The 111,153-nt window shown below is 38.4% G+C and overlaps 8 protein-coding genes across 28 annotated transcripts; 3 read left to right on the top strand and 5 right to left on the bottom strand.

The window, feature by feature from the left end:
• Positions 1 to 11,034: 11,034 nt before the first annotated feature.
• Positions 11,035 to 12,979, bottom strand: LOC116212535 (peroxidase 47). Its single transcript, XM_031547198.1, has 3 exons — positions 12,255 to 12,979; positions 11,939 to 12,101; positions 11,035 to 11,779 (listed from the first exon to the last, which is right to left on the bottom strand). The coding sequence occupies exons 1-3, from the start codon at positions 12,693 to 12,695 to the stop codon at positions 11,400 to 11,402; spliced, it is 984 nt and encodes a 327-aa protein (XP_031403058.1). The 5' UTR covers positions 12,696 to 12,979; the 3' UTR covers positions 11,035 to 11,399.
• Positions 12,980 to 23,727: 10,748 nt separating this feature from the next.
• On the bottom strand, positions 23,728 to 31,986 carry LOC116210800 (PHD finger protein At1g33420-like). Its single transcript, XM_031544858.1, has 4 exons — positions 31,128 to 31,986; positions 26,036 to 26,198; positions 24,936 to 25,784; positions 23,728 to 24,848 (listed from the first exon to the last, which is right to left on the bottom strand). Exons 1-4 carry the CDS (start codon positions 31,438 to 31,440, stop codon positions 24,017 to 24,019), a joined length of 2,157 nt encoding a protein of 718 aa, XP_031400718.1. The 5' UTR covers positions 31,441 to 31,986; the 3' UTR covers positions 23,728 to 24,016.
• A 3,372-nt stretch (positions 31,987 to 35,358) lies between these two features.
• On the bottom strand, positions 35,359 to 40,569 carry LOC116211306 (cleft lip and palate transmembrane protein 1 homolog). Its single transcript, XM_031545625.1, has 11 exons — positions 40,268 to 40,569; positions 39,715 to 39,861; positions 39,440 to 39,554; positions 39,244 to 39,338; positions 38,787 to 38,878; positions 38,212 to 38,249; positions 37,339 to 37,574; positions 37,048 to 37,141; positions 36,529 to 36,939; positions 36,076 to 36,243; positions 35,359 to 35,754 (listed from the first exon to the last, which is right to left on the bottom strand). The coding sequence occupies exons 1-11, from the start codon at positions 40,457 to 40,459 to the stop codon at positions 35,594 to 35,596; spliced, it is 1,749 nt and encodes a 582-aa protein (XP_031401485.1). The 5' UTR covers positions 40,460 to 40,569; the 3' UTR covers positions 35,359 to 35,593.
• A 7,046-nt stretch (positions 40,570 to 47,615) lies between these two features.
• LOC116210829 (acyl-coenzyme A thioesterase 13) lies at positions 47,616 to 48,878 on the top strand. The gene is made up of 3 exons (XM_031544908.1): positions 47,616 to 47,870; positions 48,156 to 48,299; positions 48,516 to 48,878. The coding sequence occupies exons 1-3, from the start codon at positions 47,658 to 47,660 to the stop codon at positions 48,657 to 48,659; spliced, it is 501 nt and encodes a 166-aa protein (XP_031400768.1). The 5' UTR covers positions 47,616 to 47,657; the 3' UTR covers positions 48,660 to 48,878.
• Positions 48,879 to 49,187: 309 nt separating this feature from the next.
• Positions 49,188 to 53,756, bottom strand: LOC116210828 (protein DYAD). 9 transcript variants are annotated; one of them, XM_031544898.1, is made up of 10 exons: positions 53,522 to 53,698; positions 53,347 to 53,405; positions 52,393 to 52,445; positions 51,402 to 51,747; positions 50,931 to 51,317; positions 50,726 to 50,783; positions 50,561 to 50,644; positions 50,131 to 50,480; positions 49,929 to 50,043; positions 49,188 to 49,754 (listed from the first exon to the last, which is right to left on the bottom strand). In XM_031544898.1, exons 2-10 carry the CDS (start codon positions 53,373 to 53,375, stop codon positions 49,620 to 49,622), a joined length of 1,557 nt encoding a protein of 518 aa, XP_031400758.1. In that variant the 5' UTR covers positions 53,376 to 53,405; positions 53,522 to 53,698; the 3' UTR covers positions 49,188 to 49,619. The 9 variants fall into 9 exon arrangements, with proteins under 9 accessions (XP_031400758.1, XP_031400760.1, XP_031400759.1 ...); XM_031544900.1 differs by having other exon boundaries at positions 51,402 to 51,744; XM_031544899.1 differs by having other exon boundaries at positions 49,188 to 49,751; positions 53,522 to 53,697.
• A 9,811-nt stretch (positions 53,757 to 63,567) lies between these two features.
• LOC116212372 (E3 ubiquitin-protein ligase CHFR) lies at positions 63,568 to 68,442 on the top strand. Of its 2 annotated transcripts, XM_031546946.1 has the most exons (16): positions 63,568 to 63,668; positions 63,755 to 63,877; positions 64,223 to 64,373; positions 64,591 to 64,688; positions 64,910 to 64,971; positions 65,062 to 65,153; positions 65,237 to 65,360; positions 65,532 to 65,618; positions 66,331 to 66,418; positions 66,587 to 66,694; positions 67,077 to 67,177; positions 67,289 to 67,354; positions 67,430 to 67,517; positions 67,707 to 67,767; positions 67,850 to 67,913; positions 68,052 to 68,442. In XM_031546946.1, exons 2-16 carry the CDS (start codon positions 63,814 to 63,816, stop codon positions 68,178 to 68,180), a joined length of 1,383 nt encoding a protein of 460 aa, XP_031402806.1. In that variant the 5' UTR covers positions 63,568 to 63,668; positions 63,755 to 63,813; the 3' UTR covers positions 68,181 to 68,442. The 2 variants fall into 2 exon arrangements, 1 of the variants encoding a protein (XP_031402806.1); XR_004157823.1 differs by lacking the exon at positions 63,568 to 63,668 and having other exon boundaries at positions 63,685 to 63,877; positions 67,437 to 67,517.
• A 1,655-nt stretch (positions 68,443 to 70,097) lies between these two features.
• Positions 70,098 to 76,787, bottom strand: LOC116211485. 12 transcript variants are annotated; one of them, XM_031545896.1, is made up of 11 exons: positions 76,709 to 76,787; positions 75,645 to 75,818; positions 75,125 to 75,372; positions 74,564 to 74,880; positions 74,311 to 74,482; positions 74,039 to 74,199; positions 73,874 to 73,962; positions 72,687 to 72,803; positions 70,917 to 71,089; positions 70,348 to 70,523; positions 70,098 to 70,281 (listed from the first exon to the last, which is right to left on the bottom strand). In XM_031545896.1, the coding sequence occupies exons 1-7, from the start codon at positions 76,722 to 76,724 to the stop codon at positions 73,950 to 73,952; spliced, it is 1,101 nt and encodes a 366-aa protein (XP_031401756.1). In that variant the 5' UTR covers positions 76,725 to 76,787; the 3' UTR covers positions 70,098 to 70,281; positions 70,348 to 70,523; positions 70,917 to 71,089; positions 72,687 to 72,803; positions 73,874 to 73,949. The 12 variants fall into 12 exon arrangements, with proteins under 12 accessions (XP_031401756.1, XP_031401754.1, XP_031401755.1 ...); XM_031545894.1 differs by having other exon boundaries at positions 70,098 to 70,523; XM_031545895.1 differs by having other exon boundaries at positions 70,098 to 70,523; positions 70,917 to 71,073.
• Positions 76,788 to 86,984: 10,197 nt separating this feature from the next.
• Positions 86,985 to 94,497, top strand: LOC116210679 (MACPF domain-containing protein At4g24290-like). The gene is made up of 7 exons (XM_031544656.1): positions 86,985 to 87,577; positions 87,862 to 88,100; positions 88,553 to 88,754; positions 88,986 to 89,042; positions 89,386 to 89,578; positions 92,648 to 92,814; positions 93,434 to 94,497. The coding sequence occupies exons 1-7, from the start codon at positions 87,314 to 87,316 to the stop codon at positions 94,115 to 94,117; spliced, it is 1,806 nt and encodes a 601-aa protein (XP_031400516.1). The 5' UTR covers positions 86,985 to 87,313; the 3' UTR covers positions 94,118 to 94,497.
• Positions 94,498 to 111,153: the final 16,656 nt, after the last annotated feature.

The following is a 111,153-nucleotide window of genomic DNA, read 5'->3' as shown; positions in this document are numbered from 1 at the left end:
TCTTCGCCTCCATATACCAAAAACATCTCCTTAGTCCTTCGTAAGTACTTAAGGATGTTCTTTACTGCAATCCAGTGTCTTTCACCTGGATCTGATTGGTATCGACTCGTCATACTCAAAGCATACGAGACATCTGATCGAGTGCATAACATAGCATACATGATGGATCCAATAGCTGACGCATATGGAATCCTATTCATGCGGTCCCTCTCCTCTCGAGTAGAAGGACTCTGAGCCTTCGAAAGGCTTATGCCATGTAACATAGGCAGCGACCCTTTCTTAGAATCATGCATGCTAAAACGCCGAAGCACTTTATCTATGTATGCACTCTAACTTAGGCCAAGCAGTCTCCTGGATCTATCTCTATAGATCTTGATACCTAGCACATAGGTAGCTTCGCCTAAGTCCTTCATAGAGAAACACCTTCCCAACCAAGTCTTCACAGACTGTAAGGAAGGAATGTCATTTCCGATCAGAAGTATGTCGTCTACATACAACACCAGGAAGATCACTACGCTCTCACTAACCTTCTTGTAAACACAGGGTTCATCTTCGTTCTTAATGAAACCAAACTCTTTGATTGCATCATCAAAACGAAGATTCCAGCTCCTAGAAGCTTGCTTCAGCCCATAAATAGACCGTTGTAGCTTACAAACCTTTCCGGCACTATGTGGATCGACAAAACCCTCAGGTTGTGTCATATACACATCCTCGAGGAGCTTCCCGTTCAGGAAAGCAGTTTTGACATCCATTTGCCAGATCTCATAATCATAATAAGCTGCAATTGCAAGCAAGATCCTTATGGATTTAAGCATAGCCACCGGGGAAAAAGTTTCGTCATAGTCAACACCATGAACTTGTTTGAAACCTTTTGCCACAAGTCGGCCCTTAAAGGTAATCACATTACCGTCCATATCAGTCTTCTTCTTGAAAACCCACTTACACCCAATGGGTTTTGCCCATTCAGGTGGATCAACCAAAGTCCATACTTGGTTAGTGTACATGGACTCCATCTCAGATCTCATGGCCTCCAGCCATTTCTCAGAGTCAGGGCCTATTACAGCTTCCGTATAGGTTGTAGGCTCATCATTATCTATGAGCAATACGTCATTGTCTTGAGTCACGAGAAATCCATATCTCTCGGGCTCATGACGTATCCTACTAGACCAACGAGGCTCCCGTGTCACCTGTGTAGAAGATTGTGCCACAACAACTTGTGGTACTTGTTCTGCAACATCGCCCGTCGATTGGTCAATGTCATTTTGTGGTAGAACTTCCCCAAGTTCTAATTTCCTCCCACTAGTTCCTTTGAAGAGAAACTCTTTCTCAAGGAATACCGCAGTTCGAGCTACAAACACTTTGCCCTCGATGGGATTATAGAAATAGTATCCTCGAGTTTCCTTAGGATACCCCACAAAGTAACATTTGTCCGATTTAGGGCCAAGCTTATCCGAAGACAATCTCTTCACATAAGCTTCGCAACCCCATATTTTAAGAAAAGACATCTTGGGACGCTTCCCATACCACATCTCATATGGTGTCCTTTCAACTGATTTCGACGGAGCATTGTTTAATATGAGAGCAGCTGTCTGTAGAGCATATCCCCAGAAGGAGTCAGGTAAGTTTGCATGACTCATCAAAGATCGAACCATATCTAATAAAGTTCGATTCCTCCTCTCAGCTACACCATTCCACTGTGGTGTTCCAGGTGGAGTCAGTTGAGATAAAATCCCACACTGTTTAAGATAGTCAGCAAACTAATAGCTCAAATATTCACCTCCTCGATCTGATCGAAGAACTTTAATGCTCTTACCCAACTGATTCTCCACTTCATTCTTAAATTCTTTGAACTTTTCAAAGGATTTAGATTTGTGTTTCATCAAATACACATATCCAAATCTACTGAAATCATCAGTAAATGTAATGAAGTAGAGATACCCACCTCTAGCAAGCTTGTTCACTGGTCCACATACATCAGTATGTATGAGAGCCAGATGATCACTAGCTCGCTCACCTTTTCCGGTAAAAGGGGCCTTAGTCATTTTCCCCATTAAGCAAGGTTCGCATGTCTCGATCGATTCTAAATCAAACGAGTCCAGTAATCCATCCTTATGGAGTCTAGAGATGCGATTCTCGCTAATATGGCCTAAACGACAATGCCAGAGGTAAGTCGGGTTCGAATCATTAGATTTGAGCCGTTTGGTTTCCACATTATAAATAGGCGTATCTAGATCAAGAACATACAAACCATTACTTAAATGTGCACTGCCATAATATACATCATTCATGTACATAGAACAACACTTGTTCTTGATAGTGAAACAAAATCCCTTCTTGTCCAAACAAGAAACAGATATTATGTTTCTACTAATAGCATAATAACAGTCGTTAAGATCTAATACTAGCCCAGTAGGCAAAACTAGGTGATAAGTCCCTACAGTTAATGTAGCAACTCTTGCTCCATTTCCAACTGGTAGGTCCACCTCGCCCTTTGCCAACGATCTACTGTTCTTTAGGTCCCGCATATTTCCACAAATATGAGCACCACACCCAGTATCTAATACCCAAGATGTAGAAGTAGTAGATACATTGATCTCTATAACATGGATACCTGAAGTAGAAGTCTCACTTCCCTTCTTCTTCTTCAACTCCTCTAGGTATACCTTACAATTCCGCTTCCAATGTCCAGTGTTGCCACAATGGAAGCAGTAATCATTCTTCGCCACCTTGGCTTTAGGCTTCAACGCACCCAAGTCATACTTGGATGCACCTTTAGCCCTCTGGCCTTTACTCTTGCCCTTGCCCTTTCTTTTGGTCCCCTGGACCATTAGAACAGACGTCCCCTTACTGATATCATGCTCAGCTGTTCTTAACATGTTAAGCAGTTCAGGCAATGGTTTATTGTAGTCATTCATATTATAGCTCATGATGAACTGACTATAACTGCTGGGCAGCGACTGTAGGACTAAATCTGTGGCCAACTCTTGACCCAGAGGAAATCCCAGTCTTCCCAGAGTCTCGACGTACCCAATCATCTTGAGTACATGAAGACCCACCGGGCTACCCTCAGTCAACCTTGCCTGAAAAAGTGCTTTAGAGATCTCGAATCTCTCATGTCGGGCCTGCTCTTGATAGAGCTGCTTGAGATGCACGATCATATCGTACGCCTTCATGTTCTCATGTTGCTTCTGAAGCTCCGAGTCCATGGTGACTAACATGAGACATCCGACGTTTACGGCATCATCATGATGCTTACTATAAGCATCTTTCTCAGCTTGGGGGGCATCGTCAGGTGGTGGCGCAAGAAGAGGTTGCTCTAAGACATATAGTTTCTTTTCTTGGGTGAGAACAATTCTCAAGTTTCGATACCAACCAAGGAAATTATTCCCTGACAGTTTGTCCTTATCAAGGACGGATCGCAAACAGAAAGTACTAGAGGTGCTCCCTGCCATGGTAACTACCACAAAAAAATATGCAAAATAAGTATTATGACACTACAATATTTAATGAGGACTCTATTAAATATTGCTCCCACTATTTATATCAAATCAATGACCCTGAACATTGATTCAGAGAATATCATTCTCATAGTACTTCAAGATCCATATCTCACCAAGCTCTGAGTCAGCGAGGGCTGATTCACCCAAAACTGGCTATTTAGGTAGGGAACTCACTTTCCCAATTGCATCACATGCAACTCTTGATTAGTTGGGTGAATAACTCCTTTATTCAAATCTATCTTGTAGATCGATGTCCAACTACATGCCTCTGAACTCCTAATCCTATTAGGCTTGCTCAGTTAAGTCCGACCCACTGGTAAACACCACATCTTACTAGGATAAATGAGGGCATCATGCGAAGGCAAGGTCTACACACTCATCGATCTTGGTCTTGACGAGCGTTACATGGTGGAAGGATATGGACTTAATATTTTGAGGGATTTTATTAACATTTAATCGATCTCACCATACACTATTATGTAACAATTACATAATAGTCCAAACGCATAACTATTATACTAACACAACTAGGACATTGTCCATGTCTAACAGTCACGCACCGCAAATATCAAACATAATCACACGAGTACCAAGCATAAAATCATATTTTATGCTATTATCTACTCAGATTCTAACTAGCTAGGCTCTGATACCAATTGCTAGTTCCACGGGGCTAACGGAAGCGTAAAAGGAATAGAAATTCAAAATTTCCTACCCGTGAAACTAATTCCAAGACCTACTAGAAGAGTAAGAGTAAATAAAAGCGTACCTGGAATATTTAAAGTTGTCGACCGAGCGTCCCACGCGTGACGCCTCTATTGGTATCTACACCGACTTTGTCGACGAGTTTTCGAGATCGGCGGTGCTAGCGACCAACACTCGAAAGAAACACCCCGATGCGACACCCGAAATTTATTAGACTAGTAGGATTAATTCAAATTGAACAATTCAACTTGAATTTCCTTACACTTATACACGTACACCCATATACATGTATATATATATCTCTTATATCTAAACATGCATGCTGCCCCTTTTATAAGTAATATGGGGAAGACAAATTCAAAGCCCCACCGATGTGGGATTAAGGAGAATCAAGGCTCCAAGTGACATGTGTAAGTCTAGGTGACATCATTTAATTAGTCCATGTGTATAGCTAAGTGTTATCATACAATTGGCCCATGTTTCTTTCTATAATTGGCTCCAAGTGGTTCCATGAAAATAACCACTTAGCACACCATTAAATCTAATAAATCGGGTCTAATTAATCGGCAAATTTAATCTCATTAAATATCCGATTAATCGGTCGCACCATAAATCATCTAATCTTTATTAGACAATTTTGTTGTTTCAAAATATCTCGTCAAGTTAGTCGTAGTGTGTGACTCTGTAGGTTCCCAATTACGTTGATAGTAATATCGAAATCTCTATTTTAATATTACAAACAGTGAGCGGCATCTAGCAATGCATCACTGTTACTCAAATAATCGGAAAGTCAATTTCTCGACGAACCTCGTGACCTATATTACCGTGTAATATAATCCATTGTCCTCTATATCTCTATTGAGCCCAAGGCATGGTCGATGACATCCTTGTATGACTTAATATCTCTCTTTCTTGATTTACCGGGTAAGTCTATCAGAGCAAATGAGCTCAATATCATTATATCGACTCATTTGGATATGCATACACTTTTAGACTTAACCACCAAGTGGCCGTGAGATATCGCTCCCGTTTCGTAGGAGGGACAAATCCTATCTTGGTCACTCACATTCTTTTCCATGCTTTGTGGCATACCCAATAACTATCTTTATAACCAGCCAGTTACGGTGGCGTTTGACAGTATCAAAATATACGACATTACACGTAGGAATCCATGGTGACCTCAAGTCAAAGGACCATTACACTATAGTCACTTTGAGATATGCTAATGACAGTCACGTAACAACCCATGTAGCAATCTCATGGCGGGTCAGTCCAATACACATTACTCTTAATGTATACATGTGGTGTGATTTGATATCTTCATATCCATGACCTATGAGATTTGGTCATCAATCAACACTCACACTAGTCTAACCGTATTACCGTTGTCCTAATTAACGATAATACTTTGACTATGGACATTTAGGAATAATGTTCAGTAATTATAGGATCTCACAATCAAGTCACACTTGATGCCTATTGAACCTACTATTCCAAGGACATTATTGTGTAAAATCATATTTAGCGCAATCTACACAATAACAAATATGCCTCGTTTTATAATGAAATAGATATCATATTACAAAACTGATTATAGATTGCCTCTAGGGCATACACCAATTCCCAACAATCTTTTCTTGTCAAAAGACACGATTGAAATTCACGCCCGTATATAGCATATGTTAGCGTAAAATAATTGAATAATTATGTAGAAATATAAAAAAAAGGGCATAATCAGAATTACAAAACAAGAAGAAGCACCTCTTGAAACTTCATAATTTTTTGTGAAGAGTCATGTTTTATTGGGTAAGAAAGGGTACCACAGAGAGGCAATTCTTTTTTTTTTCTACGCTATTTCATATTAATTAGACCGATGCATCTTCTTTATAAGCGAAAAATCTATACATTATGTAAAACTCACTTTTTAGCATTAAATAACATTAAATAATCTTAATTAATTCCCTTGAAAAAGTGAAAATAAATTAATTTAAAATTTTACATTATGTAAAACTCACTTGCTAGAATTAAATAGCATTAAATAATCTTAATTAACTCCCCTGAAAAAGTGAAAAGAAATTAATTTAAATTTTTGGAAGTAAAAAATAACTTAACATAGATCTATACATAAATTAAAATTCACTTGAAGGACACTAGATGTGCTTAAATTGATGCATTTAAAAATAGAAAATGAAAATTACTTAAGAGTTAAAGAACTATATTATATGTCCATCCATATATATACGTACGCATTTGACAAGAAAAAAGTTAAAAGTAAACTTAATAGTAATTCTCGAAATTAAAAATTATACAAAAACTTAAGTAGGATTGACGGCTCAATAATGCACTTAAAAAATTAAAAATATCATTTTAATTTTCCAAGCTTAAGTTGATGCACTTTTCTTGGTCGGAAGTTGATGCACTTCAAATATGGAAAAAGAAGTTTACCTCAATTTTTCAAATTAAAAATTAGTTAAGTTAATGCTCTTAAAAAGTTAAAAATTAATTTAATTTTCCAAATAATTTGAGTAGGATTAAATGAGCTCAAATTAATGCACTTTAAAAAATTAAAAAAATCATATTAGTTTTCCAAGCTTAAGTTGATGCACTTTTTTTGGTCAAAATTTGATGCACTTCAAAAATAGTAAAAAAAGTTTACCTCAATTTTCCAAATTAAGTGAAAATAATATTAGGTTATTAACAAAAGAAGATTTTATGAAAAGTCAAACATAAAAAAAATATTTAAAAACCAATTATAAGTTATAACCAATTCATAGAGATAATGGCATTTTAATCAACATGTCAAAAGAAGGATTACAATTAGAAATATAAAATTTAGGAAGAAATACAAAGAAGGATTATAAGCTATACTTAAGAATATTAAATAAAATCAGAGTAATGGTATTATTTTCAAAAAGATTGGAAATGTTATGAAATTACAATGACGTACATGGGAACCAAAGAATTAAAAGTAAAAATCAACCTCACAAGATAATGTACTTTCATAAACTCAGGATTCAAAAAAGTTTTCAATCTCTTCATATTATATGCATTTTTTAATTTCAGAGAAAATGTTGCAATTCATAAAAATATTCTTAATTATAAATTTTGAAAATTTTGAGAATCTTATAATTACCATCTCATTTGGTGATAATTATTAATTTATTTTAACAAGATTATATTAATGAAACAATTTAAATCAATTATCATAAGCAATAAATTTACACAATAATACTTAAAACAAACCCGTGCAATCATTGATCTCGGGTAGAATTGGTACCCGTGCATGTAAAGTAGAATTGGTACATTAATTATGAAAAGTAGAATTGGTGCATTAATTATATAAGGGCAAATTACAAAAAAAAATCCAAATTTTGTAAAATGTCTCAGTTTTGTCCTAAATTTTGTTTTGTAACAAAAAAAATCATAAGTTTTCTAAAATGTCTAAAAAATGACCTCCGTTATAACTTCCGTCAATTTTTGCCTACGTGGACTGTTAAAGGGACCCACTAGCCTACGTATGACCTACGTGGACTATTAAAGGGACCCACCATCAGCAGCAAAAATTGACGGAAGTTATAACGGAGGTCATTTTTGAGACATTTTAGAAAACTTATAGTTTTTTTTGTTACAAAACAAAATTTAGGACAAAATTGAGACATTTTACAAAATTTGAGTTTTTTTTTGTAATTTACCCATATATACATTTTTATCATTGAATCTATAATACATGATATAAAGTAGAATTGGTACATTAATTATGCATGCATTAAATGTGATAAAATATAAATATAATTTCTATATAAAGTTAATCAATTTTGAATTTATCATCTATAGAATGTTTTGTAATAAAAGAATCTTGATATTTTATTCACCGGATATATAACATTTTTTTATAAAATCTGACGCTCTAAAATATTTTTAAGAGATTTTGTATATAGGTTTTTGCTCTTATTAATATTATATCAATTTTAGTATATGCAGATTTTATATCAATAATGAGGTAATGAAGAAATTCATAATGTAGTAATTTAGTTAATTTTTCTTTTAATTTTGTTATAGAAAATATAAAATTAATAATTTTAGTAGCTAAGTTACATGTGAGAGTATTTCAATATCAATAATAATTTTCGTTATAATTTCATGCACGAATCTATGATTTCATGACGATTACATATCTATAAACATTATATTAAAATTTAAAAGTTGACAGAAAGAGATTAATTTTGGAATAATTTATTATGTATATCTATATTTTATTTATTTATTTGCGATATATAATTATAAAATTTAAATTAAATAATTTATATTACAATGGATTTAGTTATACCAACATGTTTGATTTCTAATTGAAAGTATTGGATGTACATTAGGAAAATCACTTGGTAAAATAACTTAAACGTAATATTTTAAGTTGTGTTTTCAATATGTTATTTTCTAACCTTAAATAATTTTAAATTTTTATTAACATTACCAAAGAATAAAAATTTATCAAAAAGCAATGCTTCAACTATAATATTCTTCATTTAAATTATTTTCATACAAATTTGAACAATTTTTTCCGTTGGGTACAAATTTGAATAAATTAGTATATCCAGTTAACCGTAGATTTATAGATTAATTGATACCGACTCTCCTTGGCTTGGAATTTGATAACTCACTATTCAGACGGAAGCAAAAGACCGCTATTTCAGACGGAGCAGCTCTAGGTACAGGTCCTGCAGGTGCTGGTGTCTTCATTCGTGGCGAATATAGAAACTGGATTGGTAGTTTCATGAACAACGTCCGCGTTGCATCTTCTGTCTCGGCCGAGCTCTGGTGAGTATATTGGGAGTGAAACTTGCGTGATCCTTGGGATGTTCGCGTCTCATTCTCAAACTTGACTCGATCAATGATTGTCCATGACCTCATCTCGGCGACTGCAGCTTGTGGTCCTTTTTCACAGCAATTGGGTTGCTGATAATTAGGGGTCTAATTTGCCGGTATGGGATATTTGTCTCCAATACGCAATTCACGAGAAAACTCTTGTGCAGACTGGCTTATTCAGTGTGTTGTTTCGCTTTTTATTGGTGTTCATACTTTATTTTCTATTCCTAACAACTTAAATACTTATTACTAGGTAATCTTTTTAGGGATTGTTAGATCCCGTTTATATACTCTTTAATTTTCTGGGTCGGTAGCCCATTTTTCTACCAAAAAAATTGACAAAAAAAGAAAAAAAAATATCACTTTTTGCCCGCACAGTGCAGACTCCGGAACTATTATATATATATATATATACATGTGTGTGTATTAACTAAATAATGATTTCTGGTCCTTATTTTATCCGTTATGGTGAGTTGGGTCATGGGTGGGTCTTCCCACCCCCGGAACCCGCCCAGCTCCTTTTTTTTTTTTTTACATTTATTATTTAACTAACTTCTACAGTGCACCACTTGCTGTTCAAAGTTCAACCGGTCCCAACTAGGTTAGGTTCGAGTCCGAGTTGGGGAATAACTCACCCAATCGTGCTCTTAATTCAATCATAAGACTCAAATCCAAATTTCTTACTTAAATGGAAAATGTATCGAATTTTTTCCCCAGTTACGAAGAGGCTCAAGACCTAGTATAATGAAAAAGAAATCCTAAATAACTAATAAAGAAACACAAATAGTACTACTAGGTATCGAACCTGCGACCTCTAGGTCAACAAGCGAGGACGTGCGCCACTACGCTATACCCTCTTTTTATAAAGTATCGAGTCTTTTGAAACAAACTACTTTGGTAATAATAATTTTTTATTTAATTATAAAAAACATATTCAAATACCAATATTGTTGGTTCAAGCGATTTGATACTTATTTTCCTTAAGTAAGGTTTCAAGTTCGAGTTTTGTGAATAGAGAAAATTCACTTTAAGAAAGCTTTACCCCCCTTAGTGAGCTGACTCGGCTCGACTCGACTGGATTAGTTGATGCTTAATATTATTTCGGGCTTTACTTGACCATGGCCAGGAAATGTTTTGAATGAATTTTGAACATGCTCTACACAAGTAAAGTTCGTCGCATAAGATATATGGGGCCACTTAAGGTCTACTATATGGCGATTAAAGTTTTCTGAGTAAAAATATTGAAAATTCAAATAAAGTTTAGTCGGAGAAATATTAGGTGTTAAACTTTATGACATATTAATTAGTATAACATTTTAGAAATCTAATCATATATATATATTGATAATCGACTGTTCATAATTTTTATACATATATTGTTTTACTATTATTTTTTTGGATAATTTTTATTATTAACTTTAATTATACTTTATATTGATTATTACATAAATAATACGATAAACTAAAAGAATTGACAGAAAAAAAAAATCAACCTGCAACATCACGTGGGTTGCTCTCTAGTGTATATATGAAAAGACTAGCTCCTTGGTGACTTCAAGTGATTAAATGTAATGAGTAAAGTCCCAACAGAGGGCGGTGAAATCGGGTCTTGCCTATGCCCCTCGAGGCTCGATCTAATTTTATTATTTGGGATGCTGTAGGGCCACTTACCCCGCTTTGTATTGATTAATTCTCTTTTTGTTTTTTTTGGTAGTGGTTAGTATTTTTTTTAATTACAAGAAAGGTCCATAAGCCTACTATATTGAAATAGAAATTTTAAATATCTAATAACGGAGTACAGATAGTCTCACTAACTATCGAACATTGAACATCTTGGTCATCAAGCGAGTGGTGCGCTACTGCGCTATACTCTCTCTTGATATAATTTTCTTTTTAACTCATCCCTTCCGCCCCCTATTTCAGTAAGTCCCAAAAGCATAGAGCAATAGTTAAAAAAAGAAAAGGAAAAAAAAAAGATTATATAGGTCCCGATATGGACAGGAACCGTAGAACAATAGTTTGCGTAGATAGCATCATCAACATATATGTGATCAAGACCTTCTTTTACACACACACACACATATATATATGGCAGAAAACTAGTCTTCTCTTCAGTTCCCCCCAATCCCTGCTAGCTCGGACTCTGTTAAGTGCATTATTAATTATAACTATAGATGGTCAACTACCGAAACCATAAACATGAATATACACGAATATATACATAGAGGTTTAAGTAGATTATTGTGTGCATCATATATATATATTGTTGTACTGTACGTAATGACTTTGAAAATACTAGTGGCTCACTAGCTAGCCAGCCTAGCTAGCTTGCTAGTTGACACGGTGGCAGTTGGAGCGGACTTCACCCTTGGAGCCTTCCTTGACGTCTAGGTTGCCCATCTTGATCATGGCCCGCTGGAAGTCGAAGAAGAACATCGCCTGGTTCATGGCGTAGCCATTCACCACCCCACTTGTCCGGGGACCCGTGAACAGTGACTGGTCCGAGAAAAGAACACCTGCTTTCGCCTGCAGCGCCCAGTAGTAAGCATTGTCGAAGGTCGTCCTCGTGGGGTCCAGTGGCTGCTCTGCGTTGTCCCCGCCACTGCAAGTCCTCGACAGCGTCTTTGCGAAGCTTGCGTCCATGGACGGATCGGCATCATTCAGCCTCTGCTTGAATGATGAGCACCTCGCCACCCCCAGCGTGTGGGCCCCTGCATTCTCGTGCATTTCGTATAACGTCATATTCGACGAAGTGGGTGGGTCTATACATAGGCAGATGTATATACATAACCATGATTTAAAAAAAAGAAAAAGAAAAAAGAAAATTGTAAGATCATGAGATATCCTATATATATTGACAGGTACTGTACCAGATAGAGCAACCATCTCTTGGGCAGTGAAGCCACGCTTGCCGAACATGTCGATGAGCTGAGAAGCGTTCAAAGTGGGGGCCGGCAGGTTTATAGTGTCCTCTATCCTCGATCTCCTCCCGTCCTTTCTTCCTTTCGGAATGTCATATACTGGACCCCCTGCCTATATATATTTATATAGAGTAATATGTAATCAAATACACGATTATTATAATAAATGTATGGATTAACCAAAACAATTATAAGTATATAGATTAATCACGCTCAGACACATTCGCACATGTGCATGTATATAAATATGTGTATATATGCATACCCAGAATACGGCATCCCTAGCAGCCATTGCGACGATGTCAGCGCAGGAGACGACGCCAGGGCACTGCTGTTCGATCTCCTCCTTGGCGTCATCTATAATCTCATAGCCCCGCAAGCTCAAGTTGGCTGGGGAGTCCCTCTCGGCCGTGTTGTCCTTGGTGGAGTTGATGAGGACTGATCCGTCGCAACCCTCGATGAAGCAGTCATGGAAATGCATCCTGATGAGACCAGCTGCGAGGGTGGGGTCCTCCTGAAGGGCTGAATTGACGGTGGTCTTGACAATCTGCTCGGCAAAGGGGCAAGTCATGAGGTAGTAGTCCATCCTCAGGCCATCCGCTCCTCCGAACCTGAACCCTAGCCCCACTATCGTCATCTCCATCAGCAGTAACCCACTGATCAGCACATCCGCTATCACCATTGGTGAAGATCTCATGAACAACATAATTAATCTCCAACGTGTATTTGTATATATATTAATTGCTAGCAGAAATCAAGAAGAACTATATATTTATATACGACACAACACTCTTGATGATGATGCAGCCTCGACCTAATTCTGTGATCTCTCTTGCTCGTACGTCTGTCGTATATACTGGTTTACTGATAAAGATACGAAACAGGAGAAAAGTTGACTGATCAAATGAAAGCTATATATATAAGGAACGTTAATTTGGTTGGACTTGGAAATATAGTATATAGCCGTTATACTCTGTGTGTGTATATATGTGAAGAGGGTGGATCTATATATAGAGCTATATAGCTACACATATACACACACATGAAGATCGAAGAGAGCTGGCCAGCTAGATGACCGGAATGGTCATCGGTAATGGCAAGGAAAAAAACAAAAGAAAAGTGGTCCACGATTAATTCCTAGCTACCTAATTACATACACACAATGAATATAATATTTTTAACAGTTGCCATTAACTTTTTGGTAAGGCTTGCTATATATAAAACTACATATAGCTATAAAATTAGTATAGTTGGTCGACACGTAATGAATCACGTTGAATTACAGTATAAAGTGGGTTATGATAAGTGTTGTATACATATATATATACACACACTAGTTCATTTTGGGAGTTCGCTTGCAATAATTCCATATTAGATAGACATTTATTAATTGCTCTTAAACCACTGAATGTATCGCCCATGCCATGCCATGCAATGCATGCCACTAATTAATTAATTATTGATTAGCCAAAAGATAACTCTCTGATAAAACAAGCTCAGAACGCTAGCTGGTTGACATTCACAAAAAAGAAGAACGCTGGTTGACTTCTGGAAATGCATCTATGTGGTGGAAAGATTTGTCTAGATTATCTCTCCATCGTGCTGATCCCACTATATATATATAGTATACATCATCATGCATGTATATGCCACACAAAAAACAAAAAATAAATTGAAAGGGAAATACATATATATTAAGCACCTGCACTGTAGTGTATATAGCAGATAACTAATTAACTTCTCAGCCTTGCTTTAAAGTAGGAACTAACTAAACCTAAAAATTAGTTCTACAATGCTCACTGATACTGTCAGATAATCTAGAAATAATCGATCAGGTTATTATTTTCGCTTTTAATGCAGTGATACTCACTCTTGATGTGGAAATTAAAATATCTATTTGACTTAAATTTGTTCTATTATCATCCATCAATATAATTATGGGAATTATGCTATACTTTTTAGCTACCAAGGCTCGTGGGTAGAGAATGTTTGGTACGTGAGAAACTATTCGCATGATCAGGAATATAAGTTTAAATTCCCAAGGCCCACAAGATTGATATGTTTGATTGGGTCATGGTAATTTACATTTTCACTCACACATTCTTGTTCAAGTGGTAATATACATTACCACTAAGGGATTGGAAAAGTGGATTTCCACCGGTTAGGGATCAGAAAATTGGCTCAATCCGTTCGGCCTACTTATCGTCTTGGGCTCACATTAATACTCTAGATTGGATAACTAAATCATATTGAGTATATTTCATTATCTATATTTCCTAATATCTCTCATATTATCTCTAAAGTATTCTGTCAATATTATTATATTTCTAACCACATATATGGAAAGTACATTTACTTGTTATATGCAATCGAATATTCTATATAGATTATAATATCCTGATACAGATATTTCAGGACTCCTATAAATACCTCTCCAGGTATTCCTAAACCCAAAGTTCAATTCCCTTTACTTTCCGAACACATTCTCATTTAAACATCGGAAAGAGAAATCGAGATTCCTTCTCGTTCTTCTCCTTTTTGTAGCTCGCTCATGGACACTTGAGGCTCGTGACTTGCACGTGATCAAGGTCCGAAAACCGAGATCCTAACATTGGCGCCATCTGTAAGAAACGGTACAAAAAGTCATCTACATCGGTTGTTTTCCATCACATGTTTTTCATCACATCTAGAAGTGACAATTCTTATAACAAGAAGCGAAGCAAATCTCAACTCGGAAATGGGGAATTGCGTACCCCTCAAGGCAAGTTGCAGGGACCGACGCGGCAAAGTCGCACAGCAGGGTTACCTCGTGACGGCCGCGACTCTCCTTGCGAAAGATATACAACATCTCTTTGGGGATATCACAAGCTAAATCTCTGCTTCTCAACTTTTACTCTCATGATCGATCAAAAAGAAAATTTTGATATTTGAAATTTAAATCAAGGTTACTTTGTGAATTTTGCCATAAATCCGATGAATTCCCTTCAATTTCGTCGCATCATAATTTTTTGACTTTCCTTGACCAAATTTAATATCTATTTAGAGAAGAAAATTTTTTGTTTGATGAAATAAAATATTTAACTTTCCTAATTCGATACTTGGACATTCACTAAGCGAATCCTTACATCTAGTTATTCATTGAGCCTAGATTTTCAATATTCAACACGACATACATTGTTTATCTCTCGAGGATTAGGGATTTGGAAAATACGAAGTGACTAGGGGGATGCACCAAATTTTCCTGCGGCGCGACATCTGTCAACATTGCTGACATCTCATCCTCGAGGATCTCAAACTCTTTGCTATCAACAAAAGGAAGATGAGACGATCTTAATTATCCCTGCGAAAACAACTATACCATCGAGTTGATCGTGGATCAATCCATCCATTATGCAAGAAAAAGAACCCCCATGACATATCACACGTCCCACATCGCTTGACAACCCAAGTGTCGCTCAAGGACTCCAGCTTAAAGCAATCATTCTCATAAACAAAAAAAACTTTCATCCAATGCACAGTCTTTCTTGCATGTTGAGTATAAGCTCCAGCTTTGATACGATGCTCGCTCTACATGACTACTGTCGCCATTCCAACTCTTTGAGGACCTGGGCCTCAAGTTTCTACACCAATGGATTAAGGGGCCTCTGCTTTCTACACTGAAGGATCCCAACAAGCCTTCGCTTTCTACAACAAAGGAGCCCTCGCTTTTTATTGCGATGAGTTTTCTCACGTCTCGTTGAGGACCACATTCCTTGCTTTCTACACCAAGGATACGATGGCCTTGGCTTTCTACAGTGAATGGCCCCTTGCTTTCTACAACACGAGGATTCCTCACATCCGTTTAAGACCACGACCGTCGTTTTCTACAACGGTGGAATTTGGCATTCGCTTTCTACAGAGAAAGGTCTATCGCTTTCTGCACTGATAGATCTCCTCACTTCTGCGTCGAGGACCATGACCTTCGCCTTTCTATAGCAATGGAATACTGACGTTCACTTTTTACATCGAAGGTCCTTTCACTTTCTACAGTGATGGATTCCTCACAACAAAGGGCATGACATACTCGACGCACAATGTCACCCTAGCCACAACATGAAAAAGCCATCGCCTGCGACGACTTATCAACAACTACATTGATCTACTCCCGCAACCTCTCGAAGCTCAAGCTCAAGGGAGTGGGGGGCTTATGTATTGGTTCGAACTGTTCGGCCCGACTTATCGTCTTGGACCCATATTGACACTCCAGATTGGGTAACTAAATCCTATTGAGGATATTTCTCTATCTATATTTCCTAATATCTCTCATATTATCTCTAGAATATTTCATCAATATATCATGTGAGATGTTATTATATCTCTAACCACATTTATGGAAAGTACATTTACTCGTTATATGCAACCAAATATTCTATACAGATTACGATATCCTAATACAGATATCTTGAGACTCCTATAAGTACTTACATAGGTACCCCTAAATCCTAAGTTCAATTCTCTTTACTTTCCGAACACATTTTCATTTAAATATCAGAGAGGGAAATCGGGATTCCTTCATGTTCTTCCCCTTTTTACAGGTTGCTCTTGGACACTAGAAGCTCGTGATTTGCATGTGATCATGGTCTGAAAACCAAGATCCTAACACCACCTTTATTACCTTAAAGAAAAAACGTTACACTAGCAATGTTGATAGAGAAACCGAACATGGGAAAGTAGATTACCAGTAATTTAATTGGTTGGGATCTATTTCGAAGTAACGTGATCACCAGGAAAGCGCTAAACGCCACCATAGTTCCTTGCTCCTATATAATTCAATATATAAAATCTAATAACATATATATGATATAACCCAATTGAAAAGCTATTGTTATTATATGTATATGGCATTTCTCATCAAGAAGGTGATTTAAAAAAAAAAAGTTTTAGCTACAGAGTAATATATATATAGTCAGTACCTATATGTGTTAAATTAGTGCGAAGGCTCTAACAAAAGGCACCCTCTTTTTATATTAGATTAGGAGTCTCCTTATTGAAGTCAAAACTGGGGAAAAAAATTAGCATTCCTTCCCTTGTCAATAAATCAATAATGTATACTCATGAAGAATAGTTACTTTTATCTTATGATGGTGATATTTCATTGCAGGCAGCTGTGTGGGTTCGTGGTCGTCTATATATATAGACATATGTTGGTCCAATATATATATATATATATATATATGTAATAATTGAAAAGTGACCAATGCAATTGAGTGCAGCTAGCTGTTTTCCATTAATTTGCGAAAAGAGATCGGAAAAAGGGACATACGATATATACCTACTACTTCATTTATATTCCCTCTCTGACATTCTTTCTTTTTTATGTGGCTGGCGAGCGTGCTAACGCCAATATCGTGCCAGTGCCAGTGCCAATGCCAATGCGTATGCAAGTGAAGGAAGTGGGATTGTGGGTGCTTCTCACACGTTTTTGCAACCCCCGGCCCCGCACTTAATTCCCTAGTCTTGTCTAACCTAGTTTTCACATGGTCTGTTTCTGTTGGTGATCTAATTAATTTACTATTAGTTGATGACCCACGTATTGTGCGGGTGCAATTACTTAATTTTTTATTGCAATTAATCTAAATAATTTTACATGTTATGCAAAAAATGTATTTAAAACCAAATAAATTATATTAATAATATCAATAAATTACCAAAAATTATTCACATCAACTAAGCAAAAACGATATTTTTACTTCAACATTAACTAGATGATAGTTAGGTAGAAGTATAATAATCTCAAAATTATTAATTGTGCATAATCTTCTTCTAAAAATAAGACTTGAAACAAATCAATTTGAAACTTTCTTATACTCACGTGCTTTAATGAATCCTAATTTCATTATAAACAATAAATTAGTAATAATTTAATTTCTATTAACAAAATAATACACTTAGTCAAACAAGTAAAATATACATCTTTATCAAGGAAAATCATATCAAAATTAATAATTTCATCACTCTTCTAGTCCCAATTCTTTTAATATATGATAAATCATTGTACTATCTCAAGATCTACCTCTTTATCAAGGAAAATTATATCAAAATTGATAATTTCGTCACTTCTTCTAGTCCCTATTCTTTTAATATATGATAAATCATTGTACCATCTCAAGATCTATTAAGGTATAGATTAAAAAATAAATGATATAGAAAATTTGTAATGCAAACATAATAATTCTAAGCAAATCATAAATGCACAAAACACATTAACATCCATTAAAAAGGATAACATCCAGAACAGATTACTTTTATAAAAAAAAAGAAGAAGATGAATTTGACAATTATGGATTTCGAAAAAACCTTACGAAGCCTAATGAAATACTGGTGAAGTCTTGCGAATCGACCAAATTGGTGTAAGATATTGGTATTAGTATATCAAATAAACATATACAATATATATATATATATATATAGCAAAGATCATATAGATTAATAAGGAAATTTCCTATTGAATACAAAAAATTCAATATAATGAAATTTTTTTATCTTTGGAAATTCAATATAATGAAATTTTTCCATAAGGTAATGGTAGTTTAAGTCTCAATATATGATATATACTACAAATAAATATATTTCTAAAGTGAATATTGTATGTATTTTTTACAATATATATATGTTATTAGGGATATATTGATTTTTATTAAAAAGGAAATTGTATATATGCACATGTTGGTATATATGCATATGTTATCTATTTTATCCGTTGTATAATATACTTAAGTTGAATGTAAATGGCAGCAAATTATTATATAATATATGTTATATATTTTATATTTAAGTTTAAGTTTAAGTCTATTAGGTTGAAAATAATCTATATATTACCTTATGTATATATATAGTCTATTGTATATTTTGTTCCCTTATATATATTCTTTTGGTTATATGGCTTTATACATATAATATAATAATTGATGATAAAAGAAACAATAAAAGATTCATGTATAAGATTTATGAACACGTTATTAGAATTCAACTATAAACAAAACTAATAATTTTCTTAATATTTTAGTATATATCTAAAAAAACTTTCTTTTTGAATTAGTATGAAAAAAATAATCCTAAACAAAGAAGATAATAATAATTAATATCCAGTAGATTATCTCCTTGTTTGTAATTATCTTGAAATTCTTGCCATAGTATAAATCTCCTTCACAAAGTAACAATCCGAGACTTTCTTATACTTGCATGCATTAAAGAACCATGATTTCATTTGAAAAAACCCTAAATAAATAATCAAGTTTTGCATTTCAAAATATTATAGCTAGTCAAAAATACCAAAACATATCTCTTCGTCAAGGAAAATCATGTCGTGACTAATACTTCATTAGTCCTTGTGTTCAGGCATCCCACAATCTTGTCAATCTCTCTCCAATTGTCCATAAATCTTTCTTAGGGCCCAATTATTTTATCATGTGATAAACCATTATAGTGCCTCACTGCAATATTATACATTAAAAAACATAAGTAAATGAAAAGTAAAATAATTCAAGTATGTCACACGTGAATATGATTTTAGTATGAAAGAATGATTTCTTCAATTCGCAAAAGAAATATAAAATTTTTTGATTAGGCGAATGCAAGTTCAAAGAAAGGAATTTTTACCTTTACCTCTCCCTTTGATTGCCTCCTGGCTGGCGCACTTGCTACTTCTTCCTTTGCAATATTATAAATAAATAATATTATAAAAATCGCAATTTGATTGTGGTTAATATATTTCGCTACAATATAGAACAGTAATCCAATTGCTACAATATAAATTTTTTTATGAGTAGTAGCTAATGTATATAATCTACTGCATATTTTGTTGGGCTATATGCAAATAATATATATTTGACTACGTAATTGATGACAAAAAATTTTCTTAATTCATAAGTGATGACGTGTCAAAACGAGAGTGTTCCGTTTCTTATTTTTAATGATGTGACTGCATGAGAATTCGATTCATGCTTTGTTTTCATATATATACATATATATATATATATATATATTACTTGCATACTGGATTACTAAAAGGCCAATGTATTTATCAAAGATGGTGTTACGCAGTGACGCACATCTTTTTAGGTAATCAAGAGATTTCAGATTTAACAATCATTGTGGAATTACCCTTTATTGGCTATTATAATTTCTATTTCATCGTACTAACTACTACGCATATGGACATCTCTTGTAATATTTTTTAAAAAAAACCCATTTTTTTTTTGTCACAAGTCTCTTAACTGTCTTAAAATTCTAATATTCCATAATGAAAAAAGATTCAGAGTTAAAAAAAGTGGCTTTGAAAATGTGATTGTATTATTATCATGGCTTGAAACTATTGAATTGCGAGAAATATTTCTCTCGCAATTCCAAGAGATTAAGTATTAAAAAAGTTATTTCCACAGGCGGAGACCTTCTCCCATTTTCCTATGACTCGAACTTGTATTCTCCTCTTCATGGGAAGTTGAGCTACTTAACACTCAATCAACACTTTGTGGTAAAAGATAATAGGGGAAAAAATGGTGAGAGATATTATTCTCACACTTTCGGAAGATTGAACATTAAAAGTTACTTGCACTCCCAACAAGTGCTCTTCTCAGAACTTTAGCTTGTGTTCTCCTCCTTACCCAAAGTAGTTTACTACTTAACTAACACTTCTACTTGTGAATGCTTATATATATCACATGTGGTGTCGAGCTTTTCACTTATCTACTCATAAAATATACATTCTTCATATTCTCATTTAGGTTGGTTGCTAATTTTGAAGTATCTTGCAGTAGGGGGTTTGAAACTAATTAAGAGCATCTTGCAGGCAAAGTCAACTCAATGCTTAAGCGAGAATTAGTCTCAATCAACAAGTAGAAGTCACTCTGCCTTTTCACTAAAAATAACTGCCTTTTCACTAAAAATAAGGACAACAAAAGGCAAGGTTTTAGACTAAGAAGCTTGAAAGGGTCCTGGTTGAAGGTATAGATGGCTTTAGGAAGAGATTTGCTCAGCTGTTGAGTTGCTTAACTCACGAATTTCATATTATAGCCATTCTATTATTAGATTTGGTGAACTGGAGAATTCTCAGTCCAAACCTTCCAATATTTTTAATTTCTAGGCCATGTACCCTGATTATTTGAAGCTTGTGGAGTTTAGAGGGTTGAGGAGCAAGTGATCCCATGGTCGTCCTTTATAAGAATAAGCTGAGAGCTATGAAAGTATAATACAGAAATTTTGATAAATTAGCTGAGTATGAGGAAGTGCATCAAAGAATTTGTGATCAGCTGCAAATTAATTGAGCTTGATATCAATTGCAAAGCACCTCGATGACTGATGACGGTTCTGATGAAGATACAAATAAGTAAGGAGGTTGATCTTAGTAATTAAAACACTTCTATAGGCTATGGATGTGGAGGAAAAATACTTGAAGCAGAAGCCTAGGGTGCTATGGTTAAAAGCTGGGGATAAAAACTCATCTTTCTTTCATAAGTCTGTAAAAGAGAGGAATTCAACGAATAAAATAAGACCATTATATTCCTCTACTTAGGGTTTTTAGGGTTTTAGGGTTTTAGGGTTTTTAGACCCTGTACTTCTTGTTGGCACATGAACTTAGGGTTTTATATTCCTCTACTTAAGCTTGACTGGAGGATATGAAGGAGATCAAGGTGGAATTAATGAGTAAGATTTTATTAAGTACTTCTTGGTAGTAATTAAGGACAGAAGTACAGGGCATACTTGCTGCTTAGCTAGCTCATTTCCTCACAAGAAGGGTACCTACCTACCTTTCCTATTATAGGGAGGAGATTAAAGTTGCATTGTTCTCAACTAAAAATGAAAAAGCACCACCTGATCCAGGATGGACTCACAGGTTATTTTGTGAAACATGCATATATGGTAGGCTGTGAGGAAGGATTTAACTTCTTGTTGTAATTCAATTATTTATCTACTTGGAATGTGAGGAGGGAAGTCAATTCTACCATCATTACTCTTGTACCAAAGAAGGGGAAAGATCATATGAAGGACTTTCATCCTATCTCTTGATGTAATGCCGTGTATAAATGGGTTACTAAGATCCGATCTAATAGGATTAATTAAGGTTATTCTCTATGATATTATTAGCTTGAATCAAACAGCTTTTGAGCAGGGAAAAAAAAGAAAAGAAAACGGGAGGGTATTTAGCAACGCCTTCTTGTTGGCACATGAACTTGCAAGGAAGTATCACAGGAAAGACAGATCTCCTGATCATATGAAGGCTTTCGACTCCCTTAATTAGGAGGAGCTTAATCTGTGTCGCTCAAATGCGAGGGGATTTCCTGAAAATTTTATTGGATGGATAAAAGGATGTATAACTTGTCCTTACTTCTCAGTGATTGTGAATGGTTCCTAATTACCAGGTTACTTCCAAGCTAGCTAGAAAAGGTGTGAGGCAACAGAATATTATCCGAGACTTAAGTCTCTGAATTTGACCGATTTATGCTTTGCTAATGGCCTATTCATCTTCACCAATGGTTTTGGGGAATATATTTTGGCTATTCTTGAAGTGTTGAGGAAGTTCCATTTATTTATGGTCTGCATGCCCTCAAACCAATCAGGAGAAATAAGAGATTTTGAAGAAAAGAAAGAAAAAAGAGGGGGAGAAATTTGGTCCTCAACCTTCAGCTCTTTTTTATATTACTCCTAAACCTTTTTTTTAACTGAATTTCGTTCTCAATCTTTTTCGCGCGATATGAGTTCAGTCCTTCCACTCAAAATTCAGTCCATTTTTCCTGACATGTATATTCATCAAATGAGACTGCGCCATGTGCACGACAGATCACTACTATTCTAAACCAGTTGTTATAGAGCAAATTCGATTATTTTTTTAATCAGATCCGTAAACCGGATTAAGATATTTTCGATTCTTTTAGGATTTCAGCCATCGCTTCTCATTCATCATCTCACGCACCGACAAATGGCTGGAATCTTAAAAGAATCGAAAATATCTTAGTCCGGTTTACGGGTCTAATTAAAAAAAGAATCAGACTTGCTCTATAACAACCAATTTAGAGTAACAGTGATATGTCATGCACGTGACGCACTCTCATGTGACGTATATACATGTCAGGGAAAATGGACAGAATTTTGGACGGAAGGACTGAACTCATACCGCGCGGAAAAAATTGAGGACGAAATCCAACCAAAGAAAAGGTTTATGACTAAGATAGAAAAAGAGTTAAAGGTTGAGGACCAAATTTGACATTTTCCCAATAAAGAGAACATCACAGTTTCCCTCTCAATACTAGTGCATTTTATTTTATATAGCACATTCCGTTCATTCTATTTTTCGTATATCATAGAGGACCTTACATAATCATTTCTTGCAGTAAGATAAACCTATGACCGACGGACCAAATTGATTACACTCTTATCATTTCTAGTCCTGGATGTTCATGAAATTGATCAAAGAAAAGTCTCCGATTCCGATGAGAGGGGATTTCATGCATATTTTTCACTTAGATAGACAGACACTGTACAATTTGAAGATTGGGGGTCAAACCTAAAAAGACTCCATAATTCAGAGGCGAACTACATTTATCTCATGAAAAAATAATGAAAGGTTGAAACTAGAAATGATTATTTTTTCCTAAGATAAATAATTTAATCGGGAGACGATTGTTATTCCTTCGAATCCCTATATAAATATATATATATACACATATACATATATACTCCTCAAAATTGAGTCATTTTACAGGTTCCTCTTGGGTTTTGGGAAAACTTTTATTAAGAAAAACCGTGGCACTGAATCAGAGAGGAGGCTATACATTACAAACCACCATAACATGACTGCATGACACGGATGGATGGGAAGGCCTGGCCGGCCTGTTAGTTAGACAATATATGTACATAGTTCTATCCACCCGCCCCAATGCAACTGTTAGCAGCAAAAGAATAAACATAAGAGGACCAAAAGGAAGAGGACATTTACATTTTTCAGTTAAAGAAAGATCGATCAGAAAGAAGTAATCCACCATGCTCTATCCATTAGTAACAACCAGCAGCTTTCACCTCATCAACATCCTTGTCCTGCTCCTTCATCTGGGTAGAGTTAGAGCTCCTGCATCTGCAGCAAACAAACCTCACTGGCACCGACTCGGAATCAGGTATGCCCGAACACCTTGTGTGCTGCCACACACTGCAGGCATCGCAAGCCAACATTCTCTCTCCATCATCATCCTTGGCCCCACATCTACAGTCCATAGTCCAATTCTCATCGCCCCTCTCCATTCTGTACCTGCCTGGTCCGCTCTTCCCAATGCATCTCCCTCTTACACGAACAACCACAGGTTCAGCTGACCCTCCTGGCAACAGGAGCTTCACTAGGGTGGAATCATCAACACCGCTATAGTCAATAAGCTCCTCTGCCTGAAATCTACGAAACATCAGGTACACGTCTTGGAAAGTCCTTGATGCTTCGAGTTTGAGGTCAGAAACTGTAGCATCAGGGGGCAAGATAATTATCTCGAGAGGGGGAGGCATGGCATTAGCCAGTTCAGCCTGATCTGCAAGCTCCACTTCACAAGAGACGGCAATCTCGAAGCGGACACTGGTGGCGCCCGAGGGGAACTTCTTCTTTTCATAGTCTTTTATAAACTTCTTGCAGTCGAGGAGCCTTTGAGCTGCAGCTGCTGCCGTAACATCGTTCGTAGAGGTGTGCTGTCCATCATTCAAATGCACTGCGTTCGGATGCAGGATGGACTCATACAAGTATCTCAAATCCCACAAAAGAAAATCTACAGATGGGCAGTTCGAGACTTGAGAACCATCGCATGTTGTGGTACTTCCACTTGATGCGGCAGTACTTCCAGGTTCAAGCCTGCAGCGCAAGGAACATCAATAGTTTTAAGGATTCAAAACCTGAGCTGATAAAAGAACAGTTGAATGGAAAGGACAGACAGCTAACCTGTACTCAGGGGCACCTGAACTAGGATTGGCTCGGGAAACAACCACCATACCAACAGATGCTGATTTACCAGCAAGTTCCTTGAGACACAATTCGAGGAGGTCTGGACTGCCCCGGTCCCAGACAGCAGCCCTAAGTGTACGACAGCTCACCCACTTTGAGCCCGACACAGCTCGCAGCACCTTCATCATAGCTTCTTCTACTCTTTTGACATCACCTTGCGTCCACCGATGCAAAACAGCACTATCAGCAGCCGCATCATGCATGTTGCAGGCTGCACCATAAGTAGCCCCCGAGGAAAACTTGCGAGCTTTTTGGATCAAACTCATCAAAAAACTGAAGAGATCCCTTATATTTACAAGCTCACGTCCATGATTCATCGATAAGGATTGGTAGAACGCAATCGTGTCCTGGAGACGCTTCTGTCCTGAATTCATGAAGGTAGACAGGGACAGGCTGGAAAGGGTATCGACGGCCACAGCATATGAATTTGCCGAGGCACCAAAGCTGCCTGCACCAAACTCATATCCCCAGTTGCCATACCAAGGGCATCCCTTTATAATGGCATGCACAAGACGGTATTCCAACCCGAACTTTCTTGATACATCCATCACGCTGACCTTTCTTACCCCGAGCGTCTTACACAGACGATCCCAGAAGTCCATGATGTGGCATCCCGAGAGGGTCCTGGAACCCCCTTCCCTGCCATTGACCCTAAGTAGATGACCAAACCCGTTGGCGTGGACAACCCCATGTAAGAGGTGATGGGTATTGGCAGTGTCCTCCAACTGGTGATATATCCACTCCTCCACATCGTCTTCCGTCATCACATGGTTGCATGACTTGCACCTGCAACCAGCACCGCCACTCCATCACCACTCACTCAGTAGGCATGTAAGGGAAAAGTCTGAAAAACCTAATAGACCAAAAAGTCCAAGCTAAAAAATATTATCTAGTCTAGTCAAGAAATGCCTAGCTACAAACATCCATGTATGTATGTATGCATGTACGTACGTCCATAGGTAAGTAATAGAGGTGAAAGAAGTTAGATTCAGAGATAGGAGGAGGAGGGAGGAGTTGCTTGGTTAATTGGGTCTCACCGAGAATCTGATAAGTGGAGCATATCCCCACAGCAGATGCAAGGCTTGTGATACCCGCCAATGCCAATGTCAAATCCATTGCCATTGCCATTGGGGATCCCAATCCCATCAGCCTTTATTATGAAGTGGTATCGCTTCCCACAAACCGGGTGGTCACTCCAGCCTGACTTCCCAAATTTTGCAGAACAATTTAATCAATTAAAAACACGTCATGAAGTAGGTATTCGACCAAAGAAGAAATTGCATTTCATTGATTTTTGTTTTTTCAATAATTATAGTTGGTTCTAGGCTAGTGTTTTCATGGCTAGATAGATAAGAGTAATATATGACATGATGATACATAAGGACATGGATGGTCACAGATAGATATAGGAGGAGGTTGAGGAGCGAGGTAGTTAGTTAAAATTGTATTATGAGTAATTAATCAATGGTACAATGATTGATTCCATTTCATTTCATCTCATTTCATTAAGTAGTGATCTAATTGGGACAACTAAGGGGTGATTAGATTAGATTATATTAGATTAGGTTACGGTGTGGGCTGGGAGGGGTAATTGGGCCCTACTCTTCTCTTCTCTTAATATCTCACTTCTCTTCTCCTTTTTCTCCTCTTCAACAAACTTATCCAAAAATTTTATATTTAATTTTTTACTATATATATTTATTTTCTTTTTGGTAGAAAATATATTTATATTTACATTTATATTTACTTAATATATATATACATACACACATCTATATATATACTATATATAAAAGTATAAGGTGTTTCACTAATTTTCAATATTCCAAAAATTCTCCTTACCCTCGTGAGTTTTTCGCACCCTTTTGGTTCATGATATTTGTATTCATGTTCTTTCTATTCATCGTTCATTTCCAACATTCTAACTTTTCTCCCCTCACGTCTGTGTCAATTGAGTTAGATCGTCATTTTAGGTACGAGTTTCTTTTTTCTTTTTTTTTTCTGTACTGATAAGATTTTCCTTAACTAATCACGAGTATGCTGTGAACTTTCTTTCCCAGTAATCTATTGATAAGACCTTCAATAGATAAATTTAATCATCAAATACAATTTATTATTTGGTGAAATAATTTTCTAGTGAAATGATGTAATTGTTAAAGGGATGTGACTATTCAACGAGTAGCATTTGTTTCTGCTATATATACCTTCCAGTTTTCAAATAGACATGAAAAATCATTTTACCCTTCTCCCTCTAAAACTTTTCTTCCTGATAGTTTCATTAAGAAGTCTCAAAAGATTCTTAATGTTGACCGAAAATCTCCAGGGTCGTGGTCTTATATTTCAAAAAGTATGTTATCTCTAGATATCTATCCACTATAATCTATTGATTCTTTAAGGATCATCAAAAGAGAATATTTACGTATGATTCTCGAGTAATTCTTTATTTGTTGTTCTTCATAGATTTCTCCCTTTTTTGTTCTTTTTTTTTAATGACATCATAGGCTATCCTCTATGTTTGGAGATATTATTTGATTGCTTTTATCGATTTCTTCCTAATTTTTTTCTTTGTACTCTTGATTAGATTTTCATTGGAAGCAGGAAATCAAGCGGTAGGTGCCTTTGCCCGGCAACCACCACCCACTGACAACCTCACTTGGGGTGGTAGTGCTCTTCGACAAACCACCATTGGCCCGGTCTGCGTCTCTCTTTCGTTCTTCGATCTTGTAAGTTTGCTCTTTATGTGTGTATATATAATTGTTCTAATTCTTTAGAATTTACAGATTTTAGGTTTTAACTTTTGAAACATAAAAAATTCAATATATTGGAAAGGCCTTATTAAAATATTAACAAATGTTATGTCTCGTTTATAAAAAAAATAAATGTTTTGGTTTGAGAGAAAAAATGTTTCAAACGTTTATCTTTTTTGGTACTTACTCCAAATGAAAATAGAGAAGAAATTAAAATTTTATGTGATTAACAGATAAAAGAAAATTAACAATGATGATTCGTTTCTTTCAAGGCAATTTCTTTTCTTGTTATTTTGCTTTTCTCTAATTTTCCTTTAACAATGTTCACTCTTTTTGTTCTTAATTGTCATGATTTTGATCCTGCATTCATCTAAGGCTTTCTATATTAATTGCTTATTGCTCACGTCTTATTTTTGCGTATTTTAAAATTTATTATATGTGTAAACAACAGGAATATTAAATTGCTAATGTACTTAAAATGAATATTCATTACAATTTCTTTTCGATTAAACATTAGGATTGAAAATGTTTTCCCTCTTTTCTTTCAATTAACAACTCTAAAATTCCAACAAATATATAATAGTTTGGAAATGTGCAATATTAAAAAATTATACCTTCACTTCTTATATTAACCTTAATTTTTTAAAGGAAAATCGACTTAATTCTAGCAAAACAAATTGCATTAATTATTTATAATTTTTGATATAATTGGTTATGTTATACTAAAATAAAAAATTATCAATATACATTACTGATATTAATTAGTTCATATTTATTGATTTGGTATCTTTAAACCAATCAATAAGATTATCGATGATGTTAGATAATTAATTATATATTATTGGATAATTTTTAATTTATATATATTTTCTGGCATTTTATAATTATTACGTCTTATCACTTAATCGATAAGCATTTCATGTGCAATGCACGTGTAGATTCACTAGTATATATATAAACTTAAAAACAAGTGCATTTAATAGCGGCATAAACGTAATATATATACAAGTAATTCACAAAATAAAATATTTATTAAATAAATAATAACATAATAAAACAAATACATATATTCTGGAAATATATATATGTTATGCAAAAACATATACATACATATATATATGAAAATTTACTTTGATACTTATTTTTTAATAATTATTAGTAGACAAGAAATCGTATATTTGTTTAGATATACAAAAAATTCTATATTTATTAGTTTATTTAAATTTTTATATTACCGAAATATAGTCCAACCTTATATTTTTTAAGTAATTATACACATTTGCATTAATTATAATTACAAAGTAAGTACATCTAAAAAAAACAAAAGATTCACTTTTAGAGTTGACTATTTTTCTTCTTATATATCATTAATGTAATTAAAATAAGATTCAAAAGAATTCGTAAGGTATAACCTTAAGAACATAAACATCCTTATATACACAGAAAGTAAATAAAATTTATACAGAAATTAAATAATGATAATAATATTAAATAATATTGAATAGTAATTATTATATTGAAACTTATTTAATTAAATAATAACATTAAATATAATAATAACTATATTATTATTATCAAAGAAAATACATTCAATGTAATATAAAGAAATTATATAGAAAGTAAATATATTTTATAACAAAAAACTAAATAATAATTATTATTATTGTTATTATTATTAAAGAAAATACATTCAATGAAATATTAAAGCAGGACTTTAATCATCTATTGTTATTTCATCAGTAAATTATATTGAAACTTATTTAATTAAATTTTAAAAATGATTGTTAGTCTTATAAAGGTTCAATAAGTGAATCTCTTATCAAAATTATTGGCCCATTTTACATACACAAAACTTAATATATAAAATGCGAGTAAGAATAAAGTAAGTATGTAATTATAAATTTTATAAACGTTATAATTCTTATTCTTTCATTAGCTAAGTTAGGAATTTTTGAACTTTTAAGATATTAAATTTTGTTCATAAATCAGATTGAGAATCAAGATTATGTATATCTAATATCTTACATGAATTTTTTGCTTATTATATGTACTTTGACCCATGCTCCAACAAAACATGTAAGTGATCGTATTGATCAGATGGATGGGCCGATACATATTAAAACTAAAGAAGAAAACCGCGAACTTCCCTCGACTCTCGAGGGCAATCTAGACCTTTCCTCTATATTTTATATTTATTTTAAATTAATAAAGAAATAAAATTATATTATATTATATAATAAAAAAGTAGATGGAGTTAGGAAGGCAGGAGCTGCGGCACGCAAATGTCACGTCAGCAAGTCAGCAAGTGCAAGCCACGTCCAGTACACCCAAAAATATTATTATTATTATTATTATTATTATTATTATTATTATTATTATTAAGTAGAGGAATTAATGATAATTATAACAATATATCAAAACGGGTTCCATTTTCTCACGATAAAGTACATACATGCACTGGCCAAAATTTAGGGGGGGGGGGGGGGGGGGGGGGGGGGAGGGACATACATGCTTATAAAAGTTGTGCCGTGTTGTCGTGTTAGCGGAAAAGAATAACATATTATATCTATACAATGTACTATCCTTTCTATTTCCATACACACTCCTCCCAATATATATATATATACACTCAAATAGTAAGAGCTTTCCGTTCATTAAAAAAAAAAAAACAGAGAAAGAGTTTCCCTACGCACGCCGATTCAGATCCTCCGAATGTCTCATTAGTGGCATTTCTGAAATTAATGAAAAGATTAAGGGCTTTTTCTAACTGAGAGTCATTCGTAGGAAATGTATTTTCCCGAAAGTTAAATAAGAGTCAATAGATGTAAGATACAAGATTAGACTAGTAATTTTGTTTTCCATGTCTCAATTTTTCTCCTACAATTTCTTCTACCTCTCTTCTCTCTGCCATCCATGTTACTCTTCTCCAATGACCAGGTGGTTTCTGCCCAAAAAGAATACCAATAACCATATTTTTTTTTTAATGCATGCTTTCCCTTTCTATTTTATTATTTTATTTATTTTTAAAAATCCCAGATATCCATCTATTCTATTCTCTGTCTGTAAAATTGACGATATTTTCGGGGAGATGGCAGCGACCGGAGGAGGGGAGGGTCAGCCACAGCCACAGGCACAGGCAGGGACGTTAGACAGACAGACAGACAGACAGCTTAGCTTTCGGCCCCACTCCCAACAAAACCAAAACCAAACACAAACACAAACACAAACACTTTCGTAGAGAGAGAGAGAGAGAGAGAAAGGGGGTGGTTAAATCAAAGCGCAAGAGTCGGTCAAAAAAATAAAATAAAATAGGCAAAAAATCTTTTTTTAAAAACAAAGGGAAAAAGAAAAAGAAATTCGGGCGGGCGGCGAGTCAACTCACCGACAACTCGGCACTGATCGCAGTAGACGGATCTAGATCTGGCCACGTCCTCCTCGATCACATCGAGGCAGACCACCGAATCCGGTAGATCTCCGGCCCGGAAAAGCACCTGCCACGCTATCAGGTGGGGGAACAGCGACGAAGGTGGCGGCAGGAGGGCGTGCTTCGAGAGGAACTCCCTCACGTTCGCCCGGAAAGGAAACAGCGGGTAAGAAGTCGGGGGGGCGGCGGCCTCGGGGAAGGTGAAGAAGTTGTGGAGATCGGCGGTGACGCGTCTCTTCATGCGTTTCAGAGGCCTACCGCTCACTACCATGGTATTGGCGGCTATGGTCGGTGGGTGGGACCAACCAAGAGATCGGACTCGGACAGACGGACCGACCTGGATAGATCAGATCAGATCAGATCAGGTTGATGGCAGTTTGGTTGTTTGGTTTGGTTGGGTGGGTGATTCTGGAAAGAAAGAAAAGAAAGGAAGGAAAAAGATCAGTAGGAGATGTATTTGTTCCTGTTTTGTTTTGGGGGGTGTCCGTCTGTCTGTATATCTCTCTGTCTCGTCTCGTCTCGTCTCGTCTTGTCGGTCTCGTCTGGCAAAGAGAGTGGAAGGGGAAGGGACGATGATGGTATGGTATGGGCGATGGAGAAGTTAACGGACCGGTTCGTTAGCTTGCCGATCGAATCGATCGATGGATGATGTATTGACCGAGGATTGTATTGTGCTGTATTTGTATCGTATTCTTGGATTGATGGTTATGGACAATATTGATGAGTGAGTACGGTCCGGCCGGTGTTTTGGTACGTGATCGAGCGAGAAACGAGGGAGGGCAGTCCAACGTTGCGATGCCAGACTCTTTTTTCGGCATTTTGAAGTTTGATGGAATTAAATTAATCTATCTCACCCCCAACCACCCCAAAAATAAATAAATAAATATATATATATATATATATATATATTGTGAGAAGAAAGGCAAAAATGGTACAATATTTTACAAATTTGCCTTCGGAATCGCAACTTCTTTCTATCATGATGCTTTTGTTTCCGGTTTATGGCCTTCAATTTCTTCCCATTCCAATTGATGGTATTTAATTTAGTGCAGAAACCGACCATTCATTCATATTAATAAAATTTTGATTTTCTACCAAATACAGATACATAGTTTCTTTTTTATGTAATTTTCTTGCCTATAATACAAATGGAAATGTTGATTATTGTTATTATTGGTACTTATATTTATATGTTAACATCAAGTATTGAAGAAGCTCAATTTTCATCTCACTTTCTTGGGGATATTAGAAACACTCGATACAAAAAAAAAGTATTATGAAATATATATAGTGCGTTTGGTTTTAGAGCTGAGTAGAGTTATGTTTTGATTTTAATTGAGTTGTAATGATTGTATTGTTAAATTATGAAAAAAAAAGTGTGAAAAAGTTATGAATAGTTGATAGAATTTAGTATTAAAAATTAAATTAAGTATAATGGAGTTGTATGTGAATTTATGTATGAGGTCCATCTTTTTTACTTTGAAGAGTTAATTTTTATTGTGTAGTGAGTAGAGTTAAAGTTAGAGTTAAAATCTTAAAATTCGATTGTGAAAATAAACGGAGCTAACTACTATTAGATTACGGTATAGTATCAAGCAAACTTACGATGAAATCAAAGATTACCTTTGACAATGCGGACTTTTTTTCTTCGACTGTAGCCTCCTCCTTCCAATTCTCTTTGTTGATGAATGATCACGGATCTTAACGAATATTTGATCCGTCCCAAGCCCTTATGGGTCATGAGATGAATGCATGGATTTTTAATCAAGACTACGCGGGATTTAGAAATGGCACGATATCTTATTTCAAAAACCGTACCCCATCCGCTAAAATTATTATATAATTACCAAAATACCTCAAGCATTTATTAGTATTGCCAAATAACCAATTCAGTTATGGTTCACTTAACAAGATAATCTCTCATAAGTAAAGCCTTTTCTCTGCTTCTTCTCGTTTAGTTCTTTTAAAATTTGATTATTCAGACTTGTTGAGAGTTGTATTATTGATGATTAATTTCCGATTTTTCTTACCTACGACTAAAGAATATACGTGGTTTTTTCTCTTTTTTTCCCCGAAATTCTACATATGCTCCTTATAATTTCGTAATAAGTCGATGATACCCTCTACTTTAGAATTGGACACTTGTCACCCCTCCATTTGCGTATGTGGTGTGGTCGCTAGCTCATCACCTGGTAAGTCTTTTAATCGGTGGCGTCATTAGTAGTACTAGGACGAAGCCTGCGCGTTGTTGCGGGATGCAAAAAAGCATAATCGAAGCAATTCAGTCTTAAAATATGAGAAGAATAGACATCAAGCTGTGATTGATGAAGAAACCTTGTCTTCCAAATTAGAATTTGGGATATTAGTGTCAGATTTCCAACCTCAATGAAGAGTAAATTCATTTAAGGGAGTAATTGAAAGGGTTAATGGTACAAATGCATTACTTTTGTTCAAATTTTCAATTATAACACGACTTTTCACAAATAATATAAAAAGACACGACATTTCGTTTTAGTCTCAAATCTAGCACGCCGTTAGATATTTCGTTAATTCTAACGGCATTGACTGACTAGGCATTAACGGTACTACATGTTGCCATATCATTCGATGAGTGACCCATACATTTCTTATTTAACAAAAATAATTCTGAAAAAAAAAAGAGAAGGACTGGGCTGAAGCAAAGGGAGGAGGGGGCTCGGCGGTGGTGGCATCGATTGCGGCCACCCACCTAAAATTAGGGTCGGCGGCCCAGCCCCTCCCCTCCTCCCTTCGTCTTCGGCCCGACTCTTCCCTCTCTCTTTTTTTAATTTTCAAAATTATTTTTATTAAATAAAAAAAAGGATCCACTCATTTAATAATATCGACACATGGCAGCGTTAATACTTAGTCAGCCAATACCGTTAGAATTCACGGAATATTTAACGTCGTGCTAGATTTGAGATTCAACCCAGCTTTTCAATCCCAGAGAACTTACATTAATAGAAATGGCATGCTCCTTATAACCTCCCGGGTTATGAGGCTATCCCAAGGTAGTGAACAAGAGTACAAATACTATCTTTGCTAGCCTTTCACAGAATCCTATCATGTGGCTGCAGATTTAGCTACAAAATTGTATCTGTGCTTGAGCAGCTTAAGTGTCTGAATTTCATGACAATTCCATCGGCTCTCTCTCGAAATAGAGGAACAAAGAAAATATATTTTCCATCATACCAATTAGATTTCATATATTTACATTATATCTACATAGAGTATGATGGTTTTCATAGTATGTACAGATCTTGATCTATCCAAAAAGAAGTATCAAAAGTGTTACTCCATTCAACTACATCCAAAAGTATTTACTCCCGCCATAGACCATTCAACTTAAGAGGCGAGTGAATCCAAAAACCATAAGTGCGTACTCTATACCTCATGCTCCTTTGATACCAAAAAGTATTTGTCAATACTCCATGCAGCAGTGAAGCAAGTGAATCCAAAAAGCATAAGTGCTTACTCCATACTCCAGTGTTCCAAAAGTATTCGACCATACTTTCAGCTACGAAGGGAATTTTTAGTTTGAACTTCTATATCTTGGAACAAATTTGACTATTGCTTCATTTGTTTAGCTTTATTCCATGCCTTCTAAGGCTCTTAGGTCTTGTTATTGAACTTCTACATCATGGAACAAAATTGACTATTGCTTCATTTGTTTAGCTTTCTGCCATGCCTTCTAAGGCTCCTTGTCTCGTTTATAATTTAAAAAAAAAAATGAGGATACCGTACTCTAATAAATCATTAATAACTTGGATTGCAACCGAGTTGAGGCAAGATGAGGCCCCAAATTCCTCCAGTTCTGCTGAATTGAACATCCCCAAGACTGGAATATTATCAAACCGCTAGTGGGCAAACCAACCGGGGAAAAGACCGAATCGTCCAAAGTCTATCCCATGGTTATCCCTGGCTCCCTCTACTCTCTCATTTCCTTCTTATTTTCTTTGTTACAAATTCATTAATTCATATTCTATAATCCCTTTTTCAAACATAAAAGCTCATTTATAAATTATAATTTATACTTAATAGTTGAAAGAAGATTAGATAAGTTTCCAAATAAAGAGATAAATTAAACTTACACAATTCTGAGAACAAGAAAACTTGGGGAAATTTTAGTGTAAACATGAGGACTCAGCCAAAAAGAAAAAAGAGCACGTAATTCAGGGGAAAATGGAAATTCTATTAATGATTATTTCTTTTGTCTATAGAAAAGATAGAGAAAACAACGATGATAATTCTACAAAACCACCACCTAATAATAATCACCTACGGCGTAAATGAGAGGATAGATGAAGAATTCCTCCTAGCAAGGACGGAATCCCACTTTCAGGTCAGTGTTAAACTTTAAGCTTAAACAATGATCTAATGTCATAACAGTAATGAAAATGAAAAGCTCAGTTGGTCTTCTTATCGCCTTCAATAGCAGAAGCAGCTGCCTCCTCCCCACGAGAAGCTGCTGCTTGATCATCTTCACCGCCAAAGCCAAACTCATTGACACGTGACCTATCAACTGGATATACCCATCTTTGGTACAGATATATCAAGAATATCACATCTGCCATTAACAGTAACACATGATCAGACGTGTAGACAGTAAGACACCCTTTAATGAAGAACATATAAACAGCAGATTGAATATGACGAAGATCATGCCTATTATTATAACATCCACAAGTCCAAATTATATTATGTTCCTTGTGGTCCATCTCAAATGTGAAATTTGTCGTGCCTATTATCATCATTTTACCCCGCATCCAGAAACCTCATAAAGCGCATAATGCTCTTTTACCAAGTGACTTAGTTCCAATAGAAATTCAAACTTCGAAATGTGCTTACTAACTGCAAACAATAAAAAGATTTCGAACTCGGCTTTTACCATCACGGAAGACGGACAACCTATGGAGTGTTGGCATCTTTATGACAAAGGCGAAAAGGTCATCTATGATGGTGTTTAGGAACTTGTATGTCATCTGCCTCCAGGGAAGATGAGCCACTGATTTCAGCTTGTAGTTTATAAACAGCTGAGGACACATCATGATAAATCCTGCAACAACGTACAACATAATATAAAGAATCACTGCCAAGGTTATTCTCCAATAAATACTAATCAAATCTCACAAGTAGCAGAACTGTGCAGTAAAAATTCACTGTATCTATGAAAGCCACAAGAAATCAGAATTTCTCCTGTGAAAGTTACATCATAAACACTCCTTTTTCTTTTTGGCCTGGTTATGCGTGCGCGTGTGGGTGGGGGGGTTTTGGGGGTGGGGTGGGGGGTCTTGCTTTGGTTGGTGGAGGGTGGATGGGTTGGGGATAATCAAGTACTTACCGAACATGTAGACACAGCTCGTCAATGAAGAGAGGATCCAAGAATACCAGCTCTTGTGGCGCTCATACTTGAGGGAGTAGACTGACGAGCATGCAACGAGGAGGAAAAGGACATAGGACAGATACTTCATGGCAAGATCGTCGTACTCTTTTGTCTTATTCCCAGCATACGATTCCCGATCACGAAACCTCAGCATGGGTATCCTGCCACTCCTATCAATCTCTATGATCATGGCTTTCCCTATTTTCCAGAACTCAATACAGCAGCCGACCCCAGAACTAGCAAGTATCATCCATGATGTGTCATTGTCCAGTAGATAGAGGAAAACAATGAGCTGCGATATGAAGCTCACAACAACTGATTTTGCCGAGAGTCCTTCCATAGACTTGTTTTTGTTCCAAAACTGGATATCTGTAGTATCAAATAAAAACAGATTTAGCTATAATGAGTCAAAGAAAGCAGAAACTCAAGACAACTGTATTCCGAACATATGTATTGCAGTGACAAAGTATCATTTACCATTCTTAAATGCCAGGAAGTCAAATACTGAATGCAGCAACGAAACAACAGTTGTGATCACCAGCAGATAAGGATTCCCTTCCAAGAAGACCCTCTGTGAATCACCCAACAGATTAGCATACAGAATAGCCAGTAATGTAACAGTTTGGTTCCATGTTCTCTTGCATCGAACAAAACATTTAAAAAAATACTTCAACTGATTAATCACAAAGTAAAACAACGAATTTATATAGATGAATGATAAAGACCAAAGTTTAGGGTTAAAAAGATTACACAGGATTAAGAAACTACCTTTAATTCATCTGCCTCGCCTTCAAGCATACTTCCATAACTACGATGGATCTGGAATGACTGATCAATCTGTAAGAATAGTTGCCACTTGGTCATGCTGATTGGACCCACTTCCAGATTAAGTGGCAATTCTTCCACTGTCTCGTTAATCGCTATCAGCTTATCTCTGAGCAACCAAAATTCATTGAAGAAGATACTTGGATAATAATTCCCTGAACGAGGCTCGACATTCAAGTCTGCAGGTTTCAGCGTTAAGAAAGTCCTTGTATTTATTTGCAATGCACTGTCTAGTAAGTTAGAAAAACTCACTGACAGAATAAGAGCTCGCTTTGAATTCTAATGAAGATATTATTGTTACAATTATTAAAAAAAAAAAAAAGATTCATATACATCATATGGACCATAATGAAAGCTCAATCATTTCTCCCTAAAACAGTAGAAAGATAAGCCTAATCCTAATGATTATCACTACAAGACAACAATATAATGCTCTAATAGGAAACCATTTTGTACATGCTCGATAATGACCACTAATACACAGCAAAACTTGTAAGTTATCCAACTTGAAAATAGATATAACCTAAGCTTCATCACAAACCAAGACTTTCTTACTTTGCTTTGGGATGATAAGGCATTGAATGCACTTAGAGGACATTTTTTCCCTCAATACTACTTGCATGTAAACCATCAAGTGGGCCAAATACTTTCTATGATAAATTCGTTTGCAACATTACTTGCTTGAAACCATCAAGACCAACATATGTACGGACATACAACATCTTAAGCAGGAAAAAAGTGAAAATGACCTTTGCATTAATAAAAACAAACAAAAGCAAATCTACCAACCAAATGAAGAGGAATAAGAAAGGATACAAGGAGCTATGTTTGGTGGGACGGCATTATTGGGATACCTGCCAGAAAATTTGCAGAAAGATCAGCAATTTTACGATCTATTAAATAAAGAAGGGGGACAAGAGACAGAAAAGATCATCCCGAATAAAAACAATCAATACAGAAAATTCCAACTTTCAATGCCCATGAGATTCAATCTCCAGTACGAAAACTACAATCAACCAACATCTAATCTGTTTGCCCGTAATCCCTCCTTCACGTGTAACGTGAATAACACGTTGCAAATCCACCCACAAGGTAATTGGTTAATCTTTAGAATATATGCTTATACAGGCTGAGAAGCATTAGCAAGTACTAAATTATTATGAGTCAAGAACTACTACTATTCCACAGGATCTTTGGATACACACACAACATCCATTTCTCATTGTTCCTCTGATACATGCATCGTTTATTGCAAAACCTCACCTCTCCCTATTTAACCCCACTCAAGGCATCAGAGTTATACAGAGAGAGGGCTTTGACGCCTTCAGTTTCTGGAATAAACAGAATTCTCTTCACTGATAAACCTTCACTTATAAACAAATAGAAATTACCGTGTAAAATCATCAACGAGATTAATCGTAACATTTGGCTTCCAATATGGAGCCCATTCAACAGGGCCTTCATCCTTATCCTCTTCGATAGCCTAAAGCAAATAGTGGAAGATAATTTAAGTAACAATGAAAATGATCAGATCATTCAGAGAGGCGACTCTGAATTGCATGTGGACTAACATTAACATGATAAAGATCAATAATAAATCATGCAAGATGTCAGTACACTCCTTTTATATAGGAGCTAATGACCAAACTCACAACCGTCGAGTATATTGCATGTGGTGCCAGTAAAAGACAGCATCAGAATTCACCGACTGTTAACTATTACTTCCATCGTGAAACTAGGAAGTCTTTCTATATATGAAGAAAGGCCCAAACGGCAATCGAGAGAAAACTTTAACCTCAGAAGAGGCTCCTCAAAACTGAATCACGGAAGAAGAAATAGAGAACTAACCTCAGACACTTTCTCAGCCTCGCCTGAGCCTTCGCTAATTCCAAGCAGATGTCTCCGCTTATCTGCTTTTGACTTGGGAAAATATGCTACGACAGCTGCAACCAAAAAATAGAGAGCAATTGAAGTACTAATCTCTGTGACGCCACAAGAAAGGAGGGGAGCAAAAAAAAAAAAGCAAGAGCAATGATAAACATACAGTGTGTCCTCCCAAAAGCAGCAAGAGGCTGGTACTCTGGGTCATTAGGATCTGGAGGATATCCAGAACGCGCAAAGAAAACATGAGCATATAGACTCCCATTGCGCTTCAAAGCCTGTGGAAAATTGTAGACTTAGCGAAATTCATAGCGAGAGATTGATAATTCTGAGCAACTGAGAAGGCCCACATGAGTCTCCCACATCAAATGCTAAGCGCATATTATGCACTGGGTAGTAAACAAAACATCCGCAGATAATAAGACATTAGGGTGGTACCTCGGAAGGGTGATACTTCAAAGAAAGTGTCCGAGTACTCTCAGGTCCCCAGACAGCATAGGGGATACTCGTTTCATGCCAAACAAGCGCAGCATCATTGCCAAATTCATTGAACCTTTCATGTTCAGTGAGATAGAGCCACATATCCTGAGGAAAGAGAGGGGGTTGGGGAACGAACTGTTAGGTGAACAGGGAAAGCACAGCTGGACTGATATAGAGGGAGGAAGCAAAGCACAGACAGATACGATTAAAAGCTACGATCCAATCAAGCATGGAACCTAAGTACTAGTATAGTATCGTATAGCATAATCCGAGAAAGCAGTAACTAACGTATGTGACACTATCAAAGTATGGGATAGTGTCACAAGGCACAAGCAAGCTTAAGTGGAGTGCATCAACCAAGCAGATGGACAAAAAGGTCAGTACATCACATGGGGATCTCCATACATACATACATACATACATACATACATACATACAAAGGTCAGCAAGCAGCTAATGCAAAGACCCTGACACGAACAGCAGCAGCGGAACGGGAAGAAGAGGAGCTAACCAAGGATTCGCCCTTTTGGAAGAGATTGGACATGAGGATGGCGGGGTCAGTAGCGGGCTTCTTAGGGGAGAAGAATTTGGACGCGAAGTACCAAAAGACCATCATGCGGACGATGCCGGAGAGGCCAAAGCCGGGGGCCCTCTGTTGCTGGGCCCCGTCACCGCCTCCTCCTGCTGCAGGCGGCGGCGGCATCTTCTCCTCTGTTCTCAAGTCCTTCAATTCTTTGCGAATTGCTTTTCTGATCGCCGATGATATCCGTGTCGATGGAACGAAAGAAAGAGGGCGGAAGGAAGGAAGGATGACTACAGATGCGATCGAGGCGTAAATAAAATGAAAAATAAATAAATAAATAGTAAATTGGCAATTTCGTCCCTGACTTTCCCAAATTTTATCAATTACGTCCTTAACTTTTCAGTTACATCAACTTGGGGCTCGACTTTCACACTGTTACATCAATTTAGTCCCTCGTTACATCAATTCAGTTCATTGCTACATCAATTCAGTCTCTCGTTACATCAATTTAGTTCTTGTCACATCAATTTAGTCCATACGTTACGTTAACTTAGTCCTCGTTATATCAATTTAGTCCCTACGTTACATCAATTTAGTCTATATGTTACATCAATTTAGTCCATGGCTGGTGCAACACAAATCATTGAGTTTGGCGTGACATCAGATCAATCCCTAGTTACATCAATCTGATCCTTGTGACAAAAGGGACAGATAGCGTTACTATTCCATTAATTTGTTCATGGACTAAACTAATGTAATGCCTAGGCAAATTGATGTAACTCCAAATTAAATTCTTATTCTTCCCCTGCCTTCTTTCTCTCTCTATCTCTTCTTATCTTTTGTCCCACAGTCCCACTTCAAATGAATTTCCTCTCCTCTGTCTTCTTATTCCTCTTCCTCTCCTTGTGCGAGCTTCCATTTCTCGCTCAGCTTCTCTCTACCTTGCCCTTGTGGTGAACCGTGGCTGCTTTCCAATTTCAGTGAGCCAACAAGGGTCGAATTCGGGCGAGTCAACGAGGATCACACCCAGTCGGAGCTTAAGCGGCAGCTTGGAGGTGGTCCAGGAGGTGGCGAAGGCGATGGAGGGGTTGCTGATGTGGACGTGGTGGGCAATGTCCGAGTCGAAGTTAAGTGGGTTTGCAGGAGAGACGACCATGCCAAAGGAAAGGTAGATGATTGGAACGTTGAGGGAGGGAAGGACTAAGATGAAGGTCGCGTCGCCCTTGGAGAGGGAGAAGTGGGCCCGAAGGTGGAAAGCAAGGGAGTCGGCGAGGCGGAGGATCTGGGAGAAGGTGAGGCATCAGTCGATGTCGTCAGAGGCGTCAATGATAAAAGTGGTGGAGACGGGATGAAGGTGCGGAGAATAGAGAGGGCGTAGTCGGTGATGGAGAGGGGCTCATGATCGAAAGGTAGAGGGAGAGGAACTTGAGGATGGAGGTTGTGGAAGGTTTTGGTTTTAGAGCAAAAGCCATTGATGGGCTCACCGTAGGAAGAAGGGAATCTCTCTGAGCCTTAGGCTTAGCTCATAGAAGGTGAAATGAAAGAGGAACGGAGGGAGGGAGGGATGGAAGGACTAATTTGATGTAGCACGAGGACCAAATTAATGTAACAATTTACACCATTTAAAACCGTAAGTAGTCATACTTAACGGCACAACCAAATTGATGTGGCAGGGGACCTGATCGATGCGCCTACACCACACAAGGACCAAATTGATACAACCGTAGCACTAACTGAAGTAATTGCACCAGTCAATGACTTAATTGATGTAATATAGGGACTAAATTGATGTAACGATGACTAAATTGATGTAACGAAAGATTAAATTAACGCAGGGACTAAATTGATGTAACCAAAGACTGAATTGATGTAACGCTGGACTGAATTGATGTAACGAAAGACTGAATTAATGTAACAATGGACTAAATTGATGTAACAGTGTGAAAGTCGAGCCCCAAATTGATGTAACAGAAAAGTTATAGACAAAATTAATGCAATTTGCTAAAGTTATTAACAAAATTGCCTATTTACTAAAAAAAAACAAATCTTTAGAGGAAAATACCAAATTGGTCCTTAAGCGAGTCATTTTGTCTCAATTACATCCTGAGAGAATACTTGCACCAATTTAACCCTTGACAGAGTAATGGTACATCAGAACAGCCTTTTGTCACATCAAAACATGAACGAAATGTTTAAGCTACCATTTTAAATTGTTTCCCTGCATGACGTAGCTTATTTTCATTTTATGATTCAACTTTCTCTCTCTCCCTTTGGCTTATATAATTAAATTCATTTTGTTTTAAATCTCTATCCTCTATCCTCTCTCTTATTCTTTAGATAGCCGTTCTCAAAGGGATTCGAATCCCTAGCCCCAAAATTGACCCCCCAAATTGAAAGTATGAGCAGCAAAAATACATAACCCCCAAATTGAAATTATGAGTAGCCTAAATCTCTAACCCCTAAATTGTAACCTAGGGAACACTCGCAAGTAGTTCAATGATGAAGACGGAATTTGTTGAATGTAATGGTGGAATCAATTTCACCTATCATCGATGGCACAGTTGCAATGAAGATGTCGATTTTAGTTGGAGTGGCTCGAGCGTGGGAAATGGAAGGAACAAGGCAGAGTGGTTGTGTGGCTGTGAACAACAAGCTTCTCAACTGACCTCAAAGACTCCGAGAATTTTAGGAGACAATTCATTTGTTGCCTATTTTATCAGGTAATTTTCAATAGAAATTACTTTGATTGCATTGTGAAATTAATATAACTTATTGATGTTTGTGATTCTTAATTTTTGCATGGTTGTGATCAATGAAGAACAAGTCAATCACTTGTGGATATTTGAAGTGGTTGGATGAGTTCCCTCTGCCTTGTCCACCTAGATTGTTCCCTGAAGATGGACCTGCATTTCTCACTTGCATTGGCACCTACTGGACAGTTAGCATCCATATAAAGAGCGCAAATTGAAGTAAAGTACATGTACCTATCTTGAAACTTCTGACAGTTGAGGTGGCATGAGTGAAGCTAAGGCATTCCTCATTTGATCAGGGACCTGTTTCACACTCAGCAATCAATATCATGCAAATTGAACGACAAATTTAAGTTTGTTAACACGTGTACCTGACTTGTAACATGTAGAGTTGGCATCACTGGAGCAAGTGCATTGCTCACCTGCATTAGCAACTAATTAACACTAAATAATGATAAACAATTAGACCAAAGTAATGTTGCAAGTTAATTAAGCATGTACCTGTGCAAGAAAATTTATCTTATGATATGGCAAAGATGGTTGTGGTGTCAACAACAGGGCAGAGTTTTGAGACAAATTCATTTCCTCTGCTTGGATAGTGCAGCACTTGAAGTAGACCTAGTGCTTCCTCCACCTTAAACATGTGCACCACTATGGTCCACTTGGTTTGTCCTCGATGATTTTTTCCTAGCTTTCTTTGCCTTCTTCTTTGATCCACTAAGAGCCTTGCATGTCTTTCTTATATAACCACTTTCACCACGATTTGAACAAGTTGGAGGACTTAAGATTCTTTTCAATTTATATGGATCTCTTGGTTGCTCTGGGCCTTTTTCCCTTAGATTTTTTGGACGCCCTAGTTGCCTCTTGGTTTCTAGGGATAGAACATGGTCCTCATTTGTGGGAGTTCAGTACTATTCACCAGCAATAGGTTTCATGAAGAAGGCATATAGTTTCTCATTAGTGCTCATTGTATACCATGAATTGACAAAATTTTTCAAGTATAAGGTTATTATAGTATATGCAAGCAACTGCATGTACTATAATAGTAGATTTGATGAAAGAGACATATAGTTTCTCATTAATGCTCCTTATATACCATGAATTGACAAAATCTTCAGGTATAAGGTTATCATAGTATATGTAAGCAACTACATATACTATAATAGTAAGTTTGATGAAGAAGACATACCGTTTCTCATTAGTGCTCCTTGTATACCATGGATTGACAAAGTCTTCAAGTGTAAGGTTATTATAGTATATGCAAGCGACTGCATGCATGCAGGGAATCCTTGTGATATCTCATTTCCTGCAAGAACACGTATTTGCAGATCCATTGCACACTTGGAATTTGGTGGACAAGTAACCTTAAATCTTGTAATGTCCGAATCTCCCAACCAGTGTGGAGTCCAAGCAGCTTATTTATGTTTAGTCATTTCCAACTTTGATTGAATTATGAGGCATGGTAGACTTGTGTTCCTCGTCAATAGCTTTGTATTCATTCCCATCTTACTCATAAATCTTGTAATGTCCGAATCTCCCGACCAGTGTGGAGTCCAAGCAGTTTATTTATGTTTAGTCATTTCCAACTTTGATTGAATTATGGGGCATGGTAGACTTGTGTTCCTTGTCAATAGCTTTGTATTCCTTCCTATCTTACTCATCATGTACATTTTCACTCCCTCAATGAGCTTGCTCCTCACTTTCAGCATTGCAGTATTGAACTGCTCACTCATGTTGCTTATTAGGACCATTTGTCAACTTTTATGCCATGTAGCCATTCTCATGCAGCTGCATTCAGTTCTTTCATCCTTTCCAAATTTTGCTTGAACTGTTACTCAATTGTTGATTTAACACAATCCAAAATGTATCCTTCAACGCATTTCCACTCCATTTATTGGTCAAATTGGCCCATATGTGCCTGGCACAATACTTGTGGGGTGCTTCATGGCAAACTTCTTCCAATGCTACATCTATGCCCTATTAAGACAAAGTTCTATTAACAGTGAACAATTAAGAATGACAATAAATTATTACTAAAAATGACATGAAAAATATTGTTTGTCAGATATGAACACAGGATCTCTTATATCATTCACAAGGTTCTTCAACATCAACTACTGCATATGGAATCACATAAAATCCATTATTTCCATCTTGTGCAACATCAAAAAGAAATTGTCTCCCGTAGTACCCTTTTAGGGAACAACCATATAGGACAATTAGTGGCCTACATGCAACAATGAAATCAATCTTGCAAGCCTCCAGGCACACATACAATCTCTCAAACTCATGACTGATATGTGCTACATTCAGTCCCACAGTTGACCCTGGTTGCTTTTCATAAGTTCATGATAGTAATCCCTTAGCTTCAGGTATTGCTCTTTCTTTGTTCCTTCACATATCTTATGAGATTCATAGAGGGCTCTATAAAGAGCAATATCAGTCACTTTCACTCTATAGGTACGCATCATAAAATCATAAGCATCCTGACTAGTCATTTCTGGATGGGCTCTAACCTGTGGGACAAGCTTAGATGCCATCCACTCCATATTAGCCAACCCGTTTTTCAAAATTATAGTACATTTTTATAAGTCTTCACTCGATAAGAGTTCATCTTCTTGTTCAATGAGCACAACATTACCCAATCACACCCTTTAGCACGACAGATGGCTCTCACCATCTCTACATTAGATTGTTTAAATTGAACTGACCTTCCCAAGCTGATATTTAGTCCCTCATGGCATTCTTTTAAGACACTTCATCCCAAGTTCTATGTTAACGAAACCAAATTGAGACCCCTCATTGAACACATGATACTTCACACCCTTATTAGAATTACCTTCTTCATCTCCACTAAGAGACTAAATTCTCACTATGATAACTATTAGACTCCTCTATTTCCTCCCTCTCAACATGTGTCTCTTCCTCTACAAAGATTCTTTCCCTTTCTTCAGCTATTCTTCCTTTGAATCTCATTTTTGTGTTCTTCCTCTTTCTTTTACGTTTCTCATCATGCTGCACTCTAGAACCTGCTAGGCTGCCTTCATGCAGAGTAAAAGATCCATACACTGCACCTGCACATGCATTGTGCATTTCATATTCTTCCAAATGAGGATGCGTTGATTCAACAAACTCATCATCATCTTCATCCCAATTATAATATTATTATGGCCCAGGGTTGTAAGCATTGTCATCACTACTATCATGTCCATGTTGATCACTTTCTTGACTTGCTTCTTCTCTTGCTTCCGTTTCTCTTGCTTCTCTTGTTACTTTTGCCGAGAACTATAAAGCTTCCTCACCAGCAAGCTCGTCAGGATTATCTATTGGATACTCAAAGCAAATGTGCACCTCATTAAATCATTCTACAGCAGACATCACGAATCTAGCATCATAATCATCCTTTAACTCTTCAAGCTTGGTCTCCATCCTCATCCCCGAGATCGCATACCAACAACCTGTAGGTCACTCTGGTAATGATTCTTCCACATACTCTTTATCACAACTGCAGACAAAGTGTCTACATCTACATGTTCTCATACATCTATCTCACCACCAACATACTCTAGCAGGTCATTAAAAAACCTTCCACCATGATGGAAAACCATATTCGCATTGCTCCAAGCTATTCTGATGAAAACCTAGAAAAAAGAAACCTCTTTAACTTCCTAATCTTGCGGAGATTAAAAAAAGGGAACAAAAAAAAGGCAATCTTTATAGGTTTCTAGCACACAATAAGCACGACAGAGACAAGTCAGGGACCACATTGAACAAAGCATGAAAGGGACAAGTAGAGGACCGAAGTATTAAATAACCCTTACCCACTGCTAGTGAAAGTTTACGAAGCCACCAAAGTTCCGCACAACCAACATGAGGTCACCTTGATCTTGCTCAAAACCCACAACAAACTTGAGTAAACTAAGAAATTGAAGATCAATTTGGGTTTATATGCTCTCTCACTTAGCTTATGTGCTTTCCTGATAGCAAAATTCCGCCTAAGTCGTTTCCATTTCCCACCCTTGATTGTGAGCTCTGATCAGAGGTATAAGAGAGGAGACGGAGAGAGATTTAAAAAAAGTGAATTTAAATTAAACTATATAAGTCAAACCCACAACAAACTTGAGTAAACTAAGAAATTGAAGATCAATTTGGGTTTATATGCTCTCTCACTTAACTTATGTGCTCTCCTGATAGCAAAATTCCTCCTAAGTCATTTCCATTTTCCACCCTTGATTGTGAGCTCTGATCAGAGGTATAAGAGAGGAGAGGGAGAGAGATTTTAAAAAAGTGAATTTAAATTAAACTATATAAGTCAAAGGGGGAGAAAGAGTTGCATCAAACAATGAAAATAAGCCACTTCATGCAAGGAAACAATTTAAAATGCCAGGTCAGATACCTCCATTCATATTTTGACGGAAGCCCGATGGAAGGGCTATTCAGATATACCATTACTCCATCAAGGGTTAAATTGGTGCAAATTTTCACTCAAGATGCAATTGAGACAAAATGGCTCGCTCGAGGACCAATTTAGCAATTTGCTCTTTCCGAAAATGGAAAAAAAAAAATCTACTATCCGACTAGGAAGAAGAATAGAGAAAAAGTGGGAACAGAAAAGAACGGAGGCGGAAATGGAAGACGTGAAGAGGTACCTGGAGAAGGCGGGCGGTAGTATTAGTGAAGAGCAGGAGGAGGAGGGGTCTCCGACTCCCACAGCTATAGCCGATAGTATTAGTCGTCGTCGTCATCGTTTCTTTGAGAGATTCGTCTTGACGGGCCTCCGCGTAGATCTTATAGAGCCTGGTCGCATCCTCTGCTCCTTCAAAGTGCCCCCTCGGTTACTGGTACCCCCGGAAACTCCTACCTTATTGCCATCATCAACTGATTGAAATATCGAAATTGGACGATCAATTTGATCTGATCTGCTCTGCTATTCATTTCATGTGGCTGATGATGACGATGATATTGATTGATGATGATAATTTTTGAACTCCTCCATGAGTTACGATATAACATATACATATATGTATGTATGTATGTAAGCTAAATCTGATTCGCGAGATGTAGATTTTGCTGTTTATTGATTAATAATGAGTCTGAAACTGAAAATGAGTCTGGTGGGCTTGCAGAATGCGGGCAACTTCTTGCACGGTGGAGCAACCGCGACGCTGGTTGACTTGTTGGGGTCGGCCGCAATCTTCACAGTAGGATCTCCTGTCACCGGCGTCTCCGTGGAGATCAACATCTCCTACTTGGATGCTGCCTACGTTGATGTCAGTTCATCATCAATTACATTCAATTACCCGCTACTTTCTTTTGTCTTTGCTGCTGCTGCCTTTTTGCACTTCACTTGGACAATTGTGTCCTTCCTTCTGCGCTGCATCAGTGGTGTGCAGTGCAGTGGAGAGTAGTGAAGTGTAGTGTAGTGTTGTGTTGGCTTGGGGCTGATGATGAGATTCTGCGCTGCTGCTTGTGTGGTGATCAATCAGGAGGAGATTGAAGTTGAGGCCAAGGTGCTGCGCGTGGGGAAGGCAGTCGGGGTTGCGACCGTAGAGTTAAGAAAGAAATCCACTGGAAAAGTAATTGCCCAGGGACGTCAGACTAAATACCTTAACGTTGCCAGTAAATTGTGAGCACCGCAGCCGATCAGGCCACATGGCACGACAACGCAATCCTCTTTCAGTGCAATGATACCGTGATAGTAGTTGCAAATGGGCCCAGGGCGCTCATGAATAAATAAATATATATTAATATGCGCTGCTGCTGTTATGAATAAGCAATGCTGTTTGTGTTTAACTAATACGATACCCCTTCTGTCAAAATGCCCTAAATTTCTGCATTTTTTTTTCTAACTTTTGAATCAGTACAAGCCATTACGTTATAGTTACCGGAGCAGAAATGTATGCCATCATTTTAGTCGATTTAGGCAGAGGAACAAGTGCATGATACATGCGTTTTACTAATAAACAGGATTGTATTGAAGTGCATCATCAGCTTCTTTGGGAGCAGGTCCCCTGAACAGTAAAACCCCCACCTACATAACAGCACATCCGATAACCACTTCCTACCACTACATATTTGAAAAATAAACCACAATAGATGCCTCTTCGATTATGAATTACTTGCCCAGATGCCCAACGATAACTTTAAGATGTAACAGGTACAAGATAATCATCAGCACATATATGTATATATTTAAAAGTATAATATGGAAAAAATCAAAAGAACAGAAAGATTGACTTCTAATCAAGTTGTAACAATACTTAGTGAAAGCTCCGAAACCAAATCCTCAAGGAAGGATGCACCACTCACTCAGTGATGACTCCCTTGCCTGAAACTTTTAAAAAAGTGCCAGGGGTTCACCAACATAACAATCGAATCGTGTGCTAACTGGATAGCTAAAGGTTGGACTTGCTCAGGGCTACCACCTACTGTCTCACCCCCCCGCCCGCTTACTTTTGGTTCGTTCATGTAACTAAGATAGAGCCTAAGCTAAAGCTAGTGAGTCCTGTACATAGTCTAAATTTCCATATATCCTACTGATGTAAAGTCAGGTTAGAGCTACCCCATTGCATCTTCTGCCATGCGATTCTTTACACGTAAAAAGCTGGAGAGGGGCTGCATGCTGTCAACGGCTTTGTTGCCTGCATGCTCCTGACTGCATTTGAGAGCTCCTTCATCTGCTGATCCATTTTGCTTCTCCATTCTTCCATCTCCTTCCACCTCTGCTGCAGCCAAACACATAAAATGAGCAAGAAACTTTCGCATCTCAGAAGTCCCAAAAAACCGTATTAAACCTCACACTTCTCATTATACAGTATCACCATTAGACGGGCCTTCCCGTACAAATACCATTACCCTCGCACAACATACTAGAGAAAAAGGTTTCTTAGAGTCATTACCTGGAACAGGAGTGATGGATTTTCAAAGTCCAGTTGCGGATTCACATTGAGAGAGGCATCTTGGTTATATTTAGGTAAACATTCTTGCTTCTTCAGTACGAGCTCCTTCATATCTCTGTCCAAGCAAGAAATCGATTTATAAATGTAGTACTTGCAAGCTACAATGACATGAAATTTGATGTAGGCATTCAAGGCATACTACCTCTTAATTATAGCCACTTCTTCCTTGAGCATAGCCAGCTCACTTGCACAGGCAGCATCCTGAGCAGGGGTTGCATCACTAGGCTTCGATATTGTGGTCAGGTAAGAGTAGGGTCCATCCTCCCACTCGCCATTGCTAGGATCTGTATTCGCCAGCCACGACGCAATGTCATCCCCTTGTACGTTTTCAAGGTTTGTGCTCTCTAACAAGTCCTCCCATCGCTCAGAATTTTCAGGACAGAGAGGGTAAGTATAAGCCTTTGCGGCCTGCATACTGCTCAACGAATTGGTAAGTTCCATCAGCTGCTGTTCGATTTTCAATCTCCATGCTGCAACCTCCCGATACATGTCCTATTAAAATTACAGATAGTTTTTTAATCGCCAATCATTGACTTGTTATAATATGAACATGTTAAAACAAATAAAGAAACCTGCATTCCGCTTAATGAACTTGAAGTTTCAATCAGGCGCTGATCTGCCTTGGCTCGCCAGTTTGCTAAGTCCTTGAGCATTCCCTGCAAATAAAAGGGTAGGAGCATTCAGTGGTAAGCGAAAAAATTTCAACTATTAGGACATGCTAATGCTCTGCCAATCACCTCCACCAAGTTGGCTTCCTCCTGGTCTTTCTTCTTGGACACGAGCTCCGCCAACTCTCTGTAATTGTAACATCATGTGAAGAGAAATGCCTTGTGATAGAGAGGACAGAGAAGGTTTTCTTCTTCATTTTTTTTTCTTTTTTTTTTTTGGGTAGGGGGTGGGGTGGCGCCTAAAAAAAGCGAAGACAGGATTATGGGCCCATACCTCTTCAAGTTAATGATATCTTCTTTGATAAGTTTCATATCTGAAGAGGAAGCAGGTTCTTCCAAGGCACCACTGCTACCAGGATTCCACCATGACGAGGGGACCCAGTAAGGGTCCTGGACCCCTGCTTCACGACGAATGTGATCAAGCTCAGCACTTTCCAGCCAATATTCCATAATTCCATCAGTGTTGTGCCACCGCCTGAACCGCTCAGCCCCACCTGGGGCCACTTTCCCGTCGATGTGCTTCAACAGATGGTCGAGCAGGCCAGTATCACCAATATGTTTACGACCAGCCAATCTGAGCTGTGGACGACTGATGGGTTTACCACGTACAGCCCCTTCCGCCCTCAAAATCTCCAGCAAATGTTGCTCAGCTTGCTTATACCTTCGTGAAACAGAGAACACATCACAAGGCCATTGAAGGGCCTACTGAAAGAATAGCACAAATTCAATTGGAAATTGTTGTTACCTCTCCTTTGACCATCTCTGCGCAGAATTGTCACACTTTTTCCTCTTGGGTTTGGCAATAACAGTCTGCTTTTGCCTTCGCTGTCTTTTTGGTTTAGCTTCTTCAATAGGGAAGTCTCTTTTGTTGTCTTCCTCTGATACAAGAGATTCAGCCGTCACAGCTTCTCCATCTTCCTCCTTTATAGTACTGAACGAAAACTGAGGTCTGTTACCACTGTTTTCTCTGCCCTGACCACTAAATGTGGCACGACGACCACTCCTATGGGCCATCTGAGCGCGCTGCAACTCAAACCAACAGATACCCTTTTTAAATGCTCCCTCCCATTCCCCAAAGGTAGGACCTTCTTCTAAAGCACATGTACAGATAACATGCCAATCAGAATTAGATTGAGCAACAAAGACAAGGCAAAAAAAAAAAAAAGAAGATGAGAAAACATTGTGTCCACCTCAGGACGACCTGTAGAGTTTAAACTTGGAAATCATTTTAAAAAATATAATGCGCGAAAACCCTTCAGTGTGGGAAAAGGCTAAAATTAGGCCAGGCAAAAATATTAGGATCTCAAACTAAACCTCTATAAGAAAGCATGATTTTAATGCATACTACAGGAATTGTAAATGATCAACTATAAAGTATAGATTTTGAGCAGGAAAATGTGAACATTACAATGTTATAAATAATAGAACAATGTGATGCATAAAATATGGTGTACTTTATGTTTGGGTTTACCAGGATGAAAGAGGGCATCCATGTAACAGAAATTTATGTTCCGGGAGTACAAGTATATGAGCATGCCATTAAATCTCAGTATACAGCCAGAGAAGTGAATTTGGAAGTGGAGAGTCACGAAAATGTTTGAATGATCCAACAGGCAGCATAAATAAAATGATACAAAATCCTTTGCCGATCTTTTTTAGACTGAAAACTGGATTGAACAACATCTACAGGGGAAAAAAAGAGTACATCCACAATTTTTATGGTTTTAGATACTCACCACCTTTGAGGTTGCAGGCATCAATTTGATTTAAGTGACTATCTTTATATGACCTGAGCATAAAAAATAAAAGGATACCTTAGTCTAAAACGGTGGCTCTTGAATTACTGGGACTGGGGTAACCAGGGGCAGGTGGTGGCCTCTCCCCACCCAAAACCAATAAGGCAAAAAAAAAAGAAGGAAAAGGAAAAGAAGAGCCAACTCCAGCCTTGCTGGTTACTTTGTAGTATAACTGGCTACATTATGAAATTAAAAATGTGGGTTAACCCAACCAATGAGCTATGACTGCAGCAAAGTCATTAGTATTGTCGTGAAAAATGAGGCGCTAAGTGCGGAGAGAGGGACAACATGCACAGGGCAAAACGTTAGGTTCATCTCCTGCAGCAGCACTTGAAAAGAAATTACCTCGACTGCCTCTGGTTCAATTCCAAATTTCCAATAATTAATTCAAGATAAAAACAATGAACCTGGGCAGAAAGTTGAGGAAGGAAAATTCTCCAGGACATGAGCTACAAAGATTCAGGTCGAACAAAGTGCTACAGACTTAAACAGAAAGTTGCCCTGTGCATTACTCTGGCCTCTACCAATTGCTGAGACCGACTGATATAAAGAAAGGGGAAGTTTTTTTTTTTTTTTTTTGTGGAGGGGGGGATTAATAAGCGTGTAAAGAACATGCTTCCAAGGTTTTTTTCTTTTTCTTTTTTTCTGCATCCGGAAAACAAGAAGGCTGCTGCAGCAGTAACTCCTACTATGTTTGCAACATGAAGCTTTCCTTAACCTCTCGAAAGTTCCCAGCCAACAAAACAGCAGGCCAATCAGTAATCACAAAGGGGGCCAAAAGAAACAAACCATAAGGTGAAAAGAGAAAACAAGAAGCAGCAAGGAACCAGAGTCTACACACTGAAACCCCCTCATTACAAACAAGCGGGAAGAGAGGGAGGGCTAGGGTTTTACCTCAGACCACAATGCGCAACCTTCACCATACAGAGAATATGTTAAATGCTCTGAGACCTCTACAGGTGCGAGTGGGGAGATAAAAGCACACAAATATGAATGGAGCTTCACGTCAGTCTAGAGTCAGCCCAAGGAACAAAGGCAACCAACCAGATGATTTAAAGGGCTTACTTACCTGAGGGCTTTAGGGTTTGGCAGGCAGGCGGCAGGAGTCGGAGAGGAATTTTCAGCGGCAGAGGCGTGACGCCGCGCGATCAATGATAGGCTAGCTATGAGGAGAGACAGAAGATGGGGCCGAGCCGACGCAGACCCCACAGAGGCACAGCCAGCCCAGTGTGTGTGTAATTTGGAAGTTTTGGGGTGAATAATGTATTTATAGATACGATCATCCGAACAAGAAGGAAGAGGAAGAGGGAACAGAATTAATTAAAAAATTTTAAAAATAGCGGACTAGAATTTTTTTTTGGAATTTTTATATGGTTTATGATTTACCTGATTTATCAAATATATCATATGTTTTGTTTTTTATCATATATATCCAATGGTTTACTTTTTACATCAAATCTATCCCGACGTTATCTTTTCCGTCGACATTTAACGGTCATGCTGGAGTGGCATGTTGAGCGATAGTGGGCCCCCACTTGCCATACGAGCGCCACGTCAGCACAGCTGTTAGATATCAACGGAAAAGATAAAGGCATGATAGATTTGAAGTAAAATGTAAATTATGGGATATAGCTGACAAAAAATAAAACATACGATAGATTTGACAAAACGCATAAACCATGAGCCATTTCAAGTAAAAGTCTTTTTTTTTGTTAAGTAAGTATCTTCGCTTCGGGTCTCATCCCTATCTATGCACAGGAATATCAACTTAGCAAATTTGGAGATTCTCTAATCGTATCAACCTTTTTTTAAAAGTTTATTATAGATATTGATATAGATAAAAACTAAAAATAACAAAGCAAAAAGAAAATAGTAAACAAAAGTTGGAATGCGCACGGATGGAGGAGGAGAGGGGGAGATAGGAGAAGTAAGGGATGAGAGGAGGTGAGAGCGAATATAAAAGAATAGGTAGTTACTTAGATAAAATTACTATTATATTTTTAATCATGCGGTCATTATTAATTAGATTATTTTTTAAAGAAGTTTTTAGGAAGTGAAAATTAAACAAAAGTCTTCCTTATGCCTAATAATATATCATCGATATAAATAGAGTAAATAGGCAATTCCGTCCTTGACTTAAGGGTGTTACATCAATTGGATCATTAACTTATTTTTTACATTAATTTAGTCCATGAGTTTGTCAATTTGCATCAATTCAGTCTTTATTATATCATTTAGATCCCTTAATAAAGAAAATTGCATCAAATTTATTTTCGAGGGAAAGTGCCCCATTAGATGCGTCCCTAATCACATCATATGAATCCCTCAACATTGGGCAAATGTCCTCGGGATGACGGACTATTTGATGTAACTGATGAAAGGAATGATGTAACTTTTCCAATTGTATTTATGGTTACACCGGTTATGTCCTTCAAATCAGTATATTCTTTATTTTCTTTTTCTTTTTTTTCCTTTTTCCACCCAAAAGAAGAATTAACGGAATGCCATGGAAGGTTTTGTTAATGTGACAAAGGACCAAGTTGATGCAACCAAAGGTCCTACATGATGCAATTTGCTTCACTAAAGGACCTCATTGATATAAAAAGGACTAATTTGACGTAATTTTCTTCATTGGGGGACAAAAATGATATAACATGGACCAAATTAATGCAAATTGACAAATTCAAGGATCAAATTGATTAAAAAAATAAGTCGGGGACTTAATTGACGTAACATCAGTAAGTTAGGGACCAAATTGCCAACTCGCTCATATAAATATAGACAAGGAAACGGGGCATATTTGATTTTTCAACATTTTTCATTTTTGTTCTAAATCTTTTCTTTTTTTTCAACATCATCTTCAAATGTTTAGTTCGCTTTTGTCTTACCATTTAATTATCCTTTAAAAAATTAATTTTCCAACAAATATACTAAAAATTAACAAGAAAAAAAATAGGAGGAAAGGATCAGAAGAGGGGAGGGAGCAATGAAGTCTTGTTGGCGGCCATCACCTCTACCCCCGAAACACATCATCGACGACCTCTAATGATGTCGGTAACTTCACAGGGAGAAGGTTTGGCCTATTGTAAGGCCCCTTTGGCCCCATATCAAGGGATCTTAGCCAAAACTAGGATCCTCGATTTGAGGGATCCCAATTTCGGCTAGGATCCTCAATTTTGGGGATGAGAGGCCTTGTTGGCAACCACCCTTGCCCCCTCCATCTTCGTGGCTATTGACAAGTCTCTGGTAGCCCCTACCCCCGCTTTCTATCCTTTCATCTTCTTCTTCTTTTTTCATTTTTAATATTTTTGCTTGCTTTTAAAAAATTATTTTTGATAAAATTGATATTTTCAAAATAATTTTGGATGTAAAATCATTTTTTTAACTGAAATCTTGACTGAATGACTAAAGTGAACAAACATGCAACACTAGGGACAAGATCGAACAAATATTGAGGACCAAAGGTAGTTTCTTATTATAAAAGCGAAACAAAACCTTTCATCATGTTTTCTATTTCTGATTTTGCTATATTGCGTATTAGGTAAAAATACCCGCACTTCGTCCCGGTCCAATAACTATCTCAAATAATTGTTACACACATATGTAATATTAAGATATTATTATTTCTTACATTCACGTGCTTATTAATAATGAATATCTTAAAATAATGTATTCGGAGTGTTCATAGGTCCATGAATTATAATTATAAAAAAAAGTCCATGCATTATTATCTTTAATTGATCTTATTATAGAAATTCAAACATAGAAAATAGCCGACAAAGATATAATAGGGTGATATAATTTTGGCTTAATTTCCTAAAAAAACACGACATTTGCACTTTTTCCTAAATAAAGTATGACCTTTGGAAAATAGAATAGAAATGCACGACCTTTGTAGAGTAGCAAATAAATGCACAACATTTACACTGTTTTCTAAATATAGCACAACATTTACATTTAGTTGCGTATTTAGCATATGTAAATTATTCAGTCAAATTGTAACGATAATAGCTAGCGGGAGTTAACGATGCAATGTGGCACAACAAGATTGAACGAGTGGCACCTGGCACAATTAGCTTCATGTTGGCTGTTGTGGTCCAATCATGTGGGGTTTATTAATCCAATCATGTTCTGTCACATGGTATTGTTAACTCCACGTTAGCTGTTATTGTTACAATTTGACTGAATAATTTGCATTATGCGAAATGTGCAACTAAACTTAATGGTCATGCTATATTTAGAAAAAAAAGTGTAAATGTCATGCCTTTAAATGCTACTCTCCAAAGATCGTGCTATGTTTAGGAAAAATGCAAAGGTTGCTATTTTCCAAAGGTCGTCCTATATTTAAAAAAAATGCAAATGTCGTATTTTTTTTGAGTAATTAATCCTATTATTTTCAGTAAGATAACTTGCACTTCGTTGCATGTCTATAGTATTTTTAACCTTTATATCGACACAATCTCTATTTTTCTCTTTGTATATTCCAATACAAAACACACAATTATATCTATAATTTTATACAATTAATTTTTTTTTATGTAGACTCATTCATAATATATATGCAACTTCTAAATATAACTTTCTAGATATATTAACGTCATGATCATTATCTAATCATTAGTTTTTACAATTTTTTCATTGACACTAAACTCGACTCTATGAGTATTCTATCTATTAAAATTTAGTATAATTTATTGTACAAATTTAGTTGAGTTAATTCTATGTTTTTTTATAAGAGCTTATAATGAAGGACAATTTATTATGAGCACATATTTAATTTAAAATTTTAAGTTGGTACATGGTGGAACTTATTCTTTTTATATGTCATATTTTTCTTAAATTTTTCAATGTGAGTTTTAACTTAACTCAACTATCGGGATATTTATTCATATTATCATTTCTGATATCATTATCTTTATTTTATAGAGCAAACTCCAAATGCTAAGTAGAAAGCTTAGGGTGCGTTTCTTTTTCGAGGTGGATAGTGATCCAACTTAACTCTATTTTATGTAATGCTTGCAACTGTTAACAAATATATTAATGTGTGATAATATATATATATATATATGTATGTATATATAAATGTGCAAGTAAATGGAGAACTTATTATTAAAAATTAATTATAAAAATGGTCAAAAAATATGAGTGTGAAATTATTATTAAATGACAGAAAATAAAAACAATAATGATTATATCGTTGAATTTGGGAAATAATAGAGTTGAATTCGATAGAGTAGTGATCCAACTTGAAAAACAAATGCAAGCTCATTGTTTTGATTTTAAAGTGAGTAGTATGAATAACATCTGAAATTTTGCAAATAATAAGTTAAGAAGAACATGATAGTTAAGGAAATGAAAGTGCTCACATTTTATTAATTTATAAAAGATAAATTAACAATAAAATAAATGTTCATCATTGGTTCTAGAAAAAGGAAAATTAAAAAATGTGAAAATAGACAGGAAATGAAACGTTAGGACTAAGAAAAAGTTCTCCACTCACAACCTAAAATTTGAATATATCCTAATATTTTTTAATTTTTGAAAATAGTTGGTACGACCATAATGACCGGATTATTTGGCCTGACTGGTTGGCTGAACTACCTACCATCCTTATTTGGGCTGGATATCCTTCTCTAATTCCAAAAGGTCAAGCCACCATTCTTCAGTGATGAGCTCTAGCGAACAAATAAATCTTATGTGTTTTTCAGGCCTTCTTTTCATCAAACAATTATCCATGTAAGCGAGCGTAAGAGAAGAAAGCTGTTAGCAGAGGCCATTTGATCCCCATCAAAGTCTGCATTGAATCCCTTACAAACTAATGGATGTAAAGAAATAGCACGTCCTTCCTCTCTTGACTCCGATCCCAAAAAACTAAAAAAAGGGGAGAAAAAATTTCCCTCTCACAACCTAAAATTTGGAAAAAAAATGAATATATCTTTTTAACGAAATTATTTAATTTTTAAGAATAATTGATACAACCATAATGATCGGATTATTTGGCACGACGGGTTGGCTGGATTACCTACCATCTTATTTTGGATTGGATATCAAAGTACCACCTTCTTTTGGATCATAATGACTAGATCATTTAACCCGACTGGTTGATTGGATTACTTACTATCTTAATTTAGGTTGGATATCAAAGTACTATCTTCTTTTGGATCCGATCCCAAAATACCAGGTGAGGAATTCTTTTAAGAATTTTTTTAGTGGAAAAATTATTTTTAAAAAAGGAAAAGGAGGAGAGTGGGGAAAAGATCCCACTCTTCCCCTGGTCATATAATGGGACCTAAAATAACAGCTTGTATAACAATGCTTCAAATTAATGAGAAGAACGAGAAATATGCTTGCACTACTTGCAGAACCACAAAATGAATGTTACTTTATAAATTTATTAGAACATGATCTTAACGCGTGATATTAAATGAAATTTTAGTTTAAAAAATATACTTACCCTAAATGCAATATTCTGTAAAATTATTTTATATTTTAAAGATAATACTTTATTATATAATGTACATACGTTAACTTTGTCTATGTTACAGATTTTGAAGTTTTATGGAAAAATTTTATCTAAGGAAAATATTATTTTATATTAATTGGTGTAGAGTGAGGATACAGAAATAAGAGAGAGATGGGTTAACTTTGGAAAGAAAGGAAAGAGATAGAAAATGAGAAAGAATTATGAGAGGAGCGAAGAGTGTGATGTTAGAAAACGAGTTATAATCATATATTTGCCCTTAAATATCTCATCATCTAGTGGATATTAATTTTCATGTATATTTCTAATGGGCATTTTGAAAATTAGAAAGTTAGAGAACCCTACTTTCTCTTCCTTTTATAATAATGTATATAGACATAAATAATATACAAAATTGAGATTTAACTGTCAATGCAAATGAATAATAGCCATTACCTGCAAGTAACGTATAATTTTAATTAGAGTTTATATACTTAGTGGTCATACTTGGTGCTCATCGTAGTGGTCTGCTCACTGCTTCTATGGTGGAACGAATCTGAGCTCTATTAGGTCGGGAATGGATTGTTAAGGTAGTCCGTACGTATCGTAAAGGTAATTATTGTGTTGATGATTGGCAAGGAACGCTTTGCAGTTATCTCCGGGCACTCATATTCATCCACGTCCACCAATTGCATTAGGAGCACTGTTATTCAGCGATATTATTGGAGTCCCCATGCCCCGTTATTGTATTTTTTTAGTTTTTCTTTTATTTAGGCTTCGGCCTCTCCTTACTTATCGAAAATAGTTTATATACTTAGTTAAAGGAGAATCTATATCTATCTATATAATAAGCTAAAGAGAAGCTCTCCTTTAACCATATGCTATTGAATGATAATTTCTAATAAAATATTATAAATTTTCATTCTCTTTTCTTTTTTTCACGATAAAAAACAAATGGTTACATGATGGGAATCTATACTATCTATCTATATCTATACTATTAAGTTGAGGGAGAGTTCCCAAGTCACATGTCACTCATTGATAGGCTCCTATTATTAAGCTCAAGAAGTGCTCCAAAAGAGAACTTTTCTTTAGCCATATGTCACTCGCTGATAAGCTCCCAGAAAAATATTTAAAATATCCATTCTCTTCTTTTTTTACAATTAAAAATAAGCCCCTTTTGCAACCAATCTTAGGCACATGATTATTTATTTTTTTTATCAAATTTTTTATTTGAATCTTACTTTTATAATCATCAAGATTATGTAACATGAAATTGTAAATTTACAAAACAAAAAGAATAAAACAACACTCTGAAATGAGAATGATTTACCTTCACTAAAATCACCATAAGAATAAAATTTGCTTTTATAAAGGTTCAAATTTGATACGACAAAAGACAAAAAGATTTATTTAAACAAGTTCTCAATTTTACCCGAGCAAGATAAGCATTAAGATAAAATGCTCCATAAGCCCATGTTTTCCTTAGGTTCGGATTTTGATGTTAGTCTTTTTATTATTTAACTTTTTATTTCTACTATTTTATCCTCTAATAATATGATAAGGTTCTCTTATTTATTTAGAATACTGAGAAATATTATTGAATATTATATTATAAATGAGATATAAAAACTTAACAAAGTCAATATAATTTTAAACTTATATGTTCGGGAAATTCAAAACATAAAGGATCCCGATTAATCCTTAATGCACTATCTTCGTTTTACAAAAAAAATAATTCAAAATATAAATATCTTTTCGTAAAAGTATTCCATAATATTATGCGGTTTTCTTTTTCTAGTATACAATAATATATTGGATTGTAGGATCTTTAAGAGGTACATGTCCATATTCTTTACAAAAGGTAATCTAAGACGAAATTGAGAATTCCATCAAAAATTGGATTTTCTTTTTGACTTTTTTTAATCTTAATTTTAGCCTGTAAGGATATATAAGTACTTCATTGATCAATGTAGTTTAATTATTATTATTATCATTATTATTATTTTATGGATAGAGAAATTTGTTAGAATTAGTTTAAATTGTTAGTCTTGATTTATGTGAATATAATCTAGCTTTATTTCTCTAGATGTCATAAGTTTTTCAAATAAAAATTATACAATAATCTTATCCAAACATAACTTTATGGTTTGTAATATTTTAAGAATTTATCAAATGAGAGATTTCTTAATAAAGCTAAAAATAAATCTCGCACAACACTCGAATTCATAGTTTAACTAATTTTTTTTCTTCTAGTCTACTATTACAAAGCATGAAGAATCATTTTTCTCACTTTCAATTGCCAAAATTACCCGTACTACTATAGTTTAATCTATATATAATATTAAATTTTTGAGAGATTGTCATTACATGCCATTTGTCTAAAAATTTTAATTGGGAGCTTGTTGTTGTTATTATTATTTTTACTACTATGCAAAAAATGATTATTATTATTTACTAATAAAACTATTATTAATATCCAATCACTAAGGAAATGAGATTCTATAGTTATATATAATATACAATTGTTGGGGAGATTCTCATTGCATGCCATTTGTCCAAAAATTTGAATTGGGAGCTTATTATTATTATTATTACTATTATTATAATATATACGATATATAAAAGCTGGTGTGATGCATGGGAAGGTGCCTCGTAGAATGAGTCTATAACCTATGAATATTTGACAAATGGCACAATAATACAGTCCCACATAATCCATGAAATCTCAGAAAACACATGACTTACACTAGTTGTAAGGTCACTAAGCTCATGAAATTTGAGAAGTCACCCATTTGGAAAGTCCAAAAGTTCATAACTCGTCAAAGGATTTCATAGCAAAAAGATTGTGGTGGCAACGAATTCTGGATAATTATAAGGTGATGACAGCATAATTTATTGATTTTGTTAGTGGTGGGTTTTCTCTTTGAAATTTTTTTATCACTGTGAACTTATTGGTGTAGCGTCACTCAAGGCTTCTATAGCAAAGAGGGTGTGGTGGTAGCAAAATTCTAAAAAGCTTGAAGGTGATAATGTAAGAATCTCCCGATTTGTTAGTAGTGGATTTCTTGATTCGCCGCCCAAATACTTTTTGTACGTAAAAGCAATTGAATCCAAGTGATTTCCTATTTGCATAGGAAGAAATATTACCAAATGCATTTGAATTGTTGATAATATTGATATGCTATTGCGTTATTATGTATAAATGATGACATATTAAAGGCTTTTTTGATTTCAAAGTGTGATTTTAAAATCACATTTTAATAGTAGTCATTAATTATATTATTATTCAGATAACTATATGCGCAGGTCATTCGTCTAGTTAATAAAGAACTATTAGATCAAGGTCGTAATGATAACTTTACTATAAAAAAATAATAATTTCCCATTGACTTCATTTGTGTTAACACCGTTAAAACGTGAAAATTTTGATTTTTTTCTCTTCAATTACAAAGGAGGCGCAAAACCAAATACAATGAAAGAGAAATTATAAATAACTAATAAATGACATGGATAGTCTCACTACGTATCGAACCTGCGACCTCTAGGTCAGTAGATGAGAGTGTGCACTACTGCGTTATACGTTATTTTAATTTTTTTTATTCTTTTGTTATTAATCCAAAAAGAGTAAACATGCAATTTGGTCCCTTACTTATGAGTGTTACGTCAATTAGATCCCTAACTTATTTTTTGCATCAATTTGGTCCATGAGTTTACAATTTGCATCAATTTGATCCTTTTATATCATTTAGGTCTATCAGTGAAGAAAATTGCATCAAGTTTGTCTTCGATGGAAAGTGCCCTATCAGATGGGTCCCTTGTCATATCATATGGTCCCTCAATGTTCGGAGAATGTCGTTGGGATGACAGAGCGTAACGGCCATTAAGTGTGAATGAACTTATTTGATATAATTGATTAGCGTAATGATGTAACTTTTCTCACTATGTTTATGGATACACCAGTTAGGTCCTTCAAATTAGTATATTCTTCATAATCCTTTTTCTTTTTTCGTTTTTCCAACCAAAAGGAAAAGAAGAAGAAGAAGAAGACGGAGGAGAGTAAGGTAGCTTTGATGGGGGCTTTCTCTCGTTTCAAAGGAATGAGAGGGAGCTCGGGTGGGGCTCTCTCGTCGGCGACCTCCTCGTTAGATGAGATTACCGGCGGGAGAGGCCTCAGGAGCTATCTCCTTTATTTCTTCTCTTTCGAAAAGAGAGGGAACAGACGAAGAGCTTTAATGGGGGCTCCTTACAAAAAAAAAAAGAGAAGAAGGAGAAGAAATTATTATTAAATGATAGAAAAAGGTAAAATAGTAATGATTATTTTGTTGAATTTGGGAAATAAAATGATTAAATTGAGTTGAGTTGAACTTACTTAATCAACTCCACTTATCTTCAATTCAACAACACAATTATTACATTTTTTTTTATTTAAATATTTTTAATCATTCAATTTAATTTTTAATATTAAATTCCCTCAACTATTCATTACATTTTTACAATTCAACAACACAATCATTACTTAATCATTATTTTCTCTCAATTATTTATTACTTTTTCACACTTTTTATCATAATTCAATAATACAATCATTACAAACCAATTAAAACCAAAACTCAATTCAAACAACTCTCAATTCAAACACACTCTTACGAATTTCTCATTTGATCCCAAGAATTTCTCATTTAGCCCTATTTACTCATCCAAAAAAGAAAAGTAGCAGTTGTCCAGTCGTGCCGAGGAAGCTTGAACTGAAAAAGTGAAGCCTTTTCTGCTCCATCTCACGGTCTTTTTCATCCATCCCTTTGTTCGTGATTCATTGTAAGACAGCAGCCCACTTTACAGATTGCAGGAGGAGGAGGAGGAAGAAAAAGGGCCAGCCTGTTCAAACTTGGAGAACTAGTATGAAGGAGGCCGGAGAGTGCTCTGCTTCGAGATCCTCTCAACCCCAATTTTGGGCTAAGCTGGGTATCCCCTTTCTTCATTCCTGCCCCATTCTCGGCTCAAAGCTTTGCTTCTTTGTTCTCCATTTCTAAAAATCTGTCTCAATATATCATTATGCTACTCATGCAATTGGGTGTTGTGGTCTCATGTCATCTAAGTCTGTTTAACCGATTCCCCTTGTTCGGCTGGCCTGCTCATATGTGTTCTGCTATTACAGCAATCTCCAGTGTCAAACGCCAACCTTTTGTTCATTTATTTATTTTTATTTCATTCAGAGAAAATTGGAATCAACCCAAAAAAAGATAATACTTTTTCTCTTGGACATTCAAGAAAGCATCTCCTGTCTTGACCCATTTTCATATACTGCAGTGTCAGTGGATTCAAGGTACCCGGATGTTGAAATTAGTTCAGATGAGATGGTTGTGTTCTCGGAGATTGTGTCATCTTCTACTGATAAGCACGAATGGTGCAAAATAACGAGGGATTCTAATCAGTCTTCTGCCACACTACAGAACAAGAGGTACGGCTAAATGCTTCCAGTAGCCCCTTGCTTCCCTTTTGTTTCTGTTGATGTTTTGTTCTTCTTCCTAAAATCAGCACTCAATGACACACTCAGTCATACTCATGAGCCCTGAAACCCGCTCTGTTTTAGCTGTTGTGGTTCCAATTATGTGTAGTGGTCAGAATTTTACAAGTTGTTGACTCATTTGCTCCATGCATAATTCTTGTTAATGCAGTTCAAGTACAATTCTTGTTGGTGGTGAAGTTGTCCAAAGAGAGGACACCGCGGTTGTGAAATGTGGAAGTGAAATTGTCCCTGGACCAGCAAGAGAAGGTATGTTCCACGGTTACATAGCTTCAGTCACTTTTACTATGTAGATTGTTGAGGATGAATTTAAGAATCAGAACAGCACACCCTCTAAAGGGGCCCTTTTCCTAAAAAAACCGCACTTATAATTGCTTCTTAATTTTAAAACTGGGTTGTTCAGATTGTTTAATGTCTTGACAGCCTTGTGTAATTGGTTTTTATCATCTATATATGTCCTAATGGTGCAGGATATTTGATCTATAAATTTGAGATTATGCCCACTCTGGAGTTCTGTAATAACCGGTTGAAGGTGAGTAACCTGTATAAACGTGAACTTTCTTTTGTTGTCTCTAAAAATGCTGATGCCTTTGACTCATATGTCCGTTGAACCTTTCACCAGATTTGTATAGACCTTGAGCACGTGAAGTGCAGCATTTGCTTAAACGTGTGGCACGACGTTGTTACTGTTGCACCATGCCTTCATAACTTTTGGTTGGTGACTTGGTTCTCTCTCTGATGCAGAACTTTTTACTTAAGTTTGTGGATGTTCACTTCATTTTTATCTCCTTATACAGTAACGGATGTTTTTCCGAATGGTTACGGAGATGCCAAGAAAGAAATTCAAGCGTAATATGTCCTCAGTGCAGAGCAGTTATACAATTTGTTGGTAAAAATCACTTTCTGCAAAATATTGTTGAGGTAATTTTCATTTTTTGAGCACATGACAAATGCTAAACTGTTAGTCTAGTGCTCTTGAAGAGAAGTTCTTATACCTCTTAAAATATCCAGTCTGAATACTTCTTTTTCAGCATAATTGCCGGTTGAATTTCAACTGTCAATTTCCAATTTTCAATGTTTGTATGTATGCAGGATATACTACAAGCCTATTCTTCTTTGAAGCGTTCCATGGAAGAAGTTGCTCATTTAAATTCATATGCATCAATTCAATCAAATCTGGTGAGAATTTTTCTCCCTTCTTTTCTACAATAAGCTGCCATCTGACTTTGGTGGCATGAGGTGTGGTGGGAAATTATCTGAGCATGAGTTATCTTCTGGAGCTTGGCGCCGTTCAAAGGGGTAGAACTTTAGTCTGACACAAGCTATGAACCTCCAGTTTTGGTCAAACTGTCTGTCTTTGCGAGACTTAACTGTATCGTGAGTGCTGCAAGGTTTTCCTGTTGAATGGCATGTATTGAGATCCTTGCTTGGCCAAAACTCATTTTGATGGCTTCTTAGTTATTGTCTGCATCTTTTTTTCATTTTGCTTTTCATACATATAAATTAGGATTTAATAGGTTAGGTGGTAAAAGTCTTGCCTAAATATTCAGTATGCAGGTTTGCATCCCAAAGTTTGTTCAATAGAGTTCTATTTCTGAGTCATAAGTAGTGTCGCCGTGGAAAAATGTTGGCTCTTAAACTTTGATAACTAAGCAGACAGAGAGACAAGCAGGTTCATTCTTGGATTTTCCGTCTTATTTCTTGATCTTGCTCATTCCGTTACTATAGTCGTCATTTGGGTTTGATTGAGGAGATGTCAATTGTTGTTCAGCAACTTCAATTTTCATTTCGTCTTGTTCTGTCTTTCATTTTTTTAATTAGATACCGGCTTCAGCTAAATTGATTTTTTCAAATGCTGGTTTTATCTTACCATTGACCATAATCTTGGCAGATGATTAACAGTGGCAGGAAAAGGACAAGGACAAACTTAATGCTGGATGAGGATACTGAAAGTGCTGAACTTCCATGCCCACAATGTGGTAAAATTACTCTTTGTTAGTAGCATTTGTCAGCATGCAACAAATTGATCGTACAATTTCAATCAGGGGCTGCACGCACGCATGCTGCTAAATATGGATCCTGAATCAAGTAGCATTTTTTTTATCCTTAGTTTTGTATTTGATTGACTACATTTTGGACATTAATAGGTTCTGGATATGGTGGATTCCGCTGCAGCCAGAACACTGTCCACCTGCAGTGCCAAATATGTGGAGGAATGATGCCTTCCAGGGCTGGTATTAATGTGCCTCAACACTGTAAGTTCTCCCGCTGCTACAACCTGTCAGATTGGCTTGGCAGCTGGATGCAGTTTTAATTGGGATAGGAATTCTCTTCTATTTAGACATCATATTCCTATACATAATACTTTTGACAACCTGTACTCCAATACAGTTGCAGTGAGATAACAGTCTCAGTTTCAGTGCAAAAAGGGTTGGATTTTTTATGGTATATTCCATGAGATATAAGCCCATGCTTAAAGGGAGAGAACTACTCCAGACTTAAACATTTTGACAGTTCTAAACATGGAACAAAGAGTTTCAAGGCCAAAGGAACTGGATCATGCCCGTTTTGGTTGCAGCTGTGGGGTGGGATAAGTCGAGTTCTGCCAATGCAAGTAAATCTATATCTTTACTGCAGGTATGGGATGTAATAGAGCATTTTGTTGTGCTTATTGGCGTGCTCAAGGCGTTACGAGGACTGACAGTTATCCTATCTGCAATAGTGCTAGTCTCAAACCGGTATGTGCTATTTTGGGCATATTAATTATGATTCTCTGTTGAAAAAGAGTATGGAATTCTGTGGCTTTTGAGATATCCCCTCTAACAACTGGTGGTTTACATTTGAGGCAGGTCAGTGAGAGGTCTATCTCAAGAATTCCGCATCTTGCTCATGAGAAAAATCGGCATGAACAAGATGTATGAACCGCAGCTTCATAATATTTGCATATTGCAGTGAACTGGAGATTTTGACTATAGTTTGTGGTTTTCTAGATTACAGAGAGGTGCATTAGACAGATGGGAAGAACGCTTCAGGATGTCATATCTGAATGGATTGGAAGATTCAACAGACGTGAAATAGGTGAGCGCAAGTCAGTGGTCACAAGTTTCGGTAATCTTTAAGAAACAAAGTTGAAGTAGGAGAAGAATCACAGAAGCTTGATCTTATTTACTTCATGAGGGTCAAGTTCATATGGGTGACATACTAGTCAATCCATTAGTTCAGTTTTTCAGGAAGGTTGGTTTTAATTTTAATTGGGTTACTTTGTAGATCGAACCAGGTTAGGGCTGAATCATGCTGACATGATCAATGCCACAACAAACATTTGCAAGTAAGTGAATGCCGTGGGACAGATGAGCAGTTCTGTTCACAAGCGAATCCCTTTGACTGAGTTTTTGGTTCTCTCCGTGCAGCGAGTGCTATGACAAGTTGGTATCCTTCCTGTTGTACTGGTTTCGGGTTGCTATGCCTAAGCATGTAAGCATAATCATTCGTTTTTTTTCATTTGACTGACTGACACATAGGGGTGTAGCAATATAATATTATGTCGGTCAGTCGGTTGGTTGTAATGCTTTTACAAATGAAATGGTGTGTGTATTATGGGTGTGGTTGCAGTATCTGCCAGAAGATGTGGCTAAGAGGGAGGACTGCTGGTATGGGTATGCATGTCGGACGCAGCACCACAATGAGGATCATGCTTGTAAGCGCAACCATGTGTGCCGGCCCTCCAGGGGTGCACACTAATTCCTCCCATCTTTGCATTCCCCTTCCCACTTTTTCATTTTTCTTCCCCCCCTCTCCCCCTCGTTTGTTATCAGAAGGTACTACGCAGATGGATGTTTTGCATTATTTCTTGTAAAAGCTCAGTATGTTTAGTTTTATACTGTCCATCAGTTTCCATCTAATAATTGATGCTGTGGTTAATATATACATGTGAATAGAAATATGTATCTATCTTCAAATTTCAACTGAAAATGAATGGCAAGTATGTAAGCGTTTGTGTTAATAGTAATACTGTTACTACTAGGGTGAACTTGATGTGTGCTTTTGAGACAGGAGAAAGCGTTAGTTTGTGGCACGAGGTGAGGTTCATTTTGTAATAGAAGATAAGTGATTGAGGTAGTGACGAAATAAACAAAGCAAAGCTGGTGGATGCAGTCGCTCGGCTGTTCTCGTGGGGGGTGGTCTCCCTCCCTAATACTAAGAGTAAACCTCCTTATCCCTCTGTCACCTGTGATAAGCGAATGTTTGTTCTCGTTCTTGTGTGTGATCTCCCTCTCTTCCCAATACTAGCGAGTAAACCTCCTTGTCCATCTGTCACATGTGATTTGCATACACTGATCTAGGGCTGGCCATTCGTGTCGTGTCGTGTCTAAACAGAAGTGTCTCATTGAAGGCATAATCCTTACACGACACGATTATTAAACGGGTCAGGTGTTGAAAACACGAATATGACCTGTTTATATCCGTGTCAATCCGGACACGACACCTTTAAACCTGTTTATCGAAACGTGTTATAATAGGCACACGTATTTATACACGACACGATTATTACATGGGTTAAATTTGAACATGACCTGTTTATACCCGGTTATTCAGACACGACATGTACCTGCTTAAACCCGAATCGAGACAAATTTACAATGAAAATTTGCGGAAGAAAATTTTATTCCAAAAACACATCCCCGTAACAAATTTGAGGAAAAAAAATTTGCGAAGCCTTGATAATGACACTATGGGCACACACTCATTCGGAGTCCACCATAAGACAAAAAATCAAACCGACTAGTAACTCCAATGAATCAATTATCCATAGCTCAACAGAACGAAAGACATAGAGGAGCTCAGCAGCCTCAGCTCAAGTCAAGAACATCAGGACATGGCAAGATTATGATCCTAAAGTTTAATTAGCGAGTTTCAGGACTTGTAGTCCACTGAAATGAACAATGTTCATTGAGCTAGTTGCTGCTGACCTTCCTTGATTTTCTCCAATAAAACAAATAAGGCCTTCCTGAGGAAGCCTTCCTCCGAGTCCTTTTTAGCCATTGAGAGAGAAAACATCGTAAAAGGAATCAAGTAATGCTATTTGCAACAACATAAACAAGCAGGTGGAATATGCAGAAACTGGAGTCTCAAATGGCTTCCGTAGTTGTGAAATAAAACATTGACGGTCGATTTGATTTCGCAATATGATTTTAAGATTTTAACTCTAACTTTTAACTCTAATCACTACATAAGAAAAGTCAACAATACAATTATTATTTTTTTATTTTTCTTCAATTTTTTTAACCATTCAATTCAATTTTTAATAATAAATTTCCTCAACCATTCATTACTTTTTCCACAATTTAACAATACAATCATTACTTTTTTTTAACTATTTATTACTTTTTCACACTTTTTCTCATAATTCAACATCACAATCATCACAAACCAATTAAAATCAAAACTCAATTCAACTCAACTCTAAAACGAAACAGACTATGAAGGTCTGCTCTGTTTTATGCTAGTCAGGTATCACCATAGTTATACTATACATCTGAGGATTTCAGATAAGCTTTATACTCTACTAGTCCAAGGGTGAGCAACATGAAGCAAAGCAGAACCTGAACTGAATGTTGTAATGTTATTTCCACATCATGTCGTAGAATCATAAGTCCATCACAAAAGTGATATCATACTATCCGCTAATTTCACGTAACAAAGAAATATTAGCTTTTTAAAAGGAAAAGCCTTATTAATTCTTAATTAACCACAGTATTGGACCCTTGAGTTGATGGTTCCTCGCTAATATTTAAGTTCATTACATCCTCTGTGAGTTGATACACGGAAATCCCACAACCATCTACATTTAAAATAGAAAAAGATCAACAAAATAACTTTAGAAATCAAATCTGCAAAGCAAACTTACCTGCTAATCCATAAAGCCAATCTCGAGAGCACATGAGTGCTTCCACAAGGTCGGGTTTCAAAGAACTTCAATATTGATCGTGAACAGGACCTTAATAGCGGAATACTGCCTCAGAGGCAACCGTGGATACATGAATGCTCAAAATATCACGAGTCATCCTTGTAACTGTTTTATACCTAAATAAAATAGGCAATGAGAAACTGATTAAAGTCTAGTTTATCTCAACACATGAAGAGCGTTTACCAAACAGACACAAAACATAACTATCAAACAAGGCTAACAACATTCAAGAAAAACTATAATTCGACTAACCAAATATGATAAGAGAGCCTTGCTGAAACAACTAAAAACCAACTTTCTCAACCAAAAATCAAGAAAGAGCCTTGCTGAAATTGACTAAAATCAACATGAAAATCGACTAATCTCACATGAAAATTGAAAACCCTAACTTCACAATTGGTTAATCCTAACTTTAAAATCGACTCAACTCAACTGAAATTCAATAAATCTAACATGCAATCTGACTATCTCAATTGAAATTCAAAACCCTTTCTTCAAAATCGACTAACCTTGAGTTGTGAGGGGAGGTCTACGAGCGTGAGAGAGAGGAGATGAGGCGGTTGCGAGCGTGATAAAGGGGAGATTGAGGCGGCTTCGAAGGGTAGAGAGCTGAGAGAGGTGAGAGCGGAGGGCTCGAGGGTCGCGAGTTCGTCTTCGTCTCTGTCTCTGTCGAGTGTCGACACTGAGAGTGAGTGTTGAGATTGAGAAGGTCAAGAATTAGGTTACCCAATACCCGATTAGAAACTTAGAAATTAGAATAGGGTTACATGTAAGGATATTTTGGTAAATTTAGTTACATAAATGAGTTAACGGATTACACGATTAAACACATCTGAATAAACATGTTTAATCGTGTATAATTGGGTTACACGGGTTCAATCCGGTAAGACATGCTTATTAACCGTGTCTAAACGGGTTGGACCCGTTTAGACCGAATATCAAAAATGCCCAACCCGAACCCGTTTCACTTTGTGTCGTATCCATATTATGTTATCGTGTCATGTTAAATACTCGGCCCTACATTGATCGATTAGCAATCCACCAAAACCAAAAAGGCAAATTGTCTAGTATATGTATACTAGTCTTGAAGATCGTGTGCTACGCGGGAGCTAATATTATTCTAATTTTTAACAATTCATTGGGATACAATTCATATAATTATATTTTAGGATTTTACGGTTTTAGACTTCATATTTTATTTAAGAACAATCACATAATTATATTTTTGATATATTTGTCGCAATAGACGAAAGTTAAAAAATCTTAAACAAAGTAGAATGCGGAACCTCCATGAATCCCTCTCCTTTGATCGCAGGAGTCTAAACATTGTTCTTCAATTAATTCATTTCCATGCCATCCCAATATTAAAAGTTCATCTCGTTACATAACTTATTATATATAAAAGATATTAACTAAAAACCTATGTGGAAGGCTCTCTAAATCGAATGGAGGGCTATGGTATATATAACACATAGATGCTCTCCTCTCTAGTATATAGTCTTGTAGTCCAGTCTGTAGGAAGCCAAGGCGGCGGCGATTTGAATACCTGAACAAACCTTCTAGATACTGCGTTTGAAAAGGATATTTTTTTATCCTCAACCTTTAATTTGATTCTCAATCTTGTGGTAGTTGTCATTTTTGTTCTAAATTTACTTTTTATTTTTATTTTTATCATTATCGTTCTCAACACTTAAACTTTCATGCCATTTTCGTTTGTCATCCATTTTGCATCAAAAAACACAATTTTGGTCCAAAAATGATTTATTATTATTATAATCTTCGAAATTTTTGAGAAGAGAAAAAATCTGAAAAAATTGAAATTAAAAAATGAATAAGATATAGAAAAAGCCGAAAAACAGATTGTCGTTTGGGGACTTGCCCCTCATAGCCTGAGGAGCCCGCTGGCGACTGCCCCGAGTCATCAGAGTGTCAAACACCTCCGATGATCTCCATCCACTGGGGACCCCAATTGGTAGGTGGGGGCCGGGGGTCCACTCTCAAGTCCAGCGGAGGGGGAGATGCTCCTTTCCCAGCACGGTTTCTTTAATAATGAAAGGGACAAACCTGTCTTCCTCCGTTCTTGAGCTTATCGTTTCAAACTAAACTTTTTGTTCTTGTGAATGAACTCTGTCTAGTCCATCTGACTGATGGGTTCTGTGTTTGTTGATCGATGTCGTTCCTTACATATCAGTTGGTAACGATTGATATTTATGATGCTTTTTACACCATTCCATCGGAGAAGGCCATGTTTCGGCAGAGACCATTGAGGCTTTTCTTACCTTGCCAATGAAGTTGGTGGCAATACTCTGGATTTAGCTTCTCCTTTCCTAGCCCTTTCTTTTTTCTCTCTTATTGCAGAACTCCAGTCCAGCATATGGGACATGAGAAATATTGAACTACAAACAAACAAGTTCCAATTAGAATTCCAATTCCCTTATTGGCCGGTGTTTTTGTATTATAATTCTTAGAATACCAGAGAAAACAAAATTCTTCATTTTTGTTTTATATAATCTTTTTTTTTTGGGAAAAGTACAAAAATCCTTTTGTAGTTTGAACTTCAAACAAATTGGACCCATGATTTTTCGAGGGACAACTAATACCCTGTGGTTTATTTAGTGAGACATAATGGATCTCACCGTTAGTTTTTAACACCTTTTTGTTCTCAAACTTTTCCTTTTGCCATTATTACCCTCAAACTTTCAATTTTTTTTTCAATTTGATTCTAAAATTTGAAAAAAAGAAAAAGAGAGAAGGGGTTGGGGCCACTGGTCGGAGACTCTGACCCCACCACCGAGGTCGCCTGCACCCACAGAAGATGTCAGCGACCATGAAGGTGGGGTCAAGGTCGAGATCCCTATCGATTCGAGGGCGGTGGTCGCCAATTTGCGACCCCGACCTTCCGACGTCCTCTCTGGGTGTCGGCGATCTCGGTGGTGGGGTTAGGGTTGCCAACCGGTGGCCAGAGTTAAAGGGGAAAAAAAAAATTCAAATTGCAAGGTTTATGCTAAAAGGAAAGATAATCACTTCAGTTCTCATCATGATCTTCATTGCTTGTACTCAATTGAAGACAAATATAGGTCATCCTAACCGAAGAGCTAAACCTACAAAATGCAGTCCAAGCGATCAGCAGAACCTCCTCCAACAAAGGCAGAGAGACTATGTCAAGAAAAGGGAGGATTGAACTAATTCCCACCCGTCTCACTGGAAACACTTAAGGGCCTAACCCTAAATTCTTAGACTAAACAATAGCGGCCAATTAGGCTTACTAGACTAGGGGCACTGAGAACTATGGTTGTTACATATCGAAACATTTAGATCTACAAATGAAACTTTTGTGATATCACAAACCAGCATATATAAAAAATTTTCAATCTGTTCTGGAATCAAAGTGAGCTTTTATTCAGGTGTTGTCACTCTTCAATGGCCAAACAACAACTAGACTTCTGCTAATAAGTAAGAGACATACCATATTCTGGTGTTATATTTCTCAAGCTGACTATGAAGAGCCTTCTCTCTTTCACACTTGCAGTTCAATGAGTGGATCAGCAAATCAAGCTGCATAAATTGCCAAGATTGGGATCACAAATTCATGCAGATCATGGATTATAAACGAAGCGGCAAGCTAAGATACCTCTTCCTTTGTATTGTAATATCCCCACAGCTTGTGATCTGAACTCTCAACAAATATCCTTCCATCACGCCGAAACCACCAATAGCTGTTGTGGTGTCTGTCTCTCCCCAAAGGATTGGTATGTATAAGCGTTTCTCCATCACCCTCTCGTAATGTTGTTTCTGAATAGCCATCCAGCCGAAGAGAGAAGGATTCTTCAGTTGACTCATCCAAGAAGCAGATAAGCGCATGGAAATGAAGATAAAAGAGAAAGAAAGATAGACTAGTCCGACCCTCTGTTCTTTACTTCTAATGGAAACTTTTCTTTCATTAGTGCCCTGTTTCAACACCATTTGATGCGATCCCTTATTGTGGGAATGCTGAATGCTGCTACCCCTAACTGCAGCATCCCCCTTCTGCAACCTGGCATTATTCTTGGAAGCACTATTGGCACGGTTGCTCACACTGACAAAGGGAAAAGAGATGATAGATATAACATAATGTGATGTTTGTCAAAACAAAGTCTTCTCATCTCTTAAACCAAACCTTTTCTTTGACACATGATTGTTTTTCTTCAATGCTATTTCGCTGCTTTGCTTCACATCATAATTATCCAATCCGCCTTTGTCTACATCATTGAGGCTATTCTCATTAATAGCTGTGTCGGAGTCAGATTGGGCCTTCACTTCTCTTTCTTTCTTGGCTTCTTGCAGGGCTTCCCCTCTTCTTGTGGCTGCAAGTTCATGCCATTGTTCTATATACTCATCCAACAGCTCTCTAACAAGATCAGTCTCAAGGGCATGATTCACCAGCATCCGGAGAATTTCTAATTTTGCATGAGCTTCTATAGGACCATAATGACCCTGCTTGATAGTGGCAACATGAGAGTGTAAATCAGCAGCATTAGTCATGTCCAAGAAATCAAAAAGATATTCTGTCCATGTTATCAATGTAATCTGCAATGAAAGTATGAACAATAGATTGATTTGTCACCAAATCCCAAATAATGAGAGCACAAAAAAATAATTAAATGAATCATTAGTAGCAAAGTTAATTCTTAGGACCTAAATTCTTCTGAATAAAGTTCCAAAGCTAAACAGTTTAGACCTTTGACTTACGCCTCTTTCCCTGTACGTATGAAGAATATTCACCATCATCCTTTATAAGCAACCACAGTAGAGTTGAGTGAGTCTCTATTATGAGAACCAAATTGCTGGGTGGCAGATTCCGTGTCTTCATAATTCTGCATGGAAACACACCATCTTCTTTTTTTCCATACAGTTCAACACCTGCATACAAGCGGTCCTGCAATTTCATGGCAATCGTGTCTGCAAAATCTTTCAAGGGAAGCATGTCTGCAAGATGATATATCATCAAATGAAGTATAATTTAACTTCTATATAAGATTAAAGAAGTAATGCCTAGAATCAGGAGATCAGATATGCAAGCATATCGACCTAAAGATGCAACAGAGTAAAACAAGAGAGTAACAATGGCAATTTGATTTCAGCAAAACTAAGTGAACAAGATTGATAAAATGTCAGGGCAGACGGAAAACTTTGTAAAAATACTGAAGATGCATGCATGAACTAAAGTCCAAATTTATTACTCAGCTATCAGGAATCACATTTGACAAACCAGAAGATTGCAGAACTTGGCATACTAGTCCTGTGGGCTCCGACTGTATAGGCGTTTCTACCAGGGAGAAGGGCTTTCTTTTGTAGAGCGGCATCCTTAATTATCCATACACAAAAGCAGTAAGAGCTGCACAATGCACTGAATCTAACAGGGAAATAAGTTCCTGTCACAGGTAATTGAATATTTTAAGATTAGCAGCAGAACAATTGCAACTGGAGCATTTCAGGTAAAGGAAGCAATGTGGAAAAACAGTAAGCACCATCAAAACAATGTATTAGAAATAAAACAAGTAGTAGCAAGGTAATAACAGGAAAAGGAGAAAAAAAAAAGCCTCGGGGATTGCAGAGCCGGAGCACATTCATTCATGATGAATTTTTGTAAAAGCGCTGCGTTATAGAGTGAAAGGGCAAGGTCTAGACCGAGCCTTGCGGACGCTAAGAGAAAACAAGTTAAGCACGAAAACCTAAAGGAACAAGACGAAGCCAATGCCGACTCAATCAGTGGTAGCAATTCGTCATAGCAGATAATACAGGGTTGGAGAGGTGATGAGAATCTGACAATAGATGAGATGCAGTCATCATGGATAAACGAAATGGAAAGTACGCATAGAACCCTATGACGTGTCCAGTAAGAAACGGCGTATCGGCACAATCAAATGCCGAGTGATCAATGGGAACGCGCAGCAATCCGACTTCGTTGGGGGTGAGGGGGCCTGGCCTGAGAGAAACAAGCATTGGACAAACTCCAGTAAACACCAAACTCGCACAAAACAACAGGAAGGGTGCATGCACTTCACCGCCAACAGAGCGAGAATAGGCGGCTCCCGCCAAGAACGGGACCGAGGAGCAGAAGGTCGGAGGCTTGACTCCAATACCTTGGCGGAAAGGGCCCTCCGGGGGGTTGGTTGGGTGTGGGTTTTGGTGGCGCGAGTTTTATATCTATATATATATATATATATATATGTGGTGTGTATATGTGTGTGTATACACACTTGAAAAAAAAAAAACAGAAGAAAAGAAAATGAGGGACGGAGAGACGGCGGAAGATTCTCACGTTTTGCAATACCCATGCCGCTCCTCCGTCTTGTTTTCTGCCAAGTTCGAAGAAAAAGAAGGGTTTGCTTTGACTCGTCATCCCAAGCTTTTCTTTTGTATATATGCTAGACATGTGCGTGCACTCCATGTAAGATTTTTCAATCAATAATGTTTTTATTAATTTATAAATTCGATGCATGGATTCTATAAATTTAGTTAATAATATATTTTAAATTCAATTCAATTAACATTAATAAAGATATATGTATAATATCCTTTTCGGTGAAAAAATATATAATACCTTTAATAAGTGTCTTTTTTACAAAATATTTCTTTGTAAAATAATTAAAATAAAGAGAAATGAGATGGTTGGAAATGAGACGAGTGGAAAAGAGATGTAGGTAGTTATTTTTATCATTTCACCATTTAATTCCTCATCTAATGGTTATTATAAATTCAAACATATGCAAATAAGGATAAAATCGAAAAGAGAATGTTAAACAAAAAAAACTTTCTTCTCACACATATAATAACTAGACGTGCGCTTACACTACGTAAGGGATTAAATTAGAAAAAATTTGAAAGAAAGTGACGTAGAGAGAAATGGATGAGAGTGGAGAGAAAATATGGGAAGTGAGATGGATGGAGGAGAGACGGTGGGTAGTTGTTATTGTGATGTTACTATTTTACCATTTATCCTATAGTTATTATAAATCCAAAGATATGCAATAAGGATAAAATCGGAAAGAGAAAGTTGGACAAAAAAAATTGCTTTTAACATATAGAAATATGGTAAATTGCACTGGTGGTCCAAAATGTTTTATAAATGTTTCATGATGGTCTAAAAAGTTTTTTTCGCTACATGATGGTACAAAATGTTTCAAAGTTATTTGATGATGGTACAAACCGTCAACTCGAGCTTGACACCGTCAAGCCGACGCTGACGTGGCTACTACGTGTCACCTCCTTACTGACGTGGCCGACAGGAGCAGACTGACGTGGCTCGGGCGGGAAAACAGTAAACCTGTGAAATCGTTCAAGGGCTCCAAATCCCGTGAAATCGTTCAAGGACTCCAAAGCCGGTGAAATCAAGATCGAAGCTCAGAGTTTACATCACAGAAGTTTCGGCTTATATGCAATCAATCATGGAGATGGCATTGTCGGAGACTGTTGACATCACGGACGAGGCAAAGTCAGGCCAATGATTCCTCGGCTATTGATCCAAGACAGAGGTAAAATCATGGAGAATGGGTCGTAATGGAAATGAATTCAGATGGTTATAACGGAGAAGGTGTTTACAGATCTTGTAAAGGAATGTCAATGTTAATTTTTTTGTGAAAGATTGGCTCCGAGTTTATCAGTTTCAGTTTCTGAAAACTGATGGTTACGAATCGCTTTATACACAGAGAAGGGAAGAAGATGACTGTTACTGATTTTGCTGGAACGTTACATGATAGTACCAAATGTTTTACCATTGTAACTTAACAGTACAAAATCTTTTAGGTAACAATACATGATGGTATCAAATGTTTTCAAAAGTTGTAACTAAAGGGATCCAAATCCCGTGAAATCATTCAAGGACTCCAAACCCCGTGAAATGAAGATCGAAGCTCAGGGTTTACATTACAGAAGTTTCACGATAGTCCCAAGTTTCGTCTTGTATGCAATCGTGGAGATGGCATTGCCGGTTTTTACTGGACGTTACATGATAGTACAAAATGTTTTGAAGTTGTAGTTTTATAGTACAAAATGTTTTGATATTGTAACTTGATAGTACAAAATGTTTATTTTATGTAACTTTGTAGTACAAAATACTTATGTTACATTATGGTACAAAATGTTTCTTTTGAGTGACTTAAAGGTTCACAGTAAACCCTTAAAGTGCCAGCTGACTGCTTCAGCGAACCATTAAAGGGAACTAAATTTGCCTCCAAAAGAACATATCCATTATGAGCAAAAAGGGTAACATGCCAATTAGGCTACTGACATCCATTGTTTGACTATATACACAACCCAAAATGAATACATAAACAGCCAATAGTGTTTAGGGTATGACACCTAACAAAAGGAAAACATTTGGTTCCAACCAATTGTCCAACCCAATGAAGGACCATATCCAGACCCAAACCCATGTTCAATAATGCCATCTCCTTCTCGTCCTTGGTTGCTGGCTCATAGTTCTTAGAGTAGCTGCAGCAGTTGTGCCTCTCCTTCTCCCTCCACCAATGGACTTTGAAGCAGATGCAGCAGGCGACTGGGAACTTGTGATGAACTCTGATTCTGGCATTGTACTTGGGGCAGAACTTTCAGGTGCAACCTAAGTATCTAGAAAACTCATCAATTGATCTACACAATATCCTTCAATTCAATGTGTGTAATTGATATTGAGATATATACCTGTGTATGAGTTGGAGCACTACCTGTTGAAGGTTCAGTATTATCAGGGGGTGGGGGAATATTATCAATTGCTTTCATTCTCTTTGCCTGCAATTGCAACTTAGAATTCAATGTTTAACAGAAATGTGGAGCACCAATGTAAAGCACAAACTATTGGATAACTCACTTTGCTAGAAGAACTAACTTCAGCACTTGTAGCACTGCCTCTTTTCTTACAAGTCCGCTTGTTGTGACCCTGGCCACCACAGTTACTGAACTTGCTGATGATGCATCCTTTATTTCCGACAATCTCAGCACCATCTTTCTCGACTCCTATGTCCTGCTCATTAGATCCCTTCTTCCTGACAATCTTGGGTCTACCCCTGTTTGCCTTAATGGAAGGAGGTTTCACGGGGGGTAAACCAGTAGGGTCATAGTTATGTATATCCCTTAAGGGATATATGATTGGCCCATATGATGCTCTAAATTTATCAACACTATAGCTGTTGTGAATAAAATCCTCCGGCATTTTTCTTTCTTCCAAAATACATGAAATACCATGTTGACAGGGGATTCCAGATAGCTGCCACCTCCTACAGCTACAATAATTTTCTCCTAAATCTACCACATACAGCTTCTCACCAACAGACACACTAAACTTTTCAGCGCCAGACTCTGTTGCCCAACAACCAGAAGCAAGTGACTTGTTTTGCTCAAGCTTTTTAAGGATCTTTGGACAGTACTTACCTGTATACTTCTCAGCTACTTTCCTTTTAAGGACCATCATCTTCATTAATTGTGTTCTGATAGTCTCCAATAAGGTAAGAATAGGCTTATCCCTTGCCTCTATAATCCACCTACAAAAGAAATGAAATGAAATAAGTATGAACACATACTTTTAAGTTATATTTTTCACTTAAATAGGCTTACCTGTTAAAGCATTCACAATGGTTGTTCAAGATGACATCACACTTGGGGTATGGTCTAAAATGAGATTTAGACCATTGTGATGGGACCTTATCTTGGAGCCACTGCCAAGCCTTTTCATCCTCTCTCTTAAACACCTCCATGGCTCTAAAGAACTCAGCTGCGTAAGTAGCTCTAGCAGCTGTCCAGAGAAGATCTTTAAGATCTTTTCCCTTCTTGATAGTTGGTATGGTGCATAGATTCTTCCATAGATGGCGTGTGCAAAACCTTTTCTCAACATCAGGAAACAGCTCTTTAAGGGATTGTACCAATCCCTACATAACAGAGGAAGAAAAATAGTTAAAGCAAATAACAATATGAGATAATAACTATGTACCAAATCTACATATAAATGACTCAGAGTTTACCTTTTCCTTGTCTCCCATGAAGGTCCAAGGTCTAGAATTCTGAATTTCCAAGTCTTGAGCTAGATTTCTTAAAAACCAAGACCATGTTTCTCTACATTCAATATCCACCACTCCATATGCTATAGGATAGATGCAATCATTTGCATCAATCCCAACTGCTGCAAGAAGCTGCCCCCCATATCTGCCTTTCAACCAACAACCATCCAACCCAATTAATGGCCTGCAGCCACTTAAGAAACCCATCTTGCAAGCATCAAAACATATATACATGTTCTAAAAAATCATCAAGTCACACCCAATATTAACAGTGGTTCCAGGATTGGTCTTCGTAAGTTCTCCAGCATAGTCCCTCAACTTAGCATATTGTTCATCATCTGAGGTCCTTAACATGTTCAGGCCATGTCTTCTTGCCCTCCACAACTTCACTCTATTGCATCTCACCTTATAATCATGGTCTAACTGATGGGCAAAGGACTTGTGTGACCATGTTGGGTCAGCCGTAATGTGGTTATGATATTCCTTACTTATCCACCTATATGACACAAACCGAGTTGGCACCTCCTTCCCACATGTATGCTCATCCCGAAACTTCTTTATTTGAATGGCTTGGTGCTTTTTGTTGAGTGATGCCCTCAAAATCCACTCACAATTTTTACACTTCGCATTTACTCTATCCTTGTGGTTTTTCTCAAAGACCACATTTACCTTGTTTAATATAACATAATGTCTCACTGCTTGCTTAAGGACTTTCATAGTTGCAAATAACATACCTCTCTGAAATTTGGGATCTTTCATGTCCCTTTCTGGCCTAAATTTCGGTAGTCTTTGTCTGCTCCCATCCTCATCATCGGAATGCACGCTTTGGAAGCCATCGGATTCATCACCATGGTCACTTGCCTCCCATGCACATTCCAGATCAGGATGCCATTCAGTTTCTTCATGTTCTGGCTCTCCACCTTCAGCTTCTTCGTGTTCTGCCTCTCTACATGCTGCTTCTTCATGTTGTGTCTCACCACCTTCTACTTCTTCATGTTCTACCTCTCCACTTTGTGTTTCATGATCTGCTTCCTCTCCTTCCCCCTCATGTCGAATTCCTTCTGCCATTGCAACATTTGCTTCAACCTCTTCCACATCATCATTAATATCAAAATCACTGTCATTGAAGTCACTGACAATATCTTCCACTGATTCTCTCTTAGTTCTTTCCTGCCCCTCCATAGCATTCACTGTTGCAAAGGTTGCAGTAGCATTCACTGTTGTAGAGGTTGTAGTAGCATTCACTGTTGCAAAAGATGTAAGCTTATCGATCTCTTCCAAGTTAAGATCATCCCAATCAATATCTTCCAAGTTAATATTAGTCATTGGGGCATTGACACCTAATGCTTCCACTCTGTCTTTCCCACCTCTGACTGACCCATCACCAGCCTCATTGGCATCTCTGTTTGCTTCCATTCTATGCTCCTCACCCCTATGTTCATCAGCCAAACCCCCAGTATCTGCATGCCAACCCATAAGAAGGGGTCTTCTTCTGCTTCCAATATCCTCAGGCCTTTGCACTGGCATGGGGGGTTTTCAACTTCCAACTCCTCGATTCTAACATTACTGGGAACTTTTCTTGCTTGTTCCTCTTTGATATACTCCTCTAACACCTCTTGTGCTGATTTAGTGACAATGTATATATGCACATAATTCCTTTCCCTTAGAGCTTGATTTGCCATCTTCAATGTATCCTCATCAGTTTGAAGCTTCTCTAGACTATCACCCAACTTTTCTACATCAGTTGTCCAAAAGTAATCTGCAAATCCACTTATTCCTAACTTTTTAACATCAGCATCAATCTCTAGCAAGGATATGTAGTCAGCAGATGCAAAATCCACAAAGTCTAGTTCACCCCCATCATAAACAGTATGTGCCCTGCCACGTTTAAGCTTGCCCTCATGATGATATTCGATTGTAAAATATGGAGAACCTTCATCTGTCAAAAACAAGTAAGCACCAAAATAGTTTATACTGCACAATGTCCTTCAAATTTCACATACACTACCAAGAAAAAAACAGATCAATACTTTTTCCACATCAAAAATCCCGAAACTATTTCAAGTAAGATCATTACTCTTAGTTTCACTTCAAAAATGTTACAAGGGTTTTGCATGTCCTCTATGAAGCCAAAGTTTAAACAGAACAAATCATCCAAATAGTTCGAAAGTAGATTACTTACCATACAAGGGAGCAGCGTTCTGTTCATTTCTAAATCGACTTTCATCTTCAGGAACGAACGCCATTGCACTTGAAAACCCTCACAATGGTCTATGATCACCCTCAAACTCTGATCGCACTAAAAAAAGATAGCTTGGCCAGAGAAATGATGGGTTTTCTTCTTTCTCCTTCAATACTCTCTCTCGGTTCTCAGCTCTCTGTTCTTTCTCCCTCAACACTCACCGATTTCACTTAAACAACCCTCACACTGGTATTTGATCACACTAAGAGCTTCATTCACACTCAAAATAAGATTTTTAACAGTAAAAGAGAGAGCTTGGTGAGAGATGGTGAGGAAGACGAACGGTTTCTGGTTTCTGGGTAGAGGACTTCGTCAGTTCTTTCCTTTCTCTCTCTTCGTCTCCGATATTTGAAGTTTTCCCCTTTATTTATTTATTTATTTATTTTTAATTTTAGTACTCTTTGCCATCCATGTTTTCCCGCCCAAGCCACGTCAGTCTGCTCCTGTGGGCCACGTCAGCAGGGAGGTGACACGTAGTAGCCGCGTCAGTGTCGGCTTGACGGCGTCAAGCTCGAGTTGACGGTTTGTACGATCATGAAACAACTTTGAAACATTTTGTACCATCATGTAGCGAAAAAAACTTTTTGGACCATCATGAAACATTTGTAAAACATTTTGGACCACCAGTGTAATTTACCCTATAGAAATAATAGATAACCAGTGAACGACACACCACGCGCGGAACAAAAAAAAAGATATCTATTAGAGTACGACATATCTTAAAGGTAAGAATTTATTCTTACTTGAAACTTAATTTAAATGACAATGTAAAAGTGGTAACTGTTGATAGATTAAGGCTAAAAACTTTGTATTTATTTGAAATTTTGAAATATTTTCTTTTCTTATTAAAAATATCTTCTATGTAGCTCAATATTTTTATTGTATGTTAATATTTTTATGGAGTTCATTTTTACTGAAATTACTTATATTAGTCCTCTAACTCGGCAAAATTATTTTTCCTTTTGTCCTCCTAAAGACTCGCCTCCAACCCTCCCCCGACCAAAGTCTTGGATCCGTCCTTGTAACTTGTTAATTAATATGCTAATTGTACATTTGATTTAGGAGTGAATGTAACTTTGAATTTTACTTTCTTTAGACAAACTGTTTTATAATTGCAAAAAGTGATAAACTTAATAGTTGTTATTAATTGTATGTTTAAACTTTTTTCATTTCTAAATTCTTAAAAGTAAACAATAATTTAACAATTGCAAATTAGTTAAGACTTGTGACTTAATATAATAGTTAGTGGGCATTTATCAATCAATCAATATATATAAATATATAAAAGCTTCGGTGCACTTATGAGAAAGCACCATGACTCTACTTTTTTTTAAGCCCTTAGCTCATGATTTAATCAACTTTTCAACTATTAGGATAATTTAATACATGACGAGAAGATTCATATATTGCTCGAATAGTTTAATTCTCAATCTAGAAATTCATGAATTTTATACAAACTTAGGTAGTATTAGATAAATTAAGTGCTTGAGAATTAAACACTTAATTAGTTAAAGATGAAATGTATAGGAAGTGGAGAGGAATGATAAGGATGAGAAAAGTTTCATGAAGAGTAAAAAGAACCAATAAGTGAAAAACGACTTATTTTGTTAAGTTAAATTTTTTTTACTTATTTCATTAAGTGATTTTGTACTTAATGATTAAGTAGTTAAGACGCTTATCTCTCATATTTCTCTATTTTTTCCATTCACTTTCACTTATAATTAACTTGTAACTAACTTTAAAGCACTTATATAATTAAGTTGAAATTAACATATTCTTATTCCTTAGTCAATGTATATACACATATCTCGTCGTTTCTTGTGCTTATTAATTCTCGCAACTACAACTTTCTAGCGCGCATATATGTATATTGTGTATATATATATATATATATATACACACACACATATAATCCACAGTTTTTGCTTTAGAAAGAGAATGAGGGTTTTCATAGAAATGTAAGTCTACATATATTCAAGTTAGAGAAGAGATATCGTCAATGCTTTAGATGGCATAAATGGGACATATTTGGAGGACAAATCATTATTACAAGATCATGCAATCAGGGCCACAAACACAAAAGAGGTGCTGTGAAGATTATCAATAACGGAATAGAATAAGAATAAAAGAGAAGAAGATACTATACACTGAAGAAGCAATCACAAGATGCACGGTTTGAGTTGGGTGGAAAAGCGACTTCTCCTTTGTAACCTCCATGAACATAGAATAAATTAAATTTTGTGGGAAAGAGCTAAGAGGATGGCATGAGCTTCTGCCTGCAGTGGGGAATGAGTAAGTTGCTGCTTGCTCCAGGATCGAACCAAGGCACCTTCATGTGAGTAGGCCACACCAGCAATGCAACATTTAGAGGAGATCCAAGCTGCATCAGTGAAGATTTGAGTCCATCCTTGATGAAGACAAGCAGGGAGCACATCGGCCTGGGGCTTAGGATGGCAAGTGCTGCTAATGTTCTGCTGTATATGGATGAAATCAGCTCTTTCTTGTTTCTGCAGGTCATGAGCTGGTGCTGGAGTTGCTGGATCTGGTGGTCTTGGCTCGGTACTGATGTTCCAGGAATGTTGCAATTTGATCTTGCAGCAGCCTTCGGGTTTGGGGCAGAGTTGGGGCTTAGTATTATTGTCCAATTCTCCTTTGGATCTTTGAATCCTGAGTGCTCCTCAAAAGCTTTGAGAATTCGACCGAGGACTTTGGGTAGTTCCAACCGTGCCCCTGCATATGAACATTCATTTCTAAGATAGTATATGACTTGATATAATAATAATTGTTGGGCCGGTTTCTCTCCTATATGGAGAATGGTGAGTGCGGGTGTTGGAAGTAATCCCACATGGAAAAGTTGAGAGGAAATCCATAGGTTTATAAGAGATAATGGTCTAGTAACCCATTGGCTTAAGTTTTTGGGTTGTGGATGGGCCCAAGTCCAAAGTAGACCTGTGGATTTTTCCTAACAAGTGGTATCAAAGCCCAAGGTAATGATCCTGGGGAAGTGCACACGCTATGCGTGGAAACCCACACCACGCCAAGGTCCGAGTGTGGAACTCGTGGCTAGTGATGGGCCTAACAATTGGTATCCGAGTCCGGAAGTGGAAGCCCGGCTCGAAGTCCTCCATATAGTCGAGAAGGGGGGGAATTGTTGGGCCGGTTTCTCTCCTATATGGAGAATGGTGAGTGCGGGTGTTGGAAGTAATCCCACATGGAAAAGTTGAGAGGAAATCCATAGGTTTATAAGAGATAATGGTCTAGTAACCCATTGGCTTAAGTTTTTGGGTTGCGGATGGGCCCAAGTCCAAAGTAGACCTATGGATTTTTCCTAACAATAATGTCATAATTTTATCGTAATATATGATTGTTTTAAAATATTACATATGCTTTTTGGTATCAAGTAAAATTTTCAAATGAAATTCATCACCAAAAAGTTTTGAGTTAGGAAAAGATGGTATCGTCCGCAGCGAAGCGTGGGTTGATTGCAAGTATTACAGTATTATCTAGCAAGGGCAACATTATCTAGCAAGGGCAACAGCCAACAGAGGCGGCTTGGGCCACCGCTGTTCACCTTTGACTTCTACCTCTACAATTACTCCCCTCTCTTCAACTCTTTGCCAATTCCCTCCCTCTCTATTTCATGCTTTACGCCCTTCTCCTTTTATTTTCAAAGTTTATTTATTAATTAATTTTAGTAATACTAATATTGATTGATAATCTAATTGAATCTATTTAATATATTTTAATTTACTTAAACTTATATATTATAAATATAAATTTATTTATAGAAATTGTGGACATATAAATTCTGCGCGCAACGGGATTGCATCTCTATTATCTATTTAAACAAAAAATTGAAAGCTGTTCAACTGTTTGACCATTCATTTGGCCTGCACTGCAATCACGACCACCATCCGCCCTCAACCCTATACAATATGGATTGTGATTAATATCAACTAATCATGTCATGTCAATTAAAATAATAATAATTTGTAATGACCTGATCGAGCAAGGAGAGGAGTATAAATTACTATGCTTGCCTTTGATTTTCGAGTTGGATTATAATTCAATTTAACTTGATTTTGTATAATGATTATAAATATTAATAAATATATTGATTCGAGGGAATATATATGTATGCATATTAAATGTGAAAGTAGATAAAAAAATAGTTAATGAAAAGTATAAACAGTAAATTATTATTAAATATAAAAGATAAAATAATAATGACTATATTACTGAATTTAATGGCAGAGTATAGAGTTAAATTATCATTTAAAAAACAAACACAGCCAGTCGTCCACGGTTGTTGCCTGTTTGATGTCATTTCCCTCGTCATCGCTCTCAATTGGAATTTTCCTGCAACTGCCTGCCCCCAAGGAGGAGGACCTGTTCCTCGTCTTCATTCGACCTTTTGGGTTGCGGACTTGTGCTCTACTTTCCGTTCACACTGATCCTTTCGATTTTCATCTTATTTCCTTCTTGTCTGGGGTAATCCTCTTCTGATTGAAAGAAGCACCAAAGACCGACCAGCAAGCAAAGAAGGAAGGAGAGCATAGAAGGGAAGGTAGGTGGTGGAGTTGAGTGGAGGTTAATAGGTCGGAGATCAGGTAGACATATATAGAAAGCATTTGGCATGAAGTCATCGCGGGGCGGACGTCGATCGGCGGAAGCTGCCATACAGTCTATCGGGCTGGGTTACGATCTAACGGTCGATCTGAGGCTAAAATACTGCAAGCAGCTGGAGCAGTCCCGACGCCTCGTCACCATCCCTGAAGCCGACAAGCTCCGTGACATCTCCATCCCCGGCGTGGGTCCGATCCCCAATGTCCCCAAGCCTATCAACTGCGATAAAGGGGAGCGCATGAGGTTCAGCTCCGATGTCCTCTCTTTCCAGCAGGTTAGGTCGCTCCTCTTCCTTTTTCTTTTGTCTGATGCCGTGCCGACTGAGATGTTTTTGTTTGCTGAGAAGAGCTCGACCGTGGCTCTGCTTCCCTTCCTTTGTAGTTTGCTTAGATTAAATGGAACAGCTAATTTTAAAAATATAAATAAAAGAAGAATTTTGGAGGATGATCGGTCATCCATCCATCCATCTATCCATTCATTCATTTGTTCAAAGTAGGAAAGCAGTTAACCTCTTCCTCTGCTTCCTAATCCTGCTGTGTCTATAACATGAGCTGTCAGATGTCGGAGCAGTTTAACCAGGAGCTGTCTCTGTCTGGGAAGATTCCTACTGGCCACTTCAATGCCGCGTTTGATTTCAGGGAGGGTTGGCAACGGGACGCAGCCAACACCAAGACCCTTGCCTTCGACGGAGTCTTCCTCACTCTTTACAGCATCGCCCTAGAAAAGTCCCAGCTGATCCTGGCCGACCATGCCAAGCAGGCTGTCCCCTCATCATGGGATCCTGCCGCTCTCGCCCGGTACAGTTAGTTGATACTTGAGCTTCTTCCGTAATGAATTGTGCTTTTGCCAGCCTATCCTATGTCGTTCTGTGATGCCAGATATCAGCCTCGACTTGCACAACTTCTCTTTTTTTTCTTTGCCTACCTGCTTCAACATTGAAGAATGCTTCCAAAAGAGAGGCCGTGGGGGGGGGGGGGGGGGGGGTGGGTGTGAGGGGAAGTGAGAAGAAAACTAAATGGAAAAAGAAAAACAAATGCATTTCTGAAAGCGCAGATAAGCTCATGCTATGTATATCTTATCTTGTTTCTTGATCGTTCTGCATCTGGGTTTAGATATTTCAGGGAAACTCGGATTCGTTCAGCAAGAAGCATTTTGAGCATTGAAATTTCATGAATTTTCCCGTCATAAGAGTTACAATGGTTCTTGTCCAGATGAAGGAAGAAGCATTTCACATTCTTCTTAATTTCAGGTTCATTGAGAAGTTCGGAACCCATGTAATTGTTGGCGTGAAGATGGGGGGGAAGGATGTAATATACGCAAAGCAGCAGCATTCATCACCTCTTCAGCCTGCTGATGTACAAAAGAAATTGAAGGACATGGCAGACAAGTTGTTCGTCGATGGAAATGGGAACCATGGGATAAATCTTGGGAGATCAAATGTTGCAGAAAAGGTTTTGGCGATCCTCTCAATTCTCATTCTTTATTGTGCAATTCATTGGTCTCTTATATAGATTCAATTCCATACTCACCCAATATCTGTGATGTTCTTTGATGAATATTTTGAATTTTAGTGGTTGAATAGACGGAAGAGGTGCGACTGAACCGCATGCTGATGCTTTTCTTGTTTTATAATATGAGGCTACAAAATGTGAAGCTTCTGACTGCAGATTTTAATCACGCAGGGAAGAGGATTCAACCTCATGGAAGCTCTTCCATCCACATCTTATTCCCGAGTGGAGGTACAAAATCTACTTGACTGATTCTTTGTTTGGACTCTGCCCCCAAGCCCTTATTTTTATTGTAGAGTGAATAGTGAGACATGATTGTCATTGTTTTCTATCTAATTGTCCCCCACATCCTTAATAGAAGAAAATAACTTATAATGCTGCCCTATCTGCTAACAAACCCTCCTCATTTATTTGCTTTCTGTTACCTATTGTTATATTGCTTGCATAGCAAAATTTTGCTTCTTGTTTGGAGCGTAACTGCAGATGGTTTGCCCTTGTTCTGCACCCCAAAAAAAGGAAAAAGAAGAAACAATCTTTTAGCCTTTTGTTATTTAATTGTTTTAGCATCTTTCAGGTGCAGAATATCATATTCGAGGGCAGGAGGAAAGGTGGAAATGGTAAAAGAAATTTGACCCACAGCGAGTGGTGTCAAACTGTACATGAAGAACCTGAGGCGATCTCCATGACATTCATCCCAATTGCATCATTGCTGAGTGGAATTGATGGAAGTGGATTCTTAAGTCATGCCATCAACCTCTACCTGCGCTGTAAGAACAAATCTTTGTTGTTAGTCTCTGCAGTAATGCATGTTGAGCTTTTATTAGATGCTGGGGGTACCGCAGTCCACATCTCTAAACTTTATTTTAGTTATATGTTGTTTTCCTTATTCTTTTAATTGGATGAACCAGGATTGCTCTTTGTTAACTCAAACTCAACCAATACATCAAGTCCATGCGCTAGCAACCCTTAACTCTCAAGCTGAGCTCTGATGCACCATACATTAACTGAATCTAGAAGGAGAAACTGAACAGAGTTAGCATATTAGAAGCTCACTGAGGTGAACCCCTGCCTTGACGAATCCTCTTGCTGAGTCTTCACCAGCCTCTTCTGCAAATCTCTTTTTCTTAGCAGCCTACACTTGACAGCAGCCTTGATGGTAGCCAGAAGCATTCTTCTGGAGAGACAATATTCACAAAAGTCCTGTCATTCAGAGCTTTCCAGATATAATAACATGTGCATGCTAAGCAATTTTAGCCGCAATAATGTTCCCTACCTTACCCCTGAGCTTTCTTACAGTCCAATCATCTTCAAACTCCATTTCTCACTGCAGTGCACTTTCTCACACCACTTTCCCCACGGCAACCCCCTCCTGGCCCCTGTCGCCCCCGGCGTCGCGCTGCGAGAAGCAACGGAAGAATAATAAGGGGTTTCTACTCTCTCCAGTTTGTCCACAAAAAACATAAATAGTGTCCAGACCTCTCTTCTACTTGGCCAATCTGTCAAAGATAGCTGGTACCTTAATGCCAACCAAGACGTGAAGCAGTGCTTTGGGATTCAAAGCTAGAACAGGATTAGCCTGTGTCAATTCATGTTTGGTCCATTCTGCCTTATTCTGTTCCAACCCCTTGAAATAGTAAAAGCGCCCTTTGGATCAGCTGTCCAATCTTCTCTGTCTCCCTTTTAATATCAGGGATGATATTCAGGATGTGCTGTCAAATGAGAGTCATTTCAACCAGCCATTTGATCTCCATCTCCAGGAATCACCATCTAGGAACTTTAGACTGAAGCAATACCTGGTCCCATCACATCTCTTCTTTGCAGCCTGGCACGAACAGGGCTTAAGGCTTCCCAATTCTACCAAATTTTTGGAATTGAAATGTAAGGGGATTGGTAGTGGTTTGAAACCCCACCTATCCCTCTCCGTCCTTTTAAATTTAATTCTCAAAAGCAGGTCTTATTTCGTTTCCTAATCAAGTGCTAGATCAGCGAATATGTTCTATTCCTCAACTTTTGCAAATAGAAAATAATTAGGAGCAGAAAGGGACCAAAAACTCCTACCTTTTAATATGTAGACATTACTCCATCCAATCCTTAAGGGTACATCCTTACTGTCCAAGTGAACCTTATGGCACAGGCTTTAATCCAACCTAGCAACTTCTTCACCCAAAGCCCCCTGTCCTGCTAAGGCAAACAAATGGCGGACCAATCAACTTTTTCCCCTGCAGCAGCTTTAGTTTTGCATTTATTTTTGACCATCCTCGCAACATTCTTTGGTAAGATAAAGTCTCTAGACCAGCAGTTCAGAGTGCAATACATATTGGATTAGCTGTGGCCTACCTGTGTGTGGTACCTTCATTGCAGCTTAGCGGTTTATCGTTTTGCACTATTTTATCACCTTGAGGTTTGAACTCTGGGTCAGTCTATCAGTGACAAGTGGTTCCCTTGCGTAAATCCACTAACTGCAATTGTTATCCTGACAATATCCTTCTATCTTCTGCATGGTGAACCTCAGCTTATTCCGCTGGAGCTTGAGGGGCAGACATTTCATAAAACTCCTGAAAAGTTTCCACTAGTGCTTCGACTGACTACAGTTCATTCTTGAGAAAAAAATCAGAAGATCGTATTGTTTTGTACATCTGCCTTTTTATAAGTAGGATGATAAGATAGCTTTCCCTCTTTAGCTGCTTTTTTCAAGGGCTCAGGAAAGACCTCGACAGCAATAACAATGAGATACGAAGACAAAGGATTACCTTGACCCACCTTCTCCCCCCTTGAAATAGCCCTCATTGATAGAACTAGAGTACTGGACCCAGTAATGCAAGAATCAATCCATTTGAATTGCTGAGGAACATTGATCATAGATATATAAAAGTCACCAGTGAATTCACTCCTCCCGCAAGGTTTGAGCTGGGGGGGGGGGGGGGGGGGGGGGGGGAAGAGCCACTTATTCAAAATAAGAAATAAAAAAAAAGAAACTCAAAATAGCCTTGGTGGTCCTTAATAACAATGTCCAGTGCAATTTTGTATAAGTGAACAATGTTATCCATGAGCTTTGTTACTGTCCATAGCCCATAATGTGTTCCGTACTTCCTCTTCTGTGACAGGCCTAATAATGGAGGCCCTTATGCTTATTAAGAACTCTTAAGTTTTTAAAGTGCTTTATGCATCTCCACTCACTGCTCAATCAGCTCTACGTACCCCAAACATTTCGTATAAAATTTCAGATCTTCATTAGCTATGGTTGCAAGTTCTTTTTTTTTTGAAAGTAGTTGTTCTAGTCTTTCTCCATCTTCAGATAAATAAAATTTATTGCCTTTGGGGTCCTCCTGCCTTCACTATTGTTCTGAATTCTGATCCCCGAGGATATCTACAACAATTTTGACTCTGCTGTTAATATCAGACAAATATTCCCTGAGGAACTCCTTCAGTGAATATTTTCCTGTCCTAAATGGTATGCTAGACATTTAGCTGCTCTCTCCTGCAGCATTGTCATCCATAAGGAAATATACCGCATTTGTTTGTTCAATCATTATATTCTTTAATCATCCGAGCTGATTTATGATCACTGGTGCCTAACGCTGAAAAGTCATATGGAGTCAAAGGAGGCAATTTAGTGCCATTTGGATACCAATGAGCGGTTAACCAATGAAATCAAATAGATTTAAGAAGTGAAAGACCAGCTTGCTATTTTAATGTTCACTGACACTCTTAAGAGAAAATGAAGATACAGTTCTTGCTATACCTTCCAATTTCTTGGGGCTTTCTGTAATTGCTATATTACTGCTTGCATCGATGGAACACCACCACGATCATTTATTTGATGCTTTTAAGCGCAGATAAACCACCAATTGAAGAACTACATCAGTTTTTGGAGTTTCAGCTTCCAAGGCAGTGGGCGCCTGTATTTGGAGAGCTTGCCTTGGGCCCTGAAAAAAAGCAGCAGAGCAGTGCATCACTGCAGTTGAGCTTCATGGGTCCTAAACTCTATGTTAACACGACCCTGGTAATACCATCTTTTTTCTTGCAAATGTTCTGTTTCTTCAGATGCAAATGTTCGGTTCTTCAGATGCATCATAGTTTATATCCTGGCAGACTAAATCCTACTAGGCCTTTTAAGTCTCAATTGATATAAGGCTCACCCCTGTAATAGTTCAGCATTACTTATAGTCGGTAACAATTGTAGTTTTGCAGAACGTATTTCATAAGTTTGTTGGGTTTATTGAGCGGACAAGTTTCCTTTTCGAATGTCTTTTTTGAAGAAGCTAGGGGCATGCTTTTGCTTCATGATTAACACAAATGAACTAATTTCTTCAGTTTCCATTAGATGGTTGGATTATTTTAAAGTTAAAAAGTAGGTTTCCAACTTCATGGCATCAAGGGATCTTTGGTTTTCTTCTACAGCACTATTAAGATGGCATGCATTCGTGCTTATCTCGAGATTGCTAGCCATATAGTTCACTCCGTTTTGATTTAGATGTCCATTCATTTAGCTAATCAAGGAAACCATTTAGCTCAATACTGAAAACTACTTTCTCATGTTAGACACTTGGGTTCCCATGCCTCAGATCCATACTTATTTTTTATTTTTATTTTTTTCCATTCCATAAAAAATTCATTCACAGGTTGATGTGGGCAAGAAGCCAGTTACTGGTCTTCGGTTATATCTGGAGGGGAAAAGAAGCAATTGCTTAGCAATTCACTTACAACACCTATCTTCGCAGCCAAAGACCTTCCAAGTCGTGGATGAATCATCAAATGGCAAATTCTCCAGCCCCTCTGACGATCGCAGGTACTATGAGAAGGTTCAATGGAAGAGCTTCTCACACATTTGCACTGCTCCTGTTGAGTCGGATGAAGATCTCTCCATTGTGACGGGGGCACACTTTGAAGTTGGGGATTCTGGCCTGAAGAAGGTTTTGTTTCTGAGGCTACACTTCTCAAAGGTAGTCGGTGCCACAGTTGTTAAAAGACCGGTGTGGGATGGTTCCCCTGCAGGTTTGGCCCAAAAATCAGGAATAATCTCGTCCTTGATTAGCACGCATTTATCATCAGCAGCACAAAAACCGGCCCCTCGACCCTCCGATGTAAACATCAATTCTGCTGTCTATCCTGGGGGCCCTCCAGTTCCAAGCCAGACACCGAAGCTGCTGAGGTTTGTCGACACGACTGAGATGACAAGAGGACCCCAGGACTCACCTGGATACTGGGTTGTATCTGGGGCTAGGTTGATGGTGGAGAAAGGGAAAATATCTCTTCAGGTCAAGTACTCTCTACTGGCTATATTACTACCTGATGAAGAGGTCTGATTGGATTGCATGGACCCTCGGTATATGTGGAGTATGAATGAATGCCTTAAAAAAAATAAAATTGAGGGGGCTTGCAGGTTTTTGTTTGGTCCAACGGTCTGTTGAAATAGTTGGTGTACATGTTAGTGAGCAGCAGTTGTATGTTAATGTTTTATAATTTCCGAAGTCTGAACATAGGAAAATTGATTGCTACTTGTATTTTTTTTTTTTGGGTGGGTTCCCATTGTTGTTTGAGGGGGTTTGTTTAATTAAGGAGAGGAACAAAGGAGTGGAAAGATAAGAACGCATTGTTGAGGACGATTAAAAATTGATCCGTTACATTACATGCAGCGAGTAACAAGCTAGGCCGTCATAGTTCGTTGCTTCCTTTTCCTAGGTAAGTTATCGTCCGTTGCTTTTGACAATTCTCATCTTTCTAATTTATTAGTGTTTATTGTGTTGCACGTGATTTTTACATAGGTTATTAATTAAAATTAAGGGTTAATAATAAAAAAATGTAAAATAACAATTTGCTCCTTAAGAAATCGATATTACATCAAAGCTGACATTAAAATTTTTTTCTATATTAATTTTGATCTTGACCTATTAAATGTACAACATATTGTCCCTTTCGTCTGTTTATCGTTAAAAACTCAATGGAATCCTTTGATGGAAAAGGAAATGTCAAAATTGATGTAAAAAAAAGTAAGAAATAATATCACATCAGATATTTCCGTCCACTATTGGACAACGGACAGATAGAAGGGGTTATTTGATGTACACTTCATCTGTTAATTTTCAATTTCATATAAAAAATTTCTTGAGATCTGATTTGATGTAATATCAATCTCTTGAGGGGTAAATTTTCGATTTTATAATAATTCTAGCACGACATCAAATTTTAAGTTATTTTGGATGAAATCGAGACCACAAAGGGCCTTATACATCATGTGGAATAATGTGACCATAACCCTTTGATAGGTTGCCTCGGCTTTTTGAGGCCGAAGAGCATGACTCGATAACAGAAGGTGTCCTACATTGTAATGAACGACATCTTGGTCTTGTCCTCCTCAATCATCCGGATCTGGTTGTACAGGTAGAAGACGTCCATGAAGGAGAATTGCATGTGGCGCGCGGTGTTGTCAACGAGGACGTCGATGTAGGGTAATGGGAAGTTGTCTTTAGGGTTGGCCTTGTTGAGTCCCCAGTAGTTGACGCAAACCCTAACTCTACCTTCCTTATTCTCCACCGGCACGATATTTGCTACCCATTCGGAGTAGTTGCAAACTTTCAAGAAACCTAAGATAATTTGCTTGACGACCTCCTCTTTGATGCGGAGGAGAAGGCCAGCTCGCTGTCACCGCAAGTGTTGCCGCTTGGGTAGGAACCTTTCGGTATCGAGTGGGAGGAAGTGCTTGACGATTGAAGGGTCCAAGCTTGGCATGTCGGAGTAAGACCAGGCGAATACCTCTTAGTACTCCTTGTGGAAGTTGATCTTACGGGCTTTCTGTGTGGGGTTGAGGCCCGTCCCGATTTTCAGGATGCGAGGTTCTTGCTCTGTGCCGACAATGATTTCCTTTATAGGCTCGACGAAGGTGAGTTGGTGGTCCTCGAGGTGGTGCAGACTCTCCTCGATCTCAGACACTCGACCGTTCTTGTCAAGCCTTTCCCTAAAGCATATGGGTTGGGGCTTTCCGAGACGTTTCTCGGATGGGTTCGAATTGTTGTGTCATTGATTTGGATTCAAGTGGAGCTTGAAAATAAAAATAATTCGTCTTAGAGTGTGCAGGTATTTGGAAAAAAAAAGGAGAAGGAGAGTATAGACACAAGAATTCCAAATGATATGAAGGGATTTCATTGATCGAGTGGGCTTGTGCTATAACAAAAGATCCCTCTTCCGTCGCGTGGCTAAGAGCTCTGTCTACATGTGGGGAAACATCAAAACACATAGACTGCTTACATATCGACAACTACGGCTGAGTAGCGCGAGACTGAGGTCCAGTTGTCTAATTCCTTGCCTTCTTGCACCAGGCGGACGTAGACTCTTGAAGGAGTTTCCCGGTGGTGGCATTGATGGCCGGCAGAGCAACGGGAGAGTCATCTTGATTCGAGAAGGGGCCGTTAAGAGTGCCCTCGACGATGTGTGGCGGTCTTGGGAAAAAGTGCAAAAGAGGAGGGACCGAGATGCCCATGTTGATCTTCCCATAATGAGCAGCAAGGTGGTAGAGGTGTCGGCCCTTGCGGACTTGGACGATCTCGTGGCTGGAGGGGTGAAGACCAAGTCCCCTATTATTCTTGTATTCCTCTACCTCGATGGGATGGAGGATGTCCTACCTTTGTGTCCCGAGCCCGATTCCGGGGACGTAGTTATGCCGGAGCATAACCTTCCCGATCATGTGGTTGGCCCGGGAGGGACCAACTTCTCCGTAGTCTCAAATTACGGAGATGGTCTGAAAAGAGTGGAATGGGAGGTTCTGATCGTTCCTAATGCTGATGTAGGGGATAGCCGTGTCCTTATAGATGGTATAGTCTTCTTCGCCATTAATAGTAATGAGATTGTCCTCGACGAAGAATTTGACCTTCTGAAGCAAAGAAGAGGGGACGGCGCCGGCCGAGTGTATCCATGGTCTCTCGAGCAATAAGCTGAACGTGTTCAAGATGCCGAGGACTTGGAATGTGATGTTAAAGGAGCAGGAGCTGATTTGTACAAGGAGCTCAATCTTTCTGTTCACTTCCCGCCTAGAGCCATCAAAGGCTCGAACTACAATTTTGCTTGGCTTGATGCGGTCGAAATCTACGTTCATCTATTTGAGGGTGGAGATTGGGCACACATTGAGGGCCGAATCGTTATCTATCATGACTCGGCCGACCATGAAATTATTACACTTGTAGACGATATGCAATGCTTGCAAGTGCCCATATCCCTTAGCGGGAAGCTCGTCGTCAGAGAATGAGATATTGTTTTAGAAAATCGAGCCTACAGTTTCTTCAATCCAATCAAGAGCAGTCTCCTTAGGGACTTGGGCCGCCGTGAGGACCTTTAGGAGAGCTTTTCGGTGGGGCTCCAAATTCAGGAGGTGGGCAAGCAACGAGATGTGGGACGGGAATTTGCCCATTTGCTCGACCATCTTATATTCGCTGGCCTTGATGACCTTCATGAATGCCTCGGCCTCCTCTTTTGTCACCTTCTTTTTTGGGATTGCTGGCTCTACGACATGGGCCTTCCTTTTGTTCACGGTCTGCAGGGTTCTCGTATACCTGGCCAGAGTGCGTGATGCACATTACGCCCATTTGCTGCTCAAGGTTCCCGACGCTACTCTTATAGGTCCATGGGACCTGGCTGTTTTGATATGTGACCTTGGTCGGAACCTCAATCACGAATGGCTCGGGAGCGGCATTAGACCCCATGACCGTACCCATGATCTCTGTCGGGACGTAGTTGATCACAAAGGGGGCCGACTCTTCCTTCTTGCCCTCGTCTTCACCCAATGCACGGATACTGATCATGTTGATACTGGGTCCCAAGCTTGACCCATGATCAAGGAAAGTGTTGGCCTGGACATTTGGTGGCTTTACGGTGAGCGGATTCTTCTCGATCATGTTTTGTAGCTTACCCTAGAGGATATAACAATCGTCTATCGTATGTCTCGGAGGACCCATGTGATACTCGCATCGAAGGTTTTGATTCTGAATTGTTAGGTCAAAGTTCAGGTTGGGAGCATCAGAAGTGATCCTTCCAGCCACAAGCAGTTGACGAAACATTTGTGATTGGGGAACCGATAAGGAAGGACACTAAGGGTGATGTTTGGCTTGCCCCTTGCCGCCTTGTTGTGGTCATGGGACTAGGGCCTACTGAGTCGGCTAAGGAGCTCTCAGAACCGGAGGCCGATTGGGTGGGGGCGGGGGTTGAGAATGAGTCGGAGCATAATGAGAGACATACGGTTGTAGGGCCTGTGGCGGGAAGTAAGCTGGCAGCGTCGAGTAATAGATCGGCAGGACCGGATATCGCTGTTGCTGGTAGTGCTACTGAGCTGTAGTATACATCTGGATGGTAGGCAGTGTAGGCACGAAATTCAAGGAGTACTATTGGGAGTCATGGCGCCCAAGGTTGACGGCATTGACAGAGTTGTCTTTGCCTTTTTTGTGGCCTGTGGGAACGTCGTAACAATTGCCCTTTTGGACGATTCCCCCTCTTTCTTCTTGGTCGAGTCTTCAATCGTTCTCAATCCTTCAGAGTTTGATTTTATCATCAAATTTCTTGCCGGTCATAATCATCTCGGAGAATGAGGATGTGTGTGCCAAAAGATGTGAATAGTACGCACCCTTAAGAGTTCTGTGGAACATCTGAATTTGATTGGCCTTACTAATCGGGGGGATGTGTTTTGCCGCTAAAGTGTGCTATTGGGCGGCGTAGTCATCAAATCTCTGTTCCTCCGCCATATCTATTATGCTTAGTTCAGGGGGGGGGTCTGTATAATATTAGTACTGATTGATGAATTGTTGGGAGAGATAAGTCAATGTGGGGATGCCTATGGCTCTCAAGGACATGAACCGATTGAGGATGTCTGATTGGATTGCATGGACATTCGGTATATGTGGAGTATGAATGAATATCTTAAAAAAAATAAAATTGAGGGGGCTTGCAGGTTTTTGTTTGGTCCAACGGTCTGTTGAAATAGTTGGTGTACATGTTAGTGAGCAGCAGTTGCATGTTAATGTTTTATAATTTCCGAAGTCTGAACATAGGAAAATTGATTGCTACTTGTAATTTTTTTTTTGGTGGGTTCCCATTGTTTTTTGAGGGGGTTTGTTTAATTAAGGAGAGGAACAAAGGAGTGGAAAGATAAGAATGCATTGTTAAGGACGATTAAAAATTGATCCGTTACATTACATGCAGCGAGTAGCAAGCTAGGCCGTCATAGTTCGTTGCTTCCTTTTCCTGAGTAAGTTATCGTTCGTTGCTTTTGACAATTCTCATCTTTCTAATTTATTAGTGTTTACCGTGTTGCACGTGATTTTTACATAGGTTATTAATTTAAATTAAGGGTTAATAATAAAAAAAATGTAAAATAACAATTTGCTCCTTAAGAAATCGATATTACATCAAATCTGACATTAAAATTTTTCTCTATATTAATTTTGATCTTGACCTATTAAATGTACAACATATTGTCCCTTTCGTCTGTTTACCGTTAAAAACTCAACGGAATCCTCTGATGGAAGAGGAAATGTCAAAATTGATGTAAAAAAAAAGAAATAGTGTCACATCAGATATTTCTGTCCACTATTGGACGGCAGACAAATAGAAGAGGTTATTTGATGTACACTTCATCTGTTAATGTTCAATTTGATAAAAAAATTTCTTGAGGTCTGATTTGATGTAATATCAATCTCTTTAGGGGCAAATTTTCGATTTTATAATAATTCTAGCACGACATCAAATTTTAAGTTATTTTGGATGAAATCGAGACCACATAGGGCCTTATGCATCATGTGGAATAATGTGACCGTAGCCCTTTGATAGGTTGCCTAGGCTTTTTGAGGCCGAAGAGCATGACTCGATAACAGAAGGTGTCCTACATTGTAATGAACGTCATCTTGGTCTTGTCCTCCTCAATCATCCGGATCTGGTTGTACAGGGAGAAGACGTCCATGAAGGAGAATTGCATGTGGCGCGCGGTGTTGTCAACGAGGACTTCGATGTAGGGTAATGGGAAGTTGTCTTTAGAGTTGGCCTTGTTGAGTCCCCAGTAGTTGACGCAAACCCTAACTCTACCTTCCTTATTCTCCACCGGCACGATATTTGCTACCCATTCGGAGTAGTTGCAAACTTCTAAGAAACCTAAGATAATTTGTTTGACGACCTCCTCTTTGATGCGGAGGAGAAGGCCAGCTCGCTGTCACCGCAAGTGTTGCCGCTTGGGTAGGAACCTTTCGGTATCGAGTGGGAGGAAGTGCTTGACGATTGAAGGGTCCAAGCTTGGCATGTCGGAGTAAGACCAGGCGAATACCTCTTAGTACTCCTTGTGGAAGTTGATCTTACGGGCTTTCTGTGTGGGGTCGAGGCCCGTCCCGATTTTCAGGATGCGAGGTTCTTGTTCTGTGCCGACAATGATTTCCTTTATAGGCTCGACGAAGGTGAGTTGGTGGTCCTCGAGGCGGTGCAGACTCTCCTCGATCTCGGACACGCGACCGTTCTTGTCAAGCCTTTCCCTGAAGCATATGGGTTGGGGCTTTCCGAGACGTTTCTCGGATGGGTTCGAATTGTTGTGTCCTCGATTTGGATTCGAGTGGAGCTTGAAAATGAAAATAATTCGTCTTAGAATGTGCAGGTATTTGGAAAAAAACAAGGAGAAGAAGAGTATAGACACAAGAATTCCAAATGATACGAAGGGATTTCATTGATCGAGTGGGCTTGTGCTATAACAAAAGATCCCTCTTCCGTCGCATGGCTAAGAGCTCTGTCTACATGTGGATGTCAGCACCCCATTTTGGCTCACCAAGTTGAACTACATTATCAGCAGTGATCCATGTCACGACTTGAGCATCATCACAGAAAACGGCTTGACCGAGTAAGAAATCACTATTTATCCTCAAGTTGGTAGAATCGAGCAAATGACATATGCATGTGACAAAAGGACTCCAGGGGTCACCAAAGGGTAACATAGTGACTAGAGAGCTCAACAACATATAAAACCGGCATTTCCAGTGTATCACATGGACCGTCCTATTTTCCGATAGTTCGCTCGTCCATCGGAAGATAGTCAATATTGGACTTCAAAAATCCACATCAATGTCAAACAGATGAAAAGTGTCTTCAAACGCATTTCGCAAATCATCTGCTTTATACAGAACAACTTTTTGTATACAGACAACTTTTCAGTGGAAATCCAAAAATGCTGGTTTCTCAGAGAAAAGTTAATTCCAAATATCAGAAGCGGCCATGCCTCACAAGAATACTGAGCACGAGCAGCGCTTCAGATTGTCTTTTAGAAGCCATACAGACAAACCGAATGACTTTCGAGCGACAAAACGGGCATACCCCTCTTCGGAAGAGCATAATCGAAGACTGGTCAGATGGAATAACGGCAAACGAAGTTAACCCTGTATTGCCCCGAAAACTCCAGCGGATAGACGCAATTGGGCAAATCAGACAGCAAAACCCTTTTCGGTTTTCAGAGTAACCTCCGAGGAGCACAAAAGGCCATTTCAGTGGAAATCCAGAGATCCTCTTTGGGGAAACTTGATCCCGAACGCCTACCTTACATAGTGCTAGCCTTCTCAAGGCTCAATGTGAAATCGTCGGAATGAATCACACAACTCATCTAGACCCCCCGAGCAGTGCTTTAAGAGTCTCAGATGCACTTTTCATGTCCTTAGAGGCCCAATCTCGACAAACAGAGATCACAGTGATCTTCGGATTGCCCAAGTAACTCAGAAAGCAATTTGAGAAATCCAGTTTCGGCCTCCTAGGACATCTCCGGCTCCATATTTGCATTACCGGCTTAAGGGTCAAGTGCCCACGTTATTTGACAATTTATGTCAAAATGATCGACATGGGATGCAGATACAAGATATGCTGTCAGAAGTGGGTAACCTCGCTCTGAATGCTTAAAATGAGCAAAACCGGCTTTCGAGCCTCATACGAGTCCGGGACATTTTTCCTCTAAAAGTGCTAATCTTCGGCTCATTTAATCCGTTTTCTCGCGTATATCGATAATTCGACGTTCAATTCGAACCATGAGCTGCGAATGCGAAACCAATCAAGACCCAAGCTTTCTCCCGGTCTTTCCTCTTGAGCCGTGGGGTCCCCGGGCTGCCCAAGGGCAGCCACCCCTTGCCCCAAAAGTTTCGGCCTCTTCCTCCTCTTCTCTTGCACTCACCTAGCCCAAAATATCTTGAAGAGATTGAAGACAACACTCAAGCCTTTATTAATGCTCATTAATGCTTATTGGCTCTTCCACATGAAGAATGCATGGCTCATATTCATCCTCATCTTCATTAAGTGGCCGAAATTTGCTAAGCATGGAGGTTAAGGGCACTTGCTTTCACTAATTGGGTCATTAACTTTGCCTATAAATTGCCAAAAAGTGATTAAGTTAATAACTTCTCTTCTTGCACACTCTCTCCAAGCTTTCTCCCTCAAGAAAAGTTCTCAACTCCATAGCCAAAACCAGCAAGCTTCAATACTTCAAAACCAAGAGAGAAAAATAGAAGAAAACCCGAAGAAAGCTTTGAGTTCTTAAGTTAGAAGCCGATGTTCATCATCTCGACTTAAGTTAAAAAATTCTCAAATTCCGCGCGCCTGAACACATGTTTTGGACCGTTGGAGTTCAGTGGTGAACTTGGTTTTTTTTATTTGAAGTCTTTAAGTTATGGTTTCAGGTGTATTTTAGGCTTGGAAGTTCATCCCGTGCTCTCGGGTGAATAGTGGCAGTCGAGCCCCAGCCCGCCCGCTTGCCTGCTCGCGCACCCATCCTTGCCGAACGTGCATCCATTGCACCCAAGCACCTTTCCAAGCGTTCAACCGAGTCACCTAACTCTCGAACACTTCCCCGACTCTTTCCTCGTATCCCGAGACTAGATATAACATTCTCGACTTAGAGAATTTAGGTCTTTTTACATTTCTTGCGTGTTTACGGAGTTACAAGTTGTGTTAAGCATGTTTCACTTGCAAGTTTATATTTTTATGCATTTTTACATTATGCCATGCATGTTCATCCTCGATTAACGTGCTAACATGTCAGGAAACACTTGGATCGTAGCCGAGAAGAATATCCCGACCCGGTTAAGGCATGGAGCTCACGGGTCACACTCCAAAGGAGGTGACCGAATGCTCTTTTGCTCTTTTCGGGCAAAGAACGATCTTCTTGGCCCGATCCAAGTTCGATTCCCGAGTTTCATTGTATTTTCCCATGTCCATGAAGTCGGTATTGTTTTATCGATTCCTTAAATACCATGTTTGTGCGTGTTTGCATGTTTAAATGTGTTATTAAATCATTGCAATACCTGCTTTTGTCAAATATGTAACTGTACTGACCCGAATGTGGACTCTCGTCGGGGCCCGCATTGCGTGCTTTTGGATCGCGCGGCTTGGGAGTGTCCACCTCCCCGTGGGGACGCGTGACGGACACACGTGAGAGAAGGAGTCGCCACTTATCATTTTACGACCCGAAGGTCGAGGGCGGATAAGTTACCCGGGTCTAGGGGTATGGAACACCTAGTTGTTGTTAAGGCATTGGTCTGTGCGGAACCGAAAAATTCGTGTTCGGGGGTTCATGTTACGTGCAGGCCTATATCCCGCACGCTCTTTCGGTACTCTGGTTTGCTAGGCATGTATTTTTGTTTTATTTATCGCATGAATTAGGGTGCACTCAACTCACACGTTTTGACACCGTAACTTCGATGAATTAAACGATGTCGGTGGAGAAGCCGAAAGAGAAGTAAACCCGTGTGTCGGGGAATTGGTTCACAATCTTGCGTTACAGTTCATCGAACCATGGAGGTTGAATCTCTGTGTGAACCAGAACCGCGAATTCTTGGATTTACTTGTATCTGGGCAAGCATTAGACCGATTCGATTAATTCGACTCTCGGACCGTTCGCTCACCAACTGGAATTCTTACAGAATAAATGTATAAAATAAAATCCTTACAATGCTCTCGAAAACAATAAATACAAATTACAAATGGCCGAATTCCAGTCGACTCGCGTTCGGTTATTATTCCACTCTAACTCACCGTGAGTTTAGGGAAAAGACCGAAGAACTGAAATTCAATGGACGCGCTCACTGAATAGGGCGTTGGACCATGTGAGTGTTGATTGGGCGTTGGACCCTGTGATCGATGATTAGGGTGTTGAACCCTAATATTATTCGGCCTAGGGATCAGGCTCGACCCGCATGGCAAACAGGTGCGGAAAGATAACACGCAACATGTTAATAACAGACAAGGTGTTTTTTATTCACCGAATGTACGTGGATTAACAAGTTTATTAATCCAAGGGTGTTTTTGCAAGCAAATGCCATATGCTAAGCAATCAAGCACGTGCCAATGTTTTAGCATTCGGCTTTGTTTTGAGAACTTGCCAAAGTGAGTCAAATCTCATGTATGTGGATTGCTTTTACAGTTGTTCTGTATTGTGACACTGAATTACCACTGAATTAACCAAACTCGTGTTTTGACTCTAGATTTGGAATCTAGAATTCCTCCTAACCATTATCTAGTGTTTGGTTAGGTCGAGTGAAGGGTTAATCAGGTTTTGCATGTTTTCTGACAGAGATAACCGTTCTAGTTACCCGAGTCTATGTTAGGATGACAGAAACTCATCAGTTAGATAAGAAAAGGCTATGCAGATGAACCTGTACCTGAACAGGTAGCCTATTTTTATCCCATACTGTAGTGTTTCTGTCATGCTAACCCTAGGGGTGTCGCTGAATTATGAAAAGATAATTTTGCCTTTCATTTGAAAGTTGTTTTCAGAAAAGGGGAAACATCGTAGTGCGGGCCACCTCGGCCTGTAGCCGGTGTCGACCAATTCCCTGGATCGTCCAGGGTTATGCAAGAACCCCGAAAAAGCCAAAAAACCGGTCGATCTGCCCGTAAGTGATCTAGAAAGATCTTCTGTATCCCGACCTGAGTTACTTGGAATCAGGTAAAAACTCAAGTTGAGACACAGAAGCCCTTTTCAGACGTCCATGCTACATCGGACCGAGCGTTTCGGGTTTTGAAATTGATAAGTTTGAAAAGGGCACCAACGTCATTTGACAACTCATCGACGCGAGTTATCAGTTAATGGCCAATTCGTGTAAACTTTATCAGTGTGAAGTGGGTTTAATCATGTGAGCGTCCCGATTAACCCGTTTGTGGAATTAATGCTTAAGGGTTTTGCCGAATGCATTCATTGTGAAAACGATTCGCGACTCGAAAACCAAGACGATTCCATAAGGATCGAGGATAATTTGGTCCAATGACCGAAACTATCCTCGTAACCGAATGGACCCAAATAAGTCATCGATACCCGAATCCATGCATGCTTTATTTTGAAAAGACATTTTCATGCGATATTGCGATGATAATGTAAATTGCAAATTACACGAACGCCGAGAACGGACTCAAAACGGGAAGAGGAAGCCTCATGCAACCTGTACGAGTCTAAGAGACTCTTGGTTACTTCTCCTTGGAGATAGCCGAGAGGTCCCATGGCCCGAATGGGGTTCCACGAGATTTCCCCCTCTTGTTTCGAATCATTTCTCGCATGCTTAAACGACAAACATTATAAATGACACGATTAAACGAAAGTCGGTATTGCCATGATTTGAATAACGCATTCGAACATGGAAACATGCACAAACAACTTATTTAAGGAATCGATAAAACAATACCGACTTCATGCATGTGAGAAAACACGAGAAAACTCGGGAATCAAGCTTGGATCGGGCTAAGAAGGCCGATCTTAACCCGAGGAAAGCAAGCCAAGCCTCGGTCACCTCTTCTTGAGGCAAACTCGAGAGCTCTTTTACTTATTTCGGGTCGGGAAGGTCTTCCGAGGGTCGATCCAAACGTTTCCCGACATGCTAACATGTTATATGATGATGAACATGCATAATATAACAAGAAAGTGTATAAAAATTAAGTCTTGCTCAAGTCATAGCTTGGATCATTGCTGATAATGTAATTTAAATGAGTGAGCCAAAATGGGGTGCTGACATGTAATATTCAACATGTTTGTTGTTTGAGCATGCGAGAAATGATTCAAAATAAGACGTGGAAACCTTGTGAAACCTAATACGGGCCATGAGATCTCTTGGCTTTCTCCAAGAAGAATTGGCCGAGAGTCTCATGGAGTTATTCGGGTTCCATGAGGCTTCCTCTTCCCGTTTTAAGTCCGTTCTCGAATTCCGTGTAATTTGCAAGTTTCTTTACATCAAAAACCTCACATGAAATGTCTTTCAAGCAAACATGCATGGATTCGCGAATTGGTGACTCATTCGAGTTCATTCGGTTGTGAGGGTTTTTTTGATCATTTTGACCAAATTATCCTCAATCATTGTGAAACCGTCTCGGTTATCGAATCACGAATCGTTTTTACAATTAATGCATTCGGCAATAACCTTGAGCATTAATTCCATGAACGGGTTAATCGGGACGCTCACATGGTTAATTCATTTGATTTAAACAACTTTGCACGAATTAGACATTAATTTGTAACTTGCGTCGACGATTTACAATGCGGTGTTAATGCCCTTTTCAAAACCCTCATACTTTCAAATCCGTATTGTGTTGTTTCCATTTTCTGAAAACAAATTTTCTAATCAAGGGCAAGAACATTATTTTTTGATTTAGCGACATCCTAGCGTAGTTTAAGGTGTCAGTTGGGTATTCTGTATCAAAATACAATTACATGACTAATCATTTCATTCGATCTAACCAAACGCTAGAAAATGGTTAGGTGGAACTCTAAGTTTCAAACTTAGAGTCAAAATTCAAGTTTGGTTCAATTCAGTGTCACAATACCGAATCACTATAAAAGCAATCCACACACACGAGATTTGACTCTCTTTGTCAAGTTCTCAAAACAAAGCCGAATGCAAAATATTTTGCATGATTCTTTGCTTAGCATATGGCATTTGCTTGCAAAAACACCCCTGAGTTAATAAACTTGCTAATCCACGTACATTCGGTGAATACAAACACATTGTCTGTTATTTACCTGCTGGTTGTTATCTTTCCACACCTGTTTGCCATGAGAGTCGAGCCTGATTCCTAGGCAGAATAATATTAGGGTTCAACGCCTTAATCATCGATCATAGGGTCCAACACTCTAATCAACACTCACAGGGTCCAACGCCCTATTCAGTGAGAGCGTGCATTGAATTTCAATTCTTCGGTGTTTCCCTAAACTCACGGTGAGTTAGAGCGGAATAATAACCGAACGCGAGTCGACTGGAACTCGACCACTTGTAATTTGTATTTATTGTTTTCGAGAGCATTGTAAGGACTTTTATTTTATACATTCATTATGTAAGAATTCTAGTCGATGAGCGAACGGTCCGAGAGTCGAATTAATCGAATCGGTCTAAAGCTTGCCCAGACACAAGTAAAATCCAAGATCTCGTGGTTTCGGTTCACACAGGGATTCAACCTCCATGGTTCGATAAACTGTAACGCAATATTGTGAACCAATTCCCCGACACAAGGATTTACTTCTCTCTCGGCTTCTGCACCGACATCGTTTAATTCACCGAATTTTCGATGTCAAAACGTGCGAGCCGAGCGCAACTTAATCAACGCGTTAAATAATAAAACATGCAAGCCTAGCAAACTAGAGTACCGAAAGAGCGTGCGGGATATAGGCTCGCACGTAACATGAACCCTCGAACACGGACTTTTTGGTTTCGCATAGACCAATGTCATAACAACAATTAGGTGTTCCATACCCTTAGACCCCGGGTAACTTATCCGCTCTCGACCTTAGGGTCGTAAAATGATAAGTGACGACTCCTTCTCAAGCGTCCCACGGAAGGTGGACATTCCCAAGCTGCGCGATCCAAAATAGCGCGATGCAGGCCCCGACGAGAGTCCACATTCGGGTCCGTACAGTGGGAAAACATCAAAACACATAAGCTGTCTTACACATCGACAACTTGGGAAAAAGTGCGAAAGAGGAGGGACCGAGATGCCCATGTTGATCTTCCCATAATGAGCAGCGAGGTGGTAGAGGTGTCGGCCCTTGCGGACTTGGACGATCTCGTGGCTAGAGGGGTGAAGACCAAGTCCCCTCTTATTCTTGTATTCCTCTACCTCGATGGGATGGAGGATGTCTTGCCCTTGTGTCCCGAGCCCGATTTCGGGGACATAGTTATGCCGGAGCATAACCTTCCCGATCATGTGGTTGGCTCGGGAGGGACCAACTTCTTCGTAGTCTCGAATTACGGAGATGGTCTGAAAAGAGTGGAATGGGAGGTTCTGATCGTTCCCAATGCTGATGTAGGGGATAGCCGTGTCCTTATAGATGGTATAGTCTTCTTCGCCATTAATAGTAATGAGATTATCATCGATGAAAAATTTGACCTTCTGAAGCAGAGAAGAGGGGACGGCGCCGGCCTAATGTATCCATGGTCTCTTGAGTAGTAAGCTGAACGCGTTCGAGATGCCGAGGACCTGGAATGTGATGTTAAAGGAGCAGGAGCTGATTTGTACAAGGAGCTCAATCTTTCTGTTCACTTCCCGCCTGGAGCCATCAAAGGCTCGAACCACAATTTTGCTTGGCTTGATGCGGTCGAAATCTACGTTCATCTATTTGAGGGTGGAGATTGGGCACACATTGAGGGCGGAATCGTTATCTATCATGACTCGGCCGACCATGAAATTATTACACTTGTAGACGATATGCAACGGTTGCAAGTGCCCATATTCCTTAGCGGGAGCTCGTCGTCAGAGAATGAGATGTTATTTTAGAAAATTGAGCCTACAGTTTCTTCAATCCAATCAAGAGCAGTCTCCTTAGGGACCTAGGCCGCCGTTAGAACCTTTAGGAGAGCTTTTCGGTGGGGCTCCGAATTCAGGAGGTGGGCAAGCAACGAGATGTAGGATGGAAATTTGCCCATTTGCTCGACCATCTTATATTCGCTGGCCTTGATGACCTTCATGAATGCTTTGGCCTCCTCTTCTGTCACCTTCTTTTTTGGGACTGTTGGCTCTACGACATGGGCCTTCCTCTTGTTCACGGTCTGCGGGGTTCTCATATACTCGGCCAGAGTGCGTGATGCCCATTACGCCCATTTGCTACTCAAGTTTCCCGACGCTACCCTTATAGGTCCATGGGACTTGGCTGTCCTGATATGTGACCTTGGTCGAAACCTTGATCACGAACGGCTTGGAAGCGGCATCAGACCCCATGACCGTACCCATGATCTCTGTCGGGACGTAATTGATCACAAAGGGGGCCGACTCTTCCTTCTGGCCCCCGTCTTCACCTAATGCACGAATACTGATCATGTTGATACTAGGTCCCAAGCTTGACCCATGATCAGGGAAAGTGTTGGCCTGGACATTTGGTGGCTTTACTGTGAGCGGATTCTTCTCGATCATGTTTTGCAGCTTACCCTAGAGGATATAACAATCGTCTATCGTATGTCCTGGAGGACCCGTGTGATACTCGCATCGAAGGTTTTGATTCTGAATTGTTAGGTCAATGTTCAGGTTAGGAGCATCGGGAGTGATCCTTCCAGCCACAAGTAGTTGACGAAAGATTTGTGATTGGGGAACCGATAAAGAAGGACACTGAGGGTGATGTCTGGCCTGCCCCTTGTCGCCTTGTTGTGGTCATGGGACCGGGGCCTCCTGAGTCAGCTAAGGAGCTCTCGGAATAGGAGGCCGACTGGGTGGGGCTGGGGGTTGAGAATGAGCCGGAGCATAATGAGAGACATACGGTTGTGGGGCCTGTGGTGGGAAGTAAACTGGCGAAGCCGAGTAATAGATCGGCTGGGCCGGATATCGCTGTTGCTAGTAGTGATACTAAGCTGTAATATACATCTGGATGGTTGGCATTATAGGCACGAAATTCAAGGAGTACTATTGGGAGTCATGGCGTCCAAGGTTAACAGCATTGACAGAGTTGTCTTTGCCTTTTTTGTGGCATGTGGGAACATTGCAACAATTGCCCTTTTGGACGATTCCCCCTCTTTCTTCTCGGTCGAGTCTTCAATCATTCTCAATCCTTCAGAGTTTGATTATATGATCAAATTTATTGCCGGTCATAATCATCTCGGAGAATGAAGATGTGTGTGCCAAAATATGTGAATAGTGCGCACCCTTAAGAGTTATGTGGAACATCTGAATTTGTTAGGCCTTACTAATTGGGGGGATGTGCTTCGCCGCTAAAGTGTGCTACTGGGCGGCGTAGTCATCAAATCTCTGTCCTTCCGCCATCTCCATTGTGCTTAGTTCTAGGAGAGATGGGGGGTCTCCGTATAGTATTAGTACTGATTGATGAACTGTTGGGAGAGATCAATCAACGTGGGGATGCCTATGGCTCTCAAGGACATGAACCGATTGAGAGTCGGTCTAGTCAGACTTTCCTAAAACGTGTGGATGATGAATAGCTCGTACTCCCAATACTAGAGCATCTTGCCTTGGTAATAGCGGGGATGGTGCCATGAGTCCGTGGTGCCGCTGTACTTTTGGAAGTTTGGACCTTGATCTTTGAGGGCAGTTGCATGCTCGAGAAGGAACTCAATCCATATAGCTGGTACCGAAGCGGGTGTCATTCGCTTGTATGGGCCATATCATCTCTTCCATCTTTTTCAACCTACGCTCCTGCTCGGTCTCTGCTTCTGGATAGCATTTATGGGTAGAGCCAAAGGGGCTGCATGAGTAGGCGTGCCTGGTTCAAGGAGAGGGACATTTAGGGGAGTGAAGCCTGGTAGGAGAGGCTCATATGGGGTTGTGAAGCTTGGAAAGGGAAATGCTTAGCGGTATGAGTAGGAGTGTGGGCGCTCGACGCTGGGAATGCCATCGGCGAAAGAGCTGTGTAGACAGGAGCCGGGACCGGCATGGACACTGAAGGCAGCGCAAATATAATTGGGTTAAATGCTGAAATCGCTATTGTTAGAAGAGGGGCTTGAAGAGTCGACTGCGGCAGAGGGACGTTGACCGAGTGGGTCGCTGGTAAATGTGTTGTCGGAATGGGCGCATCGCCGCTCTTCGGGGCATGGGTTGATCGGACCTATGGAGACGGGTCAACTATTGGCCTAAACTCCAAAGGCAAAGTGGAGTTCGAGGAGGCCCGGTTCGGGCCTTGAATTAAGGCCAAGAGCTCGGCGATATCAACAGCCATTTGATTGACCGTACCCTCGAGCTCTGCGATATGCGCGAGGTTGCTGAGGGCAGACATTGCTTGAGATGCCGGTGGCAGAAGATAGATCGAAGGAGGCCTATAATACGCCGGCGACACACCTGCTGGGGTCGACGGTGGTGGTGCATGCGCCTTAGGCGTCTAAGAATAAGCCGATGCTGGTGAGGTGATCTCCTCGGGAATATTGTACTGATTGTCTTC

The sequence above is a fragment of the Punica granatum genome, chromosome 6 (genome assembly GCF_007655135.1).
Source record: "Punica granatum isolate Tunisia-2019 chromosome 6, ASM765513v2, whole genome shotgun sequence".
Classification (NCBI taxonomy): domain Eukaryota; kingdom Viridiplantae; phylum Streptophyta; class Magnoliopsida; order Myrtales; family Lythraceae; genus Punica; species Punica granatum.
Note: the sequence above shows the minus strand (reverse complement) of the source record. Positions and strands in the feature narration are given on the sequence as shown.

Excerpts from the sequence above, each read along its gene's own strand:
- LOC116210800 (XM_031544858.1), bottom strand. The coding sequence starts at position 31,440 with ATGGTAGTGAGCGGTAGGCCTCTGAAACGCATGAAGAGACGCGTCACC. Across the intron at positions 25,785-26,035 it reads CTCCACTTATCAGATTCTCG|GTGCAAGTCATGCAACCATG; the intron begins GTGAGACCCAAT and ends TGCTGGTTGCAG. Across the intron at positions 24,849-24,935 it reads TCAGGTGCCCCTGAGTACAG|GCTTGAACCTGGAAGTACTG; the intron begins GTTAGCTGTCTG and ends CTTGCGCTGCAG.
- LOC116210828 (XM_031544898.1), bottom strand. The coding sequence starts at position 53,375 with ATGGTGAAGGTTGCGCATTGTGGTCTGAG. Across the intron at positions 51,748-52,392 it reads TGCCTGCAACCTCAAAGGTG|AAGAAGGTCCTACCTTTGGG; the intron begins GTGAGTATCTAA and ends CATGTGCTTTAG. Across the intron at positions 50,044-50,130 it reads GAAGTGGCTATAATTAAGAG|AGATATGAAGGAGCTCGTAC; the intron begins GTAGTATGCCTT and ends TTGCTTGGACAG.
- LOC116210679 (XM_031544656.1), top strand. The coding sequence starts at position 87,314 with ATGAAGTCATCGCGGGGCGGACGTCGATCGGCGGAAGCTGCCATACAG. Across the intron at positions 88,755-88,985 it reads GATCAAATGTTGCAGAAAAG|GGAAGAGGATTCAACCTCAT; the intron begins GTTTTGGCGATC and ends TTAATCACGCAG. Across the intron at positions 92,815-93,433 it reads TCTATGTTAACACGACCCTG|GTTGATGTGGGCAAGAAGCC; the intron begins GTAATACCATCT and ends ATTCATTCACAG.
- LOC116212535 (XM_031547198.1), bottom strand. The coding sequence starts at position 12,695 with ATGTTGTTCATGAGATCTTCACCAATGGTGATAGCGGATGTGCTGATC. Across the intron at positions 12,102-12,254 it reads CTAGGGATGCCGTATTCTGG|GCAGGGGGTCCAGTATATGA; the intron begins GTATGCATATAT and ends AAATATATATAG. Across the intron at positions 11,780-11,938 it reads AGAGATGGTTGCTCTATCTG|GGGCCCACACGCTGGGGGTG; the intron begins GTACAGTACCTG and ends ACGAGAATGCAG.
- LOC116212372 (XM_031546946.1), top strand. The coding sequence starts at position 63,814 with ATGAAGGAGGCCGGAGAGTGCTCTGCTTCGAGATCCTCTCAACCCCAA. Across the intron at positions 64,374-64,590 it reads GCCACACTACAGAACAAGAG|TTCAAGTACAATTCTTGTTG; the intron begins GTACGGCTAAAT and ends TTGTTAATGCAG. Across the intron at positions 65,619-66,330 it reads CATCAATTCAATCAAATCTG|ATGATTAACAGTGGCAGGAA; the intron begins GTGAGAATTTTT and ends TAATCTTGGCAG.
- LOC116211306 (XM_031545625.1), bottom strand. The coding sequence starts at position 40,459 with ATGCCGCCGCCGCCTGCAGCAGGAGGAGGCGGTGACGGGGCCCAGCAA. Across the intron at positions 37,142-37,338 it reads GCGAGGCAGATGAATTAAAG|AGGGTCTTCTTGGAAGGGAA; the intron begins GTAGTTTCTTAA and ends GGTGATTCACAG. Across the intron at positions 36,244-36,528 it reads GAGCTGTGTCTACATGTTCG|GATTTATCATGATGTGTCCT; the intron begins GTAAGTACTTGA and ends ACGTTGTTGCAG.
- LOC116211485 (XM_031545894.1), bottom strand. Across the intron at positions 74,881-75,124 it reads GAAAGAGGCGTAAGTCAAAG|GGTCATTATGGTCCTATAGA; the intron begins GTCTAAACTGTT and ends ACTATCAAGCAG. Across the intron at positions 74,483-74,563 it reads AATCATGTGTCAAAGAAAAG|TGTGAGCAACCGTGCCAATA; the intron begins GTTTGGTTTAAG and ends TCCCTTTGTCAG.
- LOC116210829 (XM_031544908.1), top strand. The coding sequence starts at position 47,658 with ATGGAAGACGTGAAGAGGTACCTGGAGAAGGCGGGCGGTAGTATTAGT. Across the intron at positions 47,871-48,155 it reads AAGTGCCCCCTCGGTTACTG|AATGCGGGCAACTTCTTGCA; the intron begins GTACCCCCGGAA and ends GTGGGCTTGCAG. Across the intron at positions 48,300-48,515 it reads TGGATGCTGCCTACGTTGAT|GAGGAGATTGAAGTTGAGGC; the intron begins GTCAGTTCATCA and ends GTGATCAATCAG.